General features: G+C 46.7%; 6 protein-coding genes across 8 annotated transcripts in view; 4 read left to right on the top strand and 2 right to left on the bottom strand.

Annotated features, from left to right (window-relative positions):
• Positions 1–826: 826 nt before the first annotated feature.
• Positions 827–23,798, top strand: TRAF1 (TNF receptor associated factor 1). Of its 2 annotated transcripts, XM_036261928.1 has the most exons (9): positions 829–869; positions 2,909–2,978; positions 3,591–4,312; positions 6,222–6,306; positions 16,203–16,268; positions 16,723–17,133; positions 18,608–18,785; positions 20,464–20,612; positions 22,618–23,798. In XM_036261928.1, exons 3-9 carry the CDS (start codon positions 4,173–4,175, stop codon positions 22,834–22,836), a joined length of 1,248 nt encoding a protein of 415 aa, XP_036117821.1. In that variant the 5' UTR covers positions 829–869; positions 2,909–2,978; positions 3,591–4,172; the 3' UTR covers positions 22,837–23,798. The 2 variants fall into 2 exon arrangements, with proteins under 2 accessions (XP_036117822.1, XP_036117821.1); XM_036261929.1 differs by lacking the exon at positions 2,909–2,978 and having other exon boundaries at positions 827–869.
• Positions 23,799–40,424: 16,626 nt separating this feature from the next.
• Positions 40,425–59,803, top strand: PHF19 (PHD finger protein 19). Its single transcript, XM_036260948.1, has 15 exons — positions 40,425–40,624; positions 44,629–44,829; positions 45,338–45,419; positions 47,554–47,649; positions 48,159–48,259; positions 48,940–49,088; positions 50,836–50,931; positions 51,655–51,723; positions 51,900–52,020; positions 53,405–53,472; positions 54,671–54,832; positions 55,420–55,507; positions 56,210–56,295; positions 57,246–57,341; positions 58,467–59,803. The coding sequence occupies exons 2-15, from the start codon at positions 44,644–44,646 to the stop codon at positions 58,807–58,809; spliced, it is 1,743 nt and encodes a 580-aa protein (XP_036116841.1). The 5' UTR covers positions 40,425–40,624; positions 44,629–44,643; the 3' UTR covers positions 58,810–59,803.
• A 4,104-nt stretch (positions 59,804–63,907) lies between these two features.
• On the bottom strand, positions 63,908–79,270 carry LOC118630236 (protein CutA homolog). The gene is made up of 6 exons (XM_036262050.1): positions 79,184–79,270; positions 75,393–75,541; positions 71,301–71,360; positions 68,914–68,959; positions 68,608–68,657; positions 63,908–65,667 (listed from the first exon to the last, which is right to left on the bottom strand). Exons 1-6 carry the CDS (start codon positions 79,250–79,252, stop codon positions 65,568–65,570), a joined length of 474 nt encoding a protein of 157 aa, XP_036117943.1. The 5' UTR covers positions 79,253–79,270; the 3' UTR covers positions 63,908–65,567.
• Positions 79,271–84,330: 5,060 nt separating this feature from the next.
• Positions 84,331–110,108, top strand: PSMD5 (proteasome 26S subunit, non-ATPase 5). 2 transcript variants are annotated; one of them, XM_036262036.1, is made up of 10 exons: positions 84,331–84,503; positions 90,367–90,511; positions 91,496–91,609; positions 91,961–92,089; positions 94,901–95,010; positions 99,657–99,799; positions 100,530–100,721; positions 102,799–102,908; positions 103,281–103,421; positions 109,510–110,108. In XM_036262036.1, exons 1-10 carry the CDS (start codon positions 84,331–84,333, stop codon positions 109,765–109,767), a joined length of 1,515 nt encoding a protein of 504 aa, XP_036117929.1. In that variant the 3' UTR covers positions 109,768–110,108. The 2 variants fall into 2 exon arrangements, with proteins under 2 accessions (XP_036117929.1, XP_036117930.1); XM_036262037.1 differs by lacking the exon at positions 109,510–110,108 and adding an exon at positions 103,993–104,025.
• A 5,077-nt stretch (positions 110,109–115,185) lies between these two features.
• On the bottom strand, positions 115,186–117,541 carry LOC118630019 (putative UDP-GlcNAc:betaGal beta-1,3-N-acetylglucosaminyltransferase LOC100288842). The gene is made up of 2 exons (XM_036261725.1): positions 117,536–117,541; positions 115,186–116,289 (listed from the first exon to the last, which is right to left on the bottom strand). The coding sequence occupies exons 1-2, from the start codon at positions 117,539–117,541 to the stop codon at positions 115,186–115,188; spliced, it is 1,110 nt and encodes a 369-aa protein (XP_036117618.1).
• A 3,612-nt stretch (positions 117,542–121,153) lies between these two features.
• The window catches only part of FBXW2 (F-box and WD repeat domain containing 2), a 25,940-nt gene continuing 5,307 nt past the window's right edge, over positions 121,154–141,786 (top strand). Inside the window, exons 1-7 of the mRNA XM_036260848.1 lie at positions 121,154–121,206; positions 121,313–121,421; positions 126,217–126,726; positions 135,337–135,531; positions 136,467–136,600; positions 139,683–139,769; positions 140,396–140,565. Of these exons, the coding sequence (XP_036116741.1) occupies positions 126,237–126,726; positions 135,337–135,531; positions 136,467–136,600; positions 139,683–139,769; positions 140,396–140,565 (1,076 nt within the window). The 5' untranslated portion in view covers positions 121,154–121,206; positions 121,313–121,421; positions 126,217–126,236. The remainder of the gene's footprint in view (positions 121,207–121,312; positions 121,422–126,216; positions 126,727–135,336; positions 135,532–136,466; positions 136,601–139,682; positions 139,770–140,395; positions 140,566–141,786) is intronic.

Genomic DNA, 141,786 nt, shown 5'->3' on the forward strand with positions numbered 1-141,786 from the left:
CAGAGAGACCCGGGTTCAGTTCCCGCTAAGGGCACGTACCTCGGTTGCAGTTTGTCCCCGGCCCTGGTTGGTCGTGCGGGTGGCAGCCACTCGATGTGTCCCTTTCAAGTCGATGTTTCTCTCTCTTTCTCTCTCTCTCTCTCTCTCTCTTCCTCTCTCTCCCTCCCACTCTATCTGAACAAAAAAATGAAAAAATGTCCTCAGGTGAGGATAAAAAAAAAAAAGCAAGAATATAGGTTGTTAGTATCTTAGAAACAAAAATTCTACTCCAATACTAAGTTCCGTAACTATTTTGATTGATACACACAAATTCATAGGGAGTAAGTATATTATGTGTGTGTTTAGACAAAAACAGAAACGGTTCCTTAAAACACCCAGTTTTGTCAAAGCACCTGCCTTCGAACCACCCCTTTGCGGGCTGTAGCAACCCAATAAGCTTGCAGGCGCCTGGCACTGTGCTAGGCTCTGCAGCAATCAGAGGGCAGGCTCGGGCTCACCCCCTCTCCACGCAGGTTTCAGGCAGGCAGGGTTGAGGGTGAGGGTTCAAGTCCCAATCTGTCTGGATTCGTTTATTCTGTGAACACTTGACTGAGTCCCTGTGAGCCAGGAACAGGGAGAAGGGAGGAGGGGAATGGACGCCTGTCAGTCCCCAGTGGGAGAACAGGACGACGCCACAGTCCCCACCCCGGGACTCAGTTTCCCCTCAGGCGGAGCGCTCGCCCCGCCCCCGGCCGCCTCCCAGGCCCGCTCCGGCTGCGGAGACCCGCCCCGCCCCCCCCAGGCTTCCGCCGCCCGGCCACGTCCTCGGGGCCCCACCGGAAGCTGGCGCCGGGCGGCGGGGAGGCGGTGGCTGCGGCGGAGACGCCGAGGTTGGTTGCACTGCACCCCGCCCCCCGCCCCCACCCCACCCCACCCCACCTCGCCCCGGGGCAGCGGGCGGTGCCCGCCCCCGCCCCCGGCCCCGCGCTCCCCGCCCTGGACTGCCCAGGCCCGGCTCGCTCAGCCCCGGGCTCCCGGTGCAGGCCTCCCCACGCGTGGCCCGGGACCTGGCGTCGCAGCTGCAGAGCCCACCCGGGACTCACTGCCCCAGCCCTTGTTGCGGCGCCCGGGGCACCCCGGCTCGCTCATCCTAGAATGGGCGCGGGCGCGGCTCTGCTGCCAACTTCACTGCAGAGGTGGCGGTGGCGAGATGACAGTCACCTGCCCGGGTGGGGGACGGAGCTGGGGGGCACATAAGCGACCCGGGGTGCGGGACTCGACAGAATCGCAAAGAAGGGTTCCTAGCCCCATCCTGGGAGCATCATACGGAGACGCCAAGGAGAGGTGGCGTCAGGTCCACACTGACCCGAGTGGAAGACTGGGGGAGGTGGGGGTGGCGCGGAGGCTGCGCGCTGAGGATCCCACGGAGACGACTCTGGCGGTGCAGAAGGGAAGAGAATGCTAACGGGGGAGCCCAGAGTCGTGTCGGGTGCCGGCCAGAGACGGCTGGTTGGATGAGAACTGGGGCAGGCCCAGAGCGCCTGGCGACTTTGACATTGAGAACCCTGGGGAGGTGGTTCCATGGAGATGCCCCTGAAGGCAGTGGATGGAGCCCCTGTGTAGGCACCGCTTTCAGAAGTTCTGGTAAAGTGAGGAGAGCGTGTAGGTGCAGGAGAGGACATTGGGGTGAGGGTGAAGAGCGTTTTAAAGCCGGGTGTGTGTGGTGAGAGCACAGGCTCCGGGTTTAGGAGACCTTGGGCAAGTCACTTAACCTCGTTGTGCCTTCCAGATAGTGATGACAGTACCTGCCTCATAGGGTCCATGTGAAGATCAGCGGAGATGGCATAAGTACTTCAGGCAGCACTAAACAGTAGTGCTTACTATTTTTCACGTCTGTGTTTAGAGCAGCTGGGGCATATATTGATGCTGAAGGGAAGGAGCTGGTAGAGAGGGAGCATTGAAGACAGGGGAGAGAGAAAAGGGACTAGGTACAAAGGGACCCAGAACTTCGATGGGGAGGGAAGTCTTGGATGCCTGTCTATATCAAACCAAGGGAAGGAGGGGACAGGTAGGGTTGCAAGGCAATTTGCAAGTTTGGAGTAGGCGGTTAAGGGGTTGCCTTTCTGATAGTCTTGTCTGAAGTAGGCCTCAAGGTCATTGCTGAGGGGGCCAGGCCAGGGCTAGCCCAGGGGAGGGTAGAGGTCCTGGTTTAAACTGCAGCGCCAGGGTACCATGCCCTCTTTGCCAACAGCCCCTGGTAGCCTGTTTTGCTGCAGGGAAGGTGGGGTGTTGAATTTATCTTGGGTCAGAGGACATCTGACCTGCCTTGCTCACTTGAAAGCTCAAATAAAGTTGATGGATGTATAAACACTATATATAAGCATTTACCATTTTAATCCCCTCCCTTGACCATGAGGAGCTGGGAGGGCTGTGACCATCACTGGAATACAATGTCCGAGCCTTTTGAGCACCTCAGTTGAGCCGTGTATCACACTCTCACCTATGATCTAATTTAGTCACAACAGTCAGGTGAAGTAGGTATTATTATTATTCCCATTTTACAGATGCAGAAACTGAGGTTCAGAAGTTAACGACATTGTCCCAGGATGCACAGCTAGTAAATGGTGGACTTAAGATCTAAGCTCAGATTTGTCAGACCTCAAAGCCCATGATTTGAAACCATTATAAAAGTCTGCAGATTGGCCAGCTGGTGTAGCTCAGTGGTTGAGCATCAACCCATGCACCAAGAGGTCGCTGGTTCAATTCCTGGTCAAAGCACGTGCCCAGTATGTGGGCCAAAGCCCCAGTTGGGGGTTGGAGGCTTGTGGGAGGCAGCCAGTTGATGTTCTCTCTCATCAATGTTTCTCTCTCTCCCCCCCCCCACTTCCTCTCTAAAATCAATAAAGAAAAAAAATTTTTTTTTTTAAAGTTTGCAGAGCCCCTACTAGCAGTCCAGCAGGCTAGAAAGATGTCAAGGAATCATCTTTTCCACTTGACAGGTGAGAAAACAGGCTGCATGCTCTGCCCTCCATCCCGGGCTCTGTAGGCCTTGCTTTCTTCTCTCTTGTATGGGTGAAGGAACACAGAGCTTGGAGTCCCACAGACCTGGTGCGAATCTTGCTTCACCACCAGGGGCTTTGTGACTTTGGACCAGTCATCTTGCTTCTCTATGTCTCTGTGTGGCCAGTTGCTGTAAGGAATAGGAAAGAAAATGCCCTGCCCACTGTAGACGCGCTAGGAGCCACAGTTCCCGCACAGCAGTGGATCTGTGTCCCACTGGGCCACTTAGACCAACTCCCTGCACCTAGTATTTATTTAGAGCTTTGTTCTCCTCAGAGCCGGAAAGTGTGGTGCCTGACCTGGGAATATGGCCACCTGTGACTTCCTGAGTGGGGCCCTGCGAAGCACCCTGAGCAGTGTATGTTTCTGAGGCCTTGGACTTGAAAGGAGGGGAGGGCCTGTGTTGTCATCATGACTGATGAGGAATGCCACAGGCGGGGCCATCAGAAGCCGCCTGCTAGCTCTGTTTGCCTTGGCCCTAGGGTTCCAGACTCAGCGCCCAGAGGAGCCTTGGAGACCACCTGTTGCAACTCCTTTTTTTTTTTTAACAGATGGGGTAACCAAGACCCACTGTGAGGAAGTGACTTTTACCTGAGACACTGGCCAGGGCAGAGATCAAATGCCTGGAACTTGCATTTTTGGACCTGCCACCAGGACCTAGGGATTTTCACCCACACCAAGAATTCCAGGCTGCTCGGAGGTCCCAGGGAAAGCAGACAAGTCACCAGCTGTGGCTCCCTACCAGTGTCCCCTGGGGAGGAGCTTGGAGGAAGTCAGGGGCAGCCTGAGGTTCTCTGACAGGGGAACTCTGACTGTGGTTCCTGAAAGTCTGTGACAGGACCGTTTTTCTCTCTGACTTGTCCTCTTGCTCTCTGTCACTCTAAAGAATGACTGGACACTCCTAGAGCCTTCAGTCGGCATCCAGGGGGTTTTTTCCACCACAAAGGGTAATTCCTGCCCCATCCCTGCTGTGATTCAGCTGTGACGTTGACCCACACAAGTCAGCGAGAAGATAAAGTCATCAGACTCCTGCTCACCGGAGAGGGTGGCCTTCACCAGAACTCACCTCTTCTCTCGGCGCAGACTCCACGGGCCTGAGCTCAGGCAGGCCCCAGCCAGCCTGGGACCCCAGGATGGCCTCTGGCTCAGCCAGCAGCCCTCGCCCAGCCCCTGATGAGAACGAGTTTCCCTTTGGGTGCCCCCCCACCGTCTGCCAGGACCCATCAGAGCCCAGGGCCCTCTGCTGCACCGCCTGTCTCTCTGAGAACTTGAGGTGAGGGGTCACAAGAGCAAAGAGTGGGTGGGAAGAAAGTGCCAGGGAGGGACCCCCTGGTGGGAGACCAGGGTGGGAGGAGCTGGTGGCTTTGGGCAGGTAACTTCACCTCTCTGGGCCTCAGTTTCCACAGCCTTTCCCTGCAGCCCCTAATACTTCTCCTTCTGACTATGGATGGAAGAAGTAGCCACAAACAGATGTCAGCTGCCTCAGCAGAGGGCTGTCCAGGGCGGGGAGAGCTCAGGCCCAGCGGGCTCCTAACTGACAGGGGCTGGGGCAGGTTGCTTTGTGCTCGAAGCCACAGCTTCCTCATCTGTAAAAGCTATTTTCTACCTCCCAGGATTGAGAGGAACAATCAATAATATTCCAAAAGTTTTTGTGATAATGAAGGTAATTTTTCTTAGTAAATGATGAACTGCTATACAAATATATCTTCTTCCACAATATTGCCCATCACCTTGTGCTGTTTGCTGAGGACACTGTTAAAGGGAACAAAGATATCTACATTTATATATGTATGTATTGATAGATGGTATATTTATATATGTAGAATAGTATGAACGTAAATACTTATATATGTATTTGTATATATAGTTGAATTTGTATATATTTACATTTAATATGCAGATATGAATACTTATATAAATACATGCTTTACATATATAAAATATTTAAAATATCAATAACTCATAGAGGTGTGACATCCATACAATCATCAGCATTTCACCTTAAGCAACCAGTTCAAGCCTACTGTGTGCCTCTTTTCTTGGGTCTTCAGAAGAACCTTGGAAAGGTGGACACTATTACTGTCCCATTTTACAGATGAGGACAACGAAACCTAATGGAGAGATTAGGTCAACTTGCCCCAGGTCAATTTCCTGGCAAAAGTGCTCTTTAACTGCCATACGCCCCCAGCATGACCTTTGTTTGGGGCTTTACAGCTTAAGGTGGGAAAACTGAATCAGTCTAGCTTGAGAAATTCAAGTGCTTTGATGCAGGGGGAAGGGAGAAGTTGTGGCCACGGAAAGGCCAGGTTGTGGGGGTGGGGTTGTCGAAGCTTGACTCCTTTTACCATCAAGCTGATTGTTGTGGGTTCATCTCAGGCTTCTGCACTGGGATTCTTGGCTTCCCTCCCTCATCATCCTGAAACCTGGCAGCGGTGGGGAAGGGACCCAGGCTTGAGGTGTAGCGAGCTCTGCCCTGCTCTGCTGCTGACTCTGCCTATCCTTAGCCAATCCCTGCGTCCTCTGAGGTCTCATGTTTTGACAGGTGGCTCTGACTGTGGATCAGAATTACTTCGGAGCTTTGTAAACGCCCACAGGCCCGTGTCACCTGGCCAGAGTCTGACACCTACTCCTGGTGAAGAGCCTCAGGCTAGGTTTTTTCTGAGGCCCCTTCTTGTTCTAATTGGCCATGGTCCTCTCTAATGCCTAAAAAAGAGACCCTAAGCCTAAGAACAAATGCAGCCACACATCCATAATCCCTTACCTGAAGCCCTGTCTCAGACATATTTTGGAATTCAGATTTCAGAAAAGCTAGTCAGTGCATTACTATGTAATTCTCCCAGTGGGGACTGGGGCAGCACCTACTTACTCACCAAGCCTGTTCATACTTCTGCAATGAAACATCAGTATTCACTCTAAGTGGGATAAGGGCTGGAACAGCCTCCAGTCACTTCGGGCGGGTCAGGTGCGGCTGCCGAAGAAGCTCACTGCAAACTCCAGGAAGACATTGGGTGTCCAGTGCTTTGAGGTTTGGGAATGGGGGGTCTAGGATGGTGGGCCTGCATGCTCACTGGTATCAGGCACCACGCTGGGCAAGGCCTCGGCTTTTGGAGCTATTGGGACAGAGGTTGGTGCCAGGCAGTCATGAATGCCTCACTCAGCTGGGTTTTTTTACGTGTCTCTAGAAACAGCGAGGATCGGATCTGTCCCAAATGCAGAGGAGACAACCCCCAATCTGTAAGCCCAGGAAGCCTCATGTCTCAGGATAAGGTACGTTGGCACAGCCAGGAAAGGGTATTTGTCCATGTTCTTCATTTGTCGAGGTTGAGGCTAAGTAAACAGCTGTTCACAGTCCCTAACAGGCACCTGCATCTGTGTCTTGAGGTTTGTAAACAGTGAGGAGACTGACGACACATTGATGAAGCAGCTGGCCCAGAGCTGCCTGGCTGATCTGTGACAGATTCAGGGTGAGGACGACAGTCTAGATAAGGTGCCTGCAACCTCCGGCCTGCAGGCCACATCCAGCGTGTCACCTGCATTTCCACAGCCCATGAGCTAACAATGGTTTTTATATTTTAAATAGTTAAGAAAAAAAAAAAATCAAACAAAGAATGATATTTTGTGACACATGAAATTCAGACCTCCATGTCCATAAATAAAGTTTTATTGGCACACAGCCACCCCCACTCACTGATGAATTGTGTGTGGTGGCTTTTGCCCTGCGACACCAGGCGTGACTAGTTGCAGCACAGGCTTCAAAGCTCAAAGTATTTACTCTCTGGCCCTTTACAGAAATAGTTGGCCAACTCTTGATCTAGAGAGTTTTTCCTGCCCCTGATTGCCCTCAGACAAGGAGAGGCCATTCCCAGCTCCCCTCTGCGGCTCAGCCAAGCTGTGCTCCTAGGAGTAAGAGATGGCCTTGCAAGTGTGAGGGGCCAGAGACACGTTCTCAGGCCTCCCAGTTTAGAACCCCAGCCCTTCGGGTTGAAAAGACCCTCACAGGTCATCTGTCCCGCCCAGAGGTTCCCACATGCTGACCAGAATGATACAGATAAGGAAATGGTAGTGTGTTTTGTATATAACTAAATTCTTTCCACTGATGGAATCAACCTTTACTCTGAGATTGTGCTCTTCTTACACATGTCTTTGTATGAATGAAATGATAGTGACAGTGAATGATAGAATTTTTGGTAAAGCCTTTACTTGGCAAAATAAAAAGATGGCAATATTTATGTTAATCTCCCAATTTAAAAAAAAAGCTTGTATTGATCCATGAATCCAAAGCTGTAAGAATGTAAGAACCACTGCTCTAAATCTCACCCCTCGTCTTACACATGGGACCCCGACATCCACTGCGAAGCTCCCCGATCACCAGGGCCTCACTGCTCAGCCATCCTCATGCCCTCGCTCCTTTCCCAGGCTCCCCCCTTGCCTCGAGCCCAGCACAGGGGTCAGGTGCCTGATGTTCAGGGTTGGTTCTATATAATTCATTTCACGGCCAAGACAACTCCTGGGCCTCTTTGTCCATGTGTGAAAGGAAGAGGCTGCGTTTGCTCTGCAAGGCCTTTCCAGGGCCTGTGATGTCAGATGACCAGTCGGTGACTAGCAGGGGGCTCTCCCTCCTACCCACACCTCCCCTCCCTTCTCCTCTCTGGCCCCCTGTTCAGAGAGTTGGGGGAATTTCCTGCTCTGCCAGAGCTGGTTTTGAGGACTCTCCCATCCTCTTCTCAGCAGCTCCCTCCCCACAGGCCCTCAAGAGAAAGCTTAGTAAGGATCCAGGACGTTTTCCCAGGACTTCATCATCCACAGTGCGCTGAGAGCACACAAACAGATCCATGGGGTAACTCCCTGCCCCCCGGTCGGCCCTCTCAGTGCACTAACCGTGAGAGGCGTGAGCAGACCCATAACTCTCTGCGGGCTGCTGCCCTTCCCTGCACAAGGAAGGGCAGGGCTGGATGCTTCCTGAGGCCCTGCCTGCTTGAATACGCCAGGGCTATTGTTTTTAACTTGTTTTATTTGGACCTCTTAACAAAATGAATACACAGTCATCGTACAACTCTTGGATAATATAGAGAAGAGATATGTGAATACCTCTTAATCCAGTGGCTTTAATTTTTTCCTCTTTGTTAACGTGAAATCTGATGACAGTGGAAGAGCTCTGATTCAGGGGGAGTCTGGAGCTCTGTCCTCAGTCACCCCAGCTTCCCCGGCCCCTGGGGGGCTCTGGGATTCCGAGGGGGCCCCGCAGGGCACAGTTTGAAACTTGCTGTCTTAAACCAAATGAAGTGACTCTAAGATGGAATTACAGACACTATAACAGGCAACAGGGTGGGAGGGGGACCTCAGAGCAGCATGGGTCTTCCACCCCCACACCTCCCATCTGAAGCAGTCATCACTGTACCCCCAATGGAAGGCTGGGGGGTGGGATGAGCCAGTGGTCTGACTCCCACACAAAGCCTCCTAGTGGAAAGACCAGAGGGCACTCCAGCTCCTGACCCTGATGGGAATTTGGGGGGACTTTTGACCGAAGGAAAGCAGGTGATTATAAGTCAACACTTTGCATACGTGGTAATTGTGAAGTTTGTGCATCCGGGAAACCTGGGGAATGGGGGTGGGTGGAAGGTCAGGCTGGAGACCAGCCGAGCTGAGCCCAGAGGCCCCGTCCTTGCAGACACTTTCCATGCCATCTGCTTATCAGTTTGTCCTCATCCTCTGACTTCATTAGATTAACATCTCTCCAAGGAGCGATCGCAGCCATGGACCCCGTAGGTAACATAAGAAGCAGATATTAAAGGATTACTGTTGACCTAGTTAGAGACTTGGTTCTTGCCTGGAATGACCTTCCTGTAGAAGGGACGACCGGTGGATAGAAACTGCCTGTGACCCTGTGAGTGGAATGGTTTCTCTCACTCTTTCGCTCTGGGGCCACTCAAGGTCAAAGGCAAGCTGGCATCTGTTGCCGGTGGCTTAGGACAATGCCTTGACTCATTCTAGAATCAGAAAATGACGGGAGGTCAAGGTGCCTAGTCCAGTTTCCATTTCGTGCTGGGTTCCTGCCAGGTGGCTTTATGTCTGCGCAGTGATGAGAAGCTCATTACTCCAAGAAATGACCAGTTCCGCCGTGGGGGGCTCTGACTACCGTTCTGTTCTCCTCTTTGTTTGTACTGAGCTGAGGTCTCTCCCTTAAGGCCACAAGGCAAGTCAGTCAGCCCGCTCTCCTCTGAGGCAGCCCTGCATGTTGGAAGGTGCTGACCACAGCCCCCTCGAATCTGTCCTTAGTCTCTGTGCACCGTGTCCTTTGATGTGTGATGCCTAGAAACGAGCCCCTGAACCCTTACACAGCTGAGCTTGGCCGTCGCATCTGGAACCTCAGTGGTCCTGTGACATCCTGTGTGGGTGGCGGTGTTTCCCTGTTTCACCAGTAGGTGATACATGGAGGCTCGGGAGGAGGGTACCTGGACCGAAGTCATAGCAAGAGGGAGGTAAAGCCAGGCACCAACTCCCGCTTCCTAGGCCGATGGCATCTCCCACTTTGCTGCCTCCCGGGCAAACACCCCAAATGCTTTATGCAGGTTTAAATAGCACAGTCAGCCTTAAGTCCTGGAAAAACAGGAATGGGCACGACTACTCTCAACCAGGAGAATCAGGCTGGGCTTCCTGGAAGCGGCGGCCGTTGAGCTGAGCAGAGCTTGCCAGAGAGGCAGGTGGCCCAGGAGCAGAGGAGGGCAGGCCTGGCGGGCAGAGGCAGACTGACCGGGTCTGCCCTGTCACAGGAGAGTGCCTGTCCCTCAACACCCGCTGAAACCTGAGCAGAAGCAGCCCTGCCGTCACCAGGACCTCAGGCAGCCTCGTGCCAGCGCAGCGGTGTGGGCCTGCCTGGCGCTGCACCCTCTGTTCTGTGCGGCAGCTTCACACAGGCGGCTCTCATGCTCCTGGCGCGCTCCGAGCGCTCACATTCCTGGAGGCCCGTAGGTCCCCGCGTGGGGGCCCCTCCACAGGGCCCTCTGCTGACCCCGGCACACAAGGCCTGAGTCAGCAGGGCGGCTAGGAGCGCCACAGACCCCCAGACTTCCCGGACGCAGACAGAAGGACGAGTGTTCCCTCAGGGCTGGGATTTTGTTTTCTCTGTTTCTGTTTCCTCCTCAGAGGAAATTCCACTGCACATTTTATTTTTAGCAGTTTGGAGCATGAGGCCACGAACAGGGGCCGCTTGTGGCACCAGACGTGCACCAGGCTCGGCCCAGGACAGGCGCCGGTCTTCATCTGCAACCCCAGCCTGGTGCCCTCTTCTGTCCTCTCCATCCCCAGCCTTCGGGCAAGGCCACCCTTTGCCCAAGGCCAGGACTCCCTGGTGTGGAGGAAAGACCTGCCCCTGGACTCCAGGCCTCTGGCACCTTTGCCCCAAACTTGCATCGCCTCCTGCAAGTCACTGCCCATCCCTGAGCTCTGGCTCCTCCACCAACACGGGCCCAGCAGAACCAAGCCCCAGCCTCCTCATGGCACCGTGAGATCCAATGGGCACCGTTTTCAAAGGTGCCAAGAGAGCAGCAAGCCCTCGCCGCTCTCGTAACTATGGGACAGAAGACCCAGACTCAGCCGCCTACTCCAGTGCACAGCCTGGTGCGGCCTGAGCGAGCCAGGCCCCAGTTTGCCCGTCTGTGTTAAGGCGAAGGTCATTTTGCCCTGCCTGCCTCAAAGGGCAGCAACGGGGACCCCATGACAGCATGCCGGAGCGCTCCGGTCCCACACAAATGCAGATACAGTCGGGGATGTACCACACCTCCTCGGGAAATCCAAGGGGAAAACATTGTTCTGTAGAATGGTTATTAAAAGTTTGAGATGTGAGGATAAGTGAAATGTGTGTATATGACAGCCATTAGAAGCGGGAAAGAGGGTCCCAAGGGCAGTGCCTAATCCATAGGAATACCAATACTGATACTAGTATTTTTTAATATGTTTTTATTGATTTTTAGAGAAAGGGAGAGGGAGAGGGAGAGAGAGACAGAAACATCGATGAGAAAGACACATCGCTTGGCCGCCTCCCGCATATCCACAATGGGGATGAGCCCGCAACCTAGGCATGTTCCCTGACTGGGAATTGAACCAGCGACCTCTTGGTCCATGGGTCAACAGCTCAAACACTGGCTGGACCCAATACTAGTATTAATACTGATGAACATTTCTTGAGTATTATGTGAGGCAGAATGATATTCCCCAGAGATGTGCACACATGACAATCCCTATGAATACAGCCTTACATGGCTGTATCAGTCTACTCGGGCTGCTATAACAAGGTGCCACAGACCGGGCACCCTGAACTGGAAGTGTGTTTTCTCACAGATCCGGAGGCAAGAAGTTCAGGAAAAGCTGGTTTCTTCTGAGGCCTGTCTCCTTGGCCTGGAGAGGCTGGTGCCATCCTTCTCCCTCATCTTCACGTCTTCCCTCCGTTCGCCTGAGACCAGGTTGTCTTTTCTTACAAAGACACCGTCGTATCAATTGGAGCCCACCCCAATGACCTCATTTTAACTTGATTACCTCTGTAAAAGCCCTATTTCTAAATACCGTCACAGTCTGGGAGTTAGGACTTCGACGTATGAATTGGTGGTGGGGGGCTGGGGGGTATAACAGCCCATCACAGTGGCAAAGGGTACTTTGCAGATGAGACTAAGTTAAGGATCCTAGCCCTGGCCGGTTTGGCTCAGCGGTTAGAGCGTCGGCCTGCGGTCCAGAGAGACCCGGGTTCGGTTCCCGCTAAGGGCATGTACCTCAGTTGCAGTTTGTCCCCGGCCCTGGTTGGTCGTGCAGGTGGCAGCCACTCGATGTGTCCCTTTCACATCGATGTTTCTCTCTCTCTCTCTCTCTCTCTCTCTCTCTCTCTCTCTCTCTCTCTCTCCCTCCCTCCCTCTCTCCCTCCCTCCCACTCTATCTGTACAAAAAATGGAAAAATGTCCTCAGGTGAGGATAAAAAAAAAGGATCCTGAGATGAGGAGATTATGGGGCTAGAGAGAGTCATAGAGCGACTGGAAGATGCTATGCTCCTGGCTTTGAAGATGGAGGAGGGGCTGTGCGCCAAGGAATGCAGGCGGGCTCTAGAAGCTGGAAAAAAATAAGCAAATGGATTCTCCCTAGAGCCCCAGAAGGAGCATAATCCTGTCCACACCTTGATATTTAGAACTTTTTTTTTATCCTCACTCAAGAACATTTTTTCATTTTTTGTTCTGATAGAGCTGGAGGGAGAGAGAGGAAGAGAGAGAGAGAGAGAGAGAGAGAGAAACATCAATGTGAAAGGGACACATCGAGTGGTTGCCACCTGCACGACCAACCAGGGCCGGGGACAAACTGAACCGAGGTACATGCCCTTAGCAGGAACCGAACCCGGGTCTCTCCAGACCGCAGGCAGAGGCTCTAACTGCTGAGCCAAACCAGCCAGGGCAGAACTTCTTTTTTTTTTTTTAATCCTCACTGGAGGATATTTTTCTATTTATCTTTAGATAGAGTGGGAGGAGGAGGAGGAGGGAGGGAGAGGGAGAGAGAGACAGAGAGAGACAGAGAGAGAGAGAAACATCGATGTGAGAGGGACACATCGACAGGTTGCCTCCCGCATGACCCTGACCAGGGCCAGGGACAAACCGCAACCGAGGTACGTGCCCTTGGTCGGAATCGAACTCACAACTCACTGGTCTGCAGGCCGATACTCTAACTGCTGAGCCAAGCAGGCCAGGGCGATATTTAGAACTTCTGATCTACAGAACTGTAAGATAATAAATTTGTGTTGCTTTAAGCCATTAAGTTTGTGGCATTTTATTATAGCAGCAGTCTGTGACTAAGACCAGAACTTCCATGTGCTATCTCATTTAATCCTCACAATAACTCTGTAAGGGGTGGGGTGACTGTTATTATCCCCATTTTTCAGAAGAGGAAAGCGAGACGTGGAGAGGCCACACGGCTAGTATGTGAAGTGACGGAAATGGGCTTTGTACCCTGACAGGCCTGCTCTAGAGCCCACCCCTGACCCCTGTAGCCCTCCAGGGAATGAGTGGCTAACTGATGATGGAACTGTGGGCAGGCTGGCCGGCCACCGAGGCCTCTGAACGCCTCTCAAGTCACCCCTGCCCATCTTCTGACAGCCATTAGAGGCTAATCACAGCCCACGTCCGCCCACACATCATAAGGAGGACGCCCCTACCTCCACACTGCACTGCACGACACTTCTTGAAGGACGCAGGCCCCTTCCTGACCCGTCCCGCAGGTCGAGCAACGAGGACTCTAGAGGGGGAGTGAGGATGAGGAGGGACAAGAGACACGAGAAATGGAGACAAGACAGGGCTCTAATCAAGTCTCGTTTATTCTGGGGAGATCCACAGTATATATAGGGCAAGAAGCAGAAAAACAAGAACATTTGTTGCCAAGCGATAAGTTTGTGGTAACCACCCCAAGCAATTTCAGGTAAATATCACGTAAATATACCGGGTGGAACAAAAGATAAACAGAGCATAACTGGCTGAGTAAATGGTTACTTAAAGGAATGCAGAAACATTGTATATAGAGGTATCCTGCCTTGGGGCAGGAGATGGCAGAGCAGATTTTAGCAAAATGGATGCCATGCAAACAGTCTCCCACACCTTCCCTGCCTGGTGGCTCTGGACACCGTTTCGTCTCTTCTACCTTTTACCCTTTCTACGGCTCTCACATCCGCCTTAGAAATGCAGAGGGTTCAAGTCATGGATTTGGAAGGAGTTTCAGGGCCTGGGAGGTCCCCTAGTCCATTCTGCAGGGACCAGGTCCACGCCAAGCATCAGCCCCTCTGTTGCTCCCCGGGTCAGGAAGCCGCTCTCTGGGAGAGGCGGCCTCACTGCCCTCCCCCTATGCCAGCGTCTCCCTGCCAAAGCTGCCCTCTGCCCGCGCCCCCAGGGAAACATCTGTTTTCTGTTCCTTGTCAGGAACATCTTGTGCTTGGACCCCGGGGTAGTGGGGCGAAGGGGGGTGGCCTTTGCTGGACTGTGTTTTGTGTCCTACGCCAACCATACTCCTTAAGCCCACAGCGCTTGCTTCTTTTACTTTTAAAGAATAATAACTAATGTAGCTTTGTGTTTGCTCAGCCCAAAAGACTTCTCTCCTCCCCCTTTTTTTAATCCGAATCTCCATCTTGCCCGATTCGATTACTCTTTTTTAAAGAACAACAACAAAGCTGTTTGAAAATCAAGATATTATTTATATGCAGCAAAATTCACTCCGTTTAAGTGTACAGTTCGCTGAATGCCGGCTGGTTTACACAAGTGTGTGACGACTACAGTCAAGATGGTGACTGTCTCCCTGTGCCCCTGGTTAGTCAGGCTCCCCAGCTGCAGCCCCCCAGCCACTGATAGGCTTTCTGTCACTAGTTTTTCCTTTTCCAGAATCTCCTAAGAATGGAGTCATGGTGTATAGTGTTTTGTGTTTGGCTTCTTTTATTTAGCATAATGTTTCGGAGGGTCCTCCTTGGCCTTGCATGTAGTGTTTTGGTCCCTCTGACTGCTGAGTAGTGTTCTAGGGAGAAAAAAAAACAAAACCCACTATCCATTCAGCAGATGATGGATATTTGGACTGCTTCCAGTTTGGAGCTGTTACGAACACAGCTGCCATGAACATTCACATGCACACATAAACATATGTTTCAGTTTCTCTTGGGTAAATTCCTAGGCGTGGAATGTGGCTTGTATGATAACTTTATAAGCATGGTTTATAAGTAAGTTGCTGTGTAAGTATGATTTAACTTTATGAGATACTGCCGTCGACTTTCTCCAAAGGGGCTGTATCATGCTGGGTTCCCTCCGGCAACCTGCACACACTGCACCTCCTCCACACCCTGCCCGAAGGGGGTGCCGGTGCTCTTTTTGAATCTTAGCCATCAGTGGGTGGGTGATGGTGTGTCATGATGGCATGTCATTCTCATTTGCATTGCTCTGTTACTCGTAACGTTGAGCCTCTTTTCATAGGCTTGTCATTTATGTATGTCCTTTTGTGAAGCATCTGTTCAGTATTTTACCCATTTTTATTAGGCAGGTGTCTTCTTATTACTAAATTGAAAGAGTTCTTTACATAGTCTGGATACAAGCCGTTTCCAGATATACATTTTGGGGAAAATCTTTTCTCCCAGTTCCCCATGGGCTTACTCTTGATAAGAGTTATAGTTGACCCTTGAACAATGCTGGGGTTTGGGGCACCAACCCCCTTACACACAGAAAAATCTGTGTGTAACTTTTGACCGCCCCAAAACGTAACTACCGCAGCTGCCCCTCAGTACCCACAGGACATCGGTTCCAGGACCTCCCACAGATACCCAAATCCACGGCTGTTCAAGTTCCCTGTATAAAATAGCACAGATCAGTGCAAACAGCACCCTGCACCCCGGATTCCCAGCTGCAGATCAAAAACAGTACAGGCCTTTATGGGAAAAAAATCCACGTATCCGTGGACCCAAACAGTTGAAACCCATGGTGTTCAGGGGTCCACTGTAGTGATACGTCTGTGCTGTTCCTCCGTGGGCAAATCCCTTACCCTCTGTGAGCCTCGGTTTTTTCATCAGTAAAATGGGGACAAAATACCTACCCTGCTGTCCCTGTGGCATTGTCAGGGCCCTAGGAAGAATTATGACCACAAAAGCAGTTTGTAAACTCTTCGCACCTGTAAATAGGCTAACAGTGTGGTCAAGCTGGTGTTGAGTACTGAGACCCTTCTGCGTCCCTGCCCTCGGGCTGTGCATCACGCGGGAGGAGAGCAGCGTGGGGCCGGCGCCCCTCAGCCGAGGCAGATTGCCACGGAGGGATGCACGTGGCAGTTGTCAGGAGCTTCCCCGTAGGCTTCAGGAGGAGAGAGGTGCCACTCACGCAGCCTGCATGTCCCGAGTGTCTCCTCTGTGCCAGGCCCTGCCCTCAGCACGAGGAACAGAGCTCCCAGAGCCCCCCGACCTGCGGGGCAACCAAGTAGCCCCGCTGGCCGGGATCGCAGCAGGGGCCCCGAGCCTGTTTCGAAGGAGGGCCACCACAGGGGTCAGCCAGGCAGAAGGAACAGCATGTGCAGAGCCCTGTGGCCAGCCCAGCACATGCCCTGTGGGATCCTGGTGCTTTGCAGAGAGCCACCATGGTCTCACGGGGCTCCCCTAACATCGGTGATGTTATCATTTCCAGGATCACTCTGAGGGGGCTGCAGATGGAGTCGGGTGCCCCTTTGCAGGTGTTGGCTGCTCCTTCAAGGTAAGCATCTGAGTGTGAGAAATGCCATCTGTCCACTGCAGCCCTAGACCACTGGGTCTCCCCACTTCAGCCCCTCCAGGATTTTCCCACATCAAGCTACTCCTCTGGGTGTCCCTTACATGAATGACCTTCTCAAGCAACAAGTCTCACTAATAAATCATTTCCATACTCAGGAGAGTTTTTCTTAATGTCTCATCTCAGCATTGTAGCATCTCTAAAATGACCGACGCCCCCACCCCACCCCCATGCCTCTCTCCATGGTCCTGAATCATCACTGCACTCAAAGGCAGGGCAGCATGGATGCTCTAGAGAGGCCCGCTGTGGGGCGTCTGGTGCCAGGGCCCTCGAGTCCCTCTCGCACACACCAAGCAACTTCCCCTTTGCTGGGTGAATGGATCGGACTTCCTTTGGGAACCTTCTCTGTTTTCACTGAATGGCCCCTCTCTCTTGGCAGGGGAGTGCAAAGTTCATGCAGGAGCATGAGGTCACCTCTCAGGCCACCCATCTAACCCTGCTGTTGGAGTTCATAAAACAGTGGAAGGCCCAGCTGGGCTCAGGCCTGGGGTCAGGGCCCATGGCCCTGGAGCGGAACCTGTCAGACCTGCAGCTGCAGGCAGCCGTGGAGGTGGCTGGGGACCTGGAGGTGGACTGCTACCGGGCACCCTGTGCTGAGAGCCAGGAGGAGTCGACCCTGCAGCACTTCATGAAGGAGAAGCTCCTGGCTGACCTGGAGGGGAAGCTGCGTGTGTTTGAGAATATTGTCGCCGTCCTCAACAAGGAGGTGGAGGCCTCCCACCTGGCCCTGGCTGCCTCCATCCACCAGAGCCAGCTGGACCGCGAGCTCATCCTGAGCTTGGAACAGAGGGTGAGCACGAGAAACAAGGTTGCCTTCAGGGCTGGCTAGGGGGTTCTCCTCTGTCCTGTCTTGTCTCCAGAGCAGTGGGTCAGCCTTCCTCCTAAGCCTTCTCCCTGCCTATAGCAGTCACTACCCCATCAAGTATCTCCTGTGTCCCAGGATCCCTAGGTGGAGCACTTAGAAGTTAAGGTTAAGGTCAAACCCCCATCCAATGCTTCATTTCCTTTGCCTGAATTTCTCCCTTGGTAGAATACTCCCTTCCCAAGCTGCTCATTCCATCGCTGGACACTTTCCATTGTTAGAAAGCTCCTTCTCACACCAAATGGAGATCAGCCTCTTTGGTCTTCCCTGCATTGTTCCTGGCCCTGCCCCTCAGGGCCCACAACACAATCTGCCTTCTAGACCCTGTGGAAGCCCTTCAGAGATGAGCAGTCAGTGATTGTATCTCACCTGAGTATTTCCTTCTCTAGGCTGAACGCCCCAGTGCCTTCACCCCTTCATCACAGCATGCTGTTTCGTGCTGTTCTCGTACAGTCTGGCCCAGGCTGTAAAGGATTCCACACATTCAGAACGGTGGTCCCAGACCAACTGCAGATAATCACTTATCGGACAGTTCTTGGTTGAGCAGGACTATCGTCCCCTCCTTTGTTCCAAAGCTTATACTTTCCTTAATATAACCAGTCACCCTGTTAATGTTGCTTTTCTCTCTCTCTTTTTTTTTCCCCCCGGCAACATGACATCACTGCCTCATGTTGAGTTAGGCCTGGGTTTTAGTTCCAGCTCCACCATTAACTTGCTATGTAGGTCTGAGCAAATCACTTTCCCTCTTACGGCTTCAGCTTTCTCATCAGTAAAAGTAGCGATTCAATTTCTTTAAGAATACTCACTTCCACTCCTGACTTCCCAACATGAGCACAGCCAAGAACATATTTGTATTATTTCAAATGTGAATGGAGATCCCTACCAGAAGAGTCAGGCACTGGGTTCGGGTGACCGAGTAAAGCCATTGTTCACATAACTCTTGCCCCAGTTAGAAGGTGGGCTTCCTGAGGGCAGTGACCATGATCATCAGCAAACTTCCTGGCTCTACTCTTACATGCCAGGCACCACGCAAGGCAGGCACACGGACAGGAGATGAGCATGGGCCCAGCCCTCAGTCAGGGAGAAACAAGGTTGCCCTCAGGCTGGCTCGGGGGGGTCTCCTCTGTCCCGTGGCTGGAAAGGTAGAACAACAAATTTCCTAGAACTGCCAGAAAGTCTCTATAAGAACATAGATGAAAGAGAGAGACCAGCTAAGCTAGGAAAGTGGTTGAGTGCTTCCCAGAGGAAGGGCTATGTGACCTGGATTTCTGACGGATGAATAGGAGTTGGCCAGTGGAGAAGGAAGGAAAAGGAATTCCAGGCAGGAGGTGCAGCGCCTGCAAAGGCGGATGACGTGCCTAAGCCAGGTTCTGGTGTCCCTGACTGGATGGCTTCCCCACAGGTGGTGGACTTACATCAGACACTGGCCCAGAAAGACCAGGCCCTGGGCAAGCTGGAGCAGAGCCTGCGCCTCATGGAGGAGGCCTCCTTCGATGGCACCTTCCTGTGGAAGATCACCAACGTCACCAGGCGGTGCCACGAGTCGGCCTGCGGCAGGACCGTCAGCCTCTTCTCCCCAGGTAACACCTCCCCAGGGGCACAGAGACCCCCCGGGCAGGCGCAGAAAACAGCATGGGGAGCAGCCGATTTTGTGAGTCTGTACTGTGTCATAGGCTGCTGTCCCTCCAGGCCACCTGCCTCGCTGGGACCGCAGAGGAGGCAGGTGCCCAGCCCAGACACGTGGAGCGTAGGCTATTGAGCTGCCGTGCGTTCCGCCCCGAGTAGCAGGCACCTTCTGCAGATAGGAATAAAATTGTTACTGACCTCGAGTGGATGTTGGATGTGAAAGACAGTGTGCCGTGGACCGACACTTGTGCACGGAGAGGCTGGGAGGACAGTTCTCACCGGCGGACACCGCGGGGCCCCTGCCCTCAGAGAGCCAGTGGTCCGAAATGAGGCACGTGGAGCATCAGTGTCCGAGTGCGGGCAGCACATTAGCAAGGACAGTGTAAACCAGCCAGTTCCTCCTCGTTCCTGGAGCCCCGGGGCTTGGCACAACGCCTTGCGTAAAGTAGTTGCTCAGTAGATGGTTCCCTTAATTAACTGATTTCTGTTTGTAAAACAACGTGTATATTTGTGCATAGAATTCTCCGACCAGTGTGCTCTTCCCTGTTCCTCATTCATGCGCGTCTAAGTGAAGGGGGCGGGGAGGTCATTAGGAAGATTTCTGCAGATGACGACCTGAACGACCTCTCACCTTGGCCCCAGCTTCATACCTTTCCTGCCCATCTGCTCCTCTGATGACCCAAGGCCAACAGGACTAGGATGGAGAGAAGCATCAGTTTTCTCCGTACACCAGAGTAGGGTTGGGTCCCAGAGCCAGGCTCCTTCGCCCAGGAGCAGGGGCAGCCCCTTCATGGGTGGCCTCACCTGCAACACGTAGGCTTTTGTCCTCTCTTCTTCCCAAAGAGGGACAAAGCAAGCAGTGTCTCTGACTTCCTGTTTTACTAAAATGTAAGGGGCAGGACGAGTCACACTGTCAATCTGTCCCTTCTCCGCCCCCTCCTGCCTGCCCCCCAACCCTGTCCCCAGTCACCACCTCCCACAGGGGCCCTTGTGGTGACAGCTTCTGGAACCCACACTGCATGGCTCTTTCGGCTGCCGAAGGAGAGAACCCACAGGCTCCTGTGCTGAGTCAGCAGGGGTGATTCATCCCTCGAGGGCCTTTGTGGAGGGTGGCTGGCAGAACTGGGAAGCGCCCCACGCTTCCCCAGCCTCCAGAGCCCAAGCCCTGGGCCCAGGGCAGCAGAAAGAAGTCCGTGTGGGGATGTGGGAGACCTGGCCCTAATCCTGGCTCTGCCCCTGCACCTGTGAGGCCAGACACTTCTGCTGGCTGGGTTCGGTTTCCCCACCGCGAAATGCAGGTTGGTAAAATCCAAAGTGTCGTCCCCGGGTCACCAGCATCACTGTCCCCTGTTGGACATGCAGATGCTCAGTCCTCACCCAGCACTTCTGAGCCCACAACTCCAGGGCCTGGCAACCTGTGATTCTAATGGCTAGTTGACAGCCACTGGGCTAGATGAGCTCCAAGGTCTGGGTCCTCTTGGACGGTGTGTAATTGAGAAGAATCCTGGGCTCCAACCCCGGATCTCAGTTCCGCACCCATGACCCTGGGCATGCCTAGCGCTGTCTGGTTCCTCTCCGGCAGTGCCAGCCCCTCTCCAGCCGCCCCTGCTGACTCTGGCTTCCACGTTGCAGCTTTCTACACTGCCAAGTATGGCTACAAGCTGTGCCTGAGGCTCTACTTGAATGGGGACGGGACAGGAAAGAGGACCCACCTGTCGCTCTTCATCGTGATAATGAAGGGGGAGTACGATGCTCTGCTGCCGTGGCCTTTCCGGAACAAGGTACGGGCTAAGGGGCGCAGAGGGGACAGGGAGCTGGGGTCCTGGTCCTGGTTTGACCTGGGCAAGTCCTTTGCACTCTCCGCATTATCACCTTCTCCTCTCAAGACCCTGAGTTCACACCTGGTAGCGAAGGCTCCCTGCAGCATAGTGAGTCCAGGGGCAAAAATGCCTGGGCCAGCACCCCAGGGAGGCAGGTAGAAATGAAATTCACAGGGTGGGGTGAATAAGGACACTTCCTGGAGGCGGTGCTGTGGGGTCAGCCTGAACTAACATCATTTTCAGAAAAAGGGAGGGAGGCAGATCCCACTACACTCCTGTCAGAATGGCCAAAACCAAAACACCGACACCACCAAATGCTGACGAAGCTGTGGAGCAACGGGCACTCACCGAGTGCTGCTGGGAATGCAGTTTCTCACAAAACTAAACGTACTCTTACCACGTGATCCAGAAGTCACGCTCACCGGCGTTTACCAAATGAGTTGAAAACAGGTCCACACTAAAACCTCCACGAGAATGTTCATGGCAGCTTTATCCATAATTGCCAAACTCAAAAGTCGCCAAGGTGTCCTTCAGCAGGTGAATGGACAGGCAAACCATGGCACATGCAGACAGTGGAATATTATTCTGCACCTAAAAGAAACAAGCTCTCAGGCCATGAAAAGGTGCGGAGGAACTTAAATGCAGGTTGCTGAGTGAAAGTAGCCATCTGACAAGGCTGCGTTGCCAAGGCCGAGGGGAGGGAGGGATGAATAGGCAGAGCACAGAGGATTTTTAGGGCAGCAAAACTATTCTGTGTACTGTAACGATGAATACACGTTAGTACACATTTGTCCAAACCCATAGAATGTACAACACCAAGAGTGAAGCCTGAGGTACACTATGGACTTGGGGTGATAATAATGTGTCAGTATAGGTCCATCGATTGTAACACAAGTCTCCCTGTGATACAGGTATTGGTAGTGAGGGAGTTTTGTGGGGGCAGGAGGTGTATGGGAAACCTCTGTATTTTCCAGTCAATTAAACTGCTCTAAAAAAGTAAAGTCTATTGCCCTGGCCAGTTTGGCTCAGCGGTTAGAGCATCAGCCTGAAGACCAAAGGGTCTCAGGTTCGATTCTAGTCAAGGGCACGTACCTGGGTTGCAGGTTCTATCCCTGGCTTCGGTCAGGGTCTTGCGGGAGGCAGCCATCAATATTTCTCTCACATTGACCCCCCCTTTCCACTCTCTCTAAAAATCAATGGAAAAATATTCTCCGGTGAGGATTAACAAAAAAATAATAAAATAAAATCTATTAAACTTGTTTAAAAGGGTGGGAGGCCTGGATATGAGTCCGTAGGTCAGTGGTTCTCACACCTGCTGGGAGATTCTTAAAGTACCAGCAACAGGGTCTCACTACAGTAAATGGTGAGGCCTGAGCATCAGGATTTACAAACCTTTCCAGGGGATTCCAAGTGCAGCCAAGCTTGCGAACCGCTGCGGTGGGCAATGGGAAGACATTCCATGTCCTGATGGGCATTCCAGGGACATGCACCAGGGAAGAGGGTTCGTGTCACCGAGATCGTCAGCCTCTGGGGGACACACATATCAGACAGAAGCTCGGTTCACATTTCCAGGCATTGACCGACAGCTCCTCAGCAGACCTGTCTGTTCGCACCCCCTGCCTCCCTCAGGAGGTTCCAGCGAACTGGACTAGAACTATCTCTGAGCGGGAAGGGACCTTACAGAGGATGAGTCCAGCCTCCTTGTCAGGGCTCAGTCCTACCTGTTGCCCCCAACAGCCAAGCAAAATTGACTGTAGCATCCGAATTCCCCCTTCCTTCTGATGAGACCATCAGATCCTTAATTACAGGACAACCCCTAAAGCCTGCTCAGAAATCCAGGGGCTTCCATACCCCGGGGCTTCTAAGCAGCCTGAGTTCGGGGTCAGAGGGGCTGCACGGAGGCAGACGCAGCCCTGAGCCCCTGGTGCGCCGCCCAGCCTGACTGCCCACCTGCTCTGGCCCACAGGTCACCTTCATGCTCCTGGACCAGAACAACCGTGAGCACGCCATTGATGCCTTCCGGCCTGACCTGAGCTCAGCGTCCTTCCAGCGTCCCCAGAGTGAGACCAACGTGGCCAGCGGCTGCCCACTCTTCTTCCCTCTGAGCAGGCTGCAGTCGCCCAAGCACGCCTACGTGAAGGACGACACCATGTTCCTCAAGTGCATCGTGGAGACAAGTGCTTAGGGCCCTGGGGACGAGCAGCTGCACCTGTGCCCTGAGGGCGCGCCACCCCAGATGAGAGGAGGCCCTGCCCTGGGTGTCCAAGATCCCAAGGCACAGTGACGGGCTGGGGCTGGCGTGCTCTGAGCAGGGCTGACAGATTGACTGTGGCGGCCATCAGCTTAGGGTGGCAGGACCTTGGGCTGGGCCCACACAGGCAGAGGATCCAGAAGGAGGTGGCGGCAGAATTGTTCTCTCTGCACCGATCACGTGGCACTGGAGGCCTGGCCACCCCTCCAGCCCTGAGTATTGAGATAGACTGACCAGGATGGGAGGGAATGGGGATCAGACCTGGGACATGGATGGCCCCCTGGAGATAAAGGACCGGAGCCTGGGAAGGTCGCAGCAGGGCCACCATGGAGAGCTGGAAACTGGCTTGCTGTGTTCCTTCCCAGGATCAGAACCAAAGGGTGAGAGCGTCAGGTTGTCAGTGCGAATTCAGTCAGTCCAGGCAGGCACTGAGTTCTCCATCACTGGAGGTGAACAAGCAAAGCCAGAGGGCTACACTGGAATGGGAGAAGGCATCAGATCGGGGGTTGGATTTTGAGACCTTCAAGGTTCCTTCCAGCCCAGGCCTCCTGGCCCGAGTGAGGCCTCTGGCTACAGGGGTTCTGGAAACATTCCGGAGCCTCGTCCCCCAGGTTCCTCACTCACCTTCAGAACCCTGGTGGCTGAGCTGGCCCACACAGCACCTGCCTCGCACACACAGGCCCCGCACCCTAGGCCTCCCTTCACCTCCTCCAGGTGAAACAAGGTCACTGAGGTCCCAGGAGCAGCCAGAAGGAGCGTGAAGAAGGAGAGAGGCACTAACTCCCCCTCCCACCTGGGGGCCCACCTTCCATGCCTCCCAGAATCCCATGTCACCTGATTAACCTAGTCATTCCCTTTTCTCCTTGACGGGCCAGGGTCTCTGAGCCACTAGTAGAGGTGGTCCTTTTAAATATGTGTAAAACCAAAGAGAACTTTTTTAAAAACCTCTCTGCCGTTCTCATGATGAGTATGGTCGTGGGAGGTGGTCGTACCTGAGCCAAGTCTGCAAGGACCATGGCCGCGTCTCGCCGGCACTGCCAGTTTTACAGGTGGCACCCAGGCTGGTGTGCTGGCACGACAGCCCCTCGCCTCGGTCTTTGTCCCGCTGTGATGGGGAGAACCAGCCACAGCCTGCCTCCCTCGCCGGGTTCTGTGGACCGCACAGGAGATGCCACCGGGAGAGAGTGGACAGAGAAAGGCCGGGCACCACTGCCTAGCGCCACGGCCCGGCTCTGGTCCACGCTTGTCTTCTACCTTGGAAGCCTCACTCGACCAAGTCCTAAGGGGCCCCTCCCCTGCTTTCCAGAGTCCCCGAGGCGGGTGCTCAGAGCTCCAGGTCAGGGCCTCCCTCCTCTCCACCCCACTCCCCAGCCTCAGGGTTGGCTCTGTGCACAGGGTCCCCCAGCCCAGCATCTGTGAGAAGGGTCCTCACAAGAGGTGCGAGAGCAGCACAGCTCAGTGGGCTCCATGTGTCAGAACCCAGATCCAGCCTCATCCAAACCTAGTCTCCTGTCCTGCCCCAGCCTCTTCATCGAAGGGGACACACCCCGCCTGGCCCTGCCCAGCTCACAGGCTTTCCTCGAGACCCAGGTACAGGACTGGAGCTCTCGGGCTTTGTTAGTGGGGTGGCATTCTGCCACGCCTGAGGGCTGCAGACATGCCAGGGCTCCTGGGCCCTGCCGCTGCTAGTAATGGCGTCTTGTTTCCTCGATGGGTGCGAACTACAAGGGAAAGTCTGGTCTCCCGAGTTATGGGGACTTCTGCCTCCGAGCTGGTGTCTGGCAATAACATCTTCGTCCCTACTCACTGAGCACCGAGCTGACGAGGGCTTGTAGGGCAAGCTACTACCAGGGACCACTGACTCGACACCTCCATGGCTTATTTCTGATGGGATGAGACAGACCCTCTTCAGGATGGGAGGCAGCCAGTCTTTCAGTAAAGCTTTGTTGAGACCTACTGTGCCAGACCCTAGGCAGAGAAAGTTAAGATGTACACCCTACCCTCAAGAAACTCTCTGTCCAGTGGGGGGAACTGGTCCATAAGTAGATCATTGGAACTGGTACGTAAGAGAAGCTCAGAGTAAGCACAGGATTCCAGATCTTTGAGTGAAGCAGGGAGGGCTTCCTGGAAGAGGTGGCACTTATACTCAGCCTTGAAGTATTGAGATGCAGAAGACGGGTGCGGGGGAGAGTAAAGACTCAGATGAGAGGTCGTCTTGACTTCGGGTCGAGTCTGTGAGGTGGCACCACGGAGGGGAAGGCAGAAAGGTACGTGGGGCTGGAGCACGGAGGCACCGAAGGCAGTTCATCGGCTGGAAAGTAAATCACCTGTGTGTGACCCTCTGCGCTGTTAACCGCAGGGTGACACAGAGTCCTTGAGAAGCAGCTGTGTCTCTCCCACCACCTAATGGCTTCACATCTCACTGTGTCGCCTGCTTTAGGTCAGTGTTGAATAATACTGGTAACAGACATCCTTACTGGGTTCCTCATTTTAACTGGAAGTTTCCCAGGGTTTTACCCAAAGAGCCCGCGGATCGAGCAATCGTGCCGTATAGCTGGTACGTAAACAACGTGAAAATCAGCTCCTCTTCAGGGCGCTCATTCTCCCTTCAGTTTGAGAGCTCAGACTCCTCTGGCGGTTTTATTTGTCAATTATACATCAGTGAAGCTGAAAAGGCTTGCTGGAGGTTTCTACGCTTTGTTTTCTTAATGAGTCTCTTAGTTTATGAGTCTCAGTGACTCTGGGACCCAACGAAGAAAATGAGAAAACCCGGGGAGACGGGCTGATTCATGCTTCAGCTCCTCCTGGAGCTTGGATAGAAAGGGCGCTGGGCCTGGAGTCCTTTAACCCGGGTTCGGATCCTGCCGCACTCTTTCCTAGCTGTGTGACCTTGGACTCGGTACCTTACCCGCTCGGAGCCCAAGTGCCCTCACAGGCGAGCTGAGTCGCCAAGTCCCGGACCAGTCAGGTTCTCAGGCTGCCTGTTATTACAGCGTAAATAAGATCCTGACACACTCGGGTGCCCAGTAATGTTCGCGAGGTTGCTCTGGTAGGTTTGGCGCTGGCTTTATAGAATCCCCAAAGCCGTCTACCAATAAGTGGTTTATTAGGTGTTCACTCAGCAAATCCTCCTGACACCCACTGTGCTAGTCTTGGCAATCAGTGGTCAACATCGCCGCACACGGGGTGGTGGGGGATACGGACAATAAATGAACACATATGAACGTGCCTTCCCGCAGTGAGGGGCAGCCAAGGGCCTAGAAGGGGAGCAGCTGGTGGCCAGGGTGTCCCTGGGGCGGGGCCCAGGCTGCCCAGTGCCCCTCAGCACAGGGAATGCAGTGGTTGGCACTTGCATTCCCAGCCCCTAGTCGGCTCTCCCAGGCCCTTTTCCTGGCATGTGCCAGGCCCTCCCCAGGCAGCCGGGCCTCCGAGCCACAGGGGGCCTTCTGGCTGCTGCCTTCCACCGGAGCACAGCCAGGGCCAGAGAGGGGAGGGAGCAGGGTCGGAGAATGAACCTACCTTGGGGATGAGGGGTGGGGAGAAGGGGACACTGGCCTTCAGTGGAGTCTCCTCCAACATCCTCACCAGGGACTGGGAGGTGTCCAGAGACTGGGAGATGGTCCCAGGGGCCGCTGGAATCACAAGGATCCTTTTGCCTTGTCCTAGAAAATAAAATAAACATCCTAAGATTGGCATTCAGAGCCCCAACCAACCTTTCTAATTGGATTTCCCTTAGCTTTGTCTTGTCTCTTGCCCTTGTCTTGGGATCCATGACCGATTCCATGGGGATCACAGAACAGTATTGCAAAACAGGATCACAAAAGTTGGTTTGGCGATGACTGGGTGAGGGGATCACTGAGCACCAACCATGCATGAGATTTTCCTCCCGGAAGCCATAGTATCATCCCCGTTTAGAGGAGAGGTGGCTGAGGTTCAGAACTCCTCCAGTGGTCTGCAGATGGCCATGCATCCCTATCACTCCACCCCCAGTTGTCGGGACTCTAATTCTGGGGAGGGGCCCAGAACGTGCACTCATCCCACATTCCCAGTTGATGCTGACGCTCTTGGTTGGGGACCACACTTTAGGAACCTCTGCCCTACACAATGGTGCCCTCTCTGAATGAATCTTCTGCCCTTAGGCAGGCCATAAATCCAGCATAGCCCACTTCCCACAGCAAGGTTTAATGATGGATTGCCTTCCCTGTACAGGTTCTAGAGGGTTCCATTCCTGACTGTCACGCTGGTGTCCCACCCTCACAGGACAGCCCCAGACACGACATTCAGTCCCCTGTGAATGCTCCTCCTGAATGCACGGATACGGCTTCCTGGAGTGTGGGTGCACCCCCTGGAGTGTGAGAGTATCCCCTTGAGTGTGGGTGCATCCCCTGGTGTGTGGGTGCATCCCCTGTAGCGTGGGTGCATCCGTGGAGCATAGGTGTATCACCTGGAGTGTGGGTGCACCCCCTGGAGTGTGGTGCATCCTCTGGAACGTGAGTGCATCCCCTGGAGTGTGGGTGCACCCCCTGGAGTGTGGTGCATCCTCTGGAACGTGAGTGCATCCCCTGGAGTGTGGGTGCACCCCCTGGAGTGTGGTGCATCCTCTGGAACGTGAGTGCATCCCCTGGAGTGTGGGTGCACCCCCTAGAGCATGAGAGTATCCCCTGGAGCGTGGGAGCATCCCCTGGAGCGTGGGTGCATCCCCTGGAGCGTGGGTGCATCCCCTGGAGCGTGGGTGTATCCCCTGGAGCGTGGGTGCGTCCCCTGGAGCATGGGTGCATCCGTGGAGCATGGGTGTATCACCTGGAGCGTGGGTGCACCCCCTGGAGTGTGGTGCATCCTCTGGAACGTGAGTGCATCCCCTGGAGTGTGGGTGCACCCCCTGGAGTGTGGTGCATCCTCTGGAACGTGAGTGCATCCCCTGGAGTGTGGGTGCACCCCCTGGAGTGTGGTGCATCCTCTGGAACGTGAGTGCATCCCCTGGAGTGTGGGTGCACCCCCTAGAGCATGAGAGTATCCCCTGGAGCGTGGGAGCATCCCCTGGAGCGTGGGTGCATCCCCTGGAGCGTGGGTGCATCCCCTGGAGCGTGGGTGCGTCCCCTGGAGCGTGGGAGCATCCCCTGGAGCGTGGGTGTATCCCCTGGAGCGTGGGTGCACCCCCTGGAGTGTGGGTGCATCCCCTGGAGCGTGAGTGCATCCCCTGGAGCGTGGGTGCGTCCCCTGGAGCGTGGGAGCGTCCCCTGGAGCGTGGGAGCGTCCCCTGGAGCGTGAGTGCATCCCCTGGAACGTGGGTGTATCCCCTGGAGCGTGGGAGCATCCCCTGGAGCGTGGGTGTATCCCCTAGAGCATGAGAGTATCCCCTGGAGTGTGGGTGCATCCCCTGGAGCGTGGGAGCATCCCCTGGAGCGTGGGAGCGTCCCCTGGAGCGTGGGTGCGTCCCCTGGAGCGTGGGAGCATCCCCTGGAGCGTGGGAGCATCCCCTGGAGCGTGGGTGCATCCCCTGGAGCGTGGGAGCATCCCCTGGAGCGTGGGTGCATCCCCTGGAGCGTGGGTGCATCCCCTGGAGCGTGGGAGCATCCGTCAGTGATGAATTCGCTCCCTAAGTGATCCCCAGGAGAGGGACCACGCAGGGTGAGGGGAGGCACTGGAAAGCTTGGAGAAACTGCCAGCGGCTTCCGGAACAGATGCACAGGGTTAGGGCTGGAGAGCTGTGTGGTGGGGGAGCAGGGCAGGGCCAGCCGCACCTGCACGTGCCCGGGAAGCATGATGGGCAGCCGCGGACGCACAGACTCGGACGAGAAGCTCCCTGCAGTCAGCACTGTAACCAGGGGTGACTTCCGCGTGCTGAGCAGGCCTGGGACTGAGAGGTGGGGAGCCCCCGTCTGCTTTATTCCCAGAGGGTACACCGGGCTTCTTTGTCAGACTCTAGCTGGCTAGAGCCGAGCGGCGTACCCTCGTCCATGCTGCGCACCTTAATAGTAATCAGGCTGTTCAGTAATGACATACGGGAGGGCGTTTTTGTAATAATTACAGTTGCCATGCATTGAGTGCCTATTATGTACCAGACACTTGCTATCCTCAACCTCATTCAGTCCTTCCAGAACTCTAGAAGGCAGGTGCTGGGATGATCCCCATTTTGCAGATGAGGAAACTGAGGCTAAGGTCTTAGTCACTAGGAAATGAAAAAGCTACTGTCTCTCCATCTCTAAACTGTCACTTTCCACTCAATCCTCCTGCCCCTCATTTCCTGAACACCTGCTCTGTGCAAGGCCCTGAGGGGCACCGAGAGATGAATCATTCAAGTAGTCACTTGTTCAACAGACTCTTTTCCAGCACTTACTATTTGGTATGGGCTTATTTATTTATAGCCTGCCTTATTTCCGAAAGCACTTCACATCACTTCTTTACTTGATATACAAGAGAATAAAAATGTGGAAACATGGTCATGTGACAGGCGACAGATGGAAAACAGAAGTCGGGAAGGTCGGAATGAGACAGGGACGCAAGGTAAGGATCTTGAGGGCCTACACGTTACGGAGACAGGCCACAGACTGTCCTCTGAGCTTTCTAGCAGGCAAAGCCCAATTCGGTGCGGTTCAGGGTCCCTACGACGCGGACAAACCACTGCTGAGCCGAAACGAAACACACCTCTCGGAGGCCCTGAGACCAGAGAGGCCTCGTGAGCTGGCAGGAAGAGCTGGCACGGGGAGCCCGAGGCGCAGTGTCCCCAAACAGCGTGCGTGTTGCACGTACAGCACGAGTCTCAGGCTGTTTCCTGGACTCCCCTCCGTGCTGGCCCAAGTCCCAAAGCCGAGGAGCAGCCCAGAGGAGTGACCGCGCAGGGCAGGCAGCCGCTCGCCGGCTCCATCCACTTGCAGGCTTTGCAGGGAGCACTTGCAGCAAACTTGCAGCAAACCGCAGTCCACTAGCTAAACATAAGCTCTGTTTGGCCGAAAAGCGTCTTTGAACGGTTTGAACTGGTTGTCAACCTTAAACGGGTTTCATATAAAAATCCAGATTTGGGTGGTGTATTATTTTTATTTTATTTTTTTAATGAATTTGACAACGAGAGGCCCAAAGAACAAAACCGGGCCAGAGCTGAGTGGTTTTCCCGTCAAGCCGTCCATGGTCCCCCAAAGGCCCTCTTGTCTTTACCTTCCCTACCTGGCTTTGCAAGTCCTGGGGGCTGGCAGCCCCGTCTTCAGATATTCTGAGGTGTGGCACTTTCGCTGCACATCAGAAGCACCCAGGAACTTGTTTCTCGTGCGGAGCCCCAAGTCCTGCTCCTTGGGCTCCGACAGGCCTCCCTCCCAACAGGCCCTGGAGGGCTGGGTGGGCCCGCGGTGATTGTACACGACTCAGCACTGCTGATCCAGATACATGGATGAATAGTGTTTCGACACGACTTTTGGCCAGTACAGTGGGGTTGTGCGTTCAAGGCCCGGCTCCCCAGCAGGGGCCCGCAGGGCAGCTCCTCGCTTGCTGGGGAGTTCCTAAATCACAGGCTCCAAACGACAGTGCTGCTCAACAGTAGACCCACCTGGGGAACTTTTCAAACCATGCTCCCCAACTCCATGTTCACCCAGCTCCAGGCCACCTCCCAGACCAATTAAATAAAAACCCCTGAGGATGAGAACACAGGCATCAGCATTTTAAAGCGCCACAGGTGATCCGAGGGTACTGCTGAAAAAGGGGCCCCTTCTCTGAGCCAGGTGGAGACACCAAGATGAGCACAGCTCCTGGGAGAGGGCAGAGGCAGAGGCAGCGAGGACGTGGACTGGCAGGACGCATGAGTACCCTGGGGAGCCCAAGCAGGGGCACCTCTCCCACCCCGGGCGCTCAAACTCTCCACCCCACATCCTCCAGAGGAGAGGCCTGGACTGAGTTTGGGGAATAAATACCATGCAGCCACTTAAAGAAGGAAATCCAGCCAAGGCAAGGGTATAGTCCAAGGTTCTGAGGCCCCCTAGGAGGGAGAAGGTGGAGCCAAAGGTTCTGGCTCAGCTGAATCAAGGGCGAAAGTGGGGAGTATAAAAAGAGGCCACCAAGGAGGGAAGGGGCCAAATCACAAAAGGCCTTGCGTGCCAAGCTAACAAAATTGAACTTGACACTGAAGCTAGAAGGAGCCCCTGGAGGTTTTTAAGGCCTATAGAAGAACAAACCCCTAATGGGCTGGGGTTATCAAGGAGGGCTTCCTGGAGGAGTCGGACTTGAGCCAAGGGAAGGGTAGGATTTGGAAAGCTGGCAGGGAGGGAGAGGTGTGGCTATTCTGATTAGCTGCTGCAGTTAAAACTCTTGAAAACCCTTCCCTCCCCACACCCTTTGAAACCGTTTGAATCACAGACTGCCTGTGTTGAAGCTGTGTTTGTTATTTGAAAGCTGTGGTTTCTCTTTAACAGATTCTGGGCCCCATCCTTTGACTAGGAACCAGGAAGGAATGAAGGACGCACCCTCCTGCCCAGAGAGCTAATTACTGAAATACTGTGGGCCTCACCAGGGTGTACGGCGTCACTGGTCTCTGTCCTCCAACAGCTCGGAACTTCTAACTGGTCAAAGTTTTCAGTACATTTTTATAGGCTGCCCCCAAGCCAACTGGAAGCTTTTTTTCCATAAACGCTCCCTGAGACAAGTAGCCAGGTTTCGCATATTAAAATGTAAACGTCAAAAGGGTTGTTAAAAAAAAAAAAAGATGCAGGCTTTTTTTTGAGGCCTCAGCTCAGACTCCCCATCGGAGTTCAGCAGCCTGTGCCTGTTTTGTTTCCTGCAAAGCTGATGGTCAAGTTATAAGGACGATGACTGTCACTGATCACTTGCTCGTCCACTCACTCAAAAACACTGGGCATTTCCTGGGAACCAGGCTTTAAGCAGGGCACCAAGATGGGAGGGTGCCTCAGGCACGGACGTTCCATCCCCACCGCATGGAGGCTCAAACACTTCACAGCTTACAAGTTGGCACGTGCGATTTAGTAAGCAATATGTACTTTTTTTTATCCTCAACTGAGGATACTTTTGCATTTATCTTCAGACAGAGTGGGAGGGAGAGAGGGAGGAAGAGAGAGAGAAACTTCGATGTAAGAGAGACACATCGAGTGGTCGCCACCCACATGACCCCAACTGGGGCCGGGGACAAACTGGAACCCAGGTACATGCCCTTAGCAGGAACTGAACCCGGGTCTCTCTGGACCACAGGCAGATGCTCTAACTGCTGAGCCAAACCGGCCAGGACACGATATGTACTTTTATCCCCATTTATCAGAGTAGGAAGTCGAGGCCCCAGAGTCACGATGCTAGTAAGTGGTAGAACTTGACCTTGGGTCACCCAGGTTTAAACCCTAAGTTCTGCCCACTCTATTTTGATCCTTTTTAAGCAATACCATCTGTTATTGGCTTAAGTTGGACAATAGCTCCAAGAAGTTTAGGTTTAGCTGCTGTCACTTATCATCTGTTTAGAATTCACCTCCACCTTGGAACCCCAGGTTCCCTTTTAGGGGAAATTCCCCATCATGAGGAAGGGACAAACTAGCATCCACTTCCCATGCAAAAGCCTAGCGAAGCAAAACTCTTCCCCAGCATCTCCTCCTGCCTGGACAGCAGACCGGAGCCTGCGAAACAATGTCTTCCAATCAGATAGTCATTCCCGGGGCTGCTGCTTGAGTGAGTGGTGAGGGGACCCTGGCAGGGCAAAGTCCGGCTCAGTGGAGACCCTGGATAGGACTGTGCCTGCAGCATTCCCTGGGCTGGGGTTCCTGCACTCTCTTGGCTCTGCCCTTTGTTCAAACCTGTTCTCCAGCCTTTTGTCAGTTCGGCGAGCCCTCACCATCTTTCAGTAAGTCCTTTCTTGCTGAAGATGACCGGAGATGGTAATGGTCACTTTATCCAAGAATCCTCACCGATCCAAGGTCATAGGTCCCCATCCTGTTTACATAGCTAGCAAGAAAGGGCCACCCCCCTTGGTGCTGTGGGCACTGATCTTACCAGGAAAACCATGTTTGAAGGCTATGAAAATGTGGGCACAGTCCCTCTTGCCAAGGCCCCGGAAATATCAGAGCAGACAGACTCCGTTGTCCAGGCTGCTGCCTGCGTCCTGAGAAGCCAAGTGGCCGAATCTTCTATTCCATGTCTCACTGCTGAGTTCCAGACCTCAGCTCGTCAAGCCTCCACCAACCTCTTTCTTCTGTGAGCCCACTCCATCTGCATCCTTTGGCCTCCTTAGGGTCCTAAGTGCAGAGAAACAGTAAAACGCGTGGGTGCAGTCTGCCGTGGGTGCGGTCTGCCAAAGGAGGGAAGGGTGTTCGGCCCGGGGGGAGGACCTGCCTCTGGGTCGTTCGTGCTCAGGAGAGGGGACTATGAAAGACCCGAGCCATGATCTGTTCTCAGGGACTGTGAAAGGCCCTTCGTGGGCCAGGGTTCTCCAGGAAAACAGAACTCGCTGGATATGGACAGATATATTTGGAGATGTCTTTATTTTAGTTTTAAGAAGTTGGCTCATGTGACTGTGGGCCTGCCAAGTCTGGGATCTGCAGGGCCAGCGGACAGCTGGAAACTCGGCTGAGTCAATCCTATGGCCCGAGGCAGCGTTTCTTCTCCAGGAAACCTCAGGTTCTGCTCTTAAGGCCCCCACACACTATTGAGGGTACTTTTTATTTAAGTCAGCGACTGTCGATGTTCACCACATCTATACAATACCTCACAGCCACACCTAGTTGTTGATTTAATTCATGTCTGATTAAATAACTGGGTGCTAGAGCCCAGTCAAATTGACACAAAGTTAACCATCCCAGAGGGGTCCTCCTTGGTGCTGCAGGTGACTGGCAAAGGTGGGTGACGGCAGGCAGGAGGGACCAGCAGGGAACACTCCAGCTGACCCTGGGCCATCTCCTGGCTGCAGACGAGGACATGATTCCTCAGTCATGCCAGGGGGGGTTGCCAGACGCCGGACTGGCCGTGCAGGGTGTGTGAAGAGGTTACCCATTGTTTGAGCCCAGCTCTTCCCTGCTGTCCCTGTGACCCTTGCTGCAGAGGCCTGTCCCTGTCTCTCCCTCTGCAGTTTGTCCGGCTGCCTTAGCATCTCTGTTTTGGCTGGATGTCCATACATGCTCTGCCTGCTGTCCCCACCCACCCTACGTAATTCCGGGGCCTCCGGCCTGAATGCTGAGTGCTCCAGACTCCTCCCCTTGTCTTCTAGTCGCCCCAGAAACACCGGCCACCACACACCTGGTCCCGCCGAAGCCTCACAGGTGGGATCCGGACCCCAGGGCGACTCCTACCCAGGGCGTCCCCCACGCAAGCTCCCTCCACGCAGCTCTGCCCAGATGGTTCCTCCCTCTGTGGCCGGAGGCATTTGGGACTTTGAACTATGATCTTGGAAGAAGCAGCCATAGATGAAGATCTGAGTGGTCCCATCTAAACCTCTTAGAGCTGTTGCCCCAATTTAGGCCCAATGATCGAGGAGCAGAACAGACCACAGAGAGAAACCACAATGAGTTTCTCAGCAAGAAACAGCAAAAATGTTTTTTTAAATCCTCACCCGAGAATATTTTTCTATTTTTGTTCAGACAGAGTGGAAGAGAGAGAGAGAGAGAGAGAGAGAGAGAAACACTGACTTGAGAGGGACACACTGAGTGGTTGCCTCCTGCAGGACCCCAATAACGGCCAGGGACGAATCACAACTGAGGTACGTGCCCTTGACCGGAATCGAACCCATGACTCATTGGTCCACGGGCCAACGCTCTAACCGCTGGGCCAAACCGGCCAGGGCAGCAAAAATGATCTTAAATAGCCATGGGACTCTGGTGGCAGTCACAGCCGCTCCAAGCTGAAAGAGGTCCCAAAGGTCACGCAGACATTCCCTCACCCAGACGCAAACTCCCCCTGAAATTCATGCAAATGTCACATATCACAGGACACTCAACCAGAAGGGCTTTTAAGGAAATTCTGGCAGAAAAAGTCAAGAGGACTGCTGGAGAGGGGACAAAAGCAACATGATGTGAACCTCTGAGCTAATGGTGGTACGTCTGCCCATTTACCCTTGACCTGCTGATTAACCTCCTGATATATCTGTGCCCCACCACCACCCGTCATTCATCCTTAAGATACATCTCCCACCTAGCCTGTGTGGCTCAGTGGTTGAGCCTCGACCCATGTACCAAGAGGTCGCAGGTTCGATTCCCGGTCAGGGCACATGCCTGGGTTGTGGGCCAAATCCCCAGTGGGGGTTGTGCAGGAGGTGGCTAATCGATGTTCTCTCTCATTGATGTTTCTATCTCTCTCCCTCTCCCTTCCTCTGTCTCTAAAATCAATTAAAAAAAAGAGAGAAAAAAAAAGACACATCGCCCTCTGTCCCCACCCCCACTCCTAGCCAAGTGCCTGTTGAAAATGTAAATGAGGCACCACTTTATTTTTAACAGTCAGGGAGACTACAATTCAGAGAAGAGATGAGACCCACCCATGGCTCCACAGCAAGTTTGAGGTTCCAACAGGACCCCCCGCGTCTGGGTGAGGCTCTCTCTTCCCCTCCTGGACTCACAGACAGGGCAGACACTCTCTCATTTCCCCACAAAAGCCACAGGTAAAGGTGTTTATGGTTTGGCAGCTAACCAAGGCCACAAGCACTTCAACAGGTCACAGTCTGACCCTGTCATCTGTTTTGTGTTTTTCTTTTTCGGGTTTTTGTTTTTTTTTTTAAATTTTTAAATGGTGTTAACAATCATGCTTTCGTCCACGATTTGAAAACTTTCAGCACCTCCATGCTGAGGACATTAAAACTGACACCCCAATTCAGGCAACGAAACACAGGGCCACGTAGCTGCCTGCCTGCTTCCAAGGGCGCTAGCACCTTTATCATAATTATTTCCAAAAACTGCACTACCGTAGTAAGTATTCATATCTATGCAAAGCATTTCCTTCTGTGCAGAGCCCTTCATCCGTGCTAATTTGTCCAGTACTGGACAGATTTCCCAAATGAAATCATGTTCTCTCAGGATACTGCCGTGCCTTTAAATCAGGTGAATTTATTGTATGTGAATTATCTACAAATCTCCGAAGTTGACTTTAAAGATAAAACAGTGAGCCTTGGCTGGTTTGGCTCACCGGTAAGAGCATCGGCCCCGAGGACCAATGAGTCTCCAGTTCAATTCCAGTCATGGGCACGTACCTCGGGTTGCGATTCATCCCCAGCCCTGGTTGGGGTCGTGTGGGTGGCGGTCACTCGATGTGTCCCTTTCATGTCGATGTTTCTCTCTCTCTCTCTCTCTTCATCTCTCTCCCTCCCACTCTATCTGAACAAAAATGGAAAAAATGTCCTCGGGTGAGGATAAAGAAAATAAAACAGCGAGTCCTGGCCAGTTTGGCTCAGCGGTTAGAGCATCAGTCTGCGGTCCAGAGAGACCCGGGATCGGTTCCCAATAAGGGCATGTACCTCGGTTGCAGTTTGTCCCCAGCCCTGGTTGGGTCATGTGGTGGCAACCACTCAACGTGTCCCTTTCACGTCCATGTTTCTCTCTCTCCCTCCCACTCTATCTAAACAAAAAACAGAAAAATGTCCTCCGGTGAGGATAAAAAAAAAACTGAGCCCTGGCTGTTTTGGCCCAGGGGTTAGAGCGTCTGCCCACAGACTGAAGAGTCTTGGGTTTGATTCCAGTCAAGGTCAGGTGCCTTGGTTGCAGTTCGGTCCCCAGCCCTGGTTGGTCAGGGTCTGGTTGGTCAGGGTCATGTAGGAGGCAACCAATCGATATGTCTCTTTCATCTCTCTCTCTCTCTCTCTCTCCCTCTCTCCCTCTCTCTCTCTCTCTCTTCCCCGCCCCCTCCCTCTCTTGCACTCTATCTGAAGATAAATGGAAAAATATCCTCGGGTAAGGATTTAAATAAATAAATAAATAAATAAATAAGACAATGAGAAGTCACATGTGACTTTTATTTTCTTCCTGTGCTTTTCTACATTTTCCAAGTTGTCCTTAATTGAAAGAAAACACAGACAAATGTAGCAGGTGGAGGAGGAGGGTGCAAGGCAGGAGACCTTCTCTGAGGATCTTTGGCCTCTGGTTGTCCCCCTGATAGGCAAGTGCAGATACTGCTGAGGGTAAGGGGAGCAGCCCTCACTCCCTACTGTGTGTCGCCTTGAGGAAATTACTGCACGTCTCCAAGCCTCCATTCTCTCCCCTGTGCTCGGTGCTGCCAACCGGGCCTGGCTCACCAAGCTGTGGCAAGTCACATAACAGACATGTTGGGACACTGAGCTCTAATGGTTCTGCACACGTGACCAAACCTCTCCTTCTGCCATCCTGCCACAGTCTCCCTGCCCCGTCCATCTTTATATTATCGAATATTTCAAACATACAGAACGTAGAGAAGAAGTTTGAGACTTGAGATGGAGAAGGATCAGAAGGAACAACTATGGATTCAGCTTTGTCAAATCTTGACACCTTACCATATTTGCTTTAGATATTTTTTCCTAGGAACTAAAACATTACAGATATAATTAAATCCCTGTGTACCCTTTTCTGACCTCATTGCTGCCCCTCCCTTCCCAGAGATAACCCCTCTCCTGAGTGTGGTGTCTTTGATATTCCATGCATATTTTAACACTTTTCCTGGCTGACTGGGTCCCTAAGAATATATAGGTAGCACGGTGTTGAATGTTTAAAACGACTGCTGGTATCACACTGCACCTACTCTGCAACCTGATGTTGTCTTTTCTGTGTTGAAGCTTATAGCCTTAGTTTCTTTGTAGTCTCCGTGTGTTGTTTTATTGTATGAATGGATCACAATGTATCTATCTGGACAGCTGTTGATGAATAACCAATGTCTAATTTTTACAATTATATGTGGAATGGAGTCAGTGAACTGTGGATGAGAGCATCTTGAACTTGGTTGTATATTGCCAAAGTCCACTTCAAAGCTGGTAGTTGTTTGTCTCCAACCATGGTGCTATGAGGGTTCCAAAGGTGCCACGTTCTCGCCACCCCTGCCCCCTCTCCCCACATGGACAGACTTCTTCTTTGCCAGTCTGCTGGATGTGAAATGGACTCTTTATTTGCATCTCTCACATGACCAGTGAGGTTGAACCTGATTTCATATTTTTGGCCATTTAGGTTTCCTCTTTTGTGAATTGTCTATTGATATCTTTTTTAAAAAAATGGAACTGCTTGTCTTTCTCTTGTTTGTTCACACTTTAAACCTACTCTGCCAGGTCCCAAAGCAAATCCAGATTATGGCATTTCTCTGCTCTAGACTCCACTAGCTCCTGCTCAGTGGCCCCGGATGGCCTGTGAGCTGAAAATCACAGGAGCTGAAAACCAGCCCATTATACTCAGCTCCACCTCTCTTCCAACCTCACCTTCTGCTGCTTCCCTCCACACACTGAAGTCCAGCCCAACGCACACAACTCACTCCATCCCAGGTTCCTGCATGTACAATCTCCTTCACCTCCCCAGTTCCACATTCTACCTAAACACCGCCTTTCCCATGAAATTTATCTTCTCCTCTCAATTCAAAGTTAAAGTCGCCTCTAAACATCACTGGTAACACTAGACCTTTCCAGTGGCATTTATAATCCCCTACTTTACAGTGCCTTAACACCTTACACACCTTTTTTTTTTTTTTAATTACAAAAGTACCTGCTCCTTAGAGCACTGGCCCAAGGACCAAAGGGTCTCAGATTTGATTTCTGGTCAAAGGGATGTGTCTGGGTTGCAAGTTTCCCTGGTTCCAGTCGGGGTCATGTGGGAGGCAACCAATCAATTTGTTTCTCTCACATTGATGTTTCTCTCTCACTCCCTCCCTCCCTTCCAGTCTATCTAAAAAATCAATGGCAAAATATCCTTAGGTGAGGATTAATCAAAAATAAAATTAAAAAGTACCTGCTCCTTCATCATGCTATTTTAACTTTCATTCATAATCCAGTTTAATCTCATCTATGCAACAGCCCTATGAGATGGAGTAGCATTAGTACCCCCTTTGAGCAGATGGAACCTGGCTCACAAGGGGACTAGCTCGCCACCCACACTGGCTCTAAGGCAGAGCTGGACTTGAAGGCAGGACTCCTCCAATTCCATGTCCAGTTCACTGCACCATGCCTGTCATATTTACATATGTGTCGTCAATGCTTGTACCAACACCTGACACCCCCATGAGGCTGTGGGCCCCACAGCTTCCAGTTCTATTCCCACCCAGGGGGGCACTCAATGAATATACAATTTTTTTGATTAAGTACAATTACAACATACCCACTAGGTACCCAGGGTTTTGTATACACTCATTCTAACCTTCCCAAAAACTCAATTTGGATGAGGAAACTGAGGCTGAAGAGTTGAAGTGATATGTTCAGGTTCTAGGGCCAGTAATCAGTGGAGCTGGCCTATGAGACCCAGAGTAAGTGCTTCCTTCTATAATGTCTGCCCTGCACACCCTGAAGGCAGACCCAGCGGCCTAGAGAGATCACACTCCAAGGCCGGGAGGCAGAGGGCAGAGGGTGAGCAAGTTGACAGCGATCCGAAAGCTGGGGTGCGGTGAGGTGGGGAGGGGAAATGATGTCCACTGGCCGCTCCTATGCTATACACACTTCCCCAGCCTCAAGGGGGTGTTTGCAGAGTGTGATGGTAGCACGCGGGAGAAGGGCTGAGGGATAGGGAGTCGGGTAAAGGGTGGGATGTTGTTGACAAGTGTTCCCACCGTCCCCACACAAAAGTGAGTCTGGTTGGGGACATGTCGGCCCTTTCTCCCCAGGGCCAGGGCCCTGTGTAACCGGAGTCATGCTCCTTGCTATTACCTGTTATTCCTTAACATCAATCTGCTATTCCTATGGCTGTGTATGTTATCTTTCACTGTGAGCCATTCATTTGTACTTTGTTACTGTGCCTGTGTGTCTGCCTTATACGTAAGTTCTGTTGCGTGTCTGTGCTGTGTATACTGTGTCTCTCCTTGTTTGCATCTGTCTACACTCTGTGGTCGTCTCTTTGTATGTTCGTGGCATGCATATGGTGTGCTGCGGACTTGTGTGGGTGCCGCGTGCGGTGTGTACGTTTCTGGGTGTATGCTCATGCTGGGTCTCGGTGCTGCCCGCGCTGCCAGCGCAGGGAGCTGTGCGTTTATGTTGTGTGAATCCCGTTTGGGTGGCCCCGGGTCGTCCTGTGCCAGCTGCAGGTCTGTGCCCCGTGCGCTGAGCTGTTGGCCCGACAAGCGCGTGCCTACTCCGAGCGCCGCGCGCGGGGTGCTGCTTCTGCGTGTGCCCGCGCTGTGCCCGTGGCCCGCGGTGCAGCCGTGTCGCGGCACTGCCTCTACGTCCGTGCACTCGCGCCGCGTGTCTGCGCCCGGCGCGCGGTGGCGGCGGAAGATGCGCGCCCGCGGCGGGCAGGGGCGGCCCGGGGGCGGGCGCGCGGGCGGGCGGGCGGGGGCACTGCGGGGCCCCGCGGCCGCGGGCTCCAATGGCTAGGCCGGCGCGGCCCCCGCTAATTACATAAGCGGGACGTCAATAATTCGCGGGAAAACGCGAAAAAGATGGCGCCCCGCGCCCCGGGGGCCCCTTCCTGAGCGCCCCGGCCCCTCCTTCCTTCTCCTCCCCCCTCCTCCCCGCGGCGCCCCCGCCCCGCCCCGCCCCCGCCGAGACCCCGACCCCGGCCCCACGAACGGACACTCGGCCGGGCAGCCGCAGGCCGAGCGCAGCCGTCTCTGCCGCCGATGCGCCTGGTGGCCAGACTCCAAGTGGGACCGGCGGACACGCAGGCTCGCGGTAAGTTGAGCGCTGTGGGCGGCCGGCCGGGGCCGGGGACTCCCCGCCACACTCTTCCCCCTGCACACATCTCTCTTTTGCAGTCTCCCAGGACGTTGGCTGGCGAACGCCTGGGGCGGGGGTGGGGATGGAGTCCCGGGGAGCCGCGCGCCTGAGGGACGAAGGGGGCTGACCGGTGTCCGCGGCGGAAGCCCCGTCCGGGTACCCGAGCCTTGGGGGGCGTGGGTGACAGGTCGCTATTCCCTTGCCCCAAATCTTTACTTTTCCTGTTCGGGGGAGGAGTGGGGTGTGGTGGAGACCGACGGGGGCGTTTGGGATTTTGCTCACGTCCGAAGTCAGGCTGTGGCAGAATGGGGAAGGGGGAGGCTCGGCGTCGGAGTGACTGGAGAGAGGAGCGCTGACCCGAACGGGGTGCTTCTGCAAGCTTTTTTCCTTCCTCAACACCCTTTTTAAAAAGCCAACGGCCGCCCTGGGAGAGGCCCCGGCGCATGAATCATCCTCGCTTCCTGCCCCCGCCTGGCCCCGCGCTCCGGGTGCCGCGGATTTGAACTGGACGCCGACGGGAACCCGCAAAGAGGCATTTCTTTGCAGATGGGTTTGAATCAGCCAATCACAGCCCACGGGGGCCCGCTCCGGGGGAATAGAGACGCGGGTGGGGGCCGCCACCCGGGCCCCCTGCCCGCCCAGCCTGGGGGGTGCGCGGCGACCCGGCCGGCTCCCAGCGGCGCGGCGGGGGAGGATGTGTCAGTTTGTGAACCTGCCACGGCCCGGGCCCCAAGCCCGGCGGGCGGGGACCTCGCAGGGCCAGGAGTCAGGTGGCGGAGAAGGCAGGGAATCGGACCGCATACCCTGCTCAGTGCCTGTGCGCTCTGCCCTGGAGAAAATAGAGGAATGGGGACACGGGACGCAGACGGGGTAGCCGCTCCCCTATCTGGAGAGCCAAGACCCCAGCAGTGCCCTGCCTGCCCGGGGCCCCTCACATGCACACACATGTATTTAGCTTCATATGCTCAGTGACATACAGTTGTAGACATCCAACACTGTCTCACAGAAGTACACACTCAAACGGAAAACACACTGGACTCTCCCTGTCTACAGATAATCATAACACCAGGTGCCCAGCGCCATGGCAGAGAGGGAGGGGACCAGAGGAGCCGGTGCAGGGAACAGAGGGAGGCAGTGTTTGGCTTAGTGGAGAGTGTGTGGAGGGGCAGGGAGCCAGGTGAGCCCAGAGAGGGGAGGAGGGGGCCTTGGGGAGAGCTTTGAATGCCATTGAAGGATTTGGGAGCCACAGGTTTCGGGAAGAGAAGAAGAAGAGGGGAATTGGCCTGGTGGAAGAGTTTGACGGGGAGGTAGGAAAGCAGGGAGTGGCCCGTTTAGCCTTGGACACTGGTGATATCATTCCCCACCCCAGGTGCCCAGCATAGGTGAACACAACAAGGTGAGTACAAGGCTCAGGAAACAGTTATTGAATGACTCAATGGCCCAGGTAGGTGAGGCCCTAACTCAGACCAGGACAGGGGGATGGAAAAGACAGCAAGATGCTAGAAGTTACTGTGTGTAATGTTGGCAGCTCTGCAACTCATTGGTTGGAGAGGTCTAAGATGCTTGGGCGTTCTGGGACCCCAGTAGTACCATTAACGGAAGAGTGAAAGCATTTTATAGGCTGGTGAGAGAGAGGCTTGGCATGGGGGTGGCATGGGGGTGAAAACTACTCAGAGCAAATTTGCATCTGAGTAAAAGCATAAGTAAGTTTAAATGCCCTAGCATTGGTTTCCATTAAATCATCCTATAATTGAGAACAGAGAGGGAGATTACAGAAGATACAGATGGCCAAGTCTATACTAGTTCACAAGCCACCCAGGCGTTTTCCTTTCTGGCTAAGTTTTCTCTGCCAACTCTCAGGGCAGAAGTGGAGAATATAAGACTTCCTGCTGTTCCCCTGGAGAAGGCCCTCCACTTAGAGAGAAGGCAGTAGGTTTGCTTAAGACAGCGGTTTTCAACCCATGTGACACAACAATTTTTAAAACATGCAGTACCTGACTTTGTAGTCAGGGGCACTGACCTCTTTTCCCTTAGCGTGTCAAATTAAAAATGACAACAGAGGTGAAGGGAGGTGGAGGAGGGTATGGGAATGATAAATGGTGATGGAAGGAGACTTGACTTGGGGTGGTGAACACTCAATACAGTGTACTGATTATAGAATTGGGCACCTGAAACCTATATTATTTTGTTAACCACTGTCATCCCAATAAATTCAATAAAAGGGGGGAAAATGACAACAGCCAACACAACAATAGTCTTCAGGTGTGAATGCCCTGTTTGGACCATAAACATAATAGAGTTGCATTTTTATTGTCATGACACATAATAAGAGTGTGTCAGATTGATTAATTCTTGGCACGAGAAATCCTTAGATACAAGTATAGGCACCTGATTTTTAAAAAATCCCCATCCAGCCCTGGCCAGTTTGGCCCAGCAGCAGAGCGTCAGCCTGCAGACCAATGAGTCTCGGGTTCGGTTCAGGCCAAGGGCATGTACCTCAGTTTCGGTTCATTCTCAGCCCTGGTTGGGGTCATGCAGGAGGCAATCAGTTGATGTGTCCCTCTCATGTCAATGTTTCTCTTTCTCCTTCCCTTTCTTTCCCTCTTCCTCCCTCCCACTCTATCTGAAGATAAATAGAAAAAAATATCCTTGGGTGAGGAAAAAAAATTTTTTTTAAATCCTCATCCAAGGACTTGTTTTTATTGATTTTAGAAAGAGGAGAGAGAGAGGGAGAGAGAGAAAGAAACATTGATGTGAGAGAGAAACATCAATCAGTTGCCTCCCTTACAAACCCTGATCAGGGATCAAACCTGCAACCTGGGCATGTGCCCCGACTTGGAACTGAACCTGAGACCTTTTTTTTTTTAATCCTCACCAGAGGATATTTTTTCAAATATCTTCAGATGGAGTGGGATGGGGAGAGTGAGAGAGAGAAACATCAATATGAGAGGAACACATCAAGTGGTTGCCTCCCGCATGACCCCCACCAGAGCCGGGGATGAACCGCAACCAAGGTACGTGCTGTTGGCCGAAATCGAACCTGCGACTCTTTGGTCCATAGGCCGATGCTCTAACTGCTGAGCCAAACCGGCCAGGGCGAACCTGAGACCTTTTGGTGCACAGGATGATGCCCCAATCAACTAAGTCACACCGGCCAGGGCTATGCACCTGATTTTTTAAAAAGTCACTTAGGGCCCTGGCCGGTGTTGCTCAGTGGTTAGAGCATCAGTCTGCACACTTAGGATTCCTGGTCAAGGGCATGTATGTACCTGGGTTGCAGGTTCAATTCAGACCCATCGGGGCGTATGTGAGAGTCAACCAATCAATGTTTCTCTCTGTCTCTCTCTCTCTCGCCCTTCTCTCCCTCTAAAAAAAATCAATGGAGAAAATATCCTCAGGTGAGGATTAACAAAAAAAAAAAAAAAAAAAAAGTCACTTTGGAGCAAAATGGCTAGGTAATTACTATTATTATTATTATTTTAAATCAATCAAAATTATGCCTATTTTTTGGTCAGAACAGCAAAAAATACTTCTGGGGGGTATGCTGCAGAATTTTAGTAATTAGTTTATGTGTGCCATGAGATGACAAAGGTTGAAAATCGCTGGTTTAAGTAATAAAACCTCAGGCTCCTAAGCCAAAGAGTGTGGTTCAGGCCCCTGGCCTGGAAGACTTTGCTCTGCGGCTGGCTGAGAGCTGCTTCTCTGCAGAGGGTAGTGTGGTATGGGTGGCAGAGAGAGCAGGACTTAGGTTATGAGTCACGGCTCTGCCTTGGACCCTCTAGCCACTTCCCTTTCCCAAACCTGTGTTCCTATCTGTAAAATGGGAATAATAATGTCCCCCTTGCAGAGTTGTCATGAAAATCTGGTGAGGTGATGTCACAGGTTACATAAATGGTGATTCCCTTCCTTCCCCTGTCACTGAAGCAAGGAGTAAAAAGCCTTTTCTCTCTCTCTTCCAGTAAGAGTGGAAACTGATGGAGAATCGAGCTGTGGACCCAGGGACTCGGGACTCTTATGGTGCCACCAGCCACCTCCCCAACAAAAGGGCCCTGGCAAAAGCCAAGAACAACTTTAAAGACCTGATGTCCAAGCTGACGGAGGGCCAGTATGTGCTGTGCCGGTGGACAGATGGATTGTATTACCTTGGGAAGATCAAGAGGGTAAACCTTTTCTCCCCAGCTCCTGTTCCCATGCTCAGCATCTCTCCCAGTGGCCTACGCCTCGGATGAGTGATAGAAGATGGGGAATTGCAGGGAAATTTCCTTCTTGTCCCTCATGCTCAAAAGCTGAACGTGGAAGGAGCTATTGCAGGTGCCATCCTTAGAGCTATCACCCAACTAGTTCTTTAGAAAAGTGCTCTTGAAGCCTACAAAACAAAATGGAATCAGGTTGGAGAGGATCACGGACAACCATGGCTTGTTCTGTCCTCAGCATTCCCAGCAAGTTGTCCCTTGGTTTCTGACTGTGCAACTCCAGTGGCTGGGTGTGCACTACCTCCAGGAGCTGCCATCGCCTTCTCCTATGGCCCACTGCTACTTTCCAGAGCACAGGGAGGGGGTCATATTAATCCCTGAGCCCCGCAGGGACAATGATGGGAGAGGAAGACCATGTCCCCGTGGCTTCTCCCCAGCTACTTTCTCACATTGCTCCTCCCTCCCTGTGTCCCAGGTCAGCAGTTCAAAGCAGAGCTGCCTTGTGACTTTTGAAGATAATTCCAAATACTGGGTCCTGTGGAAGGACATACAGCATGGTGAGTACTCCAAAGGTTTCAGACACCCCTGTCCCACCCCCTGTCCTCTCTCTTCCTCCATCTCTATTTTTCTCCTTCTCGCCTTCTTTCTCTTATTCCTGGCATCTGACCTTGTCCATGAACCCCCAAGTCCACCTGAGATACTGCTCAGATTACCAGTTGTGCGTTTACATGGAAAGGCCCTTATGACATTTGTCCTTCCCCTTAAGTAAGTACCCATACCTCATGAGGGAGGCCAGAGATGGAGAAAGTGACTTGGTTGGTGCTGGAAGCAGGATGGGTCCCAGGCCTGTCTGCCTCCTTGTTGCACTTCATTTCCTGCTGCACAAAGTTCTGAGTCTCTCTGGGATAGGAACAGGGAGGGGCCCAGGCAATCAGAATTGTCACCTGTAGATGAGCACAGGGTCCCCTATCAACATGTAAAGAAAACTGGTGGGCGAAAGTCCAAGGATACAGAGATGGACCAGGAAGATGGACATGCCCAATAGAGCTGGACCAGCTTTCAAGGTTGAAAGGGAGCTAGGTTGGGTACCATCCCTGCCCTCAGAGTTGACACTGTCTTAAATCTGTGGCATTCTTGCCACCTTTCTCCCTTCCCATGTACATGACAGGCATCACTAATCAGTCACAACACTCCTATATGTTCAACGTGGAGCTCCCTGCAGCCTATTTGCCATTTGTGCTCTGAGAGGACAGTAGATGGCAGAGGAGCAGGTTTTAGGGTCTAGCTCTGCCACTTACTAGCTGCATATTCTTCGGTAAGGGACATAACCTCTTTGACCCTCAGTCTCTTCATCTGAAAAAAGGAGATGATGAAAGTACTTGCCTCACTGAGTGGTTAAATGAGATAATCCACATAAAATGCTTAGCCCAGAGTTATGGGGTGGGGGGCAGTTTCTAAAGAATTTGTTACCATAAGAGATGATTTTAAGGAGCCTGCCAAGTAGAGGCCACAGAACCCAGCCGGTGAGTAGAGCTAAATTGCCTTTGACGCCAAGATGTTGTGGTTAATGCCAACTGATTCTTCTCCAAGCCCCTCTCACCTCAATTTATTATATAAAGGTCCAAAGCAATAAGGACCTCCTCTCCTGGTTACCCTCTTATTGACAGCACAGGGAGCCAGCTGGTGAGGAAAGACATTTCACTTTAGCAGACCTTGAGTGGACAGCCCACTCAACAAGCATGTCTTGAACACCAGTTATATGCCACAGACTGCATGAGGTCCTGGGGACACCCTGATGAACAGATACCATTTCTGCTCTCACGAAACTTTCAATCTGCTAGCGGAAATAAGGAAAACACATGTCAATATGTATTTAATGTATCCACTCAAACCTGTCACACGTAAACACGTTTCTTCTTCAACAGAAAACAACCAAAAAAATGCAAAGAAAAAAGAGATAGAGAGGGAACCTGTAGTTTAAAAAGCAACTGAACAAACTTAAAACTGTAACGACACTTATTTGAGACAATTGGAAATGTGAATACTAACTGAAGCTGTTGATATAAAGGAATTCTTTTTAATTTTTAGATGCAATAAAGGGACTGTCATTCTGGGTATTTTTTTTAAAAGGGAGTTTTAGTCTTTCAGAGATACATACTGAAATATTGATGGAAATGATTGGGTATCTGGGACTTGATGCAAAATAACAGCAGGAAGTTGGTGGGAATATTGTCAAAACAAGATTGGCCACAAGTTCATAATTGTTCATTGAGAACACAGAGTTAAGTTATAACATTCTATTCTTATCCTATAATAAAATTTAAAAAATATATATATTTAACATAAAAAAACTGCTTAACAAACCAAGTTAAATCAGACAGGAGAGGCAGTATGATATATGGTCAAAAGAACAAAGGATTTGATGTCTAACAGCCGTGGGTTTGAATCCCACCTCTCCTGCTTACTATGCCCACAGAGCAAGGGGCTTAATGTTTCTGATCCTCAATTTCCCCATCTTTAGAATGGGGTAACAACAACAGGCATTTCGGAGTGCTTGGGGAGAGTCAGTGAGTTGGCCTGTGGGGCCCAGTGCAAGGCCTAGCACGCAGAGGCTCAGCACCTGGAATGTGACTTTAAAACTCTTCTGATTCTGGCCAGCCAGACCCCACAGGGCCTCTCTCTTTCTTTCAGCTGGTGTTCCAGGAGAGGAGCCCAAGTGTAACATCTGCCTGGGGAAGACATCAGGGCCATTGAATGAGATCCTCATCTGTGGCAAGTGTGGCCTGGGTGAGTGTGATGGGCAGGCACTGCTAGGGCCTGACCTGTGGTCCCACCACCACCACCACCACACACACTGACCCCTGATGGGCAGTGCCTCAGATTGTTGGGGCCTCATCTGGTTTCCTGTTTCTCTTGGAGCCCCCGAGTGACAGGGGCCAGTCTCTGGGAGTGAGATCCCAGGGAGGTGACCCTTGAGGAGAGCTAGGGCTTCTGGAAAGAGACGTTATGAAATTGAAACCCCTTTGGGTGGATAACAGAAGTGAGAGACATGGGGCACAGAGGCCGAAGTCAGGCCTAGGTCTCTCCTCCAGGGGGCCCAGGATGCTTTTAGTCACTTGCTGGCACACCAATTTGGCTTGCCTTGGTGAGAGCACAGCCAGCCAGTCCCCTGGCAGCTGGCAGGCACACAGCCCCTAGGACTTGCCGCAGCCCTCCCCAGTCCCGCTGCCTTTGGGCCGACTGGCCCTGGGCCATGGCTGCTTCCATATGTGCACCCACCACCCTCCTCTGCCTAGGTTACCACCAGCAGTGCCACATCCCCATAGCAGGCAGTGCCGACCGGGCCCTGCTCACACCTTGGTTCTGCCGTCGCTGCATCTTCGCGCTGGCTGTGCGGGTGAGTCCCCCATAGTCCCGGCCTCTCCCCTCTCCAGTCGCAAAGCCCAGCAACTCTCTGGGCTCCACCCCGACAAATCACAGCCAAGGTTTTGGAGGCGCACAGCGACTCTGCTAGGTTCCTTAGCCTTTCTGAGCCTCGGTTTCCTCATCTGTAAAATGGATACGAGTTTGGTGTCGGGAGTAGGAGGCCCCCAATAAATTGAGCCTTACTATTAAAAGAGAAAACCATGGCCCTGGCCGGTTTGGCTCAGCGGTTGGAGCGTCGACCTGCAGTACAGAGAGACCCGGGTTCGGTTCCCGCTAAGGGCATGTACCTCGGTTGCAGTTTGTCCCCGGCCCTGGTTGGTCGTGCGGGTGGCAGCCACTCGATGTGTCCCTTCACGTCGATGTTTCTCTCTCTCTCTCTTCCTCTCTCTCCCTCCCGCTCTATCTGAACAAAAAATGGGAGGATGTCCTCGGGTGAGGATAAAAAAAAGAGAAAACCGTGTGTGCCCACACTCACTAGTTATTGTTACCTTTATTCATGCTTATTACTATTAATGGAGGTCGTCTGGGAAGAGGATGGATTTGGGATTGCTGAGAAAAAGCTCCTTGCGTCTGACTCTATTGGAATATCTGCGGGTCCCCCTACTCGGCATTTCCCCTTATGGCCCAACCGGGACCCCTCGTCTCCCGCAGAAAGGCGGCGCGGTGAAGAAGGGCGCCATCGCCAGGACGCTGCAGGCGGTGAAGATGGTGCTATCCTACCAGCCCGAGGAACTCGAGTGGGACTCGCCCCACCGCACCAACCAGCAGCAATGCTACTGCTACTGCGGTGGGCCTGGAGAGTAAGGCCTCCAGCGGCGGGGCGGGGCGCGGCGGGGCGCGGCGGGGCGGGGCGGGACCTCCCCGGAAGGTCGGGACGCGGGGCGGGGCCCTTCGGGCAGCTGGGGCGGGTCTGACCGGGGCGGACCTGGAGCGTCAAATCGCTGGGGCGGGGCCGCGGGAACGGGTCCCCCAGGGGGCGGGGCTCGAGGGGCGCGGCCAGAGGGAGCGGGACCTCCAGGGAAGAGCCTGAATATTAAGGATGAGGCCCAGGGGCGGGGCTCGAGATGGCGAGGCTAGATCTGCGGCGGTGGGGCGCCGAAGGTGGAGGTGTTTTCCCGGGGCACCGTGGAAAAGAAGGAAGTATTAAACAATGGGTAAGAGCCTGAACACCAGGGTCTAAATCCTCCCAGCCCCTTACAGCTGTGTGCAGACCCTGGGCCTCAGTTCTCATAATAGTTTCCCGTTATCTGGTGGCTGTGAGCAGAGCCTGAATTAGATCTTTCACCTAAAGGCTCTCACAGGGCCTAGCACTCATTAAGCACTTAAATGCGAGCTGTTATTGGGGGTGAACAGAAGTTAAGACAAACCTTTCCATTGCCAGAGCCAACGAAACAGGCTGCTGGTGAGATATTAAAATCCTTTTCTTTGGAGGTGTGCAAGGAGGGGGTGGGGCCATACGTTGGGGATGCTGGGGAGGGGGTTCCTGCCCTGGCTATAGGGCAAGGGTCTTTGCGGGATTTTTCCTTTCGGGCCTGGGCCTCCATGTAGCCATGGCGACTGCACAAGACCACCACAGAAGTAAGAGATGGGATGTCTGCCCTCAGGAAATTCAGCCCCCGGGACACCTTGAATTCCTTATCTTAGCCTCAAGCCCCCTTGACAAGAACTGTGCTTTCAGTCTGCCTGGCTGATTTGGGGAAATCACTTGAATTCCTTCATCTCTCCAGTGGGATTAATAATCTCAGACCCATCAATTTCCCTGGGTGTCGGGAAGCCTATGGGTAACATATGAAGAAATGTTTTTCTTATAGAGACCTTTACAGCATTAAGACAGTGGTTTCAATGCTTACTGAGCAGAGTTGCCCAGGGTGACTGTTTAAAATGCACTTCCCTGGGGCTCCCCTGAAGGTTGAGTGGGTCTGGAGTGGGCTAAGCAATATGCAGTTTAATCTAGACCCCAGGTGATTCTGATGCCAGTGCTCCATGGACCACACCTGACGAGCTGTGAACTAAGCATTGACTGTCATTAAGGAAATATCTTTGGGCTGTTAGTTTATATTCAGGGAGTAGTTGTTGAGTGGCCATGATAGGGTAGATACAGTACCAGGTGAGGAAAACCAGACTGGTACTGCTCTGTGGGTTACAGGCTCCATTATTCTCCCATGAAGTCCCCAGGGCAGATTTTCCCTGTCAGTGGTATTTGGAAAGAAGTGTGTGGGGCACAATCCAGAGATGGGGACTCCAGTGTGGCATCGTGGAAGAGTGCTTTGAAGTCAGGGAGGCTACCACTCGCTTTCTGAGTGACCTTGAGCAAAGCATTTCATCTCTGACTTATCTATAAAACGGGGATAGTGGTCCATCATGAGATCCAATGAGCTAGCATATGCCCGGCTCACAAGGCCTCCCCTGGCATAGCCTAAGTGCTCAGTAACTGAGTTCTCTTCCCTTACCCTTGTGGAGGGCAAGTTTATGTTGGGAAAGGTTGCAGAGGCTCACGTCTGGCTGAGAGTGTGGGCCCAGGTGACCCTGGCTCCTCTTTCTCTCCAGATGGTACCTGCGGATGCTGCAGTGTTACCGGTGCAGACAGTGGTTTCACGAAGCCTGCACCCAGTGCCTCAATGAGCCCATGATGTTTGGAGACCGGTAGGTGCTAATCTGGTCTGGCTCAGCCTTGGGTGTGAGGTGGGGGGACAAGGGAGAGCAGTAGCATCTCCTTCAGACTGCCTGCCAGGCTCTAGTGAAGTGAGGGTCTATGGGGGAAGTCTTCCCATGGACGAACACTCTGGACCACATCCCCAGTTGCCATTGACTTGTGGGGGATCTTAGACAAAGCCCAACCTTCCCTAAGCCCCAGTCTCTTTAAGTGTTTGGGAAGGAGTGACAGACCCTGCCCCATCCCTGCCCTGGGTCATTTGAGGAGCCATTGGGTGAATGGATGACTTGATCCAGCATCTAACCAATGGGGCTAAGCTAATGGGAGGCTTATGTGCATCAAACCAGATATGTGTGCCTTGGTGATTGTGTGTGTGTGTGTGTTTGCGTGTGTGCACACACACACACACACACATATATATCAGGGGAAGAGTGTGACCGCTGTAGCCCAGCCTAACTCAGCCCACTCTCTCTAAATTCAGCCACACTCCAGGGACAAGACACTGGGGAAAGGGGTTGAGGTTGGGATTTGCAGGGTCCAGGGAATATTTCTTGGTCTCTGTCCTGCCCTGTCCTTACCCCTGCTCCCAGGCCACCAGCCCTAGGAATGAGAACAAGCTGATTATGGGAAGGCAGGTGGGAGGTGAGGGGGCTGGATTAGGGTGGCGTGTCAGAGCCCCAACTGCAACAGGCCCCCTCTCCACCCACCCACAGGTTCTACCTGTTCTTCTGCTCGGTGTGTAACCAGGGCCCAGAATACATTGAGAGGCTACCCCTGCGATGGTGAGAGGGTGGGGCTTGGCCCAGGCACCTCCTGTCCCTTCCCAGCTCCTCCCCTCCCCACTTCCTCCAGGAACAACTCCGTTTCCAACCACCAGGTCCCAGCCTTGCCCCTGTCCTTGAGACTTGACCCTGGCTGCTACCTCACCTTAGCCCCACCTCCTTGCCCCCTTGCCCAGGGTGGATGTGGTTCACCTGGCCCTCTACAACCTGGGGGTGCAGAGCAAGAAGAAGTACTTTGATTTTGAGGAGATTCTGGCCTTTGTCAACCACCACTGGGAGCTCCTGCAGCTTGGCAAGGTATGCAGGACCATGGGATGGCAGAATGGCAGGAACCCATACCAAATGGGGTTACTAATGTCCGGAGAGGTTTTCCCAGGGTCGCACAGTGCAGGCTGGGATCCAGGTCTCTGAGCGCTCACTCTTAAGCTGCTGGCTGGAATAAGACCTAGAGCCTTTGAGCTGCCAAATCCCTGTGTCCACACCTCTGAGCCTGTGCCTTGCAAGGGACTTCCTGACCTGGATTTTGACAGTGGGCAGGTTAGGACCTCACAGGCTCAGCTGCAAGGAGTGAGGGATCAAGTCTGGTTGGAGCAGGGCTCTGAACAGAGATGTCTGACCCACTCCATAGTACCTGGCTAGGATGGAAAGTGAAGTGTGCCTGCCCCCTGCTGGTCCTACTTTGAATAGCAGAAGTGGGCACCAGGGGCCTGGGAGCCTGGGATCTGTGGAGTGAAGCGACAAACAGGACTTTTTGGATGTCAGAGATGGAGAGTGACTTGCAGAGGGCATTTGGAGCTGAGCCAACTGGAGCTAAGGCCTCCCCAGTCACTTCCGCGGTCAGACCTTGTCCCCTTTCCCCTTGACAGCCTAGAGTCCTCTCCACCACACACAGAAGGAGTCATCTTCTCTCCTGACTGCCCCAAATCCTTCTTTGGTAAAACAGGGATTTAAAAAAAAATGTAATCCTTATGGTTTTTTTTTAATTTTCCTTTTTTTTTTTAATCCTCACCCGAGGACATTTTTCCATTTTTTGTTCAGAAACAGTGGGAGGGAGAGAGAGGAGGAGAGAACGAGAGAGAAACATCGATGTGAAAGGGACACATCGAGTGGCTACCACCCGCACGACCAACCAGGACCAGGGACAAATTGCAACCGAGGCACATGCCCTTAGGGGGAACTGAACCTGGCTCTCTGTGGACCACAGACCGACGCTCTAACCGCTGAGCCAAACCGGCCAGGGCTAATTTTCTTCATTGATATTTAGAGAGAGAGGAAGGGAGAGGGAGAGAGAGAGCAAAACATCTATGAAAGAGAACATCCATTGGCCGCCTCCTGCACGCCCCCTACTGGGGATTGAGCCTGCAACTCAGGCATGTGCCGGGACTAGGAATCAAACCAGGTTCTCTCAGTCCATGGGACAACGTGCACTCCACTGAGCCACACCAGCCGAGTGGGCATGGACATCTTTAAAGCTCTTGATACATTTAGGACAGGAGTTACTCTCCCCAGTTACAGATGGGAACTGAGTTCAGGTGTAAGGACTCATCTGAGGTTATGCAGTAAGACACTGTTTCTCACCTGGAAGACTCAGGAGACTAAGGGGAGGGAGGTGTTGGGGCAGAGGTCTCCTCAGACACCATATGCCAGGGTCTGACTGTCCTGCTGGCCTGCTCCCCCTTAGCTCACCAGCACCCCTGTGACTGACCGAGGACCACATCTCCTCAATGCGCTGAACAGTTACAAAAGCCGGTACGTGCAGGGAAGGGAATGCCATGGGCCGCCGCCCCCCAGGTGGGATTTCAACCTAAAGGTTCTTCCTACCCTCCTAGCTTTTGCTCAAGCTCTGCTCCCTGCCTGGGTCTCCTGCTGCCCCTTCTCTTTGACTGTCCTTCTAGATTCACAGAGCACCCCACCTCCTTTGTGACACTTCCCCTGACCCCTTCGGCAGTGTGACACACTCTTGTCTGGGGGCTGCACCCCTGATCTCGGAGGGCCCCTCCAGCCCTAGCCATCTAGATCTGGGCCAGGAACTGAGGGACTGATTCACCATCTCAGGTGGGCTGTGTGGCCCGTGGCTTCTCATCCAGACCTCTGAGTTCTTGTCAGAGCACACAGCTGACATTCCCTTGCTACCACCAGAGGGAGTGCCCAGGCTCCTTAGCACAGCATGCGTGGCCCCTTACGAGACCCTGCCATGCCTTCTGCCTCTGTCCCTTTGCCTTTTTTATTCTCGATGTCAGCCATTCTGAACCCTTTGCTTTCCCACTCATGTTTCTGCTCACACTCTGCCCTTTCATTCATTTGCTCCATCAACAACTGTTTATCGAACTGCTGCTCTGTGCCAGCCCTGTGTGGGCCTGAGAACATAGTGAGGAATGAGTCGTGGTCCCTGCTTCCATGCAACGTCTCCAGACATCGCTAGGCAGATATCTTCTCTCTCCCACCTTCTCATGGTTTGGGGCCCAGACACAGCCCTCCTCTGAGTCCACGTGGCTCCTGTCCTTCTGGGGACAGTCTCCTGAGGGTAGGGCTGTGTCTGAGTCCCCTCTGTAGCCGCAGGGCAGTCCAGTGGTGTTGAAGGATGAGGGCTGTGCCTGGAGGTGCTTTCAGTCTCCTGGGGAGAACAGAGAACAGAATGGTGTTCCACTGGGAGCTGGAGGCCTTCCTGCAGGAGGTGGCCTTGGGGCTGGTTGAGGCAGAGAAGAAGAGGGAGAGGAGCAGCAAGACCCACACACACGCAGTGGAAGGACAGGGAGGAACCACTAGCTGCATCCTTAGCCACCTCCTGGGACTCCTGATCCCGCCAGCTTGAGGAATCGCCATCTGAGGCCGCTCTGGATGTTAGCCCGGGGTCCCGGGAGGCGGAGAGTGGTTTTAATGCTGACTCTCCTCCCCAGGGGCATGGACCACAGACTCCAGAGCTCACTCCTCCCCTGCCCACCCCCAGGTTCCTCTGTGGCAAGGAGATCAAGAAGAAGAAGTGCATCTTCCGCCTGCGCATCCGTGTCCCACCCAACCCGCCAGGGAAGCTGCTGCCTGACAAGGGCCTGGTGCCCGCTGAGAACAGCGCCTCCTCTGAGCTGCGTAAGAGAGGAAAGAGCAAGCCTGGGTCAGTGCCCGGGGACCCAGGGACTAGGGCTGCAGCCGGACTCTGATCTCTGCTCCCAGCTCCCAGCCCCGGCCGACAGGCCGTGCGATGGGCCCAAAGAGTATGCTAGCCTTCAGGCAAGCAGGGGGACCCACACGGGCTAGTCCCCCTGGGGCACCCTGAGGGGCCGGTTAGCGGCTGAGCCAGGGCTGATCCCACATCGAGACACAGCCTCTTGTTGCCTTGCTTGGAGGAAAAGCCAGATCCCGGGACCCAGTCTTGCTGGATGAGAGCGTAGGCAGAGAAGTTAGAGTGTGAGGGGTCCCTGGCTCTCCTGGTGGAGCCGAGCCCCTTCTGGGTGTGGGGGCGGAGCATCGATGCACATGCCTGAAGAGGCACCTTCTCTCTTTTCTGCCCATCACCCCCCACCCCTCCCGCACCTGCTGCCCCAGAGGACCCCCCTCTTCCCCAGGTCTCCTTGTGAAGGAGCACCTGCCCCACCCCTACGGCTGTGGCCCCAGCCCTGCCCCTGCCACTCCTCCCTCTGGGCCACCTCCTGGGCCTTCAGGCTCTGACTGGGCCACCCTCTCCCTTTTCTGTCTCCACAGTTTGTTGCCTCACGAATTTCAGCAGCAGAAAAGGCGAGTTTATAGAAGAAAGAGATCAAAGTTTTTGCTGGAAGATGCTATTCCCAGTGTTAGTTTCTTGTTTTCTTACTCTCCACTTTCACACACAGGGTCAGCACATATTAGGGGTTCCTGTGCAGAAACTGAGTCCCCCAGGCCCAGGGGACTGTCCCGTGCCCCATAAAGGAGCCAGTTCCTATTCCAGCTAAGCAAGGAGAAGCCAGGCTCTGCAAGGCCAGTCCTTTATCGCCCCGAGTTCTCCCCAGAACCTGAACGGGGGGCAAGGGGAGGTAATATCCTTGTTCCCTCTGTCCAAGTGGGGAAACTGAGGGCCAGGGAGGGGTGGTGACTCTCCTGAGGTCACAGCTCAGGCAGTGGCAGAGCCCAGCCTGCCCCGGGGCCCAGGGCTCTGCCCCTTCAGCTGCCCTCCTTCGGCAGCAGTATCAGCCATGCCTGCATCGCCCGGCACTCACAGTTCTCAAGGTACTTCCCTAGCTGTCATTCCGTCTACCCCTGAGTCAAGCACGCCAGGGGTCACTGTCCACTTTGCAGCTGAGACACTAAGACCCAGACATGGGAAGGTCATGCAAACACAGCCAGGATCAGAGCAGGAGGACCTGGCTCCCCGGTCAGGCAGGACTGGGAATAAGGAAGCGACGCGTCTTGCCCAGGAAGAAGCCCGGCTGCACCAGCAGGCAGCCTGTATGGCCTCGGGGAGCAGATCTGAGGCTCACTGACCCACCCTCCCTTCCTCCTGCCTCTGTGTCCACAGAGCGACTTTACCTCGGCCTGGAGCACCAACCACCACCTGGCCAGCATATTTGACTTCACATTGGATGAAATTCAGAGTTTAAAAAGGTAACAGGGAGGGACCCAGCAGAGAGGTCTGCTCTGGAGACTAGGCCAGGGCCAAGTGGGGAGCCCACCCCCACTCCCCAGCAATGAAGGCAGGCTCTGGAAGGCACAGAGCAGAACGCCTTTCGAGGGAGTGGGCACTCCTGTTACGAGTCCATATCGCCTAAGGTGACTGAGGGGTCTACATCGGAGCTTCCAGCATGTTGTCCTCCGCTGTAGTCTCCAGGGCTCCTGTGGACAGCTCAGAGCAGCACTCGGGGCCACCTTGCCTGGCCCTCTCCCCCTCTCCAGCCCCTCCCCTGCTGCCCCTGGCCCTACACCGTGAGCCCAGATTGCGGTGGGTATCCCACCTGCACAGTCCTACAGGGCCATCGCTGACCGCCCCAGGCTGCCGGGGTTGGGACACCCAGGAGGAGGGACTGCATGTTCCATTGTTTGATTTCTGAAATTACTAAGTGTCACTCAGTGCTTTCCTATAAGCATGGAAGGGGCCAGGCTTCAGTCAGACAGGACTGGGCCCCAGCCCCTACCCACCAAGTTACTGGCTTTGTAACTTTAGCAAACTTCTTTGACCTCTCTGAACCGCCTCACCTGGTTTTGCATGGTGGTTCTGAGATTCCAACAAGATACTGTAAATCAAAGTCAAGTGTGGTGCAAGCATCCATGCTCATCAGTTACCATCTTTTTATTACTGTCACAGTGCATGTGTCACCCCCAGGGGAGGGTGGTCGGGGAAGGCTTTCTTGACTCCTTGGACTTTGTAGACTGGAAGGGTGGAAAATGGACCGGCAGAGAGCAGGTGGCCACTGCAGGTGCGGTGGTAGGAAGCTCAGCAATGGGAACGTGGGCCTCTTCTGGGATGAAGGGTGCATGTCAGAGCGGCCGAGAGACCCCTGGAGAGGTCCCAGGGGGGGCTGGGGGCCCACGCAGGCTCACCACCCTCTCCCTCTCAGTGCCAGCTCAGGCCAGACCTTCTTCTCAGACGTGGACTCCACAGACGCTGCCAGCACCTCTGGTTCTGCCTCCACCAGCCTCTCCTATGACTCCAGGTAAGCTTCCTGGCAGCCTGGACTCAATTCTGCCATCCGCCACCCCCACCCCTCCACCTCCTACTTGGGTGCCATGTGGCCGTTCTCTGCATCTGAGCCTGGGGCTGAGGATCTGCCTTCTGCAACTGTGAGTCTGGGTCTGAGACCCTCTGGTCTGCGTCTGGACTTTCAGGTTGCTCCTCTTTAGTTGCTGTGTGGCACGTGTCTCTGGGCGGTTCCAGCTCAGGGCCGCTTCCAGCTCAGGGCCGCTTGACCAGAGGTTCTTTCATTCTAGGGTCCCGGCCCTAGTTCTGTCTTCCAGGTCTCTGAAGACTAGGGCCATGGATTTGGAGAGAGGAGCATCCTGCAGGGTATGGGGTCTGGGAGAGGGACAGAAACCCGAGGCCAAGCTGAGAGTCCAGCCCGTTGGCAATAGCCAGTCCTCAGTGGCGTAGGGAGGGTGGTGCTTCTGCACTCTGGGCTCCTTCAGCTCTATTGTGTGGGTACTAGAGGCCCCTGCAAAAGTAGAATTATGAATCTTGGGAGATTTTCTCTGTCAACTTTCTCTAAAGTTGCTTTGATATTTTCATTTATTTCAACCTGTTTCTTCTCACCAGCTCTTTGGCTCTTTCTGTTTGAAACATCTGAATGTGTGCCTGTGTGTGTGTGTGTATGTGTGTGCACACGCGTGCATGCCTCTTCTTGTGTGTCCACTTCTCTACCGCGTCTGCCTCTTCCTGCCTGTGTGTGTGTACGTGTCCCCATGTCTGCCTCCAGTCCAGGCTCGGGGGTACGAGGTACTCTAAGCCATACTGCCATCTAGCTACATACACGAGCCCAGACAAGGACAAGGCAGTGTGAGCAGGCCCTCTGCACAGCACTTCAGGAGGCACAGAGGGCGGTGCCCCTGGCCGCGGGCAGGGCTGAGATCCTGAGTGTAGAGCCGGACACACCCAGGTCTGAATCCTGGCTCTGTCACTGCCCAGCTAGTGGCTTCTCCCCCGAGCCTGTTACCCTCCACATGGGCTGTTGTGAGCCTCTGGTGGGCCGATCTGGGCCTGGCCCAGGAGCTGGTGCCAGGAGAGTGCTCAGGGAGGGGGGCTTGTGAGGACTTTCCCCGCCATTCCCATTTCTCTCCTGACACAGGCGGACAGTGGGCAGCCGGAAGAGGAAGCTGGCAGCCACCGCGTATATGCCACTGCGGGCAAAGCGGCAGGCAGCCGAGCTGGGTGGACGCTGCCCCTCGGACAGCGGTGCAGAGGGGGGTTCGGGCCCTGAGCGGGCAGACGAAGGCATCGACAGCCACACGTTTGAGAGCATCAGTGAAGACGACTCGTCCCTGTCCCACCTCAAGTCATCCATCACCAACTATTTCGGCGCGGCTGGGCGGTTGGCCTGTGGGGAGAAGTACCAGGTGCTGGCTCGGAGGGTCACACCCGAGGGCAAGGTCCAGTACCTGGTGGAGTGGGAAGGGACCACCCCTTATTGACTAGCCCACACGGGATGCCAGGGGCCCTGGAAGCCAAGAGACAGTGGAAGCCACAGGCTCCCTGGTTCTCTTCAGGGTGGGGTGAGGAGGGGAGCAAGACAGAGCGGCAAGTGCCTGGCACGGGCCCTTCCTGCCACCCTCCAGGCCAAGGTCTGTGCCTCTCTGCTGTGCCCACTGAGCTCTCGGGCCTCGGCAGGCTCATCACCCTCTTCCTGTGTCTCTAAGGTCCCAGCGTCTCCACACACTCCGCACTCCTTCAAACTGTCTCCTCGTCCTTTGAATGTGTCCCCCTGGCTCTGGATGCTTCTTCCTGAAGCCTGGATCTTTGTCCCCAAGTTTGTGTCACTTACCTCTCACCCCTTTGGGTATGTGTTGTCCCTCACAGCTGACTCATGGGCGGCCAGTCCTCCCAGGGACCACGTTATGAGAACAGGAACCTCTGAGAAAGATGGATGAAGGTGGGAGCTTCTCTCCCCCACTTCCCTTTCCCCCACCCGAGCCTGGGACGAGGCAGTGAGGGTAGAAGCCCCTGAAGCCTGTGGCAGGGCCCTGGGGCTCTCAGGATCCGAGGAGTGGAGAGGCTGGGTCTCTGCCTCGGGAGGTACCAGTGCCCGTGACGGCTGCAGTGTCAGCGTCTGCGCTCCCGGTTTTCCTGTCCTTGGCCACGCCTCTCGGTTATGGGGCTGGGCCTGGACAGAGGTGGCCTCGAAACCCTGAGGGACAGGGAGAGGAAGAGGGAGGAAAGGAAGGTGTGTCATGCTAAACCTCAGACCCTTTCCTACGCCTCCCTCCCCCAGACCAACACACACACACACACACACCCAGCGTTCATCCGCATGTGCCTTCATGCTCAGGCACAAACACGTGGCTCCCGGTCTCCAGGCGCGCGTACACACGCACACACCCAGTGTTCATCCGCATGTGCCTTCATGCTCAGGCACAAACACGTGGCTCCCGGTCTCCAGGCGCGCGTATACACACACACACACACACACACACACACCCAGCGTTCATCCGCATGTGCCTTCATGCTCAGGCACAAACACGTGGCTCCCGGTCTCCAGGCGCGCGAGCGTGCACAAACACACACACGCACACACACACACACACACACACACACACACTCTCCCACCACTGACAGCCTGGCTCCTGCCCTTGGCTTTCCCTCTGCCTTCTTCTAGGGACCATGTGCTGCAACTAAATGTGAAAGTCCAGCTCCTCCCCCTTCTTTCAGCCCGTGACCCAGCTCTGACCCCACTGGGAAGCACAGGGGACTCCCCCCCCCCCCCCCCCCCCCCCCCCCCGGCTCTTCTGCCTTATCCCCTGCCCCACCCTGAATTGACAATCACTTTTGGGGACAGGTTGGGAGTTTTAAAGGGCCTGTGTGATTCAGTCCCCTCAAAGGGAAGCCCTTGTCAGTGGGAGTATAAATAGAATTCTTCAGACAATTAAAACTCACCCACTTGGAGGGAAACCAAAAATGGGAGGGGACCCCTCATTTTTCCTGCTTCCAGAGATATTAGAAACTGACTCGATTGAAAAAAGAGATATAAAGTGCCTTGACTCAGGGTGGGTCGTGCACCAGATGGGGTCGGCCTGCAGCTGCGGCTGGGCCTCCAGCTCGGCTGGGCCTCCAGCTCGGCTGGGCTTCGCGGGCTGCCAGCTGCTAGGCGCAGGGGGTGAACAGTGAGGGTGGCAGTGGAGACGGCAGGCCTGAGGAGCTGACCCCTCCCCGCCTGTGAGCCTTCAGGGGATCCCTGGGGTAGTTCAGATGCCCCTTGCCTTAAGTCTCAGCTCCTACAGTGCCTTTCCAATGCACCTCACTTCCTGTGCACAGCCCCCCCCTTGCTTCCCTGGTGGACCAGACAGGAAGATACAGGGTTGGGCCCAGGTCTCCCCCTTCTCAGCCCCACAGCTGCTGCCACTGAAGCCCCCAACTGGGGCCAGGTGGAAGGGGAGCTGAGAAGGCAGCCCCAGCCCAGCAGGGGTGTGGGACCTGGGATCCAGTCTGCAGCTTCCGGCCTGGTTCAGAGTCCCAGGCTTCTGAGAAAGCTCAGGACGAGCAAGGCCTGTTGGGGTGCACCTGTGCCATCTCTGCTTGGGCTCCAGAGAAGCTCTGGGCTTGAGGAGGGGGAAGGAGGGGAAGGGTGCCTTCCCTACTTGGGAAGTCAGCACAAGGCCGAACGAGGTCGCCGACTCCGCGCCCCAGCATTTCATTCCAGATCCTAGCTGCATTATTGCCAACTGACCTTACAGTAACCCTGTGCACCTTCTAAAAGATTTATGGTTTTGAATTGCTGCTTTTAATAACATGTTATATTAAAGTTTTAATTAATATGTCTGATTTACAACTTAAAAGCTCCCTTTGAAAAGCTGCCTATCTTCCCGCCAGTGAACTATCAGCAGTTGGGTAGCAGGAGGAACTGGTCTTGGTTCCCTGGAGACTGAGGAGGAATGGGGACCCCACCCTCTCCCTGGCCACTCCTACCACTGCCAGGAATTCTCTCAGCAGTATCCTCACCCTTACCACCAAGAGGATGTGGAACCTTTTTCTACTGTGAGTACCTGACCCATGGGGGCAAAAGACATTAGCTGAGGGCTACAGAGAAGTAATCAGGATGGGAAGTGAACTTAGACGTTGACCACATTAGAAGTGTAAGTGCAGGCACTATGGACTACTCGGTGCACACGTCCGAGCAATGTGAAGGGAGCTCTAGGTGTGGCTCTGCGGGTTTGAACCTGCACCACTTCGGTCCGAATGCTTGGGCTCAGCTCCCTCACCCTTCCCACGGCAGAGCTAATCCCTGCTGGATCCAGTTCCCTGGTGCTGAGAGGGACCCTTCACATATATGTGGTAGATTCTTACTTTCAATAAACTCTGTGTTTGGGGCAGTTTGGAGAGAGAGAACGTCAGCTATAGGGAAGCGAACGCCGAGGATCTAACTGAATTCTGTAGTTTCAGGGGTCAAGTGTAGCCTGACATCAATGTGACAGAGACACATCAATTGGTTGCCTCCTGCACAACCCCAACTGGGGCCACGGATCAAACCTGCAACCCAGGCACATGCCTTTGACCGGAATCAAGCTGCAGGCTGATGCTCTAACCACTGAGCAAGGCTAGAGGGAATGATCAGACACCAGACAATGCCAGGGAATATTATTGGATAGTATTCAAATAACATAACATTCAAATATCCTAGCAAGATTAACAGTGTAAGAATCACGCATCAAAAATGACAAATTAAGAATTTATTTTGCTTCCAAAGCTTATAACTTGGAACAGTGCTCATAGGATTTGTATAAAGCATATTGTGCATGAACTTATTTTATTTGCAAGACTAACTCACGGTTTGCGACAGACATGGCTACAGACAACACTTATACAACAATCACAACAAGACTGATTAGACAGTAACCATTTCTCTCCCATCTGCTCCTTTCCTGGGTTATCCTAACCTTCAATCCCACATGCTAGCATTTCTTGCTCTTGTTTTTGATGAAGATGGATTTCTTCAAACCAGTAATGTCTCTATGCTTTTAAGCTTTGGTATTCACAGATAATTTTAATACTTTTTCTCATTTCCTCAACTGAATGTTCTAGGGATTCCAGATTTAAAAAACACACATTTCCTGAGCAATGCTGGGAGCGCATTCCCGCATGGAAACACTAGTCTAGGTGGTGGTCCCAGGTCCCACAGCATCATTCGGGGAGGAGAGTGTGGTTTAGGCCAAACCATGGAAGTTGGAGTCATGCAGACCCTAAAAAACACTGAACTGTTCTAAGTCTGTCTTCTTGTCTGTAGAATGATGATACTATCACCAACCTCTGGATCTGTGGGAGTAAATATAATGTGTTTTTAAGTGCCAGACCAACTTACCACAGTGATGGTTTAAGAACCAAGAGCTCTTCCTTTAGAGTCGGCTACAGCAGGCTCTCCGGGTCTTTGGTCTACAAAGAATATTATCTAACCTCTTTGAAAGAGGCAGTAAAGAGCATCAAGTTTAGAATCAGATTTGGGTTCAGAGCTTAGCTGCGACTTACTTTAAGTGTCTTATGCTCTCCGATCTCCGGTTTCATCCGAATAATGAGAACATTGACTTCTAAGGATAAGATAATGTTAAGAACCTAGGACAGTACCTGGCAGAGAGCTAGTGCTTTGCCCCTCTCCCTTCCGTTGCCTGTAACAGTCACTGAGGCAGAGGAAGGCCCCCAAGAACCAGTTTCCAGTGCACAGCACAGAACATGACCCAGTGAAGGCCATGGACAGAAAAATCTCCTTTGGAATTAGTCCCACTTTAAGAAAGTTCAAGGAAAAAGAGGTTGTATTTTGCCAATTCCGTGAACTAGAATGTAACCGTGGACTGGAGAAAAAGCTTTAGTTACTCAAATCCCTGAAACACCCATTTGGAAAATATTTGCCACACCCTGTGCAAGAGAACAAACAGACTCAGACATGCCCCTGAGCTCGAGCAGCACGGTCCAGAGGCACGAGGCTGACTGGTGCACAGAGTAACAGGAGCACAGGGCAGGAGCGATGCCCTCCGGCGGGGAGCCAGGCCTTGCGGAGCAGCAGCCCAGTCTCACAAGCACTCACACAGAAGGGCACTCCAGGTAGAGGGATGGCCTGAACACAGGAGTGACGTCACATGGCTAACTGCAGCCATCCACTTGCAGGATGAGAGGAGAGGTAGGTGAGGATGGAAAAGTGAGTTAGGCCAAGGCTATGAAGGGCCTTGAAAGCCAAGAAACTGGACTTTATCCTGAAAGCAATACAGGCACAGGCAGTCCATCTGGGGTCCCCTGTACATTTTCAGTTGAGTCAGAAACATCTATTGTCAAAAGGGACATCATCGCCCTGGCCGGTTTGGCTCAGTGGTTAGACCGTCAGCCTGTGGTACAGAGAGACCCGGGTTCAGTTCCCGCTAAGGGCACGTACCTCGGTTGCAGTTTGTCCCCGGCCCTGGTTGGTCGTGCGGGTGGCAGCCACTCGATGTGTCCCTTCACATCGATGTTTCTCTCTCTCTCCCTCCTGCTCTATCTGAACAAAAAAATGGAAAAATGTCCTCGGGTGAGGATGAAAAAAAAAAAAAAAGGACATCATCAATATCATTCTCTTTGTTCTCCTGAGGCAGCCCGCCACAATCCCCACTGGCTATCAAAAAAGAATTCTCTGGACCAGGGTTGGGAAACCATTTTTATGCCAAGGGCCATTTGGATATTTATATTTGCGGACCATACAAAATTATCCACTTAAAAACTAGCCTGCTATATTTGGTCAGGCTAATTTGATGAGGCATGTGAGGTTAGCTGGTACTGATCGAGGTCTTATATGGCCTGTGGGCTGGACATTCCCCACCCCTGCTCTGGACATTTGGAAGGGCCTCAGCCTGGCGTCCCTACCAGGTCTTCACAGAAGGGCCCTTGGAGATCCTCCCCCATTTTATATTTGGAGGAACTAAGGTCCAAGAAGCGCAGCAGGTGTCAGAACTACAGCCTAACACTAACCCCTCCCACACACCATTCCCTCTGGGAAGAAAGGCCTGGATACCACAGATGTCTGGGACCCTCACCCAAACTGCCATGGGTTCCTCAGTGTGCAGTTACCTTGTGACAGGTTCCTGGGGGGGCCCAGGTCAAGTCCTCCACCCTACGGGAGGCCTGGCTTTCCCTGCCCTCTCCTGGGAACGGACCGATCGCCGGACACAGGGTAAGCAGCCTGGGCTGCCCCGTCAGTGACAGCCACCCCCTTCCCGGACCTCAGTGCAGTTCCATTCTCTGTAGTAAAACTATGAAATGGAGACTGGCTTAAACCACTGGTTTATACTTTTAAGAAAGAAAACTTTTTAAAAAGCTTTATAAATCTCAGAAGAGCACTCAATACATTAATATAGGTACAGTTGCACTGGCTGAAGTATGGGGGGAGTGGGCAAGCAGTCCCTGTAACTCCTGTCAACCTCTGGGCTCTGTGGGCTCTGTAGAGCAGTGAGAAACACTGGTCTAGAAGTTCCCCAGGGTTCTTTCCTACTTTAGGATATTCAGTTTCAACGCTCAAGTTAAAAGGTTAGCATGGTGGGCTCAGAACCTATGTCACTGCTGAGCAAGGCACCTGAACCTTCTGATGTCTGTCATATTCAGGCCAGGGAAGTCACTAAGTGCTAATATTTCCATTCCTACACACACTCCTGAAGCCCATCCCCAGGCCCACTTCTCAGGACTCAGGAATAACCACCACCACCCTTAGCTAGGGGGAATAATCCTGCTTCTCCCTGAAAGTGCACCATTCACAATCCATCCTTCTGAATAAAGAAAGTGCTTGCCAGTTCCGCTAGAAAGTGACCTTCGTCCCACACCCATCTAGGTAAACAGGTCATCAGGTCTATTTCTCCACCTGAGAACCAGGAGAGTAATTCTACCCTAAACAGTTGAGGTAGGCCCAGTGACTAGTGAAGATCACTGCCATCCTCCCCTTGTCCCCTACACACAACCATCCTTGCCCTCCTACCCCCTGGCCACCTGTAAGCATGACGTACTCAGAGACAAGTTCCACTGGGTTCTTGCTGGGCCTCACTGGCCCAGCCTCCTCTTCTAGCCTCAGGAGCCTCGGACCTTCAGCCTCCTCCACAGTTACTTAGCTCCTCTGTGCTGGCAAACATGGCATCCAGAGATGCTGGGAGGCAGAAACAGGCCGCCTTTTCCCCAGAGTGCAGCTGATGAAGGCTAGAGGCAGCCAGCAGCATCCACAGAAAACCTCCCCCACTCAGTCCTCCATGCCCTCCTCCAGCCACTTTAAATAGTGCACATCTCCTTGGTCCACGGGAAGACTGAAGATCTCCGGGATTTCAAAAGGATGCACCAACCTTTGGAAAGAGAGCAGAGTCCTGTGAGTGACTATGATTAGGGTCAGCTTGTGTGATAAAACCCAACAGGCCGGCCTCACTCAAGGCCCTCTGCAATCTTGTGCAGCCCACCTGTCCGGCTTGGTAACCCACCACCCCTGAGTGTATGTTTTCCATCCGTCTACATGTGCTGAGTTGGGCCAGATGGCTTTACAGTGCCACAGACATGGGTTCAAATTCTAAGTCTGCCCCTTACTGGCTATGTTACCGTAGACCAGCGATTCTCATCCTGTGGGTCGCGACCCCTTTGGGAGTCAACTGACCCTTTCACAGGAGTCGCCTAAGACATAACAGTAGCAAAATTACAGTTATGAAGTAGCAACGAAAATAATTTTATGGTTGGGGGTCACCACAACATGAGGAACTGTATTAAAAGGCTGCAGCATTAGGAAGGTGGAGAACCACTGCTGTAGACAAATCACTTAATTTCTCTAAAGGCCCTACAAAAGAGAAAATGAAAATAGCACCTACATGATTGGATTGCTGAGGATTAAATGAGACAAGGTACATAAAGCACTTACCTGGTACACTGACTGGTACTGCATTCACTAAATGTTAGCTACTGTCTTTATTACTATCCCATACTCGTCACTGTGCCTTCTCCAAATACCCCACCCCAATACCTCTGTATTCTCTCCACCTAGAAAGTTCTCTTACTCCTATTCATCAATCAAAAGCCTGTCTATCCCTCAAGGCCAAACTCAACCATTGACCTTTTCCAGGGGATCTTCCTTGACCATCCAAACCCACAGGAATCTTTCCCCCTTCCCCATCTCTTTCACCTGGTCTTAAAGAAACATGAGGCCCTGGGCTCAGTTTCCCATCTGTCAAAGGGCGTAATGACCCTCTGCTGCTTTTCTGCCGAGTGAGGCACTGTGAGGTTCTCATGAGACAGCACACATCAAACATGTGCATCGGTGCTTAAACATGCAGAGTGAGCTGGGTAAGTTTACCCAGTGCCCCAGGACAACGAATGTTCTTATTTCATGGCCACTTGGACCAGTGCATGTGTTTTTGTAAGCAGACACACAGTATTCAGACAGAGAGAAAGACATCTGTAATACATTAGCATAAGAGCTGCCACTGATACAGCACTTCATGCATACACCTCACAAAGACTCATCCCAAGGGACTGGTCTGACCCCCCCCCCCCATTTTATAGATGGGCAATTGAGGCACAGGGAGTCTAACAAATTTGCATGCACTTAGGCTACAACTAGCAAGTAGAACCAGGATTTGGCCCTGGAGGTCAAGCTCTGAGATTCACCATCTTAACCCCGAAGCTGTCCCTCACCAGATAAACCGTAATTTCTTGGTAGCGTTGGTTCTACCAAAGTTGCCTTATTCCCACACTTCTGCTAAGGTGGTAACACAGGGCCTTCTCTACTGCTAGCTTTGAAGCCAGGGTACAGCCATATATTCACAGAATCCTGGCAGGAGTGAAGGAAAGGGGTTTCATCATCCAGTAGGAGACCTGCATCCCTAGCGGCACGTCAGAGTCAGTCCAGGTGCTTCTGAAGAACAGGTGTGATCCCCATTTCAGATCAATGAAGTCCAAATCTGAAGTGCGCCTAAACTGGTCATTTGAAAAACATCTCCAAGTGGTTATAGTTATTAGCCAGCATCAAGAATCACTAGTTTAGACCAGTCCTTCTCAAGCTTTTAACGTGCAAGGGAATCACCTGGGGATCAGGTTAAGTGCAGTTTGGTTCAGTAGGTTTAGGGTGAACATGAGACTCCGCAACTCTAGCCAGCTTCCAGGTGATGCCAGTTATTCCAAAACCACACTTTGAATGATAAAACTTTAACCCAGTGGTTTTCCAAGTACGATCCATTGGCCCCTGGGGAACTCCAAGGTTCTTTCAGGAGGTGCATGAGGCCAAAACTAGTTCATAATAATACTCATTTGTTATTTATCTCTTCACTATGTTGATATTTGCACTGATGGTAAAAAGCGACCATGGGTAAAACTGCTGGCATCTTGGCATGTGCATCAAGAGCACAGCACCCAATGGGACTAGCTGCCACTGTATCTTCACCACACACCTGCACTTGCAAAAAGTCAAATTCACTTACGAACATCTTTGACAAAGTGGTCAAAATTACTACTTTTATTAAATTTTGACCTTTCAGTACATATCTTTTAAGTACTGTGTGACAGCATGAGACATATACATAAAGCACTTAGCTGTGTGCCTAAATTCAATGCTGTCTTACACTTGTCTGACTGAATCACAGGCTAAAACCAGGCTTTTCATTGAACACCATTTTTAAGCCTGAGTTACCATAATTTGTCATTTTTACAATGATGCTTATTCAGATTTGAGGACTGGGTAAACACTCTCTCATACATGAACAAAGTGAGTCCATCACTCAAATGAAGACTATTTAAATCATGTGTTGCCAATGAAAAACTTACGTTTTCAAGCAAAAATTAGAAGTTTGGTAAACTTGAATTTATCACCTTGATCTTTAAAAGTGTCCCATTACTTAAAGATGATTCTTATTAAGCCAGATTTTGCAAAAATATAAAATAATGCCATTCTTTTCACTTTTTTTTGGGGGGGGGGGGGGATATGGTTATTTTCCATTGAAATGATTTACATTAATAATGATATTATTTTAATTTCTAATACAGTAAAATTTTATATAACCCACGCAAACAAAACTCTTTTAAGTCTTCAATAATTTTTAAAAGTGTAAAGGGATCCTGAAACCAAAATTTTGAAAACTATTGGTTTAAATGAACCCATTCTAGCCTCCCATTTTACAGCTGAAGAATCTGAGGAACAGGCACATGTCCAGGGTCACATGGAAGGTTTGTAACTAGGTTTCCTGCTGTTCAAGATCATTCACTTGGTCCCTAGAATGCCCCTGGCTGAGAAGACACACCAGCATTACCTGACATAGCTGGACAGCATGTGGATCTTGGAAGTCTTTGTCTTTATTAACTGTAAAATAAAAAAGATCACTGCTTTAGGACCTCAGCCCAGTTCTGCAGATGCTCATTCATCTGGCTATTTGGGAGACACCATTCCCACCAGGTGACCAGACCCTGTCACTAGCTCACAAATGAACCTAAGACATCTAAGTGGGCAAGAACCTCAACCAGTTGATCTTTGCTAATTTTTTATTGGAACCTGGGGAAAAAACCTTGGTCTCACTCTTACCCTATCAAGGCCCATCCCCACCCCCATCATCACTCACCAACAGGATCTCAGTGGCTTCTTCTATTTCTCCTTTCCAAAAGTACCTGGAGAAGAGAACAAGATCAAATATGATGCTCACAAAACAAGTCCAGTGAAATGTCAATCCTGGCCCAGTTAGTGACTTACTGAGGTAGAAACTTTAAAATCTTTCCAAGCCCACATAAAAAAGCCTAGAGTTGGCCAAGGCACTACAGGTCAACTAGTCCAACCATTCTAATGCACGCTTCTAGCATCTGCCTGAACATTCCTGGGGGTGAGAGGCTGACCATCTCTTGAAGAAGTTCATCTACTTTAAAGGTTTTCACAGGAGGTGGTTTTTCTTACGGTGTGCCAACATCTGCCACCCAGCTGTTTTCCCCAACTTCCATATGAAGAGCCTCCTCAGGCGAGCCCTGCAAAACTCCTGTTTTCTCTCCTACAAACTGGGTACCTCCAGCTCTTTCAACACTGATTCTATACTCATGGCTTCCAGGCCCCTCCCCATCCTTTGGAATGGGGTTACTTTTACCACTGACTGTCAAAGTTGAGTGCCCATGAAAGGATAAGTAAGAAGCACAGGAGGCTTCAGGGAAGAAGTGAGCCTTACAAGAAATGGAAACAGGTTCAAAAGCTAAAAGTCAGTGACGATGTTCAGAAAAAAGAATATGAAAACAGCATCATGTATAGGGAAGGAAAATAAATTTGGCCTGAGACTATCTACACTGACCCAGGGGAAGTCTAAGATGACCTAGGTCACTGACCCTGTCTCACAGAACTGTAGTAAAAAGATCAACTATAAGCCATCTGAAGGGAATGCTAGGCTGAAATTCTATTCTAGGTCCCAAGCATTGGTTCCCAGACTGGCTTTATGTGAATCACCTATGCCACTTACAAAAAATAAATAAAAATTCAGCCCAGCTGGTATGGCTCAGTGATTGAGCCTTGACCCATGCACCAAGAGGTCACTGGTTCGATTTCCGGTCAGGGCACCTGCCCAGACTGTGGGACAGATCTCCAGTGGGGGGCATGCAGGAGGTGGCCAATCGATGTTCTCTCTCATCGAGGTTTCTATCTCTCTCTCTAAAATCCATACAGAAGTCCGGCCGGTATGGCTTAGTGGTTGAGCACTGACCCATGCACTAAGAGGTCACTGGTTTGATTCCCGGTCAGGACACATGCCCAGGTTGTGGGCCCGATCCCCAGTGGGGGGCATGCAGGAGGTGGCCAATCGATGTTCTCTCTCATCAATGTTTCTATCTCTCTGTCCCTCTCACTTCTTCTCTCTCTAAAATCAATAAAAAAAAAAAAATTTTTTTTAATAAAGAAAAAAAATTTTTTTAATAAAAAAATTCAGAGACCCAAGCTCCACCCTCAGGGAGACTGGTTGAGTAGACCTAGAATGAAGTTCAGGAATCTAAAGCAAAGCCAAATTTGGGAGCCATTGCAATAGATGACGTTAGCCACTGAGGCAATGACATTGTTGGCAGGTGGGGGGAGCTTCCACTATATAGCATTTTTCTGTTTTGACCTTCAGAGTAAATATTATTTCTTTCCTCACCTACACTCCCCCATTCCCACTCTCTCATTCTCTCTCTCTTTCCAGGAGGGAAGGAGATGAGAAACAGGCTGATCAGAGCAATTAAGGCACAAGACAAATCCTGCACAGCCTGTAGTGGGATGCTAAAATATTTCGATAAGAGAAATGGTGCAGACCAGGCTTAATTAAAATAAAGGTGTCACCCTAGCCAGTCTTGCTCAGTGGTTAGAGCGTTGGCCTGCAGACCAATGAGTCGTGGGTTTGATTCCAGTCAAGGGCGCCTATCTCAGTTGTGGTTCATCCCCGGCCCTGGTCGGGGTCATGCGAGAGGCAGCCAGTCGATGTGTCTCTCTCACATTGATGTTTCTCTCTCTCTCCCCCTCCCACCTACCCACTCTACCTGAAGATAAATAGAAAAATATTCTCAGGCGAGGATTAAAAAAATAAAGGTATCAATAAAATGACAAGACACAGAAACAGCCTGTCACATATGCCAAACTCTCAGTTTTCCAAAGAATCCAAAAGCAATAGAAATTATTTTCTTTGATATCCCTAGTTGGCTTACTCAGGGATGAAATGCCCAGTCTCGCTTCTGTGCTAACAGCAAATTAATTGATTTAAACAAAAGAATGTGCAAACAAGATTCACTGTTCCTAAACTGCAGGGTTTTCCCTCCTTTCTCTATACAAAGCACATTTTGGCATTTGTTCATGGATGACATAAACCCAGTGGTTAATTTCCTTCTAATGCAAATCAACAGAAGTGTTGATTGATTAAATGCCTGAGTTGTTCTTTCACAATTCCCCATTAGTTCAGTACTCCTTCTACCAACTAGGACCTGACCCTCCACTGGCCACAGCAAAACTCACAGTGAGGATGCCTTGGGTAGGATGTTCACAGAGGCAGCCAGCTTCTTATCCAGGATGCCCCTAAAGCAAAGAGAGTGACCGTCACTGCGGCAAATGTCCAGGACCTTAAGCAAAGGAACAGGGAACAGTTGTTCCTAGGAACTAGAGAACCATTTAAAGTGCCCCTCCTGGCAGTTTCAAGGACAGGCCCAATCTGCTTGGAGAACAGGAATTAACTCTGAACAGAGAACAAGAAGACCTGGTTCCAGTCCTGCCCTGCAGTAGGAATGGCTGTGTGGCCTTATGCAAGTTCTTTCTTTCTTTCCAGGAATGAGTATTCAAGCACCTAACCAAGACAGGGATGTCCCCACTCAACCTGACTCTCCTTCTGTACAGTGAGAAGATGGTTTGACCAGTAGCTTCCAACCCTTTTCACCACCAAGGACTCCTTTTATTATGCCACCTCTGCTTTCATCCCAAAGGTATGTACCAGGCTGATACTCGGTGCTTCTGATCTTAGATACCTGTGTGACTACACAACTCCAAGTAAAAGCAAAAAAACCGCCATAACTTGTGTTTGTCTTTGGCAAATATAGGCTCTTTTCACCTGTTTTTATAAAGGTTCCTTCACAGCCCTAAGTGCACAATCGTCAGATTTGCAGACCTGTACAACTTTTTTCTTTCTTTTTTTTTTGACAGACCACACAGGTTGGAATTCCTGGTCTGGTAATCTCAGATTCCTATGCAGCACCCTAGTGAATACAGTAAAAGGGGCTTGAACTAGTATAGGTGTCAGAAACAGGAGCACCACAAAGTCACCAAGTCACTTGAAGCGTCCTCAAACATCAAAACCTCAAACCCTCAGAATCAGGCAGGCCCTGACAAACCTTTCTCAGGTCTCAGGCAGCCAAGGGAGGGGTCTCTGTTTTCTGAAGTGCTTGGAACTTGCCAAATAAACCTCACTGGAGCCCTGCTCACTGATCCCTCCTTCCTCCAGCTGCTGCCAAGAAAACTGACCTACTTTCTTTTCCCTTGGGTTCCAGGCTAAGCAGTGCTCTCTATTTAAGGCTCCACATTAATGTGGCATTGCCACCACCTCATTCCCCTGCAAAGTTCCAGGGGCTAAATAAATCCCTGACTGTAAGGAGAGGCACATGGCATAAATGTGTTTAAGCAACTGCTGCAAGTCTTGCTCACTCAATCATTTGCTGAGAAATTGCATGTTACTGGTTCTGAAGGTGGCATATAAACACAGGGAGTGAGTTCAACTTCTGGAGAAAACAATCCATTGCCTCATGGCCATATCACTAAATACTCCACTTCAGATTTTCAGTTCAACTTCGTGGCCCCAACATACTACTTAGCCATGTCAGGGCACAGTAAGGAGAACGCTTTATGTATCAGCAACTATAAGGAAGCCCCAAAGAGTAAAAGGCAGCCCCGCCTCACAGAGATAAGAGCAACAGTCTGTATCTGAGGGCAATGGGAACCGAAGCAGGCAAGGACTAGAGGCAGTCATTAAGGTGAATTGCCCGAATGCCCCAAATCTCCCATGGCCTGGGAAGCAATAATGGGGTGTTTGTCTCCAGGAAGGAGCAGTAAGTATAGGCACTTTGGGGGACAAAGGCAAAATAATGTCATAGTAACTGGTGACAGCCAAGGAGGGAGAATTCATGCCCAGAAGAACTGCTACTAGAGCACCCTGGTGTGTAGAATCTCCCCCCAAACCACACGCAACACTGAAAACAGTGCTAATACCAATTCTTTGCAGTTGTTCCTGCGCCTCCCCACCAGCATAGCTAAGAAGATGAGCGATGTTACAAAGTATCAGAATCACAAAGTATCTGAGGACAGTCTATACCAAGAGAGGCAAAAATTCAACAAAAAAGAATTTACCTAAGAAGACCAGTTAACAGAACACTCAAATACAAGATTTTAAAATAAGTATAATTATGTTTACTTGAAAGTTGCTAAGAGAGTAGATCTTAAAAGTTCTCACCCCCAAAAGAGATAACTGTGTGAGGTTATGGGTATGTTAACTAACCTTATTGTGACCATTTTGATATCTATACATATATTAAATCATCATGTGTACACCTTAAACTTACACAATGTTTTATGTCAACTCTATCTGAATAAAGCTGAAAAAATTAAAAATTAAATATAATTAACATCTACAGAAAGATAAGGTTATTGCATCCTTAAAATAAAATCAATTATAAGATCAGACATTTATTAAACATTAATAGTTGGTTATGAAAGAACAATTAGAAATCCTGAAAAGGAAAAGTAATTGTTTATTTATTTATCCTCACCCGAGGACATTTTTCCATTTTTTTTGTTCAGGTAGAGTGGGAGGGAGAGAGAGGAAGAGAGAGAGAGAGAGAAACATCGACGTGAAAGGGACACATCGAGTGGCTGCCACCCGCACAACCAGGACCAGGGACAAACTGCAACCAAAGTACATGCCCTTAGTGGGAACCGAACCCGGGTATCTCTGGACCGCAGGCCGATGCTCTAACCACTGAGCAAAACTGGCCAGGGCGGAAAAGTAATCGTTTAAACAAAACACTCAATAGAAGGGCTGAATAGCAAATTAGATACTAATGAAAAACAAACAAGAGAGAAAGAGGGGCTCAAAAATTCTCCCAGTATGCAGAATAAAGGAACAGAAAAATAGAAAACTTCAGTCATAAAGAACAAATTCAACATCTATCTAATAGGAGTTCTAAGAAAAAGAAAGAATAGAGAAAGAATAGTTAGCAAATTAATAGCTGAACATTAAGACAAAAAGAAAATCCTAAAAAGTATCAGAGAGAAAAGTATTCCCTACAAAGGAATGAGGCCCTGATAAACACCTGACCTCATCAACAACCTAGGATGCAAATAGATAAACGAGACCTCTCTTCAAGCTGATATTGATCCATTTACTTGAACTGGCCTTTCAACCACTTAGAACCCAGGCATTAGAATCATTTTCCTCCCATCACCAAACCTCACAGATGTCAGCTGAAGTTGTTTCTTGACAGGACCCAGAGTGGCTGATCCAGGGATCCAGAGAAAAGATAGTTCAGTACAGAACCTGGGTATACCAGAGATATCAGGAGGAATTTCAGTTCCTAGCTGCAAAAATCTATGTTTGTATCTCTGGAGTAATTACAGGTTCTCTTAAATAAGAGCTGTTTTCCAAAGGTAATGTTCATGAGGGAAACATATACATTCTGGTTGGAGGAAAGAAAGATGGAATCAAATGCAAGGTTAACCTGTGACCAACAATTTGGAGGCTGTGTGCTCCCAAAGACCAGATTCACATTTGAAAACACTAGAACCTAGTCTATCATCAACTTCAAGAATGCTGAGTTGTGGCACAAGAAGAAAGGGAGCGAGGAGCCAAATCCACTCCCCTCCATTCCCACTAACCCTCTTCAAAGCTGAACCTATAAAGAGGAAAATGGGGGGGGGGGGGTTGTTCAGATACCACAAACATTTACTGAGCACCTACTACATTCAAGTTACTGAGGTAAGTACTGTACATACTTCATCTCATTTAATCCTTACAATCCTGTGAGGTAGATGACATTATCCTATTTTATAATTCAGAAAACATGTTTAGAGAAGGGAAGTGACTTGATTTACCCAAGTTAACACAGTAAATGATAGAGCCAAAATTCAAACTCTGGTCTGCTTAGAAATCCAGTGTTCTCTCCACCATACCACTGCTGCTTCTAGAAATTTCCTAAATGTTTGGAATGGTCACCTCCTCCTCTTCACTTGTCATAGTGAACACCTCTGGAATTGAGCAAAAAGAATACCTCCAAGAAGACAGATGGGCCAGAAATTAGGAGATATAAATTTTCAACAGGTAGAATTCCACTGTTCTCTATCTTAACACCTTGGGTAAGCCATACATCCCTCTGGTCTCATATCCCTTATATACCCCCATGCACTACTCAACATCCCAGCAGTGGGATCCATAGGATTATGCAGCTGTGTGTCACTGGATGGACAGACAGGGTTGTCAGAAGCAAGAGAAGGGTCTAAAAGTAGCCCTTGTAGAGCATCCTGGTAGCTCCCTGAGCCTCCTGGGGCAGCACCTAAGCCCCTTTACCATACCTGGCAATATCTCTGGCAATTTGCTCGTTGGGACAGTTGACAAAGACGATGGAGTAAGTGCCGGAGACATAACTGCCAGTGACAGCTGAATGGAGCTGCAGGCTAAGGGTCCTGAGCATGGGGTATGTCAGGAAAGAAGCTGTCAGGATCTAAAGGGTGGGAAAAAGCACAAATCAGCAGTGTCATGACAATTCACTATCTGCCAGCTCAAGCAGATTGGAACCAAGGCTGGGCATCATTTTTTCATACCCATTCCCCATCCAAAAAATAATTCCTGGAATCTTGAATTTTCATAATTCAACAAAGTTTTTATGCCTAGAGTTTTCCCACTGCATTTTGCAGATGTTAAAAAAGAAATAGAGGCTCAGAAATCAAGAAGCTTGCTCAAAAATCACATAGCTTTTATTTGGTGAAGCCAGGATTGGAACTCAAGTCTGGATGGTGTGAAATCCATTTTTATGGAGATAATACCAACTGGTATCTACTGAACTTCCATCATCCTGTGGAGACTATAACAAATGATAAGCTCTTACATCTAATGATGTTTGAAGAGTTACTTTCACCTCCATTCATTTGCATTATGTGCCAGGCACTGTGGGTAGGCTAGTGGAAAAGGTAGCTTAATTCTAAAGCAATGCAACCTGTGCTACTAAACTGAGAGCTGGGGTGACCATGAGGAAGGCTCTACCTGAGGGAGCAGAAAAAGGCTTCAAAGAGAAGGTACCATCTAATTTGGATCTGAAATGATAAGTAGGATTACAGGAGGAGAGGGAGACATGCTAAGCAAATGGTAATGTGTACAAACTCAAGAAGTGTTTAGGACTAGATCAGATACACAGTCTGTGTGGGTCTTACTGTGAGTATGTGATTAGGAGGAAATGAAACGGCTACAACTATAAAGAAAAGGGTCAGGCTAAGGAGTTTGGAGTTTGTACTCAAGTGGTAGGGTACTCTGGAGGTTTGTAAGTAGCAGAGAAATCATATACTAAAGCGGAGTAGGGTACCTGGAGGGAGGATGAGAATGACTAGAGAGTCTACTCAGAAGGCCCCGACAATGATCCAGGAAAGACTTCAAGATCCTGAGCTAAGATGACGGCAGTGACAACGTGAGACGAAAAGGCACTCGAGGTATATAATTTTTCTTACTATTTTAATGATAAACATTTCAAATAACAAGAAATGAAAAGAACTGGAAAATGCCTTCCATTCCAGGTTCTTTGCTTGGGGGGTATAATGGAGTCATTAACAGGGACAGATGCAGCTTGCAAGGAGTCCCACTATGACGTAAGCCAGGCTGAACAAGAGCGCGTTTCTCCTGCCTCCCAGCCCAGGCAGGGCTCCTTCCTTGCTCAAATAAACCTCTGTCCTCCCACTCCTTTTATGCTATCGCCTAAGTCCTGGCTCCTACTTCTTGGCAGGGCCTGAGCAGCGTTTTTATGTTTTCAGCTTCAGTTTGACGAGAGGACTGTCTGGGTTGGGTTTCTCATTCCCTCCCACTACCTCCATCAAACTACAAATTCAACATACTGGTCCACTGAACTAAACCAGTGACCATGCAAGAAAAAACAGACTTTTCAATAAAGCTTTGTGTGTACGTGTGCGCAGTAGGATTTAAATCCTGGTGTGAGTACTGCCTGTGGCCTTTGACAAGTTACCTCCTCTCCTTCTAGAAACCTTATTTAGAAATCGGAGATTATGGCACTTGTTCTGCCTATCTCAGAGTTGCTGTAGGTTCAAATGAGATGGGAAAAATAATTTGTAATCACAAATTCAATAAAGAAAAGGATCATGCTTTGCTCATCACTGTATCTCCAGCACAGTTCATGGCACTCAGCAGGTTCTCAATACTTGTAGACTAGTGAAAGAATACACCAGTTGAGACTAAATAGCCTTGTGAAGGATGTGAGTCTTGTTAGCAGTGCTTTTATCAGAGAATTGGACACACTGGAACACTGTAAGGGGTCAACTACATGACTCTAAGGTGGCTTCCAGCACAGATGCAAAACAAAAGGAGCAATGGTCTGTCTCCCAACCAGAAAAGTCATTCCAAGGGAAGATCTGGGGCATTCCAGCCGGCAGGTATCAGTGCAACATAGCTAATAAGATTAAATATAAACTCACCTAAAATGTATTGAAACTCTTATGTGAACTGAGTCAAAATACTAAGCTCTTACATCTCTTGATGTTTGAGGAGTTAATTTTCCCTCCATTCATGTGTATATATGTGCTAGGCACCATGGATAGGCTAGTGGAAAGGTAGCCTAATTCTAAAGCAATGCGACCTGTGTTATTGAAACTGAGAGCTGTGCTCTCAAGTATTATCTAAGATAACTCTTAACTTAATAGATATCTAAGGCAGAACATTCAGAAACTCTGCGATAGAACCAAGACTTGCATCCAAGACTTCTACCTCCCATTCAGGATTCTCTGAACTGCAATGACCACAACTAGGAATTGATCTAGTGGGGTCGATTCAGCTTCACTTAATCCAGTGGTTGGTTCTCAAGGCAATTTTGAAACCCCAGGGGATATCTGGCAATGTCTAGGGGCAATTTTTATTGTCATGCCTGGGGAAGGGATGCTATTGGCATCTATTGGGTAGAGGCCAGGATTGCTGCTGAACATCCTCCTGTTGCACCATTGATCACCGTGAAATACAGGTAGTTGTTTACATGTCTCCTCCATTGGACATGCTCTTCAGTCTCATTCATTTCTGTATTCCCAGCACTTTACAACTCTGACAGGAAGTATGGGCTTGAGAAATGTTTGTGGACCATATCAACAAAGTATCAGAAGCATGAAAGGTCAACCTGGAACCAAGGATGGACTACAATATATTAGAAAATGACATTATATGAATGCAAAATTGATGGAAAATACACACATCACAATTCCCTAATAGGAACATTATAAAGGGGAAAGGATTTATTATAAAAGGTCTTTTCAACATTTTCCTATTTGCCTTTTACTATATACCTTTTATATTTTTACATTCTTTAAAAATATTTTATGTATTCTTTCAGTTATTTTGTACTTTATTCTGGTGACTTTACAGTCTGTGTTAAGGCAGAAGGGGCCGCAGAAACCACCTAGTGGTTCTAAATTTATAATCCACGTAGTTTTAAGGAATCCATGAATATTCTGAATGAATGCAATATTGTGTTTATCTATACATTTTCCTTGTGTACAAATCCAGAACTTATAAGAAAATCTACAGACGCAAAAAGTGTAAGAGCCACTGATATGTGCCAATTGGTTGGATGAGGAAATAAGGGCCAGAAAGAAGAAATCACCCAAAAGTGATCATCAGAGGTGGGCTAGACCCCTGGGTTTCTGACCCTTCTCCACCTCCCCCACAACCACCTCCACCACTGGAGATACTCTGTAAATAGTCACTTCCAACCTTAACATTTTAAGATATTTCTGTGGGGAGAAAACAAAGCCCCCATAAAAACAATATGGTAACTGCAACAGAAAGAAAAGAATCTATCACATGACCGGTAGACAAGAACTCACCACCAGACATCCCCCCTTCACCTACCTGGCAATGCAACACTGCCCAGTAACCCCTCCTCACACAGTGAAAGAGGGGTGCTAGTAACCTTCAGAATCACACCAGTCTCCAGGACACCAAATTGTGCTTCCTGGGATTGTACTGTCCATCCCCTACCTGCAGCCCCGGCTCAAAAATCCCAAGAGTAGTAAAGGGAACTGTTGTCTTCTTCCCTCAGATCCTAGGTTGAAGGTTTAGAGCTGAGACAGTTGGTACCATCATTAGTGTGGGCACTCACCAGGAGGCACATAAGGACAGAGGGCCGAGGGTAGCCTGGCAGAGGGCACCGTGAGAGCAGCCTATCCATGGCGTCGCTGGTAATTAAGCTGCACCACAGCAAGAAAGTGGCCTCTGGCTGAGTTGCCGGCAGGGGGAGGAGGGGAGGGCGGGAACTTGCGGCCTAAACCGCCCTCCCCACGGCCTTCCTGCCACCTGCTGCCTTCCTACTGCTCCGCCCCAGACAGACTGGCTGTAATAAGCTAGTGTAGGGGGCAGGGAAAGAGGGAGGAATTTTCTCTGGACAACTCTCTCCCTATAAACAGACAACACAAGCACCATACACAGACCTATAACCCTTATAAAAATAAAAATACCAATTTCTCCTCCTCATCTCAACAATAATAAAAAAAATTTTAAGTCCCCAGAGATGTACAGTTAAAAAGACATTAAGTTTCTTGGGTATACAAAACCTTCAGAAAGCAAAGCACACAAACAATAAGACACATACACTAAACTCTTCCACTTTATTATACAGGCCCATCCCTCCACCAAAAACAAGAGAGACACTATGCTGCTTTCCTGTCACCCTTATCAGCTTCTCCTCCCAGGCTCTCCTATAATCCTCCTTGGTTTTAGAAACTCTTGCTCCCAACTGCTCTCCCTATGAACGCATTCATCTTTCCAAGCCAGTGGCCTGTGCAACCTTTCCCAGAGTTAATCGGCCACTTCTGTTGTAACACTTAACGTCAACTATGGAGAGCTGCAAACAAACAAGCAAAGCAGCAATCTAATGACTGTTGCCCTTCGGGAATACAGAGTCCACTGTTGTCAGGGTTTCCAATTTTTTAATCCAGCTTTTAATGTGAAGTATCCTAATTTTTACCTAATGACCTTTCTGGGGCAGAAGGGATTGAGTGCACAAGGGCACAAGTAAACTTTTTAAAATTAAGGGAACTGCTCTATATCTTGATTGTGGTGGTAGTTACACAAATGTTAAAAAATTCAACAAACTACATACTTTAATTGGTAAACTATATTGTATGTAAATAGTACCTTAAACAAAAAGGGGTTGGGGGCGGGGCACTGGAAACCAATTCAAAACTGTTTTAAACTGAGCAGGTTAAACAAAATGTATCAGACAAATCTGGCCTGCAGGCTACCAGTGCACAGCCTGTGTTTTATTTATTTTTTTAATGTTTTTATTTTCTTAGAGCTAGAAACATGGATGTGACACAGACACACTGATTGGCTTCCTCCTGCATGCCCCCTACTGGGGATCCTGCCCAGAAGCCTGGGCAGTGCCCTGCTTGGGAATCAAACCCAGACCTCTCAGTCCATGGGACCACGCTGAGCCACACCAGCTAGGCCTCCTCTGTGCTTATTTTAAATTACCTGTTCACCTGTCTTATCTCATTCCCTGCAACTATAAATTCTCAAACGCATGATGTACTTCCTAACAAAGTGTCTGACAACATTGTTAATAAATCAGTTGTAGCCCTAGAGTTATCATTTACATTTAGCTGTGCAGACTCAGGCAAGTTACTTAACTTCTGAGGTTTTTTTTGGGGGGGGGGGTAAGTACAGGCTAATAGGCCTTCAAAGGTCTAAAGTGAAGATTAACAGAGCAGATTAATGTAAAAGTGCTTTGTGAAAAGTTAAGACCATGTCAGCATTTCTAGAGCAAGTACTCTCATAGCAACTACAAAGGTTAACTCAGAAAATCTCCATTTGTGATTGGAGAACTTAGTATCTGGAAAACCTTTTCCAGTAAATGAAGTCAAGTGATCCTAAGAAAACCTTTTTATTAAAAGTCCACTAAAATAAATCAAGACTGATCTTTTTTAAAAAAAAAATCCTCACCCAAGGATATTTTTCCATTTAACTTGATCCAGAGTAGGTAGGAGCGAGGGTGAGAGAGAAACATCGATGCGAGAGACACATCAATTGGCTGCCTCCTGCACAACCCCAACCAGAGCCAGGGACCAAACTGCAACCAAGGTACATTCACTTGACCGGAATCGAACCTGCAACTCTTTGGTCCATGGGCTGACGCTCTAACCACTGAGCAAAACCGGCCAGGGCAAGACTGTGATCTTTTATACGTTACCTTATTAAGAAAGGCCACTGGTTAGTGATCTTTTACCTTAGATTGTGAGATGATGTCCCCAAGTTTAGCAGAGAAGCCCACACAGTTTAGGCTTAATAACTGTCTAACTACATAACATGGATGTGTGGCTGGTAATTATAAGTTCTACATTGGACTTTTTGTTAAATTCTTCAGATACACAAAGATTCTTAGTGCCACTATTTGAGGGTCCAGGCTCTTCCTCTGGAGGCATCTTATCCTTTCTCTCTACCTGCTCCTCCTGCTAGTAAGATTCGAACTTGGACTCAAACTAAAATTCAGACTGACTTCCCTTCAGTTTCATTCTGTATCCATCTCCTTCGCCCGTGCTTCCTATTTTGTATCCTTCCTCCCTTCAACTCCTTTATTTGGAAGGTTCTTTGCAACTCTTTACAGGTATATAACAATTTATCGAAATATTTTTTAAAGGCCAAATTTTGATCCAGGAAAGAATCCATATTAATTGCAGCATCAATGAGGTCTCAGGCAGAGTGTAAGAAAGAATTCAATATCTTTAGGTTCATCTTTACCTCTACTTCTGGGGATTTGTCTTCTTCTTTATCTACAGACTCTTGTTATCGCCAAAACTTGAAACTTGAGTAACTCATTAATTTCATTTTCATCAATATTGATGAATTAAAATTTTTTTTTTATCCTTACCTGAGGACATTTTTTTTTTTTAATCCTCATCCGAGGACATTTTTCCATTTTTTGTACAGACAGAGTGGGAGGGAGAGAGAGGAAGAGAGAGGGAAACATCGATGTGAAAGGGACACATCGAGTGGCTGCCACCCGCACGACCAACCAGGGCCGGGGACAAACTGCAACCGAGGTACATGCCCTTAGCGGGAACCAAACCCGGGTCTCTCCGGACCGCAGGCGGACGCTCTAACCGCTGAGCCAAACCGGCCAGGGCTGAGGACATTTTTTTGATAGTTTGTTCAGAGTAGGAGGGAGAGAGAGAGAGAAACATCGACATGAAAGGGACACATCGAGTGATTGCCACCCACACCACCCAACCAGGGCCGGAGACAACAGAGGTACGTGCCCTTAGTGGGAACCGAACCCGGGTGTCTCCAGACCACAGGCCAATGCTCTAACCGCTGAGCCAAACTGGCCAGGGCAATATTGATGAATTTAAAACCCATCTGTTTTGCACACTCTGATTTATTTTTCAACGTATTCTAGGGAAGCAGGCATAATCATTCACAACATCCTCCTAAAGCTTCTACCACACTTCAGTAAGAGTGGCTGGTTTTGTATCAACCACTGCGTCTTTTATCACTAAAGTGTCAGCAATGTTGTACTTATTGCCATGTTTCCTTCGAAGTTAGGCAGGGTTTTTTTTTTCAGTAGTCAGCAAAGTGATCAAATATATGCTTGCTGTAATACCTCCTGAATGCTTCAATTATTCTCTGATCCAATGGCTGAAGATAGCTAGTGCCTCCCAGAGGGAGAAACACAATATCACATTAGAATAAGCAAAGAAAATGAGCCTGGGTGATTGGGACCTTGGCCCAAAATTTGCAACACTCTGAATTCAAGATTTTTTTCTGTCAAGTAACTCTGGGTTTGATGGATAAAACAATTTATGAAACCAATCCAAAAAATAAGAGGGCAGCAGTTAATAATAGTCTGGGGTGTGATTGCCAGGAAACAGGAAGGATTAGTTTTATTTTTTAAATCTTTTTCCAAAAGACAGGTGGGGTTAGGATCTTTATAAAGCAGCACTGACACACACACACACGATGAAAATCAGGTTCTTAGCTTCCGAATTGTCTTTTTCCCTAAAAACATACTAAAGGTGGCCCTGACCGGTTTGGCTCAGCGGTTAGAGCGTAGGCTGCGGACCAATTTGTCATGGGTTCGATTCTGGTCAAAGGCACTACCGCTGTTGTGGTTCGTCCAAGGCCCTTGGGGTCGTGTGGGAAGCAACCAGTCAATGTGTCCCTCACTATGTGTCCCTCTCACGTGGATGTGTCACTCTATCTGATGATAAATAGAAAAATATCCTTGGGCGAGGATTTAAAAAAAAAGCACACTAAAGGTGGACTTCCCAAACAAGCCCATGACCTTGGCATGGAAGACATGCTGAGGCAAGTAGCTTCTACTTCTGATCAATTTCTGGAGTTGCTTGGAGTACTTCCATGCCCACTGGGCATTTAACGGTTCTTCCTCCCCACGTCAACCTAGAATGTCTCAAACTGTAGCAATTTCTCAACTTCCCAAGCGATCCTTTGTTCTCTGGTCAGGTCCTCAACCCAAAAGATTAACTCAGTCTCCATCTTTTTGATGTTTACATCCCGGGAAATGCACAGCCACTTAAAGGAGAGAGGCGAAACATTCCATGACGGCCTTGTCGTTTTTATTAATGGGGCGCACGGTAGACTCACTGACGCCCCCAAAGCGCCCCACGTCGGTGTTACTCACGCCTTCTTTCAGCCCCTCCAGATTTTTCATCGCATCCTGCAGAGGCATGGCTCTCTGCTTCCTCTTGTTACGTGTAAGTCTGACACGGGGTGAGGATGCCCTTCGCCGCCCTTCGCCTCCCTCCGCCTGGGGTGGCCTCGGCCGCTGCCCACGACGCAGCGGCCTCTACCACCCCCGCCCTCGCCGCTGTCGAGAGCGTGGTTTCAGAGCCAGGAGGCGGTTGGCGACACCGCTTAACCTTCGGTTGGTTCTCCTTCTCATTCCTCCGCTTGCCGGCATCTGTCGAGCCTTCGCGCTGGGTGGGAAATTCGCAAGCCCCCTGGAAACGGACAACTGCGTGACCGAACGAGCGGCGCCTAAGATGACGCTCAACTGCGACCCCACAACCACGACCGAGCGGCCCTGACGGACCCGCTCTCGCGAGGCTTGGCGGTCCCCGCACGCGCGCCGTCCGCCAGCGCCGCCCTGCTGCCGCTGAGGCCGGACAGTTCGCAGTCACCGCCAAACTCCAGCGAAGGGAGGCGGTGTCCGTCAGGTCTCGCGAGACTCGGAGAAGCACGCCGGGAGACGGGAGCGCCGGCGGGCAAGTCCCTTCCTGCTGAGGAGGCGTGATGGCGGCCCAGGTGCTGGCGCTGCTGAGGGATGTGTCGCGGCTGGAAGCGCCGCTGGAGGAGCTACGCGCGCTTCAGTCGGTGTTGCAGGCGGTGCCGCTCAGCGAGCTCCGCGAGCACGCGGCGGAACTGCGCCTTAGCCCACTTTTCTCCCTGCTCAACGAAAACCACCGGTGAGAGGACCCCCGCCGCGTGAGCGTGGTGAAGGGGCTGGGGCGAGACACCCCCGAGTATAGAGGCGGGAGGGTGGGACGATGGGGGGCGTTACCCAGTCGCAAAGGAATTTTAGAGAGGGAAGGACCCTAGGCCGAGAGGCAAGAGATGGGTTCAAGTTCAGCCTCTGAGCCTGCCCCTGACCATCCGGGCCTCACTGCCTTCATCCTTGAGATGGGAATTGGGGAGGAGGTGGGGAAGCCAAGTTGCCCATCTCCAGGCAGGACTGCATAATCACGTGTACAAGTGCTTGGTTTTTTTCCTCCTCTGAAGAAGGGGTCCTATCCTGGCAATTTGGCCAGATCCACCAACATTTTACATTTCTTTTTATTTTGTTGGGTTTTTTCGGTTTGTTTATGTTTGTTTTAATTTTATTTTTGTTACAGATGTTTCTCCTTTTTTACCCCATTGACACCCTCCTCCCCATTCCCCTCACCCCCATCCCGTCCCCGGCTTTGTTGTCCATGTCCATTGGTCATGCATACATGCATATAAGCCCTCTTCTGAGGGATGTCAGTCTCTGCCCTACTTCCATGTTTCTGGTTCTACCATATTCCTCAGACTGGTATGTTCATTATATTCCGTATATAAGTGACATCATGTGGTATTTGTCTTTTTCTGCTTGGCTTATTTCACTTTCCAGGCCCCTCCATGTCGTCTCAAAGGATAAGAGATCTTTCTTTCTTACAGCTGCATAGTACTCCATTGTGTACATGTACCACAGCTTTTTTATCCATTCGTCTACTGATGGACACTTGGGCTGTTTCCAGATCTTAGCTATTGTAAATAGTGCTGCTATGAACAAGGGGGTACATCTATTCTTCCTGATTGCTGTTTTAGGCTTCTTAGGGTATATTCCTAGAAGAGGGATCACTGGGTCAAATGGAAGTTCAGTTTTTAATTTTCTGAGGTAACACCATAGTGTCTTCCACAGCGGCTGCACCAGTCTGCATTCCCACCAGCAGTGTATTAGAGTCCCCTTTTCTCCACACCCTCGCCAGCACTTGTTGTTTGATGATCTGTTGATGGTGGCTATTCTGACAGGTGTGAGGTGATCCCTCATAGTTGTTTTAATTTGCATCTCTCTGATGATTAGTGATGTTGAGCATTTCTTCATATGTCTCTTAGCCATTTGTATGTCCTGTTTGGAGAGGTGTCTATTCAGCTCCTCTGCCCATTTTTTCATTGGGTTCTTTATCTTCCTTTTGTGGAGTTGTAGGAGCACTCTATATATATTGGAAATTGACCCCTTATCTGATACATCATTGGCAATGATGCTCTCCCATACAGTGGGTTGCCTTTCCATTTGATGATTGTATCTTTTGCTGTGCAGAAGCTTTTTAGTTTGATGTAGTCCCATGTGTTCATTTTCTCTTTTGTTTCTGTTGCCTTAGGTGATGTATCAGTGAAAATTCTGTTCCGTATGATGTCCGAAATTTTGTTGTCTACATTTTCTTCTAGGATTTTTATGGATTCACGAGTCACATTTAAGTCTTTTATCCATTTTGAGTTTATTTTTGTGTATGGTGTAAGTTGATGGTCTTGTTTCACTTTTTTGCATGTAGCTGTCCAATTTTCCCAACACGATTTATTAAAGAGGCTGTCTTTACTCCACTGTATGCTCTTGCCTCCTTGGTCAAATATTAATTGAGCATATTGCCTTGGGTCCATTTCTGGGTTCTCTGTTCTGTTCCACTGGTCTATATGCCTGTTCTTGTGCCAGTACCAGGCTTTTTGGTTACAGTGGCTTTGTAGTATAACCTGATAATCTGGTATTGTGATCCTACCTACTTTGTCCTTTTTCAAGATTGCTGTGGCTATTCGGGGTCTTTTTTGGTTCCATATGAACTTTTGACATATTTGTTCTACTTCTGTGAAATATGTCATTGGTATTTTGATGGGGATTGCATTAAATCTATAGATTGCTTTGGGTAATATGGACATTTTAATGATGTTAATTCTTCCAATCTATGAACAACGTATGTGCTTCCACTTTTTTATATCTTCCTCTGTTTCTGTTTTCAGTGTCCTGTAGTTTTGTGCAAATAGGTCCTTTGCTTCTTTGGTTAGGTTTATTCCTAGGTATCTTAATTTTTTTGCTGTAATGGTAAATGGGATTGTTTTTTCAGTTTCCCTTTCTGTGAGTTCATCATTGGTGTATAAGAATGCCGTCGATTTCTTGATGTTAATTTTGTATCCTGCTACTTTGCCAAATTCATTTATTAAGTCTAGTAGATTTTTGATGGAGTATTTAGGGTTTTCTATGTATAATATCATGTCATCTGCAAATAATGACAGTTTCACTTCCTCCTTTCCAACTTGGATCCCTTTTATTTTTTCTTCCTGTCTGATTGCCGTGGCTAAGACTTCCAGTACAATGTTAAATAAGAGTGGCGAAATTGGGCATCCCTGTCTTGTTCCTGTTCTTAAGGGAAATGCTTTTAGTTTCTGCCCATTGAGTTGATGTTGGCTGTAGGTCTTTCATATATGGCCTTTATTATGTCGAGATACGATCCTTCTATTTCCACAGTGCTGAGTGTAACATTTTACATTTACGTATCATTCAATCCAGTAATTCCTGTTACAAGAATTTTTTTTTTATCCTCACCCGAGGACATTTTTTTCCCATTTTTTGTTCAGATAGAGCGGGAGGGAGAGACAGAGAGAGAAACATCGATGTGAAAGGGACACATCAAGTGGCTGCCACCCGCACGACCCAACCAGGGCTGGGGACAAACTGCAACTGAGGTATGTGCCCTTAGCGGGAACTGAACCAAACCGGCCAGGGCAGATTCCTGTTATAAGAATTTAACATGCAGGTATATTCACTCATAAAATGTATATACAGAACTATTCTAACAGAAAGTGACCAAAAAAAACTAGAAACAACCTAAATATCCATTAAAAAGGGATTCTAAATACAATTTGACACATTAATGTGTAACACTATGCATTTATTAGAAAAGGTGAGGTAGATCTATATATGTGGACAGGTAAAGATCTCATTTGTGTTGAGTGAGGAATTATAGGAGTTGATGATTCCATTATGAGTAATTTTGAAAAGAATTACAACCCCCCCCCCCACACACACACACACAGGCTGGTATAAATTGGAGATATCTTTAAGATAAAGCAGAAACCATTAATATGGAAGTGGAACTTAGAAGAATAGGATGGTAACTTTTCTTTTTGTGCACATCTGTGGTGTTTGACTAAAAAAACACTTTGTATTTTATAATTTAGAAGAGTTTAAAAATATATTTGATCCAGAAATTTTCTCCTTGAAAGTATTGTATGATCTCACTCATATGCAGTACCTAGAATAGTCAGATTCACAGAGAGAACATAGAAAGGTGGTCACCAGGGGCTGAGGAAAAGGGAAAATGAGGAGTTAGTGTTTAATGGATACAGAGTTTCAGTTTTAATGGAAGATGAAAAAATTCTGGAGGTGGATACTGGTGGTGATTGTACAACATTGTGAATGTACTTAATGTCAACAGGACTGCATTTTATGGTATGTACAATTGCTGTGTTTATTGATTGATTTTTAGAGCGAGAGGAAAGGAGAGAGAGACAGAGACATCAATTTGTTATTCCACTTCTTTATGCATACAGTGGTTGATTCTTGTATGTGACTTGACCGGAGATCGAACCTACAACCTTGGCGGACAACACTCAAAACCACTGAGCTGCCTGATCAGGGCCAAAATTTTTAAGAGGAAAAGAAACCCATTAGCAGTCTCTCCCCATTTCTCCTCTTTATCTCCTTCCCCAGCTCCTCGTGGCCAGTGATATGCTTTCTGTCTCTGGATTTGTCTATTCTGGACATTTTATGTAAATAGAATCATCATCAAAAGAAAGCCTTTTGGCCCTGGCCGGTTTGGCTCAGCCGTTAGAGTATCGGCCTGCGGTCCGGAGAGACCCGGGTTCGGTTCCCGCTAAGGGCATGTACCTTGGTTGCAGTTTGTCCCCGGCCCTGGTTGGTCGTGCGGGTGGCAGCCACTTGATGTGTCCCTTTCACGTCGATGTTTCTCTCTCTCTCTCTCTCTCTCTCCCCCTCCCTCCCTCCCCCCCTCCCTCCCTCCCCCTCTTTCTCCCTCCCACTCTATCTGTACAAAAAATGGAAAAATGTCCTCGGGTGAGGATTAAAAAAAAAAAAAGAAAGCCTTTTGTGTCTGTCTCGCTTCTTTCACTTAGCATAATATTTTCAAGGTTCATGTTGTAGCATGCATCACTACTTCATTCCTTTTTATGGTTGAATAATATTTCCTTTTGTGGCTATACCACATTTATGCATTTAATTTATGGGCATTTGAGTTATTTCCACTGCTATAAACATTCATATACACATTTTTGTGTGAACATGTTTTCAGTGATCTTGGTGATACATTCATTTTTAAGAAAGCCTTTTATTGCTTAATCACCTTTTAGCAAGATCATACCAGTTTAATAATATGCTCCCTATTAGCAGTGTATTAGTGCTCAGTTTCTTTTATTACCTATTAAGAGACAAGGAAGTTATTCTTGAAATTACATCTACATCTGGTAGTCATCAAGTTCTGATTGATTTACCTCTTTAACAGTTCTTGAACCTTTTCTCTCTTCTCCATCCCCATTGCTATTCATCTCTTTCACTATTTCATCACCTTACCATAAACTGCCTTCCTATTGAAAGTTCTTTCTCTAACACTGATGCAGAGTGATTTCTGTAAGTCAGATCTCATCATGTTACTTCTGCTTTAAAACCACTTCTTGACTTGCCATTGCCTTCTGAAAAAAGGCAGACTTCCATAGTAGGACATAAAAGACCTATCAAAATCTGACTGCTCTGTATTTTTTAAATTTAATTTCTTTCCATTCATCTCCCTCCTTTTACCTTCTTCCTACTTCTCTACCATTCTGACTCCAGTCATACCAAGTTACTTGTGGTTCCTTGAATGCATAACACTGTCTCCTTCTTCTGTGCCTTTTCATGTGCTACTGTGCCTTTTACCTGGAATACCTTTCTTCTCTTAGGTAACTCACTTTTTCTCAAAATTTTGCTCAGGTATACTCTGTACCCTTTGTTCTTTTTTTTTTTTATCCTCACCCAAGGACATTTTTCCATTTTTTGTTCATATAGAGTGGGGAGGGAGAGAGAGGGAGAAACATGGGCGCGAAAGGGACACATTGAGTGGCTGCCACCCGCACGACCCAACCAGGGCCGGGGACAAACTGCAACCGAGGCACGTGCCCCCAGCACCCGGGTCTCTGGACCGCAGGCCGACGCTCTACCGCTGAGTCAAACTGGCCAGGGCTCCTTTGTTCTTTATTCCCACAGCTTCCAGCTCTAACTTAGCATTTATCTACCTGGATTATAGTTGCCTATTTTAGTGCATCTTCGACTAGACTGAGTTCCTTGAGGTTATAGAATATATCTTACCATTCTCTGTAGTCCTAGCACAGGCATGGCACATAATAGGTACTTAGTAAATGTTTAATGAACATGTATTTATTTATTTATTTTATTGATTTGAGAGAGAGAGAGAGAAACATCAATGAGAGAGAACATCGACTGGCCGCCTCCTGCATGACCCCACTGGGGATCGGGCCCACAACCTGGGCATGTGCCCTGACCAAGAATCTAACCAGCATCCTCTTGGTGCCTGGGTCAGTGCTCAACCAGTGAGCCACACTGGCCAGGCATAAACATTTAATGTTAAAGTAAAAGCTGATGTTTCAAATAGAAGTCTGTGTGGAGATCCTCATTGAGCCAGGTGTCAGATATCATTAGATTCTACCTGACAGGACATGAATTAATGAGGTCTATGGTGTCTCCTTTAGGGAACAGATTACTTTGTGTGTATCCATTCTGGAGAGATTGCTCCAAGCTCTGGAGCCAGTTCACGTGGCCCGGGACCTAAGGGTTAACCTGCAGAGGGGACTGACTCACCCCAATGATTCCGTAAAAATCCTCACTCTATCTCAGGTATGAAATTTTGCTAGCACATAATAAGGGGAAGCAACACTTAGTGACCACCTGCTCTGGGCTAGGCTCTGTGCAGAGAGATGAAGAAAACATGATCTCTCTTTGTCCCTAGGGACTGTCTACTCTATTCTAGTGTACATAGCTAACTATGACCAGGGGGATACAAGCCAAAGTAAGAAGTTCTAAGTACCAATAGCATCATTCTTTCATCAATTACTAAGTTACTTTTACATGCCAGGCACTGTAACGTCTGCTGTTAGAGCTACCAAGATAAATAAAGCTTATTTCTTTTCTTAAAGGACCCCCTAGTTTTGAGAAAAAGATTGCCACGTTAAGTCTTATTATAGTGGCATGAATGAAGTTTTACTGTAAAGGTCACTAAACCAACAAACTAAAACAGTAACTCCTATCACCTTGGCAATCAAAACATACTACTATTTGAATGAAAAACTGCTGCTGAGAATGTTAGGAGCTGAGCAATTAATTTATCCAGTAGGTATTCAACTACTGTTTTTTTCTTTCCTCTTCTATAAAGTTTTTATTCAACAAATTGGGGAAATAGTCGATTTATTATTTATGTGCCAGACACTGTAATATATTCTTCATCTATTTAGTCTCATTAATCTTCATTACTATCCTACACTTAAGTATCTATTTTATAGACAAGAAATTAGGCTCAGAGAAGTTATTTAATTTACCCAGCATTTCAGTGCAGCTAAAAATGAATAGAACTAGGATTTTTTTTGTTTTTACTCACTGAGGCGTCTCAAGTCTTTACCCACTTTTTTTTCCTTTCAAAGATGTGACTCTGCCATTTGTGTGTTTGGCTTTAATAAATTAGGGTCATTCAGAATTTTTAATGACTTGTCTTATAGTTGTAATCAGTAACTCTTAAAATAACTATACATTACAGTAATTTGACCATCATGTGTTCACCTGCTGCCCTACCTTGGAAGAATATTTCTGATTTTTTTTTTCTTTCAGGTTGGAAGAATTGTTGAAAATTCTGATGCTGTTACTGAGATTCTAAATAATCCTGAATTACTAAAACAAATAATTTATTGTATTGGTGGAGAGAATCTATCTGTAGCTAAAGCGGTGAGTTAGCAAGAACCATCAGCTTAAACATGCAGAGATATTAGTGTTCTAAAAGACAAAGAAAGGCTTTCTGGATTGAGAGGTGATAAACCCCCTCTATTTTCTAGAATATACATATCTCAATTATCCCTCATAGGGTTTACACAGGGTTACTTTTTAAGAAGCAAAAGTTACATATTTTCTATTGAGACTACTATGTATCTTTTCCGATTATAAATAGTAATAGCTAAAATGTAGTGAATGCTCATTGGATAAGGTGCATTCCATACATTAATTTTCACATCAATCTTCTGAAGTAGATTTTAATGTTTTGTATTTTGATGACTTAAGAGATATTTTCTCTCCTTATAGGCCATTAAATCCCTGTCAAGAATATCACTGACCCAAGCTGGACTAGAGGCTTTATTTGAAAGCAATTTGCTGGATAATTTGAAAACTGTAATGAAAACTAATGATATTGTTCGATACAGGGTCTATGAGGTAAGATGAAAAGCACACCTTCTGCCTCCTACAAATTAGAATGCAGTGAGGGTTACTTGGAAGGCAAGATGGCTCATTAAATATACATTTATTGAGTATATAGTCAGTGAGGCCCTATAGTATTGGGGGTATAGGGATGAACTCCCCACCTAATGTGTGAGACAGTCATATAAAAATATGAGCCCTAGCTGGTTTGGCTCAGCGATTGGAGCATCGGCCTGCGGACCAGAGAGTCTTGGGTTTTGTTCCCGCTAGGGGCACACACCAAAAAATAAAATAAAATAAAAGTATACTGCTTTATTAAGTACTATAGTAGAAGAGATAACATTGAAGCTAGACTTTGAGAAACTTAGTTGTAGTAGTAGTAGTAAGAAGAAATGCTTCTCATTTGTACCAGCTTTGTACTAAGTACTGTGCTAAATCCTAACATGTATTGTTTTTGGTTCTCACAGAAAACCCTGTATGTATATCATTATCATGAACCTCATTGTTAATGGAGTAATTGACCCAAGGCCACACAGTTAATAAGCTGCATATTTAAAACAAATCCTCTACATTCTAATTCCCTCTTCAAAACACTTTCTTTTTTAAATCCTCACTCGAGGATGTTCCTCCATTTATTATCTATCAGATAGAGTGGGTGAGAGAGACATATCAACTGGTTGCCTCCTGTACAACCCCACCAGGGCCAGGGACAAACTGCAGCTGAGGTACATGCCCTTGACCAGAATCAAACCCACAACTCTTCAGTCTGTGGGCTGATGCTCTAACTGCTGAGCCAAACTGGCCAGGGCTTCAGAATACGTAATTACTATGCATGCCTTGCTTCCAAGCTATCCTGGTTTTCCTTCTGCCTCTCTAGCTATTTCTTCTAAGTCTCCTGGCTCATTACTCTCTATTGCACTATTTAATTGTTGGGGTTTAGCCCAGCTGGTGTTGCTCACTGGTTGAGCGTTGACCCATGCACCAAGAGGTCGCAGGTTCGATTCCCGGTCAGGCCACATGCCCAGGTTGTGGACCAAATCCCCAGTGGGGGGCATGCAGGAGGTGGCCAGTCAATGTTCTCTCTCATCGATGTTTCTATCTCTCTCCCTTTCCTTTCCTCTCCTCTAAAGATCAATAAAGAAAAAAAGTTTTTAATTGTTGGGGTTTGTGAAGGCAGAGTCCCAAACTCTCCTCCCTATAATCTATTTACTTTTAGGAAATTTTATTTATCCTGTGATTTTAGTTCCCATCTATAATTGTGATGACTCTTCAAATGTAAACCTCCAGCCCAGACCTCTCTTCTGAGCTCAGACCTTGATGTCCAACTTACTCACTCTCTCCGCCTTGGACATATTCTAGGCCCCTCACACTCATGTTGGAATCAAACTCCTGATCTTTTCCACCCACCACATGTCCTTCATAAAAAACAGCAACAGCAAACTGGCTCTGTCTCATAGTCCATGTGATTGGGTATTAGACTCCCAGTTCATTCTATATGAGGCCTTGTTCTCCTGGCCACATATCCATTCAGCCATCATGTTGTGTCAGTTTTTCTTAAACCCAAGCATTGCTCTTCCTTGATCTAGCTACCAACACCCTAGTCTAAGATACCAATATTTCTCACCTGGACTATTATATTTTCATCCGAACTGGTTCTCTCATCCATTTTTGTCATCACTAGTTTATCTTCACATGCAGTTAGAATTGTCTTTTAAAAATCCAAATCTGACCCTGGCCATGTGGCTCTGTTAGTTGGAGTGTCATCCCATACACCAAGAGGTTGCAGTTCAATTCCCAATCAGGGCACATACCTAGGTTTCGGGTTCAATCCCCAATCAGGTACATACAAGAAGCAACCAGTCGATGTTTCTCTCTCCCTTCCTCTCTAAAATCAATAAACATATCTTCAGGTGAAGATTTTTTTTAAAGTTTAAAAAAAATAAAAATCTGGTTCTGTCATTTCTCTGCTTGAAATCCTTTAGTGTCCTATATCTCTCAGTAAACCCTCAGAACATACTTGATGAATGAGTGACTGACTGACAGAATGCGTGCATGCATGAATGAATGAATGATTTTTACAATCTGTTTATTGATGCTGATTCAGGCTTTTGTACCTTAATGATTTCTTTTGTAAAAAGTGCAGATACACCCAGATATAATGGAGTACTGTACTGTGCCAAAATAATTTCTTTCTTTCTTTGTTTTTGCTCACACAAGGATCTCTTTCATTGATTTTAGAGAGAGAAGGGAGGGAGAGGAACATCAATGTCAATTGGTTGCCTCTTGTATGTGCCTGACTGGGAATTGAACCCGCAACCTAGGTATGTGTATTGACTGGGACTGAAACCCACAAACTTTTGGTGTACACGATCGTGCTCCAACCAAGTGAGCCACTCGGCCGGGACCCAAAATAATTTTTTAGGTGTTCAATGAGATTTTCCTGCTTGTGGAGATAATGGATTTTTTTTTAATCCTTATCTGAGGATATTTCTCTATTGATTTTCAGATAGAGTGGGAGTGAGGGAGGGAGAGAGAGAGAGAGAAAAAAAAAATACTGATGTGAGAGAGACTCATCTATTGGTTGCCTCCCACTCCAACCCAACCAGGGCTAGGGATTGAACAGCAGCCAAGGTATGTGCCCTTGACCAGAATCAAACCCATGACTCTTTGGTCCATGGGCTGATGTTCTAACCACTGAGCAAAACTGGCCAGGGCTACATAATGGATTTTTAAAAATTCATGTAAGGTGCCTAGTCCTGAATTTAACATGAAATGAGATTTAATAAGTTTGGGCTGTTTTGACCTTTCTGCTTTTCTTTCTTTTAGCTGATTGTGGAGATCTCTTCTGTGTCACCAGACTCTCTAAACTACTGTACCACCAGTGGGTTGGTAACCCAACTCCTCAAAGAGCTGACTGGGGAGGATGTGCTGGTCAGGTATGTTGTTTGAGAGAATTCTTAGAGCGAAATGCCCTCCTTTGGAGGGCCAGGAAACAAGCTTGGGACTTATCTTCCCTAGTGAAGCTTGTGCCCAGGTTGCAGTCTCAGGTCAAATGTGTGTTTTGAAGAAGGGGCCGTTAGAAGATTGCTCAAGTGATAACTGTGACAACGTACTGGAACTTAGCAAAGCCCCATATGACAGTACAGCTACTTTCGAATGACTGTGTTTGCTGTCCTTAGGCATACATGTTTGCTTTTTAAAATTTGTAATCACATAATGACTGCTGTGTTGCATTACTTAATGTGCTACCATGCACATTTTGTGGTGGTGTTAAATAATAGCACTATGGCATGATAGGAAAACATCGACTTTTGAAAATGAGTAAGACTTCGGTTTGCATGCATCTCTACTAATTTGCTGTTTGACTTTGGACAAATCATTGTAACCATTTTGCACCTCAAGTTTCCTCATCTAAACGGAACAATGACAAATCTATAAAGAAGATAATATGGTCAAGATGGTGGCATAGGTAAACGCAGTGTCGCCTCCTTCCACAACCATGTCAGAATTACAACTAAACTACAGAACAGACATCCTTCAGAACCACCTGAAATCGAGCTGAATGGAAGTCCTACAACTATGGAATTAAAGAAGAAGCCACATCGAGACTGGTAGAAGGGGCACAGGTGTAGATGGGCTGGTCCCACACCCACGTGTGGTGGATAAAAATCAGGAGGACTACCTCAGCTGTGAAGGTCCTCCCTAAGGAGCAAGGGGTCCCCATCCCACACCAGGTGCCCAGCTCAGGGTTCCAGTACCAGGAAGAGAAGTCCCCATGACTTCTGGCTATAAAAACCAGTGGGAGCTGAGGCTGAGGGAGGCTGAGGCTGCTGGAGCCCCAGACAGCTCCTCTTAAAGGGCCTGTGTGTGGACTTGCCTGGACTCACACCTTCCAGGCTCCAGCATGGGGGAGGCAGCTTGAAAGGCACCAGAGACATACGGGGAAGAACTGAGTTTTGGCATGGGGCGAAGACTGGTGAGGCAGCTTTCTCCTGAACAGACGTGCTGGTGAAGGCCTTTGTTCCTTTGTGAGCCCTTCCCCCAATGGATGGGCAGATGGCCACCTTATCTGGGACTCCCAACAACCTGGCTTATACTGTTTGCTCCACCCTGGTTATTCCCTGAGGCCTTGCCCCACCCAACTTTCACACCTACCCAAGCTGTTTCCAGTGGCTTTACCATAGGATTGGCCTGTTTGGGCTCCTGCTTCAGATTTTCCTAAATTCTCTCACACAAGCAGCATCTGGCCACAGCGAGCCCCATACCTCTCACTAAGTGGCCCCAGACCCAGCATTAGAAGCAGCCAGGCTTGGTTCCCAGCTTGGCTTTGCCTGGGCACCTCCAAACCCAGCACAAGAAGCAGCCATCTGCAGATTGCTTTGTAGCTTATGCCTGGTGGCCCTGGGTGGAACACAGGCAGTGGCTGACTTGACCCCAGAGCTAGCACACCCAGTGGATAGCTTCATACCTTGTCAAAGCGCCACCACCCAACCTTCTCCACAAGTAACAATCTTAAGGAATGGACTCAGAGGGTATGAGAGCTCTGCTGAAGTAAGTCTTGCTCTGTGTGGTGGGCCCCTGCACAGCTGATCAGCCTGTGTAAAACCCTCCAATTGATGGGTGTAAAGTCCACATGAGGGGTTCACCTCAAAGGCCCAGCTGGTGATCAGGGAGGCTATGCCACTGAACCCTACAGGACACCTACTACAGGTCACCCTAGGAAACCTAGGAGACATAGCAACTCTACCTGATACATAGAAACAAACACAGGGAGGTAGCCAAAATGAGGGACAAAGAAACATGTCCCAAATGAAAAAAACAGAACAAAACTCCAGGAAAAGAACTAAATGAAATGGAGATAAGCAATCTTAACAGATGCAGAGTTCAAAACACTGCTTATAAGAATGCTCAATGGCCCTGGCCGGTTTGGCTCAGTGGTTAGAGCATCCACCTGCGGTCCGGAGAGACCCGGGTTCGGTTCCTGCTAAGGGCATGTACCTCGGTTGCAGTTTGTCCCCGGCCCTGGTTGGTCGTGCGGGTGGCAGCCACTCGATGTGTCCCTTTCACATCGATGTTTCTCTCTCTCTCTCTCTCTTCTTCTCTCTCCCTCCCACTCTATCTGCAAAAAATGGAAAAATGTCCTCGGGTGAGGATAAAAAAAAAGAGAAAAGAATGCTCAATGAACTTAGTGAGGGCCCTCAAGAGCATAATAAAGGACCAGTCAGAAATGAAGGATGCACTAAACGAAATAAAGGATAATTTACAGGGAATCAATAGTAGAGTAAGTGAAGCCAAGAAGCAAACCATCGATTTGAAATACAAGGAAGCAAAAAACACCCAATCAGAACAGCAAAAAGAAAAAAAAAATCCAAAAAAATGAGGATAGTATAAGGAGCCTGTGGGATAACTTCAAGTGTACCAGCATTCGCATCTTGAGAGTGCCGGAAGAAGAGAGAGGACAAGAAATTGAAAACTTATTTGAAAAAATAATGACAGAAAGCTTTCCTAACTTGGTGAAGGAAACAGATATACAAGTCCAGGTAGCAGAGAGTCCCTAACAAGATGAACGCAAAGACGTCTGCACCAAGACATAGCATCAACAAAATGCAAAAGGTTAAAGACAAAAAGAGAATCTTAAAAGCAGCAAGAGAAAAGCAGTTCGTTACCCACAAGGGAGCTCTAACAAGGCTATCAGCCAGCTTCCCAAAAGAAACTTTGCAGGCCAGGAGGGAGTGGCAAGAAATATTTAAAGTGATGAAAAACAAGGACCTACAACCAAGATTACTCTATCCTCCAAAGCTATTATTTCGAATCGATAGACATATAAAGAATTTCCCAGACAAGAAAAAGCGAAAGGAGTTCATCAGTACCAGACCAGTATTATATGAAATATTGACGGGTCATCTTGAAGAAGATAAAAAAATAACGAACAATAGAATGGCAATAAATACCTATCTATCAACAATTGAATTTACAAACAAAATGAACAAGCAGAACAGAAATAGCTCATAAATACAGATAACTTTTTGTTGGTTGCTATATGGGAGGGAAGTTGGGTGAAAAAGATGAAGGGATTAGGAAATACAAATGGGTTGTTAAGACTGATGAACCTCAAAGGGAATGGGGGAGGTGGGGCTGGAAGAGAGAAACAAAGAACTTATATGCATAACCAATAGACACAGACAATAGTGTGGGGAAAGCGGGTGGGACAAGGGAGGGAAAAAGAGGGACATCTGTAATACATCAACAATAAAGATAAGTTAAAAAAAAAAAAAGATAATATGAGGATTATGTGCATTTACTCTAGGAATCAATACAATGGCTGACATAGGTCCTCAAAGAAATGTTAATTCCAGTCTTACCACTCCCCGCCGTCTACTCCCTTAATTCCCTTTAATATTTGTCAAATATTTGTGGTTGATATCCACAATTGACTGATACATCCTCATTGTTGAACACTTGGTGTGCTTCAAGTATTTTGCTGTTATAAAAGCACAATAGTTACAAAGGATTTTGTTTTCCTTAAATGATTTTCTGGTTGTCCTAGTTCTTTAAATGTGACTGAAATTGTTACTCATATGCAAAAATTAGTCACCAGTTACACTGTTTCAAAGCATTTCTAATAAGGAAATTAATTTTGTTAATGTTTTTAGCTATGTATTAGATTTTGTGACATAGGAAAAAAACCTTGCAAATAGTCATTCAAAATACCTTAGGATCAACTATAAAAATACTTTTTTAGTTTCTTGGGAAAATTTGATCATGGTTGGGTATCAGGTGATACCAAAGAATTACTATTAATTTTTAAATATGTGGTAAAGGCATAATTGTGTGAGAATATATTTATATTTTTAGAGGTGTATACTATGGGGTCAATGGCATGATGACTAGAACTAGCTTTAAAGTAATTCAGCAAGCCATGGCCAGTTTGGCTCAGCAGTTAGAGCGTTGGCTTCTGTTCCCGCTAAGGGCACATACCTTGGGTTACGGTTATTCCCTGGCCCCGGTTGGGGCAGTGCAGGTGGCAACCAGTCGATGTGTCTCTCTCACATCGATGTTTCTGTCTCTCTCTCTTCCTCACTCTCTCCCTCCCGCTGTATCTGAAGATAAATGTAAAAATGTCCTCAAGTGAGGATAAAAATAATAATAATTATTATTATTAATTAATAATAATCAGCAAAAAATAGAGAAAAAGATGAAATAAGCTAAGCAAAATTTTGATAACTATACAGTGAGGATTATGGATACCCAGGGGCTTACTGTTCTGTTCTCTTTACTTTTGTATATGTTTGACATTTCAAAATAAAACAAAATTTTTAAAAATCTCTTAGTAAGTAGCTATGTTATAGTAGAAACAATAAGCGGACCTTAAGTCAGAAAGTCAAGATGTAAGTCTAAACTCTGCATTGTAATAATGTGATTCTGGACAAGTCACTGCCGGTTTTTCATCCTGTACCCTCATCTGAAAAGTAGAGCTAGGATTAGTGACCTTCCAGATTTTGTGGGAAGAGTTAAATAAGATAACCTACATATAAACAATTTATAAACCATGCTAATCATATGGAAAATCTTGGCATTTCAGAGCCACCTGTATAGAAATGGTGACATCGCTGGCACATACTCATCATGGACGACAGTACCTTGCTCAAGAAGGAGTAATTGATCAGATATCTAATATAATTGTTGGGGCAGATTCAGACCCTTTCTCTAGCTTCTATTTGCCAGGTAAGACATTTTGATGCCTGTGGAAATGATGGGTACATGTTTTGTTTCTGTCAGGGCAGGCCAGGGATCATGTTTAGAGCTTATTCCCTTGAGATGAAACCCCAACTTATAGCCCTTAATGAGGGAGAATCTCTGCTGTGGGAGCCTTGCACTGTTGATTCTGGAAGTGCTCCTGTTTAGAGCATTAGGATAGTTTCCTTTGCATTTCAACCAAAAGAAACATAAATAAAAATAGTAGTGATATTTACAGTATATTCACAGATTCATCAAATCTCTGAGTTGTAATCGTAGCTAAGATAGGAACTATTCCAGCCATTCTGTTCAAAGATATGGTTGATTAGTTTTTCTTGAGCACTTCTAGAAATTGGAGATTTATTCCTTCATTAGGTAGCCTAGATCCATTGAAGAAATCCTGTTTTAAAATTTCTTCCTACTAATGACTCCAACCTTAACTTCCTGTGATTCATATCCACTGATCCTTGTTCTTTGTTCTCCCTCTTGCATGTGACAGTGCTTCAGTATTTGGACCCAGCTCCATTAACACCCTGGGGGGACCACACGTTTCAGGTCCTTCAATATTTACTTATGGTCTGTCTGATTTTCAGGCAACACAGTACCGTTGCCTTTCTTTCTCTGGCCTGAAATTTATTACTGTCTCTATGAAAACATAGGACCCACAATTTATGCTGTCTTCTTCCCCTATTAAAAATATTTTTGTAACTATCTCTAGGATTTGTGAAGTTTTTTGGAAACCTGGCTATCATGGATAGTCCTCAACAGATCTGTGAACGTTTTCCTGTTTTTGTGGAAAAAGTCTTTGAAATGACAGAAAGTCAGGACCCCACCATGATTGGTGTAGCAGTGGACACGATTGGAATCCTGGGATCCAATGTTGAAGGAAAACAGGTTTTACAAAAGACAGGTTGATATGACTTGTTTTTATTTTCTTTAAGGATATCTTAATTTTTTAAAATTTTCTTTCATTATGTCTTTATTGATTTTAGAGGGGTGTGGAGAGAGAGAGAAACATCTATTGGTGGCCTCCTGCACACCCCTTACTGAGGATCAAGCCTGCAACTTGAGCATGTACCTGACTGGGAATCAAAACGGCGACATCTTGGTGCATGGGGCAATGCTCAATCCACTGAGCCACACCAGCTGAGCACTTTTAAAAAAAAATAATAGCCATCTCAATGGGTATTAAGTGAACAGTGAGATTTTTTAAAGTATGCTTTGCTTTCATATACTATGACCCTTACCCCTACCAATCTAAACCAACATAAAAATAAACATGTAGGTAGAGACCAAGTAAGAAGCTTATAACACATATTCATATGCAATAGCATATGTAAGTCAAAGTGTAGAAGATTAGTAATCAAAGGACCTGGATTTGAGTAGCAGCTGCCCCAGTCTGTATGACCTTAGAAACTTTTAACTTCTCTGAGTTTCAGCTACCTTATCTGTAAAATGAGACTATCAGCTCTATATGTTCTTTGAAGGATTATAGAAAGATTCTGTGTCATAGGTAAAAGCACTTAGAAAAGTACATATACAAAGATACTAGTTGTGGTACACAACAATATATTTTGAACATATATATCCAAGAGTTCTAACAGTGCTATACATTATTTTTGGGAGGGTCAGATTCATAGTGCTTTTAAGGTACTCGTAGATAGATGTTCCATAAAAGTATCACTCTTAACATCTTGTAACAAATTTTTTATCTTTTTCCTTCCTTGACTTTACAAATATAAAAATGGGTCTTTTCATTAAATATTCACAACAACCCTGAGAAGTAGTTGTTATACCCTTTTTTTAAAATGAGGAAAATAAGGCCTAGAGTGGTGAAGTGAGTCAATAAAATTCAGAAAACTAAGTCAATGTTAGAACTGGCACGTGAACCCAGGTCTTTCTGAATCCAGCCTATGCTCTTTGTACCATGAATACTAGTTAAGGAAGATGTAGAAAGGAAAGAGTGTTTGGGCCAGCCAAGTTTTAAAAAATTTCACTAATAATTATGAGACATTTTACGGATGATTCCAAGGTCATGGTAAAAAGACTGCCATATGTAAAAGTTTCTACAAAGCAATTAATGTACCAGCCAATTAACTTATATATTTGAATCCTTGTCAAAAATTAAGATATCCCATGGACTGAGAGGTCCCAGTTTGATTCCCGGTCAAGGCACATGCCTGGGTTGCGGGCTTGATCCCTAGTAATGGGCATGCAGGAGGCAGCCGATTGATATTTCTCTCTCTCCTTCTCTCTCTAAAAAATCAATAAAAACGTATTTGTTTTTAAAAGTATTGAAAGAATGTGAGAAATTTTATGTTATTTGTATTTTATACTTGTGCATATTGGTAGGAATATAAATAGTGTGGTCAATATGGAAAACAGTGTGGTGATTTCTCAAAAAATTAAATGTAGAATTACCATATGATTCAGCAATTCCACTTCTATGTATATACCCAAAAGAATTGAAAACAAACTCTAATAGATGTTTGTACACCTATGTTCATTAACAGCTGTTATTCAAAATAGCCAAAAAGGGTAGAAATGACCCAACTATTCATTGATGGATGAAAGAAGGATAAACAAAATGTGGTATGTACATACAATGGAATGTTATTCAACCTTAAAAATGAATGAAATTCTCATACATGCTACAACATGGAGAAACCTTGAAGACATGTTGAATGAAATAAGCCAGACACAAAAGGATAACTACTATATAATTGCACTTATACAAGGTACCTAAATGGTCAAATACATAGAAATAAGAACTAGAATAGGGGTTACCAGGAGATGGGGATAGGGAAGAATGGGGAGTTATTATTTAATGAGTATGACTTTCTATTTGAAATAAAGTTCTGGAGATGGATGGTGTTGATGGTTGCAAAACAGTGTGAATGTACTTATGCCACTGAGCTGTGCTTTAAAATGGTACATTTTATGTTATTTGTATTTTACAACAAAAACTATCTTGGTATTCTTCAAAGGAACTCGATTTGAACACTTACTCATGAGAATAGGATATCAAGCAAAAAATGCCTCAACGGAGCTCAAAATTAGGTGTTTGGATGCAGTTTCATCTCTTCTTTATTTACCAGTAAGTAGAATGGGAAATTAATGAAGGATAATGTTTGGGAGAATAAATCTGTATGAGTCAAAACATAATACTGGTTAATATAATATAAATGTTGACCAAATAAATGCCATCTTTCGTAACTCTTAGTGAAAGAGGATAACCTCGTATGACTAGTGACATTTTTGAAGTGGAATCGTAGAATATGGGACTGGAGCAGACCCTAGAGATTGCTTAATCAACTTTATTCAAAAAGACTGGGAAAATCTGGGCTGGGTTTGGGGAAAAGTGCTCCAGACTTGGCAGAAATCACACAGCAAGTTATGGCAGAGTGCCATCAGAACCCAGGTCTCCTGTCTTTCAGATGTCTTGAGATTTTTATTTTCTGTCCTGTAGCCTGAGCAACAAACTGATGACCTCCTGAGGATGACAGAATCCTGGTTTTCTTCTTTATCCCGAGACCCATTGGAGCTCTTCCGTGGCATCAGTAATCAACCCTTTCCTGAACTACACTGTGCTGCCTTAAAAGTGTTCACGGTAGGCATCCTCTCCATTTCCACAGGTCCTTCCGGGACTCTGCCTGTCCACCACATGAGTACTTTCAATTAGCCAGGCCTTCTGCCAAGTCCCAGAGATATACAAGTGCATAGTAGTTTCTCGCCTCTGCTATTGCTATAACAGATGTATATATAGATTGTTTCAGTAAATGGTATTAGATGCTGTGGCAGAGCACAGAGTGCTATGAGATCACAGAATTCATTCCAGATTCCTTATCTACCATCAAGCAAGCCTTTATTGAGCCAGCCTGGTCTTCTTCCTGAGCCTTATTTCCAGCCATTGCCCTTCTGGCGCTTAATGCTCTAGTGATACCAGACTGCTTGCTTCATATCTCTAGACTTTTGTGTGCTCTCTGCTTTCAGCACTCTTCCCTGACTTTGCTTGTTAACATCTTATTCATACTTCAAGGACTAGCTCAGGTATCTCTTCAGTAAGCTTTGCCCAAACTGACAAGGTTGAGTTAAGAAATGTTGACTCTCATACTTTGCATTTATCCATTCATTCAGCAAATATTTGGTTGAGTTTCTTTTTTCTTTTTCTTTTTTTCTAGGTACTAGGGATACAGTAGTGAACAAAATATACAAAGACCTTCCTTTCATGTAGCTCACTGTCTGTTGAGGGACCCAGACAGTAAATATAATTGTATAGTTAATTATATAATTAGAATTGTGGTAAGGCTTATATCTCTGTGTTCTATTTATTACATTATGTTGAAAATGTTTATTTCTTGACCTGTTAAACAGAGTTTGTTGAGAATAGGAACCATACCTGATTTATCTTTGTGGCCCCAGCACTTACAATGGTAGCTAGGCTTGTGAAATATAGTAATGACATTAGTAATCTTAATGGGATCTCAAGCAATATGTTTGTCCTACCCAGGCAGGGAACAAGGAGAGTGGAGGTAACAAGGAAGGGAAGACTGCCTGAAGGATGTGATACATGATCTGGGTCTTGAAGTATACAGTGTTTCTGTCAACTTCAAGAACATTGTCTTTAGATTGATTTACCCTTGCCAAAAGTTACTGCAGTGGTTATTTTGACTCCTGTCTTGATATTCTCATTATTACATTACCCCCCCCACACACACACACACACATACACTCTTCTACATTATGTTGTATTTAGTTGGCCACAATTGTGGAAGTAATTTTTATTTACTTGTTGGGGACAGCTGTTTTTATTTCAGCCCAGCCTTCATCCTCGACTGTTGTTAACTAGGCTGATCTTTCTCAAACCTTAAGATCTTGTTAAAACATGGATTTTGATTCAGTGATTCTAGGATGGAGCCTGAGATCCTGAATTTCATACAAGCTACCAAGTGATACTTCTGCTGCTGGTCTGCAGAACACATTTAGGGAGGAAGGAACTAAGCTATAGACTTGATTATTCCGTGTTCTTCATTAAAATGTAGTAGTGAGATTTTTTTAAAAACAATGTAAAAATTGCTTTTTCATTATTTTAAAATTTGGAAAAGATGGAGAAGTAGACATTTTTTAAATGATATAAAGTTATACCTGTTTGGTGTATTTCCTATTAGTATTAGTGTTAATATTGATTGCTTGCTTGATTGGTTGATGAAATATTTAAAACATACAGTCATACCTTGCTACCTCTGTCCAATCCCATTCTCTTTCCTGCTTCTCTGAATGTAATCACTGTCATGAATTCAGGGTTTATAAGCACACAAATCATTTTATACTTTTACTATATATGTATATATCCTTAAACAAATTGTAGTACATATTCTTAAACTCTGTAAATGGTGTCATGCTGTTCCTATCATTCTGCAATTTGCTTTTTCTCCTCAATAATTATGTTTTTAAGATTAATCTATACCAAAGAGGCAATTAGAAAGTCATTAGTATTTTACTGTATAGCCACAATATATAATTCTGTAAATGAAGATTTAGGTAGTACCTATTACAAATGATGTTACAATTAGCATTCTTGAAAATACCATCTTGCCCTGGCTGGATAGCACAGTTGGTTGTAGCATTATCCTGTACACCAGTAGGTTTCAGGTTCAATTCCCAGTCAGAGCACATACCTAGGTTGCGGGTTCAATCCCTAGTCAGGCATATCCAAGATGTGTTTCTATCTAACATCAATGTCCCACCCCCCCAGGATCCTCCTTTCCTCTCTCAAATCAATAAACATATCTTCGGGTGAGGATAAAAAAAGAAGAGAAAATACCATCTTTTTTTTTTTTTTTTTTTTTTTGTTCAGGTAGAGTGGGAGGGAGAGAGAGGAAGGGGGAGAGAGAGAGAAACATCGATGTGAAAGGAACACATCGAGTGGCTGCCACCCGCACAACCGACCAGGGCCGGGGACAAACTGCAACCGAGGCACGCGCCCTTAGCGGGAACCGAACCCAGGTCTCTCAGGACCGCAGGACGACACTCCAACCGCTGAGCCAAACCGGCCAGGGCGAAAATACCATCTTATGTACATGTATGAGAGTTTCAGGTAGTCTTTTCTTCTCTAGTTTTTATTTTTTCCTCTATTGTAATTATGCCATGTATATAATTTGGATCTATTTTTTTCATATAATAAATTTATTTATTTTTAATAGATACTATTATTAATATTTATTTAATGTTTTGTTGCTATATACCATAATTTACTTATCCATCCCCTCATTATTAGACATTTATATCTTAACTGTCACACTGTGATGAACATCTTTGTATACAATTTTTTTTTTAACATTTAGATTGTTTTCTTTCTTTTGGTGGAGGTTGTTAATCCTCACCCAAGGATATTTTTCTATTGCTTTTTTTAGGTAGAATGGAAGGGAGAAAAGTAGAGAGAAAGAGAGAAACATTAAAGTGAGAGAGACACATCGATTGGTTGCCTCCCACACAACCTTGACTGTGGCTGGGGATTGAACCTGAGACCCTTCGGTCTGTGGGCCAATGCTCTAACCCCTGAGCAAAACTGTCCAGGGCAAGATTATTTTCTTTTTTTTTTCTTAATATTTATTGTTGAATGTAGAATGTATTACAGATGTTCCTTATTTTTCCCCCATTGATCCCCTCCTCCCCACTCCCGCCCCCCTCCCGCCTTTTCCCACACTATTGTCTGTGTCCATTGGTTATGCATATAAGTTCTTTGGTTTATTTCTTCCTACCCCCCAACCCCTTTCCCTTTGAGGTTTGTCAATGTAGCAATGAATTTGTACTTCTTAATCCCTTCACCTTTTTCACCCATTCCCCCAACCCCCCTCCCATCTGGCAACCAACAAAATGTTCTCTGTATCTATGAGAATGTTTCTGCTCTGCCTGTTCATTTTGTTTGTAGATTCCATTGTCGATAGATATGTATTCATTGCCATTTTGATTGTTCATATATTTTATCTTTTTCTTCAAAAAGACCCTTCATTATTTCATATAATAACAGTTTGGTGGTGATGCTGAACTCCTTTAACTTTTTCTTGTCTGGGAAATTCTTTATATGGCCGTCGATTCTAAATGACAGCTTTGCAGGATAGAGTAATCTTGGTTGTAGGGTCTTGCTTTTCATCACTCTGAATATTTCTTGCCATTCCCTTCTGGCCTGCAAAGTTTCTTTTGAGAAATCAACTGACAGCCTTATGGGAACTCCCTTGTAGGTAACTAACTGCCTTTCTCTTGCTGCTTTTAAGATCTCTCTTTGTCTTGAACCTTTTGAATTTTGATGATGATGTGTCTTGGTGTGGGCCTCTTGGGGTTCATCTTGTTTGGGACTCTGTGCTTCCTGGACTTGTATGTCTGTTTTCTTCACCAAGTTAGGAAAGTTTTCTGCCATTATTGTTTCAAACAGGTTTTTAATTTCTTGTTTTCACTCTTCTCCTTCTGGCACCCCCAAGATGTGAATGTTGGCACGCTTGAAGTTGTCCCAGAGGCTCCTTACGCTATCCTCATTTTTTGGATTCTTTTTTCTTTTTGCTGTTCTGATTGGGCGTTTTTTGCTTCCTTATATTTCAAATCGATGGCTTGCTTCTTGGATTTACGTACTCTACTATTGAATCTGTGTAAGTTATTCTTTATTTCAGTTAATGCCTCCTTCATTTCTAACTGTGCATCCATCATTTCTGACTGGTCCTTTTTTATGCTCTTGAGGCCCTCACTAAGTTCACTGAGGTTCTCATTAAGTTCATTGAGCATCCTTATAAGCAGTATTTTAAACTCAGCATCTGTTAGGTTGCTTATCTCCATTTCACTTAGTTCTTTTCTTGGGGTTTTGTTCTGTTCTTTCATTTGGGACCTGTTCCTTTGTCTCCTCATTTTGGCTGCCTCCCTGTGTTTATTTCTGTGTATTACATAACAAGTGGTATGGGGCTAGCTGAGATCAGATGCTGCTTGTTTGAAAGAATTTAGGAAAAACGTGAAGCAGGATCCAAAACAGGCCAATCCTATGGTTAAGCAAGTAGCAACAGCTTGGGTGGGCCTCAAAATTGGGTGGGGCAGGGCATGGCCTCAGGGAGTCAGCAGGGCGGGGCTACCAGTGTGAGCCAGGTTGCTGGAGTCCCAGATATGGTGGCTGTCTGCCGCCCCAGAGAAGGGCTCACCAAAGGAACAAAGGCCTCTGACAGCACGTTTGTCCCCGAGAAAGCCCCCTCTCCAGCCCTCGTTCCAGTGCCAAACAGCTCAGTTCTTCCCTGTATGTCTCTGGTGCCCCTCGAGCTGCATCCCCTCCGAGCTTAGAGGGAGAGAGTCCGATAAGTCTGGGGCTCCAGCCGTGTCAGCTTCTCTGAGCCTCAGTTCCTGCTGGTTTTTCCAGCCAGAAGTTATGGGGATTCTCTTCCTGGCACTGGAACCCTGAGCAGGGCACCTGGTGTGGGATGGGGACCCCTCAGCCCTCAGGGAGGACCTTCCCAGCCGAGGTGTTCTCCTGATTTTATCTGCTACACGAGGGTGTGGGACCAGCCCCTCCCCCTCCGCCCCTCCTACCAGTCTAGATGTGGCTGCTGCTTTAATTCCGTAGTTGTAGGACTTCCATTCAGCTTGATTTCAGGCAGTTTTGAATGATGGTTGTTCTGTAGTTCAGTTGTAACTTGGATGTGGTTGTGGGAGGACGCGATACCGCGTTTACCTACCCGCCATCTTGACCAGAAGTTCCCAAGATTATTTTCTCAAATTAGATTCCCAGGAGGAAATTTACTTGGGCAAAAAGTTAATTTTTTTAAAAAATTACTTTTATTAATTCGTTTTTGTTACAGATGTTTCTCCTTTTTCCCCCATTGATACCCTCTACATCTCCCCCACCCCTTCCCCAGCTTTGTTGTCTATGTCCATTGGTTATGCATACATGCATATAAGTTATCTTCCCCCCCCTTCCAACATCACCTCTTCTGGGGTTTGTCAGTCTGTACCCTACCTCTATGTCTAAGGGTCAGTTTTGTTCATCAGTTTGTTTAGTTCATTATATTCCACAAATAAGTGAAATCATGTGATACCTGTCTTTCTCTGCTTGGTTTGTTTCTCTTAGCATAATACTCTCCAGGTCCCTCCATGTCATCTCAAATGATAAGAGATCTTTCTTTCTTTTTTTTTTTTTTTTTTTTTTTATCCTCACCCGAGGATATTTTTCCATTTTTTTGTACAGATAGAGAGGGAGGGAGAGAGAGGAAAGGAGAGAGAGTAAGAAACATCGACGTGAAGGGACACATCGAGTGGCTGCCACCCGCACGACCAACCAGGGCCGGGGACAAACTGCAACCGAAGTACGTGCCCTGAGCGGGAACCGAACCCGGGTCTCTCCCGACCGCAGGCCGACGCTCTAACCACTGAGCAAAACTGGCCAGGGCGAGATCTTTCTTTCTTACAGCTGCATAATATTCCATTGTGTACATGTACCACAGCTCTTTTATCCACTCGTCTACTGATGGGCACTTGGGTTGTTTCCAGATCTTAGCTATTGTAAATAGTGCTGCTATAAATATAGGAGTACATATATTCTTTCTGAAAAAGTTAATATTTTTAAGGCTCATGCTGCCAAATTTCTATCTAAGGATTGTGTCATCCCACTAACAAACGTAACTTATTAAAGCTCAAAGGAATTGTGTTCTCTTTGCCTTCCATTTCAGGCCATTGCAAACCAACCCTGGGCTCAGAAGCTTATGTTTAACAGTCCAGGTTTTATAGAGTATGTGATGGACCGGTCCGTGGAGCATGACAAAGTTTCAAAGGATGCCAAATATGAACTGGTGAAAGCACTTGCCAATTCCAAGACAGTTGCAGAAATCTTTGGGAACCCAAATTATTTGAGGCTCAGAACTTACCTGAGTGAAGGTCCATACTATGTGAAACCTGTTTCTACAACAGCAGTGGAAGGAGCTGAGTGATTTCTTCTAGAGTCTAAATCACTTTTGGACCAAGACTTCTCCTAAGGCATAACAGACTTCTCTTCCCCCAGAATTGTCCTAGCGTCGGACCTAATTTCATCACCAACATTTGTTGTGTTTCTATATTGAAATACAATGTGAAAGCAAGAGAGCAGGAAACTTGGTCATAATTGAAACAGATGTTTTTCACATTCATTTGACTGCCTTACTGTTTATAAGAAGATGGAAGGTTCATTCTCCCAGAAAATGTTTGTGATTCACTGTCTTATTTTAAAATCTGCTTCAGCTGTGGCCGGGTTGCTCAGTTGGTTGAAGCGTCATCCCATACACCAGGTGATTGTGGGTTTAATTCCAGTAGGGTATATACCTGGGTTGCAGGTTGAGTCCTCAGCTGGGGCATGTACGGGAGGCAACCGATCAATGGTTCTCTCTCTCTCTTCCTCTCTAAAATCAATGAACATATCCTCCAGTGAGGATATAAATGAATGAATGAATGAATAAATAAAATCTGCTTCAACTAAAATGGAACCAAACTGTTTCTCTTCCCATTCCCCCTCCCCCCTTTTTTTCCCCGGTCCCTTTCCCCCTTCTGATTCCACTTACAAAGTCTTGGATATAAGTATTCTTTGAAAACCAAGTAATATGGGATCTTAAGTATGTTCTCTATACTAAGAATAAATACTTTTGATAAGGTCTCTTGATTTTTTTATTGTTGTTACTACATTGTCCCCAGCCCTGGTCAGGATTGAAAAATAAACCTTTTAAAAATGTTTCTAATATTCTTTAATGCTTTTTGCTATTTATCAATGAATTTTACTGTGATTTTGGGAGAGGCGGAATGATAACATGCTAACTCAGAAAGGTCCCCAGACTGTCTTCATTTATTGGTGGGTCAACATTGCTTTTAATTTTTCAAATCCATTCAAGCAAATATTTAATAGTTGATCAGAGAGAGGGAAACAGACTCCTAATAACCAGAGTCAGAACAGAGGGGATGCTGTGTATAAACCAGGATGCCATTACATTGATTAACAAAGAATGTACTTTCTTTTTAGTGTCAAAAATTTTTCCAACCTGTGTACCAGTCTCCTACTCTCTGAAAGGCAAAGCACTGCCCACCAGTCGGGAGGTTTCTGCATGACAATGTTAACCTGAGTATGACAGTTCAGAATTAGAGATAGGTTTCTTTTAAGCCATAATGACATTAGTAAACCATCCGCACTCTAACAAAATGGCTCTCAAATGAGTAGAATTCTCTTGTCTAGCATCTCTTTTCTTCCATCTCTGGTATTCCTGAGTCTCCTTTTTCCATGTTTCCATAACTAATTAGGCTACAGCCAGCTCTTCCTAGCCTAGAAGAAACATTCTATCTCCTTAAGGTTACTTGTTTAATCTCATTCATGATGTTGATTTTATTTAACATCAGAGTTCAAAAGATTGCCTATCCTATTTATGGCCTATATATTCACTTTGATTTTGTGTCTAACTTTTTTTTTTTTTTAATCCTCACCAGAGGGTATTTTTCTATTTATCTTCAGATAGAGTAGGAGAGAGAAAGGGAGAGAGAAACATCAACGTGAGAGGGACATCTTGCCTCCCACACAACCCTGACCAGGGCTGGGGACAAACTGCAACCAAGGAACGTGCCCTTGGCTGGAATTGAACCCGTGACTCGTTGGTCCACAGGCTGACACTTAACCACTGAACCAAACCAGCCAGGGCTAACTTTTTTTAAAGGTTAATAAAATTTGCAAATTATTTTATTTTACATTTAAAAATATTTACTGCTTATTATGCGCTTGTCACTGGAAGACGTGTTAGCCATTGTCCTAAGTGCTAAATTCATTCATTTTTACGTCTCTCACAAATGAAGAAACAGGCTCAGAAGAGTTAAGTAGCTTATTCCAAGATCACGCAAGTATCAAGTGTCTAATAGAGGAAAATAGGTCAATAGAAAATTATATAGTAAATACAGTACTAGAAGAAAACAGAAAACACCTACCCTAGACTTGAGAGGTTTCTTAGAGAATTAAACACCTCAATCTTGAAGAACCAGGGGATAACCAAGTGAAGAACAGAGGGGAGCCCTTGCCGGTTTGGCTCAGCGGTTAGATCGTTGGCCTGCGTTCCAGAGAGTCCCGGGTTCAGTTCCCACTAAGGGCACGTACTTCGGTTGCAGTTTGTCCCCGGCCCTGGTTGGGTCATGCGGGTGGCAGCCACTTGATGTGTCCCTTTCACGTCGATGCGTCGATGTTTCTCTCTCTCTTCCTCCCACTCTATCTGAACAAAATACGGAACAATGTCGCAGAGGTACAGATATGAAAACGCGAGAAAACTTTTGGGGATCTACAAGTAATTCAGTGTGACCAAAGCCTAGGGGAAATTACAAAATTCTTTTATCATTACTAACAGTAATTACCATTTCTTTTTTTTTTTTTTAATCCTTCCCTGAGGACATTTTTCCACTTTTTGTTCAGATACAGTGGGAGGGGAAGAGTGGAAGAGAGAGAGAGAGAGAGAAACACCGACGTGAAAGGGACACATCGAGTGGTTGCCACCGCATGACCCAACCAGGGCCGGGGACAAACTGCAACCAAGGTACATGCCCTTAGCGGGAACCGAACCAGGCCGCAGGCCGATGCTCTAACCGCTGAGCCAAACCGGCCAGGGCAGTAGTTACCATTTCTTAGTGTTTACTTTGTTAGGCATTTGGAGTGCATTGTCACCTTTTATTCTCATAACTGCCTTACAAGTTAAGTATTTTGCGGACAAAGACACTAAGTTTGAGAAATGAAGTGTGGTGTTCAGGTCGCACAGCCCAGAGTCAGTCTATTAACCAGGTTTTCTGAGGATTAGTCAGATGTGTTCCCTTTTTGTTACATGGTTATGTTTTGAAGGTACTGTGTCAGGCATTGTTCTAAAAGCTTTTCGTGTATTTACTCATGTTGCTATCCTCCTACTCCTGAGAGTTAGGTGCTGTTATTACCCTGTTTACACCTGAGAACAGCAGAGTTTAAGATTTGCGCAAGGTCCCAGGGCAAGTGGAGCTGAGATTTGAACCTAAGCTATTTAACTCAGAATGTATGTTCTTTTTTGAGGGGGTGCGGGGAGTTATTGAAGAGAATATAATGAAGGGACTGTGTACAAAGGGGTGAGTAGGACTAAGGGAAATTAATAAAGGATGCAGAGTCCCTTCAAGATGAGTCATAATAGGGAGCTATTGCCCTTGCGCATCCTGAAGGGTAAAGGGAAAGATAAGTCTCCACATCTCAGGGAGAGCTGTGGCTGTAGCTGTGGTTGTCACTGTGGCCATAAGAAAGGCCAACGACAAGGGCTGTGTCCTTAGGTACAGTAACACCACCATGGCCACTTCACAGCCTGGCAGCAGAGAGCCAGGGAGTTAAATACTTCCACCACCCTCCTCTTGCCCTCCAATCACCTGCCAGTGTCTCCCTTTCCTGAGAGCAACCAGGAGCCAGAGGGAAAGGGAGCTCAGTGGTGAAGCAAATAGATGTGTCTTCCCAGGATGCAGAGGAGAGTAGAGAAGATGGAAATGAGTTTTGATGGTAAATGAGTATGTTCTTAAGTGCTGCCTCTTCCTCTTACTGAATATTTACTACGGGCCAAATCCAATGCCAAACACTTGTCATATCTCATTTAGTCTATAATCCCTACAAGGCTGATTTTGTACATAAACTGAGACTTAGTACAGTTTAGTAACATATCCAAAAATATGATCTAATAAGTGTCATGGGAGGGATTTTCAAAGTATATTATATGCCTTTGGGGATATCTAAAAATCCCAAGAACCCAGGATGGAAACTACTGATTTAGTGCCTTGTTATTGTACAAGAGAAATCAGGAAGTGTGTGTTGTGGGTTGAACTGCATCCTTCAAAGAGATAAATTGAAATCCTAACCTGTGATACCTGTGAATGTGACCTTATTTCAAGACAGACAAGTCATTGATTTGCTTGATCGCTGATGTAAGCAAGTTAAGGTGGGCCCTAATCCTATGACTGGTGTCCTTAGAAGGAAAGGGAAATTTGGACACTGACACAGCACAGAGGAAATACTAATGAGGTCACAGACACAGGAGATGGCCATGCGGAGATGGAGATTAAAGTGATGTGTCTCTAAGTCAAGGATTGCTGGGAACCACAAAAAGCTAGAAGAGACAAGGAAGGATTCTCCACTATAGGCTTCAGAGAGAGCATGTCCCTGCTGACATTTTGATTTCGGACTTCTAGTCTCTAGAACTTCAAGCAAATAAGTTTCTGTTGTTTCATGTCACCTTGTTTGTGGTGCTTTGTTATGGCATCCCTAGGAAAGTAATAGAATGTATACATAACATGAAATATGAATTGGTGGCATCCCATCTGTGAAGTACCACCTAATTAGTACTTGAAAATCATTTCACAAAAAGTTAGAGACCACCCTGGCCAGTTTGGCTCAGCAGTTAGAGCATTGGCCCGAGGACCAAAGAGTCTCGGGTTCAATTCTGGTCAAGGGCACATACCTCAGTTGCAGTTTGGTCCCCAGACTTGGTCAGGGTTTTGTGGTAGGCATCGAGTTGATGTGTCTCTCTCACATTGATGTTTCTCTCTCTTTCCCTCCCCCTCCCACTCTATCTGAAGATAAAATGGAAAAATATCCTCAGGTGAGGATTTAAAAATAAAATAAAAAGAGACCCAAGTCTTTAGTGAGATTTAAGTTAATATATGCTAGGTAGCTAAAACTAAGTTTAATATCGTCCACCACCCAGATTACTAAAATGTTTCCTGTTTGCAGATAAGGTAAATATTTGTTAAACAAATTCCTTATTTAGTATTTTCTTTCATTCTGAGCATTCTCAAAAATTAGTCACCACTGCTATCACTGAGTCATGACAGTTCCATAGAATGTAATTTTTTTTTTTATCCTCACCCGAGGACATTTTTCCATTTTTTTGTTCAGATAGAGTGGGAGGGAGAGAGAGAGAGAAACATCGACGTGAAAGGGACACATCGAATGGCTGCCACCCACATGACCAACCAGGGACGGGGACAAACTGCAACCGAGGTGCGTGCCCTTAGCGGGAACCGAACCCAGGTCTCTCTGGACCGCAGGCTGATGCTCTAACTGCTGAGCCAAACTGGCCAGGGCTAGAATGTGATTTTTTTTTAAATTCACTAGTTGTAAAGAGAAACAAGACTTTTGGTTGTAATTACATTTAATGATCTAGATGAGAGGTTTTATTTTGAAAAGAATGCTACACCAACTTAAATTCTTTAAAATGAGATTTCAATATGATGCATTAAAAACACATTGCAACTTTCTGAGTACAATTAAAACTACTTAAACACAAAGAAGGAGGAATGCTTTCTGTAACAAGGTAGGGGGCAATTTAAAAAGAACACACCTATAAGAAAAGCAAATCCTAATCACCAAAATACATGGCACTGCTTTTTATGCTACCAATACGAAAACGTTTAAAGCTGTCAAGGTATGTCAGAAGTTTGCAGGAAATGAGTCCAGAGTAAGTCTCGAACAGTGTACATTCTTTCCCATCATTAATTTCTTTCCATGCCAAGGGCATTTCGGCATCTGTAGTTTCTGAAGATGTGAAGATGAATTTATAGCAACATCTGTTGTATCTGATGTGTCTTTTCCCAGAAAACCTTGAACTGTGGATGGGTATAAGGCCAACAGCCTTGCCACAAATTCCTACAAACACATCAGCAGGCACTACAATGGGTACTTCTTTGAAAACCACATACATCATCCGAGCCACATCTTGGGACATAATAAAAGCCTCACCACTGCAGTAATCAGGGTAGTACTGTTCTGGGTACTCGCTAAGAGGGACAAATTCTTGGCTAGTAGGGTCTCTATTGGGCATATCCTGATGGATAACTCTTCCTACATAGATATCTTCAAGGTGTTCTTTCAGATTGAGAAGATAATCTACCAAGCTTAGTAGATTGACAAACATCTCTTCATCAACCTTGAGGATGAACAGGGCATTAGGGCAGAAGGTCACAGCCCACTGCGTCATTGTGATGATCTTCAGGGTTTGGTTCTCGGCGCTGTCCAAAAAGATTCCTTCGATTATATCATTATTCCTATGGGACTCTTTGTCTATCTCTTGTTGGGTAGTTGCCAAAATAGGCATTCCCAAAGCAAACAGTGTGAGAATAGGGTGCCCTTGGACACTGGTCACATTACCCCAGGTTTTCCTGATGAGGTCCCGTCTTGTTCCATTTCCTGGGCTACTGAAGATAAGAGAGAGCAAAAATATGTTCTTCCCTTTACAAACCTCTGACTGGCTCAAGATATAATATTTGGAAAGATTACTTCTTAGGGGCTCCATGTTCAATTTTCTTGCCTTAGCCTTAATTTCAAGAACTTTCATATCTACATAAGGCAAAGCATGCAGAAAGTATTCTTCCACAAAATCAGCCCCAAAAAGCAAGGCATGAAATAGGATAACATTAAACAGAATGAAACACCACTGGTAAGTCCGAAGTCTGCAGAATGTCACCTAAATAAGAAAAGAATACATGTTCATTCAACCTTAATCTCCATTTCTGTTTTTGCCCCCATTGAACACTATATGTACCTCTCACAGCACTTAGCGGTACACTATTTTAAGTGTTTATTATTTATTTTTGTTAATCTATCTCTCCAAGTAGATCATGCCCTTCCAGACAGCAGGCATCATGCCTCTCTCTTCTCCAGTGCTGCTTAGTTCAGTGTTTGGCACAAAATGGAAACTGAATAAAATGTTGGCTGGTTGTTTCCTTGCCTGTCTGCATAAGAGCCTGCTTACTACATATATAAGGCTCTGTGTTAAATACTGAGGAAACAGAGGAATCTCACAGAGGCATATGGATATAAAGTAACAAGTGGCATCATTGTGTTAAAAGCCTATAGGAAAATACATGATATTCTTTTTGGAATTGAAGCACTTGGATCAGTTTCTTCTCTAATTACAAAGGTCAAGGGCTATTTTTCCAATGACCTGATTGCTTTCGTTGGCCACTGCACAATGGCTACTATCAAACATTTACATTCTTCCAGTATGACTTTTCAATTTAATCTAATATTGAATTCTGACATTGTCTGCTTTGACAATGTCCCTTAATCCATCTGACATGTCTGTCAACATGGGCAGATTCCTGCTATCTGCTTAAGCACCCCATTCAGAGATCTAGGATGGACTCGTGCCAAGCTTCCGCCACTTCATCAAAGGAGATGGCAACTTTCCATCTAGAAGAGCACATGCAGTATTGTAATATAATGGAGCCAGGGGATATTAAAGGAATTAAATCTCTGTTCACTGTAGCTTCGATCAACACAACCTCCTATCGTAATAGTCACCTCTTATTGAATACTTGTCATGGGCCAGGCACTGTGCTAAGGCATACTTTATATGCCTTAATCATTTCAGATTGGTTTTCTTCGAAATTAAGCTGAGCATCGAACTGTTTAGTAATTTGCCCAAGATCATTCAGTGCATAAGGGGGTAGAGTATATCATGATTTGAACTCAAGTATGTCAAATTCCAAACCTCACTCTTAACCACTAGAGAATCCTGACTCCCATCTTTTACTTTTCCATGTCTGTTGAATAGGAAAAAGCAACCAAACCAAACAAACTCTTGAAATTATAATCTGAACTCCTTTCCAGTTTCTCAGTGCTGGTTATCTGCACATGTAAGAAACTTCAGCCACTTCAAAGTCTACTGTAATAGATAACAAATGCTTCAAAGATTATAAGAAACTTACCTGCATATTGTCTGTGAGCAATTTCAGGGCTTTGGAAATTACTGAGTCCAGATGTCAAATTATGCCCAAATGTATCTCAGGATAACGCCAGTCTAACAGCAATTGAAGTAAAGTACTTTGTGTCTCAGACTTTAAGGATAAGGTTTCTGGCAATCAACCTGAGCTTTTGTCCCAGAATACCTGCTGGCTGTATAGGAGAACAAGTGCTGATCATATTTCAGCTAGGGTGAATCCAGAAAAAAGAAAAAAAGAAGCAAACCTCTTCAAATGCTTCCAATCTTCTGTACCTCTTGAAACTAACCCCTTGTCTTTATGCCAATTCCTGGTGAACTATGCATGGGAGTTGAAAGAACAGTTCACACATACCACCTCTCCATAGCATCATCACACAAGGAGAAATGTCATATAGTATGTTTGGAGTGCATCTCAAGAAACTAAACAATTGAAGTAATTCCCCTGTATATGCACATGCAAGAAATGTACTACACATCAGGGCTGTGCGTCATACATGTGGGTGTCATCTTTATCCCCAAAGAAACAACTGGTGAGGTTTGGTGTATGTTTCATTGGGAAGGATTTTGAATTCCTAGTGTAGGCTATAGAAGAACTTTACTAAATTAATTATATGGCATCCAACTACTTCTCCCAGGTAACTACCTCAAAGTGGAAAATAACATGTAGTCTATTTTAGCCTGAATTGAAGAGATTGAGCATTTGATGTTTAGCATTAGCTATTTTCCTAAAGCATATATGTGTAGAAATTATCCCAAACATCGTTTCAACCAGAAGAACAACATCCAGCATATTTTCATGTTTCTGTCACAGAAGCAGTTGTACTGAGCATTCTGTTCTCAGGTCAGGTAGTGTCCCCCCCAAGCCACATTTATCTTCCTACCAGCTATTTGCAGCAGTTTTTAGGAATAACTCATTACATTTAAAGTTGTCTGTGTTTTCCCAACAATCATTGCTTAATCTTGGAAATGTTTACAAAGTGGGAGAACCTAACCTCTACAACCATTCAAATCAAAGGGATATTTTTTTTACACATACTAAATCTAACAATTAAATAGATCTTAGAGGTATTTAATTAAACACATCCTATTTTGAAATTTTCTTTTCGTTTTTTTTTTTTTCCTCACCCGAGGACATTTTTCCATATTTTTTTTGTTCAGATAGAGTGGAAGAGAAAGAGAGGAAGAGAGAGAGAAACATCAATGTGAAAGGGACACATCGAGTGGCTGCCACCCGCACGACCCAACCAGGGCCAGGGACAAACTGCAACTGAGGTACATGCCCTTAGCAGGAACCGAACCTGGGTCTCTCGGGACTGCAGGCCGACGCTCTAACCACTGAGCAAAACCAGCCAGGGCTCTTTTCATTTTTTTAGAGCCATAAATTTTGTTCCTGGATCTCCTCTGGGCTTAAACTTGGTTTTTTTGTCCATAAGAGGTTCAAATAATATATTGTCTCTGGAGCACCTCCATCTGGAATTTCCAGTTTGAGTCATCAAACTCCCACCACATTTGGGTTGAGACTGTTTGCTGCAAATACATAGGGTACTTGATTTTCTTGATTATATTAGTACTGCCTTCCCTTTCATAGAATTTATTGATCTGTGTACCCGTCTTCCCAAATTTTCTTTAAAAAATTTTTTTAATCCTCACCTGAGGATATTTTTCTATTTATCTTCAGATAGAGTGAGAGGGAGAGAGAGAGAGACAGAAACATTGAAGTGAGAGGGACACGTCGACTGGTTGCCTCCTGCATGACCCCGACCAGGGCCAGGGAAACTGCAACCAAGGTACATCATGCCCTTGACCTGAATCAAACCTGAGATTCATTGGTCTGCGGATGGACGCTCTTCCGCTGAGCCAAACTGGCCACAGCCTAACTTTTCTTATGTTTTCAACAGTGACTCTGTGTCTTAGAAGCCTTCAGAAGCATCCTGTTGCCTATTAAATCAAATTTGTTCTCTTGAGACCTGACTTTCAGGACACTATATTTGGCTCCACACCACACAATCAATTTTTTATTTCCATGTATCATGTACCCTAAATGGACTCAGGCTGTCTGAAGCCTTGGCTGTGCTCTATCACTAACGGAATATGTTACTGTCTTACTATCTATATTATGTGTTTTGGCTATATCATCAGACCAAGTTGTCCAATATGGTAGCTATAAGCCACATGTGGCTATTTACATTTAAATTATTATTATTTTTTAATTTTCAGAGAGAGAAGAAAGGTGTGTGGGGGGGTTCAATTTGTTGTTTTGCTCATTTATGCATTCATCGGTTGATTCTTGTGTGTGTCCTGATCGGAGATCAAACCCACAACGATGGCATATTGGGATGATGCACTAAGCAACAGACCTACCCTGCCAGAGCCTAAATTTCAATTAATTAAAATTAAATTTTTATTTCTTTAGTTACATTAGGTAATTTTCAAGTGTTTGATAGCCACAAGAGGTTACTGCTGATCTATTGGACAGCTCAGATAGAGAATATCATTGCTGAAAGTCCTATTGGACACTGCTGGTATAAGATGCTGGTATAAGATGCGTACACACACACACACACACACACACACACACTTGCATGAGGTTTATGAGCCTTTATGGAGAGACAAAAATGACTTAAGTTCTGAAAGGGCCTGTGTTGAAATATTCTTTTGACCTAGGTTTCTCCATCTCTAAAAATGGAGCTGATAATAGTAGGGTTGTGGTGGGAATTGAGTGCCATAACATAAAGGGGCTAGAAGAGGACGTGGCACATAGGTCCACATAGGAAACACACAGTTTTAATTCTTGACACTAAAGATTATGTTTCATCTCCTTAGTCCTCAGAATGATCAAATGAGGAGGGTACTCTAACTGCTATGCAGATAAGAAAAATAAAGGCAGAGGAGTTAAGGAACCATGCCGTGGGCATAGCCAGAGAGTGTAAGAGTTGTGGCTCAAATCCAATCATCTAACTCTCGTCTTTTCCTCAACAACCCCCTTACCTTGGATACTTTTTCTCCTTAACACCTGATAAAGTTTGCATCAGGTGTTATTTATCTGTCTGTCTCTTCCACTACGAGATAAACCCCAGAAGGTCAGGGATTTTTGCGCTTTTTTTTTCACTTGTTCAGTAAATTTATTGTATATCTGAAAAATCATAGAAAATTGTAATTTGGCTTACTAGCTTTCAGCTTTCTGTTCTGAGGTCTGAGGAGGCTTGCTTTGATTTTTGTGCTTTTTGTTCACTAACCCTATCCCCTTGAACATTGTTTTGGACACAATAGGTGCTCAGTAGGTTGTTTGACTTTGGACACATCTCTTAACTTCTCTTCCCTCTCCTCCATAAAGTGAGGATAACAGAAAAAGCGCCGCACAACTGGAGCAAGATCATACTGAATGAGGAACATACATGCAATGCACATATTCGGATACACAGCCTGGAAGTAAGCGTAAGGCCAGGTTCCACACCTATCCAGAGAGCCGTACTGCGCATGCTCCGCTTCTCGCAACGCTCCCCTAAGTCCCTCCGCCTCCCCCTTGAGGCGGGGGCCGGAAGTGCAGCCGCGTCCGCTGGGCGCCGCGGGCGGAGGGACGCGCGGAGATGACGCAGGCAGCACCGGAAGCCGCTCCCCTTTGAGGTTGCGGACGGTGAGCGGCGGCCGCTGGTCCAGGTCTGTTCTGTGTACAAGGCGGGGTCGGGTTGGGGAGGGGTTTTCAGGCGCCCGCGCCTCTGCTGACCCGCCGCACCTCCGGCCGTTTGTCTTTTTCTCCCTGCAGGCGCCATGGCTGTGGAGCGGACCCGGCCGCTGCGAGGCTCTGGCGGCCCGAGCGCGCCTAATCGGTGTGAGCCCCGCGCGAGGTCCCGGGCCCCGGGGCGCTCGCTCAGGTCAGTGCCGCGTGGAACACGGCTCCGGGAGCCGGGGACCTGGGAGCGACGAACGGGTTGAAGGGATCTGGAGTTGATGTTAGAGAGGGGGAAATTGAGCCTCGGAGTTACCACCTCAGTTGCCTTAGCTACGAAATGAGTTAACAGTGATGTCCCAGGGCTGCTCTGAGTTTGAAAGATGAAGTGTGGAGAGGTGGTGTATGAAGCTAATGTGAGGGACTGCGCCATAGTTGTGGGTATGCCATGGAAACAGGTGTGTATGTGGGGTGCTGCTTGAAATAAAGGTAACACCAATAATGCTAAATAATGATGGTTACTGGCGTTTCTTGTAGGCTTACCAGTGTGTCAGGTGCGGTGCTAAACGCTTTACAGACGTTATCTTATATACAAAAACCCTTGTGGGCAATGCTGTTCATGGTTACAACTCAATTTTACAAGTGGGGTAGCTAGGCTTTTAGATGGGTGAAGTGATTTGCCCAGGGTCACCCGGCAACAGGTGGAGTTGCAGAACCCTTATTTTATTCTATTTAGATTTTTTTAAAGCTTTAAAAATTTCATCTTAAACTAAAGATGGCTTTTGAGTAGCTAGTGTATTCGCATGGTTTTCGATTAAGAAAGCGGGCCCCTTACCCCTATTCCTCAGCTCTTCAGTTTTCTCTGGAGACAACCAGTGTTAGGAACTTAGTGAATATTGAAAAGATACTCTGTGTATATGAAAGCCTCTGTACTCTTTAACTGCTGATTATATGATAAGAGAGGGAAGATGAAGTCCCCCCCCCCCAAAAAAAAAAAAATGTCTTGCTTTTTTGCTCTTTACTAGGCCAGATCCTGGTGGAGGAGAGGAAAATGCATTCACTATGTTTTACCCAGAATGCCATATCTCTAATAAGACCTAGAGGTAGAGGTTTTGTTTTGTTTTGGGAGGGTTGGGGCTGGGCAAGATGTTGAGCCTGCTGCTTCCTATGGGAACCTAGGAAAGTCACCCCACTTATTTGGCCATAAATTTCCGCATTTATTTTTATTTTTAAAAACTTCCTTGCCAGGTATTTATAATAATAAAACTAACAAAAAGTGCCATTTGAGTTTCTCTAGACTGGGCTCTGTGCTAAGCATGTCTCTATTTCTGATTTTCACAACTCTTAAGATGAATTACAGGTGACAAAATTGAAGCTTAGAGTTAATTGAACATGCCCATGATCATGTAGGAAGTGGCTGAATCAATAAAAATTTTGACTGACTTCAAAGCATTTTCATTCTGCCTTTGTATCCATTTGTCGTTGACTGTTCCCAGTAATGGGAAGCTCACCACTCTGGAGGCAGTTATTTCATTATTAAAAAGCTCTGATGATTTAAAAGCTCCTCCTTATGTTGAATTGAAATCCCGCATCCTGAAGTTTCCCCCCTTGGGGCCTCGTGCTGGCAGTACACAATACAGATTCCTAGAGGCTCTCTTCTAAAACTGTTCAGTTTAGACCTGTGGCCTTAAGAAAGTTCCCTCCAGAGTTAGTTGATTTTTTAGAAAAGTAAAAACTGGTATTGTTTTTTTCATGATGTAGACTATGTTTAATCATAAATAGAATGCTAGTTCAATATACAAGTGTAGGGGAGACCAAACTAAAATGTTCATGTTATCTAGGGGAAAGTGCAAGAAGAAATCAGAATGGTGGTTTTTAATCATGCATTCTGTTGAGTTAATGGGCCTGCTTTATTAAAATAAAGATGCCTTTTTCATGACAGTCAGAGATGAAGAACTGTGAAACAGCTTAAAGGGCAATCTCTAATTCAAGAGTTGGAAAAAAAAATTCGTAGGCATTAGGTGAATATCTAAATCTCAGAAATGGCTGGGTGTTTTTTTGTTTTTGTTTGTTTTGGTTACTCCTTACCTGAGGTTATTTTTTTTTTTCATTGATTTTGAGAGCGTGGGAGAGAGGGGAGAGAGATTGATTGGTTGCTTCCTGCACGACTCCAACCAGGGCTGGGGATCAAACCTGCAACCCATGCCCTTGACTGGAATTGAACCCCGTGATCCTTCAATCCCTGGGCTGATGCTCTAACTGCTGAGCCAAACTGGCCAGGGCATGGCTGGACTTTTTTTTTTTTTAACGATGCTCACTGGAAAGCTTGTCCTATAGTCTTCTGTGGTGTTATGTGCACATGACATGCTGTAGGATGTCTCTTAGTTATTTGTGAATGATGGGATCCTGGTAATGTTTTCATGGGTGTTATAGATTTGTCTTGTGGCCATTTAAATAACAATCCAGAGGTGAACTCTCCACCCAGTGCAAGGGGATAGGCCCAGTGAGCTCTCTGGGTTTTGTCCTGTCCCCTGCTCGCAAGAGACACTGGACAACTTTACTAGGGTGGAGGGCAAAAAAATAATAATAATAAATAAATAGCAATCAAGTTTATATAAATGTAAGCCTTTTTATGATGGATGTGTGGCATATTTTGTGTGTGTGTGTGCATGTAGGTATAAAGGAGTAGGTGTTAGAGGAAACCGTGTTCCCCCACCCCTTTTTTTTATTTATTGGTTTTAGAGAGAGAGAGGAAGGGAGAGGGAGAGAGAGAGAAACATCAGTGAGAGAGAACATCAATTGGCAGCCTCCTGCATGCCCTCCACTGGGGATTTGGCCCACAACCTGGGCATGTGCCCTTACCGGGAATTGAACCAGAGACTCTTGGAGCATGGGCTGATGCTCAACCACTGAGCCACACTGGTCGGACCCCCTTATTTTATTGTAAAAAATGATTCCTGGGCAGATGTTTAGGTGTATGTTTTTTATCAGTATTAAGTTATTAGCTGTTGTGACATTGTATGAATATTCACTGTAAAGGGTTGTTTTTGTGTTGCTATGAATGCTTTTTTTTAAGTACAAATTTTGTAGGAATGTTATGGATAGATCATCAGGATTGAGAAGTAAGAGGCTTATTATCTTGTGTTAAGTTGATAAAATTTTTGGTGAACTGATTATTTTTTGCAGCCAAGTAAATCCTTAAATTAATAAATTCTACCTAGCCCAAACCCATAGATTTCAAGAGTATTATTTTAAAGTCTATTCACTGTTCTAAAAAAGAAAACTAGATAATATAATTGGAAAGGTTTGGTTACTTCTACTGTGTTTTGCCTAATGACATTCTTGGCCAATTTGATATTGGGGAAATTAATGAGAATGGTTTTTACTCACCTCATATTAACAAAGTTGGAATATGAGATCTGGCTTTTTGTGTAAACCTGATCTAGGTGACATATATAGAAAGGAATTCATTTTCCTCTTCCATATTAATTTGGATATGCATTTAAAAATTTAGTTTGACAGCCCTGGCCAGTTTGGTTCAGCGGTTGAACGTCAGCCTGCGGACCAGAGAGTCTCGGCTTCGGTTCTCGCTAGGGGCACGTACCACCAAAAAAAAAATTTAGTTTGACAATCTGATGGAAGATTGATTAGATTAGAAGGAAAGGTTTTACTTTTTTTAATCATGGAAATGTTTAAACATATAAAAAAAGTAAAGAGAATAATAAACCTTCATCACCCAGTACTAACATCTATCAACATATGGCCAATCTTGTGAAAGATGATTTTTACTGATTTGCTTTATTTTTGTTTTTTTTTTCCATTAGTTTAGTCTCCATTGTTAAGAGTGATTTGACACCTTGACACACTGTGTAATGCTGGATACTTGTAAAAAATTGTTGTTCCAGTTAGCCCTGGAGCAGTTTGTCATTCTCCTAAGGGGTAGGTGGTATAATCAGATAGGCACAGTGCCCCCAGATCTTATCACCAGGTTGCGATGTTCCTGGTTGTTGCTGACTTCAGAGAGAGACAGCGTGGTGTGATTGAAAAATTACTGATCTTGAGAGCACTGGCCTCCAGTCTGTTCTGCTGCTATTTTAGTTGTTAACTATAGGTAAATCACTTGCCTTCTCTAACCTGGAATTTCCTTATCTGCAAAGTGGAGATGATGATACCTGGTTTTTGGTGTTTTGTAAGCATCAGGAATACTAATTTGACTTATTTGTTCAGCCTTCTAGAACCCACATGACTCTGGGGCACATGGTTAAAAGTTGTCACCAGCTCATATGAGGCTTATTAAAAACAGACTATGTAAGGCCAAATAAAGCCTTTGGTAATTCATGTTCTAACAGGCAGTACCATAAAGGAAGTGGAAGAACCAGAATACCCGAGCTACATAACTTACTAAATCTGCTGATTTTTCTTCCCCAAACCTTTATGCCTGAACATCTATTACAAAAGCCAGTAATTAGTTCTGTGATTTTTGGTAACAGTGGTCAGGTTGTGCCTGGCATGATAACTAATGTGTTAGGTTACTGCTCTAGACTTGCTTTCTGGTTGTCACATTGTGGTGCTTATTTTTGTGATTTTAATGCCTAAATAGCATATATTAAGGAAATCATGTTATGATGATTTTGAGGAAGGAGAGGTATATTGTATAGAATACATTGTTTCATAATGAATGAATGCTTTGTAAATCTTTGTGAAAATGCATGTAGCATGTGCTAGACTTCAAAAGGAGCAAGTTACATACAGCAACATAAGTTTCATTGACTTATGTTTTTGAGATCGTGATTTGTTAAAGAATGTTTTCTCAAATGTATTTTCTTTTGTGTGCATGGAAAATATCAGATATAGTGTATTAACTGTAAAATTGTAACGCAATAACTAAGCATAAAGTAATGCTAATTTTTTTACACTAATTGTTAATACTTCATTTGTTAGCAGTCTTGCTTGAACGGTCTTTTTGAGCAGAACTAATACAATATTTTGATGTGCCACAGGTAAATTTTTCCATAACCTTATGGAGAGAAAGGACTTTGAGACATGGCTTGATAACATTTCTGTTACATTTCTTTCTCTGATGGACTTGCAGAAAAATGAAACTCTGGATCACCTGATTAGTCTGAGTGGGGCAGTCCAGCTCAGGCATCTCTCCAATAACCTGGAGACTCTCCTCAAGCGGGACTTCCTCAAACTCCTGCCCTTGGAGCTCAGTTTTTATTTGTTAAAATGGCTCGATCCTCAGACTTTACTCACATGCTGCCTCGTCTCTAAACAGTGGAATAAGGTGATAAGTGCCTGTACAGAGGTGTGGCAGACTGCATGTAAAAATTTGGGCTGGCAGATAGATGATTCTGTTCAGGACGCTTTGCACTGGAAGAAGGTTTATTTGAAGGCTATTTTGAGAATGAAGCAACTGGAGGACCATGAAGCCTTTGAAACCTCCTCATTAATTGGTCACAGTGCCAGAGTGTATGCACTTTACTACAAAGATGGACTTCTCTGTACAGGTAAGAAACCTTGGAACTGTCCCCCCGCCCCATCAGCAGTGATTTTTTGGGGGAAATCAGTGGAAAAGCTTAGTCTAGTTCAAGCAAGTAGTTAGATCATCTTGGAAAAATTATATAACCTCTCTGTGTTTGATTCCTTCTTTCTCTATACTGTATGGGAGGGGAGGTGTTTCTTTCTTGTTCTAAATTCCTGTGGTGCTAAGAAGAATTAGACATTAAGAGTTTGGGCATGGGAGCAAAGACAGTGAATATTTTACAACTAGACAAGTAAGTAACTTTATATAATAGATATCATTAAAATTTAGAATTATGTATATCTTCCAATTATATTGGGCCTGTGTTTCTACATATGATTATAATCAGTGCCCACATTTCAGGCAATACATTTTGACAGGCATTGTAAGTTATTCTTAGGCAGTATTTCAAATGGCTTTTAACAGTCCTTATCGGTGACCCTTAATGCCTATTCACTTTCATTGTATATAACATATAGGTATACTCTGTGTTCTTCTTCATCCAAGATAATTTGTAGTAAACATTTGAATATTACCTAAACTATGTAGTTGCCATTTTTAATAGTATAGAGTGTTCTTTTGTGTAAATATAGCATCATTGTGTGGCTATTTCCATATTAGTGCATATTCAGATTATTATTTTTTTATCCTCGAGGATATTTTTTTTCCTTTTCTTTAATCTTCAGATAGAGCAGGAGGGAGAGAGGAAGGAAAAGAGAGAGAAACATCGATGTGAGAGAGACACATCAACCAGCTGCCACCCATGACCCCAACTGGGCCGGGTACAAACTGCAACCGAGGTACATGCCCTTAGCGGGAACCGAACCCAGGACTCTTCAGTTCGTGGGCCAACGCCCCAACCACTGAGCCAAACTGACCAGGGCAGGTTATTTCTTTTTCTTATGAATATTTTTGTTTGCATTTTTTTCTTGAATTATTTATTCAGGGCAGCAGCCTCAAAGTAGAATCACCAGATCCAGAAATATGAATGATTTTATAGCTCCTTTTAGTGTCCTTTCCAGATAGATTGAATTGATGCCATGCCTACAGCAGTCTTAAATAACCTGCTTCTCCCTCAGAGTCCTACTAGACTCACTTTTAATAATTTTTGATAGTTAAGAGGTATATTATTTCTCATGATTATTTAAAATTTTTCTTTCTTTTCTCTTTTCTTTTCTCTTTTCCCTCCCTCCCTCCCTCCTTCCCTCCCTCCCTCCTTCTTTCCTTCCTTCCTTTAGAGTGGGAGGGAGGGAGGGAGGGGGAGAGAGACAGAGAGAAACATCAATGTGATAGAGCCACATCGACTGGTTGCCTCCCGCATGACCCAACCAGGGCCGGGGATGAACCACAACTGAGTTACGTACCCTTGACTGGAATTGAACCCACAACTCATTGGTCCGTGGGCCGACGCTTTAACCACTGGGAGCAAAACTTCCCAGGGTGTAAACTTTTTATTTCTTATTCATTGAGGAGAGAGATGTGTGTGTGTGGCGTTATATTCTCTAGAATACTAGATACTTTGTTATATAAAGTAAACATTAAATTTAAGGCACTTTTTGGTTTTGTTTGTCATACTGAAGTTACTCCATGCTTACATTATTTTCCTATAAGCCTCATTATTATAGTATCGTCTGTTCTTCTGTAGTTTGATGTACTTCCCAGTTGTGATGGCTTTTCCATGTCCTTTTTACCTCATGATCAGTGGTGGGTATTTAAAAAATTTTTTAAAGATTGTGATACAGTATTAACTTTGAGCTTGGTACTCATTTACACTTAGGTAAATACTGGCAGTTGACTCATTTGCAGACCCACCTCTAGCTTTTAAAAAAAAAATTATCATCAAACTTTACTTTTGAAATACAATAAAAACTTTGATTACTTGGAGCAGAAGTAAATGGGATACATTCACTGAATTATTTAACTACCCAGAAAGTTAATATCTACAATAACTAGACCCAACCCTTGCTTTTAAGATTATTCTCTAGGTGGTTCTCTGTGTTCTATCATTTTAATTCTGATTAAATTAATCAGGTTTGCATATTGAGAGTCATGCTGTGTCTGTTGAAAATGATCCAAAACATTAGTTTAATTTTTCTAACAAGCTTTCCTGGGACTGTTAGTGAGAGAAGTGTTTGTTACAGAATTACATAGGCATACCTTCCTTGTTTTATTGTGCTTCGCAGATACTGCCTTTTTTTTTTTTTAACAAATTGAAGGTAAGACCCTCTACCAGCAAAAAGATTATGACCCGCTGAAGGCTCAGATGATGGTTAGCATATTTTAGCAATAAAGTATTTTTTAATTAAGGTATGTACATTGCTTTTGTGTTTTTGTTTTTTGGCACATGCTATTGCACACTTAATAGACTATAGTGTAAACATAACTTTTATATGCACTGGAAAACCAAAAAATTTGTATGACTTGCTTTATTGTGGTGGTCTGGAACCAATCCCACAATGTCTCTGAGGTATGCCTGTACAAGTGTTTGTGTCATCTTGTCACTTAAGAGGTTGTATTTTTCACCGTGGTTGAATTGGGAAATTCCGTATTTGGAAATAAAGTTATAGTGGCTCTCAGATTAGACCTTTGAACAGCAATAAAATAGTATTGCCAAAAAGATTTATGGCTAATGCTAAAATTAACATAGTACAGATTGAATGGGGTCATTATCCTGGTCATTTCTGAAATGGTAAGAAAGGATCCTGTTATTCTTTGTGCTGTTCAGAAGGTATTTATTTATAAAATACCGTCTATGTGAAAGACGATGTGAAGGCATATGTAGCTAAAATGGGACAGAGAACATACACACTGGAATCAGAAAGGTAACCTGGTTAAATAAAAGTCTCCATGTGGACTATGGCTGATCAGAAAACACCTGCCCTTCTAGAGGGTAACTGCTGCTCCATTGTAGTGAATTATTGCCATGTGAGAGTCAGGCTCAGAGTTGTCAGATCTGATTTTTAAGAGAAGTCCAACATCTAGATTTTTTGTGAAATATCCTGATTTTTAAAGTGCTGATTTTTTAAGTATTATTCACATTTGAAAAATATTGTGGTTGGGTCATAGTCACCCTGCAAGCTACTCTATTGTGACATCTGGCTTATAGTCAAGAAAAACAAGAGCTATAAAAGAGGCATGATCAAATGATATAGTTGAAATGTATAAGAAGAAATTCATTTAGTTGTTCAGGAGGAGTGATTTCTTCCATTTGAAAATTGAGCAGCATGTTTATGTTGAGTCTTGAAGAATGGGTAGACTTTAGAGAGATGAGATTCAAAGTAGAGGCTTTCCATTAGGAAGATGAGCATTAGCAAACATATAGGGCTGAGCATGGAGCATGTAGAGAGAAAATTCATTTTAGTTGGACTCTTAGGATATAAGTAGGGACTCTTAGACTATATAATAATAGGCTTGGGCTGTGTTGTGAAAGCCTTGCATGCTGGGAACATGAGTTTAGATAGTTTTCTATAAGCAGTAAGAAAAAAAGATGAAAGATTTTTGAGCAGAAAAAGGGCCAGGATCAGAGCTTTCTACGTCAAGTAGAACAGTGTGTCTTATTTCTGTTAGACCCAGAAAATGAAGGAATAAACTTGAGAGGGTAGATGGAGTTCAGTTTGGGATGAATTTGATTCAGTTTGATGTGTAAGTGGAGATTCCCACAGGTATCTGGAAATGCAGGATCAAAGCTTTGGAGAGTACTCAGAGCTAGAGAGAAAGATTTAGGAGTTAGTCACATCACAGCTTTGGCTATAACAGTGAAATTTTAAAAGGAGATGTATAGAGAGGAAAAAGAATAGAGCCTAGGGTGGACCCTTGAAGAGTATACTTAGAGAAAGAAACGGCACTGTGATGAAAAGAGTTTCAAGGAGAATGAAAATTGCCTGTCTTAAAGGTAACTGTTTATTCAGTTGGTCTGCAGAGTCAGTAGCCTCAGACAGGCAGATGAGAGTTGAGATCTGGTTCCACAAGTTAAATATTTAAACTTAGTTTGATACGATAGTTAATTCCATTTGTGTTCAGCTCATTTTTCTGCTTACCTTTGTTACATAACCATCCCTGTAAATTTTTTTATATCAAAGTATTGTTTTCTGAACTGAGGGGGCTTTTTGTTTTTTTTTAAATCCTCACCTGAGGTTATTTTCTCTTTTTATCTTCAGATAGAGTGGGAGGGAGAGAGAGGAATAGAAAGGGAGAGAGAGCCCTGGCCGGTTTGGCTCAGCGGTTGGAGCGTCGTCCTGCGGTCCAGAGACCCGGGTTCGGTTCCCGCTAAGGGCACGTACTTCGGTTGCAGTTTGTCCCCGGCCCTGGTTGGTTGTGCGGGTGGCAGCCACTCGATGTGTCCCTTCACATCGATGTTTCTCTTTCTCTCTCTTCCTCTCTCTCCCTCCCGCTCTATCTGAACAAAAAATGGAAAAATGTCCTCGGGTGAGGATAAAAAAAAAAAAGAAGAAGAAAGGTAGAGAGAGAGAAACATCGACCTAAGAGGGACACATTGACTGGCTGCCTCCCGCACGACGCCAACCAGGGCTGAGTATGTGCCCTTGGCCAGAATCAAACCCCATGATTCATTGGTCCACAGGCCGATGCTCCACTGCTGAGCCAAACTGGCCAGGGTGAGGGGGCTTTTTATTTCTTACATCTAATGAAAAATAGTCTATTTTTACTTAGTTCCCTTTTGTTTTTAGGCTGCATTTTTTGTTGTTGTTTTTTTTTAACAATAGTTTATTGGTTTTTAGAGAGTGAGGAAGGGAGAGGGAGAGAGAGAGAGACATTGATGTGAGAGCACAACATCAGTCGGCTTCCTGCCGGGGATCAAGCCCACTACCTGGGCATGTACCCTTGACCAGGAATCGAACTGGCAACAACCTGGTGCACAGGACAATGCCCAACCAACTGAGCCACACTGGCTAGGGCATAGGCTACATCTTTGATGACCTCTTTGAAAACATGTGGGTCTAGTCAGTGTAGCAAATGGGAATCCATAGGGAAGGTTGACATAAAGCCAAAAATGAGCAGAGAATAATGGCTCCTAAAGACTTAGCAATTAAGAGTAGGCTTGTCCCACTGGAACTCAACTTGATTGTTTTCCTCAGTTTTTTAGGATATAAAACTGAATGGCCCGGTGTTTTCCTATGTAAACTAGATTAAACTCTCCCTTTTAAAAAGTCAAATTGTGAGCCCTGGCCGGTTTGGCTTAGCAGTTAGAGCATCGGCCTGTGGTCCCGAGAGACCCGGGTTCAGTTCCCGCTAAGGGCATGTACCTCGGTTGCAGTTTGTCTCCGGCCCTGGTTGGGTCATGTGGGTAGCAGCCACTTGATATGTTCCTTTCACGTCGATGTCTCTCTCTCTCTCTCTCTCCTCTTCTCCCTCCTGCTCTATCTGAACAAAGAAAATGGAAAAAAATGTCCTCGGGTAAGGATTAAAAAAAATAAAATAAAAGTCAAATTGTGATAAAATATATATAACATAAAATTTATCATTTTAACCATTTTTAAATGTATAGTTCAGTGCTGTTAAGTACATTCACATTGTTGTAGAAACATCACCACCATTCGTCTCCAAAACTTCCCAGTCTGAAAGTGTACTCATTAAACACTGACACTCTTCTCTCCTCACCCCAGCACGTGGCAACCACCGTTCTACTTACCGTCTCTGAATTTGACTATTCAGGTATCTCATATGGGTGGAATCATACAGTATTTGTTCTTTTATGACCAACTTATTTCACTTAGCATATCTCCAAGATTCCTCCATGTTGTAGCATATGTTAGAATTTCTTTCCTTTTTTTTTTTTAAATACATTTTTTAAATTCTCACCTGGGGACATTTTTGCATTTATCTTCAGATAGAGTGGGAGGGAGAGACAGAGGAGGAGAGAGAGAGAGAAACATCGATGTGAGAGAGACACATTGAGTGGTTGCCACCCACACGACCCCAACCGGGGCCAGGGACAAATTGCAACTGAGATACGTGCCCTTAGCGGGAACTGAACCCGGGTCTCTCTGGTCCATGGGCCGACACTCCAATTGCTGAGCCAAACCAGCCAGGGCAGAATTTCCTCCCTTTATAAGGTTGAATAATATTTCATTATATGTATATACCAAATTTTGTTTATCCTCTCTCCTAGTGTTTAGCCTTCCTGCCTCCAGTTTTGCAAACCATTTTCTATGATATAGTCATAGTGATCTTTCAGAAATGTAAATAAGGTCATAGTTAGATATCCTCCTGATCCAGTTCTCTAACTAGACCACTACTTTTGTAGTTAGTATCAATGTTTTAGACAGTGCATTTTGATGAGCATTGTCAATAATTTCTAGACAGTTTTTAGAATGGTTCAAGTAGTTCTTGATGAATTGACACCAGTCTGTCTTCACATATATGTGTATAATATGTAGAGATACTTAGTAGCTACTTTAATAGGTGTATATCAGGGGTTTGCAAACTACAAGCTGCAGGGCCAAATCCAGCAGAGTAGAGTAATTCCTAAAGAGATGTGGCTCAAAAAGCCTAAAATATTTACTCTCTGGCCTTTTACTGACCTTTGGTATATACTGTTACTTTAGATTTCAACTAGTTAAAACTTGAAAGTGTTTTCAAGTAACGAAATCTCTTCTTCAAACAATCTTATGCCAAAGCTCAGCTTAAAAACAAATGAGAGTATAGTTGAGCCAATCATGCATCCCCTAGGTGTATTTGTGGACCACCTAGAGATGTTGAGGAGCACAGTTGTAAACTCCGGGAGCTTCATCTGAGGCATTTTCTCCTTTTGTCCCCTTTTTGTATTTGCCATGGGCTTTTGTACTGCCCACCACTTACTGTACTGAATTATTATTGCTTGTTTAGCCATTTTGTCTTCCCAAGTAGACTAAGCACCATGAGAGCAGGAGCCAGCCTTGCCTGACATAGAAGTTCTGTAAATACAGGTTGAATGAATGAATGAATGAATGTGATCCCAGTTGAACCCTGGTAATAAATCAGAACCATGGTCAGCTAGATCCTAAGATGATTTCCTGCTTTAGCTCCCTAGGAACACAGTCACAAAATGCCTAAACTGAAAGATTATCTAGACCTGTGCTGTCCAGTAATATAGTAGCCACTAACCACTTAATGGCTTTTGAACACTTGAGATGTGGCTAGTCCAAACTGAGATGTGAAATGTGAAATACTCATTATTGGGTTTCAAAGATGTAGCATATAAAATATTTTATTAATAATTTTTACATTGATTAATGTTGAAATAATAATTTGACATTATTAAACTATATTAAAAGTTTTCCTGTTTAAGTAAATAATAGAAAAATTTAAATTATTAATGTGGCTTGCATTATAGTTTTGCTGAACAGCACTGTTTTAGAACATTGATTCTCAAAATATTGTTCATGCATTAGAATCACTTAGCAAGCTTTTAAGATCATTGGACCCCACCTCATATATTTGTTTAGAATTTCTGAAGTAGAGCTCTGCATGTATGCTTTGATAAAGCTCCCCAGATAATTCTGATGTCTTATATACCCACTGAGAACCACTAGCCAAGACCAACCCCTTATTATTTATAGATAGGAAACAGATTCCCTAAATAGTAAAGTCTCCATTTCAGTATGTTCTCATAGTGTTTGCCCAAGTTAAAGTTCATGCTCTTTTTCATAGTGGTAGCTATTTTTCCATTGTCTGAAACAGTGGCTCTTGACCAACCCATAGAGGTAGAATTGTGGCTGGCTTTATTTAGTCTTTTCAGCTTTTTTGAAAATTGGTCATTTGGTGCTTTCCTAGAATACTGTGTCCTTATCATAGTGAAGATATTTGTGTTCCTGAAGTGTTCTCTGATTTTTATTATTTTCTAGTCAAAAGGTAAATTGTGAGATATGAATTAATCATTAGGATTTTAAATTAAAACGAAATTCTGAATTGTTATCATGATCAGTATATTTTCATCAGAGGCAGAAATGAAACCTACTTTTTTCTACAGAATCTTAAGAGGGTTTATAAGCTCATTGTTGAGTTGTTGTGAATGTCTGGGAATAGTTTACCCTTGGTTATCTTAGAGGTTCCTTTACACATTTCATGATGGTTCAAGAAATTAACGGTTAACCTTTTCAGAAGTTAAGCCATGACCTGAGGCTCCTCTTTGACTTACCTTAGAGTAGAATATGTTCCAGCAACAGCTTTACTATTCAATATTCTTTATTTGTTCAGGATTGTTGGGTAATGGACAAACATGCAAGTGTACACACGCAATCATAGGTAATACCCATCATTTCAAGCTCAAATCAGAGCTCATGATGGTGAAAGATTTATGACATTTATAAGTAGAAGCACCAAGGGATGCTTTACTCTAACACTTCTCTATAATCTAGAAAGTTAAGGGAAAGGGACTAAACTTAAAGGCTTACATTCAGCCCCCATGCTTTTAACACCATTTTGGTGACTCTGAGCAAGTCATGTTGTTCTCTCCCTATTTTTGTTTTCTCTGCTATAAAGTAGGAGTGATAGAGGAGGTGACCGCTGAGGTTCTTCTTTAAGAATACCATGGTTTGGGGATTGGATTTCCTTCCTCAGTGTTTGTTTTCATACTAATCTCACTGTTTTTCTTTTGAAGGGTCAGATGACTTGTCTGCAAAACTATGGGATGTGAGCACAGGGCAGTGTGTTTATGGCATCCAGACCCATACTTGCGCAGCAGTGAAGTTTGATGAGCAGAAGCTTGTGACAGGCTCCTTTGACAACACTGTGGCCTGCTGGGAATGGAGTTCCGGAGCCAGGACCCAGCACTTTCGGGGGCACACAGGGGCGGGTGGGTTGCCCTTTTCCAAGGGTTTCTCTAGTTACATTAACCTCATTCCTTAAATCCAGGAGCCAACATGTGATTCCTTTTTTTGTTTTTTTAATTTAACTTGGCTGTCACCCATCTTCATTCTCAGTCATGACAGTTAATTCCTTTATTCAAGTTATTCTTTTTTAAAAATATTTTTTTTATTAATTTTTTTAGAGAGCGAGGAAGGGAGAGAGAGAAACATTGATGTAAGAGAGAACCATCAGTCAGCTGCCTCCTGCATGCCCCCTACTGGCATCAAGCCGGCAACCCAGGCATGTGCCCTGAATGGGAATCAAACTGGGACCTCTCAGTCCATGGGATTGATCCTCAACCCACTGTGCCACACCATCTGGATGTAGCTTATGTTCTTGATGTTTTGTCTGACTGCAATAAATAGTGCAAATATGACAAGGATCACTTGTGTTCTATTTTTCCTGCATAAGCTAGATAAGTTTTATGTAGTACTAGGCAGACAGTCCTGAGAAGAAATGCCATTATCTCCAATGCTGGTTTTGCCTCTCATTTTGAGGCTAACACAGGCAGAAGAGATTCTATTAGTCCAGGAACTTTTCCATCCTTAGAATAATAAACAATAATAATTTTGAAATAGATGTTTTTTATCATAAAGTTGCTAGTTGAGTAGTACCATTCATATCGTAGCTTTGATTGAAAAATTATAAAATTGGGCAGCTAGGGAAAGTAAGTGCTATTGAATTCTATTATAAAAGACTCAGGCGTGTTTTTAAATAGATGTATTTTTTATCATAAAGTTGCTAGTTGAGTAGTACCATTCGTATCTTAGCTATGGTTGAGAAATGATAAAATTGGGCAGCTAGGGAGAGTAAATGCTATTGAATTCTATTATAAAAGACTCAGACAGGCATGTTTTAACTTGTGTCTGTTATATGTATTAGTGTTTAGTGTTGACTACAATGATGAACTGGATATCTTGGTGAGTGGCTCTGCAGACTTCACTGTGAAAGTATGGGCTTTATCTGCTGGGACATGCCTGAACACACTCACCGGGCACACGGAATGGGTTACCAAGGTAGGAAGACTTCCAAAAGAAATCTCTGTAATGTCAGGCTTCTTGAGAGTGGGGTGGAGGATGGTACACACTGCCTTAGAAGGGCTGGGTGAGCCATAAGGTGGAATAGATGTAACTACAAAGCATGGTGGTGTACAATAGTGACCAGCACATAACACTGTAAATATGAATAGCTTATGGACATGGAAAGATGCCCACAATATAGTCGGTGGGTACATGGAGCAAATAAAGCAGGTCACATACAAAAAAAACTATGTAGAGTATGATACCAGTTTCTGAATGTGTTTATGCACCAAGTTGTTGAAGGTGATTATTTCTTGTGGAATTGTGGGACCTTTTTTCCATTTAGGGTAAGCGTCTTTCTTTCTTTCTTTCTTTCTTTCTTTCTTTCTTTCTATCTTTCTATCTTTCTTATCTTTCTTATCTTTCTTATCTTTCTTATCTTTCTTATCTTTCTTTCTTATTTTTATCCTCACCCGAGGACATTTTCCCATTTTTTTGTTCAGGTAGAGTGGGAGGGAGAGAGAGGAACAGAGAGAGAGAGAGAAACATCGATGTGAAAGGAACACATCGAGTGGCTGCCACCCGCACGACCGACCAGGGCCGGGGATAAACTGCAACCGAGGTACGTGCCCTTAGCGGGAACCGGACCCGGGTCTCTCAGGACCGCAGGTCGACGCTCTAACCGCTGAGCCAAACCGGCCAGGGCAGCGTATTTCTTTCTTAATCAAAAGCAGCTTTCATTTTGAAAAGGAAAATAATTGCAAGAAGTAGGACAAATAAACATGTATAGTATCTTTAAAAGAATTTTGTGATGTTTTCAAGTTTTCAATGAACAATTGTTATGAAGATGAAATGCAGTATTAATAATGGAAGTGCCATGCAGAAACATTTGAACTTAACCATACTATTCTCTGAGGGGCTGAGGATACAGGAGTGAGCCACACAGACTAATGCCTGACATGAATGTTAGTTTAGTAGGAGAAATAGTTATTAAATAGTAACTTCATGTATATATACATAATTACAAATTGTGTTAAGTACTATGAAGGAAAATCGCTGTGTTGTGTGAGAAAATCTAGGAAGGTATCTACTTCGTTCAGGGAAAGCTTTTTGAGAAGGGACAAAATGTGAAGAGTAAATTGGAGGTAGCTGTTTAAAGAATAGTGGAATGTTTCAGAGGATGCAGTATAGCACAGTCCCTTGGGATGGAAAGAACCAAGAACATTTGAAGCCCAGTGGAGTTATGCTGTTCTTGGAGGAGGTGTAAAACAGTGGCCATCATGTATGCCTTACTTGGCCATATTAAGGATTTTGGATATTGTAAGTGTAGTAGGAAGCAATTGTGAGTTCTGTGCAAGAGCCTGGTGTGATTCATGTTTTAAGAAAATAACTGCTTCCTGGTTGGGTAGGTCAGTTGGTTAGAGCATCATCCTTATACATCAAGGTTGCAGGTTTGATCCCCGATCAGGGCACACACAGGAAGAAAATAACTGCTTAGTAAAAAAATGGGTTCAGCCCTGGCCGGTTTGGCTTAGCGGTTAAAGCATCAGCCTGCGGTCCAGAGAGACCCGGGTTCGGTTCCCGCTAAGGGCATGTACCTCGGTTGCAGTTTGTCCCCGGCCCTGGTTGGTCGTGTGGGTGGCGGCCACTCGATGTGTCCCTTTCACATCGATGTTTCTCTCTCTCTCTCCCTCCTGCTCTATCTGAACAAAGAATGAAAAAGTGTCCTCAGGTGAGGATAAAAAAAAAAAAATGGGTTCAAGTGGGGCATGAATGGATATAGGTGGCTATGTAGGCTTTTGCAGTATTCTAAGCAAAAGATGTCCGTGGCTTGGACTTGGGTAACAATAAAGAAAAAGAAGGGCACACATGAAGGGTATTGTCTTTAAGATAAAGCCAATTGAACTTACTAACTCCTGGAGAACAAAGAAGAAAGAGTCAGAGGTGACCAGTGGATTTTAGATTAGGTGGTGATTGTGTCTTTCTGAAATAGGTGGAGCTAAAGGAGAGCAGTTTGTGAGGTCAGTAATAGCACTGAACTGTAAAAATGGTTAAGATAGTAGATTTTATGTGAATGTGTATTTTACCACAATAAACAAATTGGGGGAAAATATTTCTGTATTGGGCACATTTAATATTTATTTATTTATTTTCTGTAAGAGGGTAAGGGGCACATTTAGTATTTAAAGAGAGAAGTTATAGAAGGCAATTTGGTGTTGTGTTAAAAACAGTGGACTTGGGGCCAAGACTCTGACTACGATGTCTCAGATAAGTTCTTCCTCCTTTTAGCGTCTGAGTTTCATCATCTGCTAAATGTTCCTGTAAATATTAAATGAGATGATGGAACAGAACCCAGTAGGGTGCCTGGCCCTTAGCAGGCCTGTCAGTTTCAGCTGAATGAGCGACCCAGGCTTCTGAATGAGTAAGCCTGGCCTTTGTGCTGATTTATTACAAAAACAACTAGAACCTAGTATTTATGGATTCCCCCAAGTGTTAGTGGAATGTTGGCTTTTATGACATTTTATTGTTATTTACATTGTTTTATTTCATTTTCATTGCAATTATGAGAGTTAAGTGCCTTATCCCCTATTTTAAAGATGAGGAAACCGAGAAAGAGGTTAGATGGTCTTGTCCAACATTACAAAGAAAATATATGTCAGATTCTGGTCCTAAGCCCAGTCTTTTTTTCTTTATAATTCACATGCTTATAAAAACAGGTGATTTGTGTCTGCTCTGTGTCTGTGGGCTTTTTTACTTTCCTGTTCCTCACATTTCCTATAAAAGTAACAAATTAAAAATTTTAGAATCAGTCCTAATGTTTGCTTCCAGACTAAAGCCAAGTTTAAATGCTGCCAACATTAGACACTTTTAGATCCTGCTGATTAAAATCCTACTGGTTGTAGTAAAACTTAGTAGAGGTTAAGTTGGTTTTAGAATTAATAACTCATCTATTCTAGCATACAATATAATTTCAAACTCAAATATACATATACATATATATGTGTGTATATATATTTTAAAGCAATATAGGAGTACCATTAAGAGGATCTTTTTGTAACATGTATATTTATATTTCTAGGTGGTTTTGCAGAAGTGCAAAGTCAAGTCTCTCTTGCACAGTCCTGGAGACTACATCCTCCTAAGTGCAGATAAATATGAGATCAAGGTAAGGTTTTTTTCTCTATTATTTGCCTTATCAAAGAAAAACTGGCAAATATAAGAACATTAAAATTAAATTAAAATGAAAATTTTAAGGTAGACAGGAATGTCGTAGTTCAAGGCATCTTAAACCCATTGGAAAGATAATTATTTACTATTTCTATGTTCTAGACAGTTTTCTAGCCCTGAGTTTTAAATGAAGAAAAGAAAATCCACAGAAAATAATCTTTAACATATTCTGTTTTTTTAAGACATGTATCCTTTGCTCTCCTCAATTCTTAGGTTCAGACTATGAAAACAAACATTTACTTGTGTAATGATTTACAAAATTTGCAAAAAGTTAACAGCACTTATATATGTTTTTAGTACAACTTTTAAATTGTTCCTCGTGGTAGGCATTATTATCTTCATTGTGGGAACTGAGGTTCAGAGAGGTTAAGTATTTTATCCAAAATAGCACAGCACATACATGCAGAGTCAGCGTTTGAACCCATGCCTCTCAACTGTAAAACCCATGTCCTTTCCAGTTTACTTCACTTTGTATCTGACTTCAGCAAATAAAAACCACATTCAGGACAAGTTTTTCTGTGGTGATGTGATCTGTCATCATTTCGAATTTTCTTTTATCTATAGATTTGGCCAATTGGGAGAGAAATCAACTGCAAGTGCTTAAAGACATTGTCTGTCTCTGAGGATAGAAGTATCTGTCTGCAGCCAAGACTTCATTTTGATGGCAAATACATCGTCTGTAGTTCGGCACTGGGCCTCTACCAGTGGGATTTTGCCAGTTATGATATTCTCAGGTAGTGCTTCCTTGGACCTTTACCTTTGACAGTTCATTGCATTTCTTTATTTTTTTGTTGTTGAGGTTTAATAGTAAAGACAAAACACAATATTGGGTAAACCAGTCAGTAACTTGCTTTTGGAAAATCTTTACATCAGTTGAAAACATCACACACAAAAATGTTGTAGAGGCATTATTAGAAAGGGGGATTATATGTTAGAACCTAATTGATCTAGGATCTAATCCCTCCCTTTACTGTGAGTCACTGCCCTCTTCAGAAGGTAATATGTTTTTCTGAACAATGAGAGTCTTGGATGGAAAGATCTTTCACATCTCTACTTCTAATACTTTAATTTTTACTTCCTAGTTAGTTAAAATTCTTTATTGAAGGATTGAGTGGCCTTCTGTTAACCAGTAGAAACACGGGTATTTAGAGAAAAAAGATTTGCATGGTTTCTTTTTAGAGAAATAAATAAAAGGTCCATGGATAAATAATTTTGTGATTCTCTACATACCATAGACCCCTTTTGGAGATTGGCAGTATCTGTTAGCACATTGGAGGCTGATGGAAGCCAGTGCCATATGGTGATTAAGAGAACTTACTTTGGTGATAAACCTGGTTTAAGACCTAGGGCCATATCTTATGAGCTGTGTGATATTATTTAAGTTTCTTAACCTCTGCCTCAGTTTCTCACCTGTAAAGCAAAGATTAAATGAAATGCCTGTAATGAAGACCTAGCACAGGACCTGGCAGATATTTATTACTAATATCTTTGAGAAATTCTACATAAAGAAACCTGTTTGAATTTGTTTAATCTACTGTTAAACATAGTGCATAAATAGCTCATAGTACTTAAAGCTCTTTTTTTTTTGAGGAACACTTATTAACAGCTCACAGAGTTAGTGTTCCACAGTGTGGTTCAGGAAATGCTGGCTTGGGGAAGTACAGAAAATTGAACATTCTCTCTATTGTTTTTATGCATGACTGTTTGAGGCCAACTCATATGGCATCTGATCATACTAGCCAACAGGACTTTGGTGGGCCCTGTCTCTCTCCTCATAAAGTTATAACCCCATTTATGTCTCCCTACATCAGACCTACATTTCTAACCAGCTACATTTCCAAGCTGTCTGTGCTTTGAGGAAAAAAAGACCAGAACAGATCCTGGAAAACACTAGTCCAAGCCCCCTCTCCCCGCCTTTTATTTTTAATATTTTTTTCTCTATTGATTTTAGAGAG

Source organism: Molossus molossus, unplaced genomic scaffold (assembly GCF_014108415.1).
Source record: "Molossus molossus isolate mMolMol1 unplaced genomic scaffold, mMolMol1.p scaffold_m16_p_14, whole genome shotgun sequence".
Lineage (NCBI taxonomy): Eukaryota > Metazoa > Chordata > Mammalia > Chiroptera > Molossidae > Molossus > Molossus molossus.

Coding starts and splice junctions, on each gene's coding strand:
- TRAF1 (XM_036261929.1), top strand. CDS start 4,173: ATGGCCTCTGGCTCAGCCAGCAGCCCTCGCCCAGCCCCTGATGAGAAC. Junction 17,134..18,607: donor TCCTGAGCTTGGAACAGAGG/GTGAGCACGAGA, acceptor GCTTCCCCACAG/GTGGTGGACTTACATCAGAC. Junction 20,613..22,617: donor CGTGGCCTTTCCGGAACAAG/GTACGGGCTAAG, acceptor TCTGGCCCACAG/GTCACCTTCATGCTCCTGGA.
- PHF19 (XM_036260948.1), top strand. CDS start 44,644: ATGGAGAATCGAGCTGTGGACCCAGGGACTCGGGACTCTTATGGTGCC. Junction 45,420..47,553: donor GTGGAAGGACATACAGCATG/GTGAGTACTCCA, acceptor TCTTTCTTTCAG/CTGGTGTTCCAGGAGAGGAG. Junction 54,833..55,419: donor AGAGGAAAGAGCAAGCCTGG/GTCAGTGCCCGG, acceptor CTGTCTCCACAG/TTTGTTGCCTCACGAATTTC.
- LOC118630236 (XM_036262050.1), bottom strand. CDS start 79,252: ATGGATAGGCTGCTCTCACGGTGCCCTCTGCCAGGCTACCCTCGGCCC. Junction 71,361..75,392: donor ATTGCCAGAGATATTGCCAG/GTATGGTAAAGG, acceptor TCTTTGCTTTAG/GGGCATCCTGGATAAGAAGC. Junction 68,658..68,913: donor AAGCCACTGAGATCCTGTTG/GTGAGTGATGAT, acceptor TTTATTTTACAG/TTAATAAAGACAAAGACTTC.
- PSMD5 (XM_036262036.1), top strand. CDS start 84,331: ATGGCGGCCCAGGTGCTGGCGCTGCTGAGGGATGTGTCGCGGCTGGAA. Junction 84,504..90,366: donor CTGCTCAACGAAAACCACCG/GTGAGAGGACCC, acceptor TGTCTCCTTTAG/GGAACAGATTACTTTGTGTG. Junction 103,422..109,509: donor CTGCCTTAAAAGTGTTCACG/GTAGGCATCCTC, acceptor CTTCCATTTCAG/GCCATTGCAAACCAACCCTG.